General features: G+C 43.9%; 2 protein-coding genes across 7 annotated transcripts; both read right to left on the bottom strand.

The window, feature by feature from the left end:
* Positions 1–15,377: 15,377 nt before the first annotated feature.
* GALNT16 (polypeptide N-acetylgalactosaminyltransferase 16) lies at positions 15,378–105,894 on the bottom strand. 2 transcript variants are annotated; one of them, XM_062575863.1, is made up of 15 exons: positions 105,816–105,894; positions 50,717–50,892; positions 47,695–47,793; positions 42,812–42,879; positions 40,373–40,438; positions 39,175–39,296; positions 37,188–37,275; positions 35,314–35,398; positions 34,177–34,280; positions 31,921–32,047; positions 30,847–30,939; positions 28,686–28,769; positions 27,483–27,624; positions 26,033–26,149; positions 15,378–18,930 (listed from the first exon to the last, which is right to left on the bottom strand). In XM_062575863.1, exons 2-15 carry the CDS (start codon positions 50,890–50,892, stop codon positions 18,793–18,795), a joined length of 1,509 nt encoding a protein of 502 aa, XP_062431847.1. In that variant the 5' UTR covers positions 105,816–105,894; the 3' UTR covers positions 15,378–18,792. The 2 variants fall into 2 exon arrangements, with proteins under 2 accessions (XP_062431847.1, XP_062431846.1); XM_062575862.1 differs by lacking the exon at positions 105,816–105,894 and adding an exon at positions 85,764–86,114.
* A 3,332-nt stretch (positions 105,895–109,226) lies between these two features.
* On the bottom strand, positions 109,227–123,306 carry EXD2 (exonuclease 3'-5' domain containing 2). Of its 5 annotated transcripts, XR_009958426.1 has the most exons (10): positions 121,491–122,032; positions 120,316–120,572; positions 119,113–119,239; positions 117,920–118,245; positions 115,578–115,684; positions 115,245–115,380; positions 114,190–114,546; positions 112,729–113,000; positions 110,700–110,796; positions 110,034–110,093 (listed from the first exon to the last, which is right to left on the bottom strand). XR_009958426.1 is itself a non-coding variant. In XM_062575860.1 (9 exons), exons 2-9 carry the CDS (start codon positions 121,827–121,829, stop codon positions 112,784–112,786), a joined length of 1,866 nt encoding a protein of 621 aa, XP_062431844.1. In that variant the 5' UTR covers positions 121,830–121,889; positions 123,244–123,306; the 3' UTR covers positions 112,767–112,783. The 5 variants fall into 5 exon arrangements, 2 of the variants coding, with proteins under 2 accessions (XP_062431844.1, XP_062431845.1); XR_009958428.1 differs by lacking the exons at positions 110,034–110,093; positions 110,700–110,796 and adding an exon at positions 109,227–109,297; XR_009958427.1 differs by lacking the exon at positions 110,700–110,796 and having other exon boundaries at positions 110,040–110,093.
* Between the last annotated feature and the right edge of the window lie 3,733 nt (positions 123,307–127,039).

Below are 127,039 nucleotides of genomic sequence, written 5' to 3'. Positions count from 1 at the left end.
CACCCAAATTAGGTCAGCCCTAGTTTCAGGAAATGTTTCCCCTCTGAGAATCCTAAGAAAAAATAGGCACCTCCTTCCAGCTCATTAGTGGACTAATTAGCTCATTAGCATATTGCTTCGCCTAGGCAGCTCTTTGCTCAACATGCTGATTTCTGTCAATCTTATTCCTCAGACCCAATTCTCCCTAAGCACAGGAAGTTCAAGCATCACGTTTAGTTCCCTGGACTCATCCTACGGTGAGACAGTAGCTTGCAGAATTTTTATATAGCCCACATTATCTCAGATAAAACAAATCCAACACAACAAATCCAAATTCTCCATTTGAATTATTTCAGTGTAAACTTCATTGCTATATCTAGGCATGCTGTCATTAGAAGTTAGACACTATTTAAAACTACTTGCAGAGAAAATGAAGGTTCACCCTCAAGTGTATTTGCAACATAATTCAGATTTTAAAATCTACCTAAAAATGACTTGCCCAAGCTCTCTTCAGGCTTCTGCGGTAATATGAAAATTAAATCCAGGTCTCAGCTCAGTAACAGCTGAACCAGATTCACACTGGGTTTTGGGATCCAACTCCACCTTTCCCCTATTTCCCATATTCATGCATACATTGACCTAGCAGGTATCTCTTGCCCTAGCTTCCATCGAACACTGACATTCACCATAACTAGCAATAATTAGTGGTAATTAGTTAAAGTAAAAGATTCATTGAGGATAGAAACATGCCCCCTTTCCTATATACTTAGACAAGCCCATTGAAGAAAAATCTGTTAATGGTTATTAAATGCAGAGATGCCAGCCCTGGCTCAGTGTGTCCATGAACCAGAATTTACTGAGGGGCATGAAAGTATTCTGACAGCGTAACACTGTACAATTGCCCTGTTCTTACGTTTTTCCTAAGACACTTGCTTTTGATTACAGACAGAAATAGAGTAATGGCCTAGGCAGCTCTTTGGTCTGATGAGATGGATATACATGCCTATTCATACACTGTTTTTTCACTTGGCTGATATTTTTCACAGTTGTTTTGAAGGGAAGATGAAAGAAAATATGCATGCAGACTCAAGGTAGGTAAGGAGTTGTAATACATAGTGTCTTCCTCCACTGCATATTTTCCTCATGGCTTCCACTAGTTTGGGCTTGCAGGCACAGTGGCATGAGAATGAGACAACTGGAGATGATGTAACTTGATGCAGCTGCAGATTAAGAGTTGCTTGCTCGTGGGCTTTATGAAAATCTAGAAAGTACTCCTCTTAGAATGAGCGGTACCCAAATAATTTGAAATGTATACTTTATGGTACTGAGTGTTTTTTAAACTGACTGTTAAAATGATTTTTTTTGTAAGCTAAATGCAATTAATAACAGTGAATTAGCCATATCCACGTTCCTTTGAAGTTTAATATTTCAGTACTCTTGCAATCACATCCCTAAAGGAGTTCTGAAGGCCTTGGCAATTGCTTACTGCTGATATTTTAATTCTAAGTCTTAGGTATATAATAAACTCTTGTTATAGAAATTCCATATGAGCCCATTTAATGAGATACATGAATCAAAGCCCTGCAATAAAGCCCAATTAGAAATGGAGAGTACAGAGAATATTGATCCGCTTCTTAAAACCTTTTACAGATTTCTTAGCTTTCAGAGTCTCCTTGGTCAGTCATTGCTACAGAATCTTTCTTGCCATTTCCCTTCCATTAGACTGCTGAGAGTATGGTCAGATTGAATAGATCAGCTCGTGTGAACCCTGGGGTATGAGGGAAGCCCCCAGAATAACTGTTCTCACACATGCACATAGTCCTCTGGGACTGGTTTATTTCCAAAAGAGAGGAAATTTCCACAGAAGTATTTGCTTCTCCTCTGGGAACAGCTGAGTTCAACTCTGAGAGCAACTCCAAAGCCCATTGGGATTATATATTCCCTTTTACTGAAGAGCAAATGTTGTCTGAAAGTTCTGGGCTTCACAGAGTTACAGATGGTAGCATTACTATGCACACCACAGCACACGCATGAAATGGTCCTATGAACTCCACTGGCTCCAGAGCTGCAACCTGGTCACAGTACAAATGGCAGGATAAAGCCCCCTGTGGTAACGAAGGGCACATTATTCAAATGAGAGATTTGAATACGCCTTTGCCTTTTGAGACTTGTATGTTAAGATATACACAAGGGGTGTAGGGCATCCTATACAAAATGTAAGGCCTAAAGTCAGATAATTTGGACTCTTTCCCAAGATCTACCACAAATGTATGGAGTTCAGAAACCCAGATTCAAAGGATATAGGTGGGATTTGAATGCTTAGATCTCACTGGAATCTCAATGCATCTGTTCAGCTGTTTTTCAAAGCTGGATTCACCTAAATTCCATGTATCTCAGTTTTCACAGGTCAGGATCTGTTTTAACATAAGGCTGTAAGTGCCTCAGTCCCAACTGCATTAAGACCATCTCTGTGAATAAGCATTAAGGGAAACCATAAGCAAGTTGTTCCTCTGTTTCCCTTGATGTGGTAAGCCTTCTCAGAGGATATCTATCATGGCTCAATACAAAATATAAGAACAGTCACTATTTTCTTTTAAAAAACTGCTACAGTTGACTGCTAGTCCCCTCCAACCTTACCATTTGCCGAGTCACCTCAATGGATGTGGTGAAGCAGGCTGAATTCCTTTGTCATGGCAAAGGGATCTCTCTTCCCCGGAGAATGTCCTGTTTTACCAAGCTCTAGGCTTCTCTGGAACGAGCAGGAGGATTAGAGGGCAAAACACTGAACGTCTTGTTGTGAGGCAGGTTTGAAATATATTGTATGAAATATCTGAATATGACCTGAACTGGAGGGAAAGTAATTACAGTTTTCTAGCAGCAGCTGGTTTTTTTGCATGGCAGGAAGGTCCCAGATTCCAGGCACTGCTCCAAAGACTGTTTACGAATTCAAATTAAAATGTTATATAATAAAAATACTAAATAGATCGTGAAGTAAGCTTTGACTCCTTGCTCCAGAGACTGAAAGCTCTTGAAACAATAAGCTACACTCATACAACCTCTCTTTGTCCAAATTAAACTTTGTTATCACATGAGGGATGAAGTAAAAGAGCTTTAGCAGGTAGAGATAAGAACAGCTCCACCATGAGCAACTGGAGGTTCACAGAGGGCCTGTTCCTTCATTAAAACATTGCATTGGTACAAGAGTGGCACTGACTCCTGACGGCCACCCGAGATGCAATGAGTAGACTCCTGCCATGGATTTCCCTGGTTGCAGCCCCATGATGGTTGTAGCCCACAGCGTGCTAAAGATGCTCATGGGGGGAAAAGTCAGAGCACTGCTATGTGCTAAGTTCAAAACAAAGCTGGGGGGGGGATAAGATTTTCACAGAAATTCATATCCCTTTTCTCTGAGGACAAAGGATTTGTGCTCAAGAAGCTTTCCTAAGAGCTTCAGGAGTGGCTCAGCACTCGTAAACACCTGACAAACTTGTGCCAAGAAAGTTTAGAGTAAACAGAGGTGATGTGTGACACATTAAAATATTGCTAATGAACATCAGGTGTTTTCAGGGAGAAAATGGCTCCTCATCTTATGTATGGTAATTATTTTAAAGATCTATTTAGCATTTAGATTGCTTATGGGGAAAAGAGCTTCAAGCAGCTGATTGCCTTGAAAAATGCTCTGGCATTAAGTGGGGCTCCCTGAACATTGCCTTATTCTACTCAGATGATAGAAAACAGGGATGACACTTCAGCCTGGGATAATTAAAAGGACTTTGACATCTTTTGGTTCTAGTCAACAGCATTACAACATGCAGCCTTAGTTAAAAAAATATACACACAATGAAATTCACAGAATAGCATTTAAGATAGTTAAAAGTATGAAAGATTAAATATGCTGCACTGAAGCCTTGAGAGGAACCATAAAAGAACCAGACTGAACATTCACACTCTGTAATTTAACCCAAAGAATAAAACCCTTCGGCGTGTTTTTAGACACAGCTATGTTTGTCACATGTTTAATGCCCATTTTCATCAATAGATATTTATGGCTGCAATATCATCGGATCTCACAGGCTGAACTAAATTCTTGGATGCAAAGTCTCCCTTGAAAATCCCAGGTAGGGCAGGAGGTGAGACAGATTGCTCAGGAAGGGACTGAGATACTAAGGCACCTCAGCCTACAGTTAGCCTGCACTGTACTAACACGTGTTAGCAAGCCTGGTCTAGGAGATGGTTTAAAACTATTCAGTTCTGGACCAGAAGACAAAGCAGCCTGTAAGCGTCATACATGAAGCTGAGGAAGCCCAGGAAATGAGAATCAAGCCTCTGCTAAAATTTGATACTGTTCCTCAAAAATCCCAGAAATGACCTAGAGAGAAAAAACTCCTGCAAGTCAAAATGTGAGATTTAATCAAAGCAGGAGTAATAATAGCTTAGACTTGGTCAGTTTTCCGTATCTAAAAACTGTGCACACTCATGAGTAAAACCTTCCGCAAAAGAAGGGCAAATGCAGCAGCGAGGAGGGAAAATGAAGCAGCGAAGACTAATCTCACCATCAATTTCCACTACAAAAATGATCTCCCTTTTGCACTTCTCCACCTATAAAGTCTGCCTTAAGAAGAGAGGGGAGAAAGCGAGGTGTAAGTGAAGGTGATGGCAAAACACCCACAGACTAAACTGGAGCAAGGATTTTGTGCTTAATACTCCTGCCTGGCTGGGAAGGCAAGGTAGTATGTGTAGATGCCCACAGCAGCTGCAGGCTAGTCACTGCTGTATTCACAGCTGCAGGGAGATCAGGCAAACTACCCCAGCATTTGCACAGTGTCTCAGGCAGCTTTTGCACCCCAACCTGCTCTCCTGGCAACTATGACTGAACCGCTACTGGCAGCAAAACCAGGTTCCTCGGTGAGAGCGTGTGTGGCTCCACACGGCGTTGCAATTGCAGCAAGCTCGGAAAGATTCTGAGTCTCCATTTTGTCGGGTTCAGGCAAATAAATTTGAGCACTCCCTAGGTGCTGGTCAGCCCATCGTTAGCTCCCCACTGCTGTTATTATTACCAAGCACAGCTCTGCTGCAGGCAGCAGTAAACAAAATTGCTGTACTAGTCTCCATGGAAATGGAAATCAGAACAGCTGAATTCCTCTAAAATCACATTAAAACACAACTTTGACCCAAGGGGATTATTTTGTTAGCTTTTCTTTCACCTTTTTGGACCACACAGTCTGGCTGTGCGTTAAGTAAGTCAGCTTAACAGCTCAGATACGTTAAGCATAGGTTTCACAGAGACGTCAGGGAGAGCCACAATTTCAGATGGAATGTCCCTGACTCAAGAACAGGCAGATCTGAACAGTCCATCAATCAGATCAATCCCCCAGTGCGATTTCCAATGCAGAGGGAAGACAATCTTGTTCTGGCCTGTTTACGTCACCAGGGAGATTTAGCCAGCAGTTCTCAAACAGACGGAGATCAGCCAGAAAAGCAAAAGCTGGTTCACATCTCCTCAGTACCCAGCCTCCCACCACCGAGGTCCTCTGCTGCGGGCGGACACTCTGCCTCCGCCCCGAGTCCCTGCCCCTGCTCCCACTCTCCACTACTCATCTGCCCCCAGGGAAATGCAACTTGGGTTGACGGCAAAGTATGGACAACTTCTTTTTTTGATTTCTTCTGCTGAAGGCACAACCAGGGTCATGAAAACACAGCTTCATTTAATTTCCTCTAGTGGAGGCACAAGCAGGACAGAGGCTTCCTGAGCGTACAGGCTTTATTACATAAAACTACAGCAGGAGGTGAGGCATTGCCTTAAAACACTCCAAGGTCCCCAAAGGGCAGCTGCTGCTTCGTTTTCACTGCGGAGTTTACAGGTGCGTAGCTCAGACAAGCTCCAGCAGCTGACTGACTTTAACTATGTTGACCTGACATAGTAAGAACGACGGTATTTCAGGCTGATAATTTACAATACCATCACTTGCCATGACCCTTGCATTGAAGGGTAGGCATTTTGGTGGTAAAAGTCGAGGTCCATCACGGTGCTGCATCTGACAAAATGCAACAACAACAAAAATGCGCTAGAGAAAACCAGAAATCTCATTCAGCACGTCCTGATGAAATCTGCATCCTTTCAAAATCTTGAAATATCGTATTGTCCCACATGTGATACCATGTTTCTTCTCTCCTTCCACCCTGATGACTTCAGCTTTTCCTTTCAGAGATGCCACAGCCTTTCCTGATCAAATGTCTGTGCTGTCCTCCAGAAATCCTGTCTTCACTGTGACTCCATCACCCTTCCCAACATACCAGAGTACTGCCAGAACCACTGATGCCTGCTCAGAAGTACCCCAGCCTTTCCCCTCTAAAATACTCTCTCTGTCCCCTCTGCGGTTCCTCTCTCTGTCCACCACCTCAAAATGGTGTTGCTGTCTTCCCTGAAGTACCTCAGGCTTTGCCCTCCAAAGTGCTTGCTGTGTCCTATGTCACCCCAGCTTTTCCCTCCCAAATCTGCACCCTCAACGTGACCTCAGTATATTCATTCAACATACCTGCCCTGACGCCCCAACTTACCTCAGTTCTTCTCCCTATAATCTCCACCCTGCCCCATCTAAGCTGCTTTAGCTTTTCCTTCCAAAAGTGGTCGCCCTGTCCTCTCCAGTAACCTCAGCTTTCCTTCCAAAAGGGTCACCCTGTCCCCTCTAAGCTTCCTCCACATTTCTCTCCAAAACTCTGGCTCTGTCTCCCCTGAGGTAGTTCATCCTTCCCTCCCAAACTTTGGTATTTTCTGCTCTGAGGTACCTCAGGCTTTTCTGCCAAAGTCTCCTGCTTCGTACCACTCGCAGGTTCTTCAGTGTTTCGCACCAAAACCCCCTTGTGGTCACTCCTGGTGTATGGTAGCATCTTCCAGAAAAACCTGCTTCCTCCTTCTGTCTGGCACAGCCCCTCAGGGATACTCTTGGCATCCACAGTCCCCAGTGACACGTGGGGCACCCTTAACCTCTGAGGACACCTGCAGCCCCACAGCCCCTCCGAGCCCCCTGACCTTTGGTATCCACAGAGCGTCCTTTCCTTTCCTTTCCTTTCCTTTCCTTTCCGTTCCTTTCCGTTCCTTTTCCTTTCCTTTTTTCTTTTGTGGTGAGGAGGCGATTCCATGCTTTGCTGGATTTCCACAAATCCTGCTTCTTACAGCACCAGTTAAGCCACAAAAGAGGTACATGGCTGTCTCTGAATGTGCTTTTAGCAGGCTGACAGCAACACAGAGCACTAAGGAAGAGTTATCTATATTAATGTCATTTATACTTAGTAGAAGACAGTGAATTGGTGCTATAGGCTAAAAGGTGCCAACACTGCATGCAACATGAGTTACAAAAGCTAGGAGAACCTAACACACGTGCTATGGCCATCTGCTGGTAGCATGCCCTGCTCTAAAGTCATAGATGCCTTGATTATGTAAATAGGGGAGATTATTCCATCCCTAAGACTCCAGCAAGCTAATTACCAAAGAGTAAATCACCACAACTCAAGATTACACAAACGAATTTTGAGCATTATCACCATAATTGCAATTGTATCACTGTTATTATCTGAGCAGGATAAAGTACATCAGGCCCCAGAGATTACTCCCTACTGGTTGTGATTAAAATTAGAATTGTTTGGCATTACTTTTCCTGTTGGGAGGCTGCAAAGAAGTGGAGTTTGTTTTCTGAAGTTTCATTCAGCTTCTCTACAGGTATGATTTCCACTTGTTTGACATTGATTTCTGGTTGATTCAACCATTCTGAAGGCCTGATCCAAAGTGTACTGGAGTGAACAGCAACCTTTTCATTTATATCAGTTGAACAGAGATCAAATACTAAACCTCCTGTTTGCTAAAATTACCATAATCAGCGCTGAAAAACCCTTATAGCCCCTCTTGCCTAAACGTAGTTTGAAGAACACCTTTAGCTGGCCACAGGCTGCAAGGTCCTCAGCATGGCTCAGAAGAACATGGCAGCACATGCTCAACTCATTCATAAATGAGACCTCAGATCAATCCCCCATGCAAATGCCAGAGAAGTATCAGTTTTTCTTGGGGTGGCCTTTCAAAGGAGGTCCTTATAACACCCAAGAGCATAACAGAAGGTAAACTCAAATACAGTCTCCCATTTAAGTGGAGCACAGCTGCTACAGGAGCTCAGAAGGAGAGGGAAAAAAATCTTGGGGCATACTTCATTCTAAGGCTACAGCACTGCCTTTTCTGGCTATTTCAGGCTGCTTTTTATTGGCAACATCCATATTCCAAGTAATAGGGGAGCCAGACCTGGAGCTTCCTGAAACTGTGCTGCAGTAGAAGTTTTTTGCTGGGTTATGATACAGGTGCCTATAGCATTTCAATGAATTAGATGATGTTTCACCAGAGATTAATTTCAATTCAAACATAATTAATTATGGGGATCCAGGACAGACCAATAGGTAATATATATTGTGAGTTTAGGTGAAAGAGGATGGGACCTTTTATAAATACATTTATAACGGAGGAAAATGTCTCATTCTTTGGAAAATTTAGAGATATTGAAAGAAGTATTTGACATCTATATTATCTCAAAACCCCAAATGGGTTGGGCTTGTTTATACTGCTTTAGTCTTATTACAAGGCGAATTCTACTCCCTCTCTTGCTGAACAGTCATATAGCCTTAAATTAGAGTTAAAATTCTCATGGTTTAAAGCAAATTACATCACATAAAATAATTCTTTCCCTAACTGCAAAGAGAATTCAGGCAGTTTGTGAATCTCATTTCTGAAGAAGAGTTAGCAGAGCACCCTGTAGGTGAGATACAGCAAAACACAGAGTTTTCAAAGAATTTGAAAAGATCTTTGTGCTTTAAAGAAAGGATGAGTAAGCTCAGTTTCTTACTGGTATACATCTGAGTACAAAGCATATAGGCAGGGAACAGGTTCCCGCTAAGCCAGTCTATTAATTAAACAGATTGACTATTAATTTGAAAATATCAAGCCAAAAGTCCTTTCCTTTAAAACAAGGTGTTTTAGCACCAATTAATGTTAATCCTCATGATTACCACAGATTGTATACACTTACCACTGCTGAGGGGAAACTGCTAAACAGCTATGATGAGGAAATAAGTGGCAACAGTTCGAGGTTACCCAGGATACAGGGGAATATTATTTATGTCTGATCTAGTAGCAATATGCAGAGCACTCAGAGAATGCCAGAAATGCTCTTTGAAGCTGGCATTCACCGTGAGCAACAGGAAGCTGCCAGTATCATCAGCTGAATTTGTTGTGGCGAGCTGAAAACTTTGATTAATTCAAGGCTTTATGGTCTTTGAGATCCATCCTATTAGAAACAGACCGTGGCCTCCTGTGGGTGTCCACGGTCGGAGGCTCTGCTAACGCAGCAGAAAGGCTGCTGCGTCGTGAAAATGCCCTTCCGACCATTCGCAACCTCCTCACTTCCATGTTTCCTGAAGTGCATCTTCCACTCCTTGCTGAGCGTCTTGCTGGTTCTACATACTAGATTCACCAACTAAACCCCCCCGGTTCCTAGCGCTATGGCACTGGACTATTGCTTGGCTTACACAGCGCCATGTGCTAGCCCAGCACCACATCCTTCCACTTCTGCCAGGAGCTGAAAAGAGGGCCTGACCTGATCTTTATACGGAGGGTTCTTCTGGGGGACCAGCTGAGATTGCCCATCTCCTGCCACGAACCACTCGCAGCCACAGAGGCAGGAGTCACTCTCCTTTGCTCGGTGGCAAACAGTGCCAGCAGCAGGAGTCTGGCATCGGGCTGTGGGGACTTTGAGAGGAGCAAAATATTTAGACTTTAGACTTCTCACTCTGAGGTGTGCCCATTCGTGCTCCCAGGCAGCAGTGGTATGCGAGCCAGAGGCACCCAGCAGCCGTGTCAGTGTGGGGACAGGTGCATGACACAGCAATCACAATTAATCTTAATTACATGTCTCCACCAGTTGCTAAGATTTGGAGAAATAATGAGGAGGTGGAGGAAGAAAAAGAAAAAAGGAAAGGAAGAAAAGAGGCTCTTGAAGTCCAGGTAAATTTTTCCAAACTGATTGCCAACACAAGTTCCCCAGGGCCTTTGTTAGCAGAGGAAAAAGCAGCAAAGACAGGGAGAGATGAAGAAAAGCTCTTCTCTTTATCTCTTTTAAAATAACCTAGTCAGCATTCGAAATCTGGGACATTTATACATGTGTTCTGCATATGTCTCCAAGTACATGTGTGCCATCAAAGCTTAACATATCTCTGCTTGGCTGACATGACAGAGCTCTGACAGCACCTGGCCAACCCCATCTACAGTGAAATATTTACATACATTATTTTCTTAACGTTAACCAGAATTCATAAACTGCACTTAAACAGGTTCATCATAGTGCTGTCCTTATCTATCACAAAAAATTCTACATTCAGTGAGACAAGTATCCAGCACAAAAGGCACTAACTGCTGAAAAGTAATGGCATCACCAAGAAATCTTTATCCTATTTAGCAGAACATTTTTATAGGTATCCACAAGAAGGAAATTAATTCCCTTTTTGGCTTCCAAACAGCCATCCTGAGAGATAAGAAATATGTGCTCAACAACTCCAAGAATTTCAATATGCATATTTCAACCCTTCATTCAATTACAAATTATTATCAACACTCTGCTTCCGATTCCAGTCTGGACTTGCTCACTAGAGACCTAAAACAAATGTTTTTAAAATAGCTACAGCAATTTTTATTTTATTTGAATGTACACTGAGAGCATTTCCACAGTCCGAAATCCTGTGGGAATTGAAGAGACCACTCTGGAGAACAAAAGCAACTACAGGAAATAATAGTAGCTGGGCATGTGAGATGCTAATTAGTGTGTAAGCCCCAATCCCATGGTAATCCAGACATTTTATCCTAGTTTTAGGCTAAGGCAGGGAAAAGAAAAGAAACTTGTCCAGTGCCCTACAGCAAAATATTGGCAGAGGCAAGTCAGAGTTCCCTTTTCTCAACCCCTTCTCTAATATCAGAACTTTCTGATGCATTGCTTTTGAAAAAAATATTTTGAATTCAATATTGACTCTTCATTCAAGGGAGAAACTAGCATTCTCTTAGCCCATCTGTGGAAAAGATGTAAGAAGATGAAAATTCGTCATTTCCCATCCAGAAATGTCTCAACATCATTCTCTGTTGCTGAAGAAATTTCAGGTTAAAAGAGTATTAATTACTTATACTTGGAGTAAACTGATTCAGTCATTTTCTGTGTTCTTGTCTAGACTGGATCTTTGCTCATATGCACTGAGAATGCAACCATATCACTTTGAGGAACACAGTAATGGTGTGCCAACATGACATACACAGCTGCCTATTTCAGACAGGCTCCAACACCAGCAGACACCAAAGCACAGCATGTGGTAGTACCTCCTTTTAGAGACTATCAGGGATTCAAAGGCAGTTCCCTAATCTGGTAAGACACAATTCACTGGCGTTTTTAGCAAAGAAAGTATAAGCCATGCCCATCAATGCATTGCATTTAATGAGCTGTTAGGGTGCTAAGTAGCAGTAACAAAGTATTGTCATAGTTTTGTGTCACAGTAAAAACTGTCTTTATATGCCAATACATTCTGGTAAACTATAGTAAAAAGGAAATACACACACACACACACACACACACACAAAAAAAAAAAAAAAAAAAAAAAAAAAAAAGACTTTATAAAGCATCAGGGTCAACCCTCAGACGTGTCAGGTGAGGTAGTTTTGATGCAACCCATCATTTTTACAGTTACCAATAGCTCACTCTTTCTGATGAAAGTACAGCACATCTGATAGGACCCTTCCCATGGGATTATGACTCCATGTGGCTTGTTGAAACAACATCTACAGCTATGTCAAGAGCTTGACTCTCCCAGACATAGACTTAATACCATTCAATTAAGGGTGAGCTTGTAACAAGCAGTGGTACTATCTCTGGCAGGAGTAGGTTTCATGCAATGGTGCTACAAAGCTACAGAGCTAGAATTTACCAGAAGCTCTTTCTGTCCCTAATAATTCCATGTGCGTCTTCTACTGATGAAAACAAAGACTCCCTTTGCCCTAGACATCAGATATAAGTTAAAAGTCTGGTAATGTTACTCTTTTTTACCAAAATGCAAAGCATTCAAGTTCACAAGCCTCATTATGACTGACCTGCCTTCCTGAACTTCCAGTCTTTTACTCAGAAATCAGATACAAGGCTGTCTTAGGAGAAAGCAGCTTCTGCAATGAATGCTAATATGTTATTCTAATTATTTATAATAAAGGTAGCAAAACTTCCAGCCAAATGACATTGCAATAGTATACTGTGAAGAAGGACTGGGCAAATAATGAGAAAGTGGAGAAAGTTCTACCAGCTTCCATTCAGTTTTGCACGTGGATCCTTCTTGACCTTTCTGCAGATAGTCTATATGCTAGCTGGTGCTGGTAAAGAGGTTAAGAAAGGGTCACAGTCTGGACTGCTATTCAGGAATACAAGGGGGAATAGAATTGGCATTTTAGCTCTTGACTGGAGTTTCAGCTGTTGAAGCTAGAATGTAATATTGGCTGCTGGGGCTGCAGGTGTCACAGAACAAGGAGATGCTGGGGTTGGATAGCTGGGCTTGTAGTTGTGGTTCTCTACTTTTCCTCCTAAGCTGCATAGCATTTGGCTTTGAGGGACCAGCATTGCAGGAGCCTGCAGGACCAGGGTTTTGTTCCAGTTGCTTAGCACCTCCTGCGAGCTAGCAAGCACCTCACTCACACACTGTAACCAGGGGGAGTTCTGTGGTATTCCGAGTTCTTTCTCATGCAGCACTTGCACTTCCCTTGTTGTAAACAATTCTTGGTAACACATGCATATTAATATGCCTGTATAGCCACTAACCTGCAGGGAAGTCTTCCTGTGAGGGTGATGGGTTCTTACTTAGATGGTTGGATGGTGGGTGGCATCCCCGGAGGTAACTGTAGTGCTCAAACATCAATATGCCTTTGCGTTGTTCTTTGTATAGTCCAATTTCAAGGAAAAAGACTCCTAACTCTCTAAACCAATTTTATCCAGCTGTATGTGCGACATAACAGCTAATATGCTGTTCTGAGAGGTGGCCTGAACTTTGCAGCAGTTTTGCAGCCTACTCACATAGCATGTTTTAACTAATCTCCTAATTAATTTAGAGTCAGCAGGAGAGGCATATTGCCTCTAAGACATTCACAACAAGGGATGCTGCTGGCGAAGGTCAGATCAGGGAAATTTCCTTTGACTGATGCCTTAATATTCCTCCAATATAACTGATAAGCTGCTGTGTTATAAAAATCACTTCATACTCTGAGCTGCTGTGGTGCTTGCAAAAGCCAGTTCTGCTCAATGTGAAAAGGTGTGCCAGAGTCCTACCGAGCTGCAAGTAAGCTATTCTGCTAAAGTTACATAAAGCAAATGCAAATGGGAGCAAAATGGAGATTGGAGATAATCATCAAGCATGTTTTGATATATAAAGAGATTCAATCTCTAATTCCTTCCAATCCTAATTATTGCATATAGTTTTTCTTCTAATAATAATTTTCTGCCAATCTACACAGAAAATATTCTTCAGGGTTGGGACAATCTCTGTGAAGTAATGTGTAAATGACAAGCCTGCAATTCTGCATTATACGCTGGAACATGGGCATGAACCCGTCATGGAAAATCCCTGTGAGGAGATAGATAGGAGAGTATTCAGCACAACTGAAACAAGAAACTCTTCTCTGACAAGGCCAAAATAGCCTGGGAAGTCTTTTGAGTTCAAACAGATGGGCATTTTCAACTGTTAGCCATGGTGCAATTTCAGCCAAAACTGACTAAGACTGGACTATATGGGAGACTATAGGTTTGTTGATGAACTTGGGAAAAAATCAACAGACAGGCAGAGGAGCAGGCAGCCCAGCTCTCTGCTGTTGTTGGCATAAAACTGTAAGAGGTTTAACAAGAGGAATGGAGAGTTACCAACCTTAGAACACCCTGCAGCCCAGCAACAGAGGATTTTTGAGAATGAAGAAATACTTGTGCAAGGCCTCTGTCTCTGTATCAAGCAAGTCCCTTTTAATAGGCCATGGGAAAAAGAAGATGTAGCATCTAACCTCCCTAATGAACTCAAGCTGGAGAACATCTCTGTTTCAAATAAAATCTTTTGTTTCCTGAGTGCTAAACTGGACATTTTAGAGAGCCTTGATTTGCTTTTAAAGACAAAGCATTTACTGAATTTGGCCTGTGTGATCACTATAGGTGTGGTCCTTCCATATTTTTAACTATGTGAAAAAAAATCCTCTATGATTTCCCCCTACACCTTGTTTGACCTTCCCCATGATGCAACTGTTTCTATCCCAAACCGTTCTCCACCCCATTTATATGTTAGATCACTGCATGCGTGACCCTCCCCTCCTCAGAGAGGATGGTCTCCTCTCTCATTCTTCTCCTTCCTCACCTATTCGGCCCTTCAGAGGACCAATATTTCATTTTCCTAGACTGGCCCAGTTAAACTCTTCCAGCCATTATTAAAGACTGAGGATCTCCTGGTTTCTAGGGTACTACAGAGGTTGTCACTTAGGACATACACAGCAAGACTTCAAGGAAAAAGCTTCACAGATATCCTGCTACAGAAGCAGGACAAAGAGAGAAAAACCCAGCTCTCTTCCTTTTTATCAAGTCCCCATAGCACTCAAACACCTGGCATGCTACAAGGCAGGACAGGGAAATGCTGATCTCCCATGTATCAGCTGACTTCTGCTGAACCATCCTCTGCTAGAGAAACACTCCAACACAGCTGCTTTCTGCAGAGGCAGACCTAGCAGCCCCTAGTTTAAAAAAGCCTCTGTGGGTGACATAGCAGGCATTTAAGTCCTAATTTTAAACTCAGATCCTCCAAAGTGTCATAGCTGGTTGGGCTTTATACATGGTCACAGTAGATGAAGCTCAGCAGCATGCTTGCTAGCAGGTATTCACTGCTGGTGATGCTCCCCTGCCCTCAAGCTAGAGGCAGAAGGGAGGCCTCTGGGAGGTTTAGTGAGGAATGCACAGACTGAGAGCTGGAAGAAAAGATCAAGGAGAAGATTATATAAAAAAAAATATTTCCTTCTCCCTCCTGCCCCCCAGCTATATCTTTCAGCATACAAAAAACAGATTATTAACTGTTTTCTCAACTTTTGCCAGAAAGGATACCTTCCTTCCCAGTCTGCTGAGGAGAGCTTCTTCAGGCATTTGCAACTGATAGGCCACTGCATGCTATAAATCTCTGTGACAACTCCTGCAGTGTCCTTCTTGAAGTGCAAAGATATGTCTGGGGATATAAACTGAGCTGGAGACAGAGCAAGGGACCAGGGGAGCAAGGATGGAGGCTCTTTTCCAACTGGAAGTAAAAAGGAAAAAGAACAGGCTGAAACACTTGTTTCAAATTAGATTTTATTCCAGGCATTAAACAGAGTCTGGCACATGCTTTCTTCAAGAAAAGGGAAAACAAATCTGGGTTCCACATAAATTACATCTGGCAAAGTACAATTTACAACAGAGTGGGGAAAATAAACCCTTTGAGATTGATTTCTGTACAACAGTAATTTTGGTTCCTCTTCAATAACCTCCCCATCAGTCCCCACATAGCACATGAAATTATAGTGGATGTTCTGCTATAGTAACAGCTTTCTTAATGGACATTACCAATGTGAATGCTCTGTCTTCACAGTCTAGGAGTCCATTTAAAGTAAGGAAAACAAGAATGAGCAGCTGTTCGTTCTGAATGTTAAAGAAAAAAAGCTTTGGGCCAAATTTGAAGGCTCAGGTAGTTCTATTTCAAGGAAAACTTGAAAGAGTTTTCTTTCTGGAGCCCTCTACAAAACAGTTTAGTTTGCCCATACTTGAAAGCAGCCTTTTGTAATGCCTCTTGTTTTCAGCAGTCACTAAAACCCTGAGGAAACCAATGGCCTCTATATGAAGGTGTGTGGAAAGGTCTGCACTGGACCTGCAGGAAGGTCTGGTGAGGAGTAGAGTACAGCAGGGGGGAAGTCCCTCAGGATCACATGTTCAGAGCTGGGTAGATTTATGGCTCCGCTAGCTCTTAACTGGAAGGGGCAGTTTAAATTACTGACTTCTAGCATCTGCCCTCCTTTACCCTTCTCTCCCCAGACTATGGCACCTGAACAAGGAGGGTGTCCAATCTTCAGCTGCCCTAGCTCACAGCTCCAGACAGATGCCAGGTGGTGAACAGTGCTGACAGAGGCACAAATACACAAATGTTAGTCTAGGTGCCTCTGCTCTGGGAGCAGTCAGTAACCTCCCACATAGGAGCCAAGCACAAAGCCAAGGGCAGTAGCCAGCCCTTTGACCCAGGGCTGACTCAGAGCTTGGAGACTGTACATAAGCAGGGTTCCTGTTATCTACAGCAGTCAAGAAATATGTTTGTAGAGGAGTTGGGTCCTGGTCCCATTATGATTATGGAGGAGGAACAGCAAGAAAGCTGGACATACACAGTGGGAGCAAGAAGGAAGGAAGCAGTACCTGGCGAAGGAGGGAACAGGCTGTTAGCTGCAACCCTTGGCCTGCTGGGAAGTGAAACAGGGGAAGCTTAGGTAGTCCCCCTGGATGCGTTTTGATGAAAATATGTAATCCTTAAGCATTTTATTGTCTGCAGAGATTATATACAGAACCTACTCACTGGTCTTTTGTCTGTATTTTCTTCAAATTTTTTCTAGCCAGGTATGTAAGAATTTGACTTAATGAGCATCTCCTGCATCTTCTTGTCTAAAAAAAGCTATTACTGATAAGATGGCATCTCTCTCTCCCTGAGGGGGCTGTCTGCCCTACTCTCTTCCCTTTCCTAGGCTATTTTCTTTCTCTTGTCTTTCTCATTTCTCTAAGCTGCGATGTCAGCTGTTGAAGCTTCTCTAAGCATCTCTGCAGGGAAAGAGGAGAAGTCTCTGCAGGGTCAGTGCCCTTCCTCCCACACACAAGTATAGCTGCTCCATGCAGCTGTAAGCATGGGGATGAAGGGAATTGCCTCCTGAGTTTTCACTGGGCTGGCCTGTTGTTCATTTGGTTAATCAGAGCGTTAAGATGGTGAGCCGCTGTCAAAGTGAAGGGGGAAACAGGAAATGAGCTCCTGCCACCTAACTGGATAAAAGACCAATTTCTTTAAAATAAGAAAGAGCCAACAACAAATCCTCCAGTTCTCACACAACCACTCCTGAGCATATACAAATGTGCATACGAAGAACAGTATCTGTTCTTTTGTCAGCTGTTTGGGCTAATAACAAGTTGGGAGGAAGAATTAAGCAGTGATACAAACATGATCAAAAGCAGCCAGTTGTTCAGAATCCAAATGAGCATCCTCTGTCTCTCTTACACCAGAGTAGAAGGGACCCAGGCAAGTAATAGTCTGCTGAAGGTAGCCAAACCGCATGGTCCTCTGCCAAGCTCTTGAGGAGAGGTGTTGGTTCACAAACCTAGCTCCAATAGGAAAGTTCAACAGATCTAGTAGGAGAAGCTAACATTGTGGGGATTTTTTCTTTCTTTGAATAGGTAAACTTCCCCTGACATGTCTAAAAACCCAAACTCAGTTACAGCTAGCTGGTCACTGGAAGCAGAAATGGCATGTTAGCTAGACATATCAGTCACCCTCGACATCCCCAGAACACAAAGGAGACATCACACCTTGGCAGTATTCGTGCAGTGTACAAATATTCATCTCCAGGAGAGGCAAACAGCAGTTTCAACTTCACCAACTAACTTTCTCAAGCTGACCCCAGGGAGAAGAGTGAAGCTTCACAAGTGGAGCAGCCCCAGGCCTTTTAGCCTCCTTTCTCAGGTTGGGGAAAGCAACTAAGCAGAAGGATCAGGTGGCTTGTCACGCTGGCCAGGTTCACACACACTCAGACGTGGAGCAGTGACAGGGCTGTGCTTCAGCCTGGCCAGTAGCGAGAACCCTGTGATGACACAGGGGTTGCCCTTGTTTTCCTCCCTGTCTTCCTCCGAGCAAGGGGGAAGTTATACGTGCTCCTTCCTCAGGCCAGTGCCTCAGGCAGGGTCCAGCGGGGCTCACCGAGGTAGCACTGGCCTCCTACCCATAGAAAACAGGGAATAGCAACTCAGTAGGGAGTAGCCCCCCCCACCCCAAACAAACTCTGGCTGTGCTGCTAGAACAGATCATCCCTTTCCCAGTCGTTTTGTCAGATTTGGGCCCCATTTCCCAGTCTTGGCCCATTAGGTTGCAGAGCAGCTTCTGCAGGGAGAGGAACGAACAGGCCTACCACAAAGAAATTACAGTCCTGCCTCAAGGGTCTGCTAATCCCCTCCTAGCCCCTTCACTAACCGTGATGACTCTTCTGCTGGTCAGTCCTTACTGCAACACACCAGCACATACACGCATAAATGATGCATGATGGTGGAGCAAAAACTAGAGAAGCTAAAGAGCTACCAAATACTTGCACAATTATCATCTAAGTTGTTGGACTGAAGGTCATGGGCTCAGTATGTAGAGAAAGGAATGGATAAGGAGAGCTACAAGGCAGTTCACGTCACTCTCAGTGTTGTATTGGGTCCTTTCCTCACTCTGTATGCTGTTGTGCACAAACATCAGTTACAGAGAACTGAAATCAGGTGGGCTGATTTCAACAACACTCCTCACCCTCTCTTACCCCCAGCTTCTTCTTTGAAAAGCTCAAAAACACGAAGTGCTCAGCTGAAATGGTGGCTCGCTGATGGGCATGATGAAAACATTTAGGGTTAGACATACTAATCCTCCCTTCCTAATCACCTTCCATTCCCAAAGTCTCATGCACAAAGAAACAAGGATGTCTCTGTGATACCATCATGTGGCTTGTAGCAACTCCCACTGTTGGCCAGCTACATCTGCTTGGCAAGGGTTGGTCACCACTCTTCCAGCTTGGTTTTCCAGGCAGAGACCACTGACAAAGTGTTGAATGAAACCACCTTTCATCTTCCACTTCTGTAAGAAGGGAGATAAGAAACAGGCTGTTACTTCCATTTCACCAGGGAACAGTGACTCCAAGCTGGAGAAAGGTTGACAATAAATCACAAGGAAACCACAGCCACTAGGGAAATTGAAAATAAGAGTATGAGCAGCATCTCCAAAGTACTGGCTTCCTGTATTAGTGATAACTGGGGTTTGAGCTTAGCTGGACTGTAGGGCTGGACATTTAGAACACAAAATCAGCAGTGGAATTTTCAAAAGCATTTTATGTTCATGACCTCCCTGCCATTCTTTGCCCTGCATCTCTAGGCACCCAGATACCTCTCAAAACCTGAAACTCTTCCACAGTTTCTCTCCAATCCACAGAAAGCACTGTAGTTAAAAAAAAAAAAAATCACATTCCTTGCTGCTTGACTAGATCACATCTCTCTCTCTCTTCCCTACCCCCTCATCTCTCTTCTCATCAGATTCAAGATTTTTATCAGCACTATACTGAAAGCTCTTTATATCTCTGCACCCTTCACAACTGGCTCTTCTTGATGATCTTATCTGCTCTGCTGACATTTCAATTTATAAGTGTCCTTTTGACAGCTTCTCAGTAAACATCTCTCTGCTTTCTACAGTGCTGTCCTCTGGGGCAGCTCCCTCAGCACATATTCACAGGGCTCCACATGCAACTCTTCCCTGAAGGTCCACTTTGGTTGTGCAGCTTTCTAGGAAGCAAAACATATGTCCTAATCTTGAACTGTAAATTCTTCTAGAAAAGGGCTGTACCTTCCACCCCTGATGGGAAGAACAGGGCCCATTCTGACTGTTAGCATAGAGATAAAAGTAGAAATAAGTCTGTGGACTTAGGATCTCCCTGGTGAGGCTGCGCTGTTTCCCTCCAGTCAGGCACAGCTGAGCAATCCAATAACTCAAGTTATTGGATTGCACACACAAGGATCCTGGGATTTTCCCATCGCTCATTTCTGTCACACAGCTGAATCAGTTAGAATTTGTGTCTAAGTGCCCATTTGGTCAACAGCCTGGGTATTATGAGGGATATTATGAGGATATTTCACCCAGGCCATGGGACTGATGAGGAAAAGGAGACAGCCTGACAGCACTGATGGACCTCAAAGCTACTGTAGAAATGGTATGCAAAGTGAAAAATTTCTACACTATCAAGACTTAACGTCAAAATCTATTGACACTATAATTCTTGAGTAAGTAATGCAGCAAATAGCTCATGTTCCTGTATGCCATGTTTCAAGCACCCTGTTATGCTCACATATTGCTGACGGCTGTCTTCCAAATCTGGGAGCTAGTTATACTTCCTGGATGGTAGGCTCATTGCAAAGCCCAGAACAATCTGTCCCTTCTGCATCACATAGTCTTTCAAGACAAAATACCAGGAGGACATTCACCTTGCCATGGCTGCTAGCCCTGGCTGAAGGGTTGCTTCTAAAGGAGGGCCATTTTTTGCAAATGATTTTAATAGGCAAGGGGGCAGAGGAACATAGTGATGTTGGGAAGGACGATACCAGGAAATTCCCAGGCAGTAATACTCTGTGCTTATCTGGTGTAGTACGACCTCTGCACAACGGCCTCCCCATCAGTGTTTCCCAGGATCATGAACACCTCAGTGAAGAGACTCTTGCCCTTTCGCAACTTGCCCTTTCCCTGCTTCACAGCACACCTACCATGCCAAGAGGAAACTCTTCCTTGCCCTCCACCATTGCCCCTGCTGCCATAGTTGCCAGTTCGCAGCCTCCTCCTTTGCCTTCCCTTGTGTGTGTGTGCTAGGGAGCACCTGCCAGCCCTCCCTCTTACATATCCCATAGCTCATCAGAAGACCCTGCTGTGAAGAAGAATGCTGTTGTAATACTAGAGATGGAGGACAAGGGCAATTACTAAGAGACACTTGCTTATTTCTCTGAGTTATTCAGGAGAAACCTGGCACCACTGGGAGATTCTCTGTCATATTCCTCTAGATTAGAGATCCACTGATGTGTGATCTCTCCATGCCGAGTAGGCACCCACTACACTGCCTGTAGGAAAAGTCTATGGCAACATAAAGAGCAGGACACCAGCAAACACTCACAACATCACATTTTCTGCAGCTAACAGACTACACCAAACCAATGAACTCCTCAGTCAATCACACAACTGGAAAGCCTGCGGTTTCAGAAGCACCTCAGGGTTTTTCTGTTCAACAGAAAGTAGGGTGTGGATAATGATGAGGAAGAGGAAGGAGGTATGCTGAGAACATGATGAAGAATTGGATATAAGCCTCATCTGGGCTGCAGGAAGGTGCTACACAGGGAGTTTCTGACCAGGAACTGTAGTTTGCTGTTCTCTGCAGGATACCAGAAGAAGTTCACTCAGCTTCACCTGAACCTTTTGTAAGACCCTCCTTCTTGACTGTCAGACCACAGAATTGCCAAGGACAGCCTAATACCTAATCATGCAGGGACACACTATATCTCAGACTCCTAAAGAGGATGGGCAGCATGAGTAGGTGGAAACTGGAGATACAGTGTTTTTCTCCTAGCTTCAACCATCTCTGAGTTGGTCACCTTAGTCTACAGTAATCACATAGTGATGTGCTGAAGTAGCATCACCCTCCGGAGGGGCCTAGCTTTGTCCACAGACTGCACAGGGAGCTTGAACAGCTAATTTTTAAAGGGTAGTGATGATCCTCACCTCACCATTTTCCTGGCCAAAAATGCCATAGCAGGCACCACCTGCACACACAGAGGAAGGCTACAGGGAGTCTGCTCATGTCCTATGCCCAGATTATTATGACTGGTCAGCATCTGAAAGGGAAGCTTTTGGAAGATCTAAGCATTGTCAAAGTTCAGAAAGTTTTGGCTTGAAAATCTGCCTCAGTCTCCCTTTCTTGTGCAGATGGAGATAATGCAGTTTACTGGTCCCATCAGGTTTAGCATGGGAATAGAAAAAAAATCAGTAATTTCATCGAAATATTGTCTCTTTCTCCCCCCAAATATCAACCAAAAATTTCCCCATATTTCTGTAAAGCTCTCGCTCCATCTTTGTTACCTATCTTTGTAAAGTACCTTGAGATGGTTAGATATAAGCATTCCAAGTGCAATTGCTGAAAGAAAAGTCAGAAATAGTCAATCATCCTGTACCAGTGAAATATTCCAATATATACAAGAGCTGAAAGTGTTTACATGAGTAACTCCTCGGGGTAATCAAAACTTTGTTTTTAATCTCAGCAATTCAATCAGTCCAGAGTTTGTTTCAAGTTCCTGATAAGATCCTTGTAAGCTTGGAAATGTAGCGGAGCCAGCCAAACTCAGGAAACACAGCCAGGAAGAACAGATGTTGTTGATTGGGATTGAGACACCTTGGACAGAGTTGAATGGAGAACTGATAACTGGAATAGCCTAGGGTGTTGCAGATTGTAATTGAATGTATTTGCACAGCCATGGGCAACCTGAAGCTGGTGTTGAAGATGATGCCCAGAAAATTTTAAATACATGAGCAGAGAGCGTATAATGGAAAAGCTCACACCAACATCCAGCAACTGCTGTCTCTCTTTGAGCTCCGCATTTGTAAAACTAGGAATCAGAGCTGAGAAACACTCTCGTCTCACGAAAATTTCTTTCAAGCAGTGGCATAATGCAAGGACCATTTTACCACCCTACTACTATGAAGATGTTAATTTAGGTGCTTCCAGAACATACATGTTTTCACTCTGTCTCTTTTCTGATAGTTTGTTTAAAGTTGAAGTTGTCTACTTTTCAGGTAATATGAGACACTGAGAAGCAAGGTGAGGAAAATTTTCCAATCGTATGTTCAAAGGCATATAAGATTTCAAATATTGTTTGTTTCAAGAGAAAACCTGCTGTCCTCCTTTTCAGACTAAAGTTACATTCCTTCAGCAGATTTTAATGAAATATGGTTGTTTAATAGGATTTCTCAGCATGCTCCTGTTCTGTTGGGAAATGCTGTGCCAATGTTTCTCATTTTTATGCTTTATTTTAGTGTCTGACTCTCACTTTGCCTTCTATTTGTCCTCACTATAACACAAATTAAAGTGCCACTCCCATCGTCAGTCAGAGTCAAAACCAGAACTAAAGGCAATAATTTATTATGCATTCAAGTAAAAATGCTATTATTCAAATAACTTTATGGATAACATCCATCTGGTTTCAAGTCTAGTTCTAATTATGCAGAATAGCTCTTGGCTATTTTTTCTGCTAGTGGTTCCGGCTGTTGCTGATGAACAGGATCACGGTGCCAAACACGCTTTGTTCCTGGTTCTTTTCAGCTTGAGAGAGAATAGCCTAATGGAGCCAAAACTCATCTGGATTGGGACCATTCTCTAGTATCCTCCCGTTTGCAGGGATCTAGACTTATTTTGAGGTAATATTCTAGATACAGTTCATAATGCTATAAAGCCTCCTCTAGAATATTAAATCATGTCAGATAGACACAAAGTTGCTGTTAGCACTCAGAATCGACAGTAAAAATCCCCCGCTCTGTGGAGAGGCTTAATGCACAACAGCTATGTATCATGGGCACCAGTTCAGTACGTTTGAAGGCAGAAAGCAAGTTCAAGCGCTGTATGGAGCCATTGTAAGGATGTAACAAGTCTACTGCAATGGGACTATAAAATGAAGCTATCACTTGCCCCATTTTCTGCCAGAAATCTTGCCTTTGCATTACTCAGCCATAGACATGAAAATCAAATCTAGGAAACTCCAAATATCTTCCACCCCATTCACCACAGACCTGATGTCAGCGGCAGCAGAGAAGATGCTCAAAGCAGGGATTTCATCATATCATCTTTTCCTTGGACATTATACGTGTAGTGCACATTGTCCCTTCTGCTTATACTGCCCACTCAGACCTTTCCCTCACCACATCCACCTCTCTGAGGTAGCTCAGATCTCCTTCTTTCACTCCCTTTCAGCCTCTCTGAATTTCCTCCTCAGTAAAAATTTTCATAGCTTTCTGAGAAGTTCACTTGAACCAAGGAGTGGCTACTTCCATGTGCAGTTTCAAAACACTGCTCTCTTTTTCTGACAGACCAGCTCTGGGCTGTGAGTACCATGAGGAGACAGGCACGCTGTAAAGCAATACAGGAAATTTGTTATCTCATGCTTTACTCCTTCATTTAGCTTTTTCGAAGCTTTCACAGCAATGGCTAACACCTGGAAACTCAGCTTTTTAAAAACTGGGAGGTGGGCTAAGGTGACATCCCAGGCAAGAAGTTCTGCAAGCTGACAACCCAGGAAGAACTAGACTCTTTCTTGTCTTTTCTTTTCCAGAAGTTTGCCTTGTTAGCCCAGACATACGCTCCCAGATGACACCCATAAAAGCTGCTAGCTTCAGCTCCCACTTTAGCTAGGAGCTGGCAGAGAAAGTGTCAGTTCCTAAAGTGAATAGAAGATACTGCCTTAGATGCAGGTGGCTCCTCCAGAAGAGGAAAAGATGAGAGAGAATGGGGCAGTTCGTAAAGATAACTGATTTCTAGCTAGTTAAAAAACAATGTCTGCATTAACAACAAATACTGATCTGTTTACAGAAGGAAAAGATCTGAAAAACATTCACCAGAAAGACGACAAATTTGGGTATTGCAAGTGGAAGTTGCTTCGTATGTAGAAATCTGGAATAGGAGTTTGGGATCCCCACAGAAATTCTCAAAATTTCAGAGCATTTCAACTCAAGCTAGATTAAAAACTCAAATGCACTTCTACCTCACCTCCCCAAAATACAGGGATTAATGTCTTCTAGCTAATAGACCCTGCAAACCACCCTCATTCAGGAGACCTTTATCCTTCTATGACAGGGAAGGAGGGGAAAGACAGCTAATTTTGGCAGCTGCCAGAGTTCTCTTTGCTGCCATGAAGGAAAATAGTGCAAACCATCTAGGGGGAAGCTAAGTGACCTAACTGGACAGCAACAGGGTAAGTGATTACCAACAAGGAAAAGTAACAGGCAAGCACAGCCCATGTGGGATATCCTTGCAAGGCTAATCTGAACTAAGAGTTTTTCCAGTATATTCATGGTGATAGCTTTTCAAGATACTTCTGCATTAATTAGCCCTCCAGAGAAAGATCTACATAGGCTTTCCATAAACGGACAAGACTGGATTTCAGTGCTTTTTTAAAGTGCTTTCTTTCAGGAAGAACAAAATTCAGAGATACATATGGCATTAAAAAGCACTGGCAAAAGTGGACACTGTTGAGGACCGGTAGCAGGCTGAGCAGTCTCCTGCCTATGGGCAATCAAAACAATAGATGCATTGGAAAACATGACAACATAGCTCTAGATAAAACAAAGTTTGTTCTCTCTTGGTGTAGAGGGAAGAACAAGAGGCAAGGATGAAACAAGCCCAATCCATTTGCTGTCTGTCAATACTGGCTTGTCACATTATGTTTTGGTCAGTTCTGATAAAAAGGCATATCACGTACCTGTAAGGGAACCCTGGCTATCTGAGAGGCCAACTGTTACCTCCTACTGTAAGACAAAATGACCTGGGTGTCCTCACAGGTCAGGGATGCGTGTCTTAAAAGCGGGATGAGAGTCACAGAGCTGCATTTGGTTGGGAATATTGCAGCGCCAGTACTGCTGCTGTGTATTTTTACTCAGCGAGAATTGGGTGGAACATATGATGCTTTATGACAGTCGATATTTCTCAAATGAATTGCATGCACTCAGTTTTAAAGATCTGTTCACATGCCCAAAGATAGTACAAAGAACACAGCTCTACTACTTCTAAATAAATAAACAAATGATGGCACATACAGCACTTCCCTAGGGTATTTCAACGTATTTGCTGCTTATTTACCTAGTCACATGCCCTGCTCCCTTCCTGCACAGTCTTGGTTGAGCATAAACATACCCAAGAAACTAGGCTGGGGTAGCAGAGGGCTGCAGCTAACCACTCTGATGAAGGCATAGGCAGAGCAGGTACCCACACAGCTGTGTGGGCAATCTCATTAACCCAAGCTTATGAAACACCTTAGAGAGGGAGATGCAGAAGATGGAAGGAACTTGTATACACCTTGATAGTGCTGGGTTTTTTCCCTGCAGGCTGCACTAACACAGGAATGCCAGCACATGGTAATGAAGGGATTAAGAAATGCACACAGGTTACCTGTCTGCCGTCCTTCTGATTGCAGGCTTCCAGTGTGATTTGAGAGCCAGTGGAGAAGGAGGTAATGGAAAGACACTTGTCTTGCTGTCTAATTAGCGGGTCACTGAATATCCACTCCTTTGACATAAGAAAAAGAAATGTTCCGTTATGATGATAATGGTGATAAATGGAGAAGGTAAAAGCTTTTTCTATCAGGTATCTCCAAACTCTAGATCCCTTGTTTGACTCTTATCAAAGGCTCCCTGGGAAGGCTGTGGCAGCAGACTTTACCTAATCCGAGGTTTATGCTCAGGCTTGGTGCATTATGACTATTTCAAAACACGCAGCAGAGCCTCCTGACCATTTGAGCTACATAATTACCCTGGGATCCCACACAGCTCCTTGCTCTGCAGTTTTACAGGATTAGGCCTACATAATAGGGAGGACACTGACCCACGATTTACATGTTGTGCAATTGCTTCTGTATACTTTACACAACAGACATGTTCTGCAACAGGTAATGGGGTCCTACAGATCCCCAGGGGAAGCAAAACACATGCAACCATATCCACGAGCTAACAAATATCATTAACATACACAAAGCACAAGCCATTTCATTTTCTCCTCTTCACATTAGATGGACACCCAACCCAAACAAATATTATTATACTTTCTCCAAGAAAGAAACACAAAGTGCAATAAGTTTCAGAGATTTCAAATTGTAATGACATGGAACAATGAGTCAGATTAAACAGCATGTTGAATGCTGGCTGCAAACCTTTTTCCAACAATTAACAGATGTGAATATGTATTTTCTGGCATAAAATAGCTTACTATGACACTCAACTTTTGAAGCTACCTCCCTGCTGCATTGTGGCTACCAGAAGAGGAGACTGGGTGCAGATCCTCAACCAGTATAAACCAGTACAGCTCCACTGCAATTAGGAAAGCTGTGACAAATTACTGCAGCTGGGGTCTTGGCTCAAGCCATCTGCAGCTACAGCCAAACTGGTAGACCAAGGAATATATCTGACCCTGTGGGAATCTTCTGCCTGCATGCTGAGGTACAAGCCAAGCACACCCTGGACTGGTTTTAATGGGAAAGAGTCATAGCCCCATCAGAGATGAAGCCAAGCAAAGGTCCAAATGGAACAGTTATGTGCCTCAAACGCTGATCATGCACTTGCTGCACAGACTAGTCGCACCTTTGAGAATTCAAGTATTATCTATTGCCTTTGAGTGATGAAGATCTTCCCAACCTATGTCTGACTGTTGGGTCTGTTGAGCTGACAGAGCTTTGAGAGTGGTATAGCTTCCCTTTTCTGCTTGGTATTAAAATGACTAATAGGATCAAATTCTTCCCTCATTCACCTGTGTACAAACCCACCAATATCAGAGATGGGTCTTCTCAGTGACTGGTAGTAAAAAAGGGCAGAAGCAAGAGCAAAGAACCAAACTGAAGGCCACCTACCTGAGTGACAGGTGGATTGTGCACCGTCCCTTTACAGTTTCCCATGTCAGCCAACATGTTCCCTGTCGTATCCTGTGCCTGAGACTCCAGGCAATTTCCCCCTTGTTTAATTATCCCTGGAATCAGCTCCTTTTCAGGAACCCTTGAAGTAAAAAACAGTTGCATGGCATTTCATATCCCAAAATGTACCAAAGCACTTACACATTTATGAGGGCAAAACTGGCCGCTGACTGAAATGCAGTGGCCTTTGTTTTGACAGAAAATGAAAGAAATGCTATCCACTACAAACATCTGAGGGAGGCAAAAGCCCACCTGCTCAGAGGGATGATATCCTTTTGTTTCAGAAGGTATTACGGGATCCTCAGATACGCCTTAAGCAGGCAAGGCTTCAGTGCGATGTCACCTCTAAAAGAGGTCTCTGCCAGTAGAAAGCAATATCCACACTGATCTATCCTGCCCCTGCCTCCCCCTTTTCTAGACTCTTCTCCCTGGTGCTAGTACACATTCACTGTCACTTTGGTAGCAACACAGCAAGGATCTGTCAAGCCCAGCCTCCAATAAGATGTTTTAGCCTTAACCCATGTCAGCTGTAGGCTTTGTTGACTGGGAGTTAGGATGCGTTGCCAGGGTTTGTTACGTACCAAGTGCTAACAACACAGCTCTGGTTTGGCCCAGCCTACCTGTCAGGAGGGCAAATCCACAATACTGCCTTGTCTTGACCAAGGGAAGAGGAAGCCTTGGACAAAGCTGTTTCTGGCATTCTCTGGGGCTTTCTGCTTGCAAGACTGCTTGCACCTCTGCTCTGAGGCAGTCTAGCTCCACTCAGGTCAACTGCCTCCAGAGAGCGTATCCAGCAGACAGAGCCAAGCCTTAATTAGGAGGGATATAATGCTCCTGGCTTGTCTACACACTCATGCTTGTCCTAAAACACCACTGTTGCACATCTTTGAGGGACAGCTCTATAGGGTAGAACGGATGGCTCCCAGAAGGACGAGTAACAGGTCTTGCACAGTGATGTTGTTATCAAACAAGCCAAGCAACGATGGAAGGTTTCTCATCAAAAGAAAGAAAAAAAAAAGAAAAAAAGAAAACTTTTTCCAGGCATGAGCCACTCCTTTGCCTGCTGCCAGGAAGACTCAGCTTCTTGTTATTATCCACTTCCCACATTCATCAGAGATTTCTACAAGCTGAGAACTGACTCACTTGAGCTCTGGGTAGACGTTCTCCAGATACCACTGGAAGGATTTACAGTTCAGTTTGCGGCGCTGCTCCACTCGCTCTGCAATGCTAGAAAAACATGCATGTTGTTCAGGATAAAATAGTGAACAGGAGGGAGGGGAGCAATGAAGAGTGGCCAGCAGGTTAGAGGGAGATTATATGAAATTTCACCTTTACTCATTCTCCCACCTAGTTGTTCCTAGGATCAGAACAACATCACTGATTTGAGCTGAAAAAGAGGAGAGGTAAATGGCAGGAAATGGAAAGGAAGAAGAGGCACCTTCAGAGATAAATTCTTGCCTTTCTTTCAGCTGAGAGAGATAGTAGGGTCCAAGACATATACGATTAAATAATGCAGAGTAGTAAAGGTATTGGAGCACCAAGAAGGCATTTCTACTTCTTTGTGCCCCTGTAGAGCCTTTCCATGAAAATTGCACAACTATCAGCTCCTGTAAACGCCTAGGAAGTGTCAGTGCTCAGGTATATACAGGTGGTTAAACTGCATGTGCTGAAGGTGAGGGAGATACAAAAGCAGCCCTAGGCTCAGATTGGGCTGAGGACCTAAAAAGCACAATGACTTGTCTTTAAGCAGTTCAAGGAGAAGAGGGAAGTAGGATGGGAAATTTACTCAGCACTCAGTGAGTGTCAGCTGCAGCAGTCCTCTCACTGCTGATTTAGTTGGCTTTAGCTGGCAAAAGAAGAGGATTTCCTTCAAACAGTCCTACTGAACAGTGACACAAGGGACTTTGCTCTTCAAAATTTGCCCCCTTGTCTTTCCCTGTGTTGGGAAAGACTTTCGGCTGTACCCACGCCCTCTGCCATCCTCAGCCATCCAGAGACCACTGATGTACCCATAGCTCAGGATAAAGTGCCTAGACCCTATATTCACATAAAACCGTAGGGAAGGAAGTTCCATTTTTGGCCCAGCTGACTGTGATGGTGTGAGAAGCACTTGCATTCTAAACTTAAATTTAATGCAGGTTCACAGGTCCATTACTACCATTGAAAAAACTGCCTGAAATCAAATCCTACAGCTCTGTTCCAGCTCTTATTCAGACAAAGCTGCCAGTAAAACCCCTAGGAAGTCTGCATGAACAAGACTGCAGAGTTTGTCCCTAAAACACATTAGCAGTATATTCATGTCCAATATGCAAGAGTCAGGTTTCCTTCACAGTCTGTCTACCTGCTATTTGGCCCAGGCTCAGCTGCTGTAGTCATCTCATATAGGTAGCTATATGTATAAAAACAGTTAGTGCATCAGGACAATAAAGTAGGATGTACAACAAAGAGCACGTGGGAGTCCGACCAAACCTGCTCATCACCACACAAACAGGAGATGCACTATTTTCCAGTGCACATAGGTACACATTTGAGACACAATCATGTTTGGCAGGTCCTTCAGCTAGTACAGCAATATTTTTTCTTATTCACAGACAGGTATAGCCCATGGACAGACCACACTTTTAGGGCTTTTTATATTTGGGGGGGGGATCATAGAGACTTGCTAGCACAGAGAGCAACCCCTCCCCTTGTCCCATGCAGTCTGGAGACAGCTTTAGCAAAACCACCATAAGGAGCACAGCTCTGCACAGAAGTGCAGCAGCTCCTGGAGACCAGTCACTACAGGACTGTGTTTCAGCATATCTCGCTCTCTCCCCTACCCTACATATAAGGTTTACCTACCAAGTAAAAGCCACCCCATTCATCCATCAGGAGTGAGGAGAGTACACTAGGTGAGAACCAGTCCCACGTACCAGCTAGCCTCACTTAGCCCCAGACTCTGCATCCACATAAGAACTCTGAATTAAGAGCTGGTAACCATACAACTCAAACTTCTGAAACAGTTACATGCTTCATTAGAAAAAATTCTCATCTATCCACTTAAAATGAATGGCCTTTTAATTTCATTATAGATCCCGTCAGTCTTCCGTTAACAAATGATTCATGTGGGGTTACCGGGGGAAAAATAAGTGAATTAGAAGCAAACCTTGTTAGCCAGCTACTCAAGCTGCAAATTTCAGGGCAATCAATTCAGAGCATCTTTTCTTTGGTTTCCCACACTTATTCCCAGAGAAGATCCAAAAGCCATTTCTAGCTAACAAGCTGATTATCAGAGGCCTCCTGTTGAGGTTCAGGGGCAGCTTACCTTCCAAATGACTTGCCAATGGCAGATGGCCTAGCCTCATAATAGTACTGCTTGTATTCATCCATCCACACCTCCGCTGTGCGCTTGGTATTCCTGCATGGGGATGAAGAGATGCTTTGCTGCGTGCTATTGCAGAACCTGCCCTCTTGCCAAGCAGGCTCTGGGTGGGCAGATCCAAGGCCTGCCTGCCAGGAGGGAGCAAAGGACAGGCCATGAAACACAGTGGACAGTACAGCAGGTTTCCAAGTGAATGTGTTAAGTGTATAAACCTTGTTAGGATGCTCCAGCTCAGAAGTTAGAAGACAGCCATAGTTCACCATGATTCCTTTCACGCACACACTCTCTGCAGAGATGGCTGTACTGATCATCACAGACTGTTAACTGACTGTCCCAACTATCATCCTACTTTTCAGTCTCCCCTTCCTCTAACTGCAGAGGTTCCCGAGCTTAGAATATTGTCATATTTCAAGTTGGAAGGGACTTTAGATATCACCTAGTCCGACCTCCTGCTCGAAGCACAGCTAGCTTCAAATTAGGTAATATTGCACAGGGCCTTGTCCTGTTCAGTTCTCAGTCTCCAAGGATTGATTTCATACCTTCTCTGGGGCCCTGTGCCAGTGCTTAAGCACTCCCATAGTAAAGCATCTTCTCCTAACTTTCTCTTCCCCTCTGTCCTGTGGTGGAGATTGTCCTCACGGCTCCTCTCAGAGCACATGCGGCTCAGCAGGTTCTCTGGACACAAAAACAACTCAGAGACTCCAAAGATGAATAAGGACTACTGATACCCAGGCATATCTCATAGGCAGTTCCCACAAATGGCCAGAGGCTCTCCCTAGAGCACTATTCCCCTCCTCTGTAGCAGACAGAAGAGACACAGTGGAACAAACAACAGAGAAGGGGACAGGCTTTGTGCACAGACATCAGCAGCTCATTCTTCCCTTGCAGAATGAATCTTCAGCCACAGTTCATTCTCCATGGCAACCACGCAGAAAGATAACGAAGAATTCAGGCTTATTTAGGCATGCTCAACATTGAGGTGATCTGGCTGCTAACCAGGAACTCCTCAACACTTACTTGATATAAGTTAATGCATTGCCCTCAGGAAAGTCATAGGGATGGCGCTTCCTGAACACATGTCCCACTCGACTGCAGGGAACGATCTCCAAGCTGCCACCACACATCCATACTCGGAAAGAGAGCTCTGGAAGAGACACCAGGGTCACATAGCTGCAGCCAGACCAGCAATGTTTCCAAGAACAACTTTCAGCAGTGCACCTGAAATCTTTGTCCCCATGCTCTGGATGTATTTCCAACAGTAAAACCAGGAAAAGTGACATTCCTGTGGGAGTGAAAAACTCTTCCCTTTATTAAAATGGAGGAAACGCCTGTGTCTCAAGACTTTCTAACCTTCTCCATCCCCTCTCCTCTCTCTGGGTCCCCTAAGTTTTTCTGAGACACCTTCTCATTTGATGTGATCATTGTGGCTGCTGTCAGACCTTCAGGACAGCATCTGGCAAGAGACTAAAATTACCCCATACCCATCTTGTTTTAAAGATTTCTTTAACTCTCTATTCCTGCATATGGGAGGAAGGAAGGAAGAACTCACTGTGAAAAGCAAATCATGTGAGGAAGAGAGGGAGTTTAGGAGACACAGAGAAAGAAGAGCAGAAGATTCAGGTATAGGAAGTGAACTGATGTTCTCTCTCCCATACCTCCAGCCATATTATCTGGGATACCACTTGAAAGCAGAGCATCCTGAACATTGATCAAATGTGACCTGCAGTTGCTCTCTCCATATTGTGCAGGGTGATTATAGCACAGCGGATAAGATGGACGTATGTGCAGGCAAACGCATCCCCCTACCTGGGACCCAGAGCACTCCCTGCAGAGTGAGTACCACAGGCACATGGAGTCCCTCTGCTCCTGCTGTGGGCCTTTCCCAAGTCCCCAGCAATTGCACTAAACCCTGTATTAATATGTTATCCACTCTGCAGTATCCCACTGCTATCACTCGTAATCCTCTTGGCTCCATTCAAAGAAAAAAGAGTGTGACAGGGTTATATTTTGTCACCAGTTGACAAATCTGGGAGTTGCTGAGAATAGAATTCAGTCTAATGTGGATGAGTGAAAAAAAAAATGAGAAAAACCTATTACTTGAAGAAACCCAGCTGGTCCTGAAGCTAAATTCAGCATTTTGTTAAAGGATTAGAAGAACATGGATCTTTGATGTACAGAAGCTTATTTGCATCACAGAAGAGACATGACCTTGTTCAGGCTTATGAGTCTGTCCTAGAGAGTTTAATCATTACCCCACTGGAAGGGTTTTCCACTTGCTTTTCATGTGGCAGGGAAAAGAGGAGAAGAGGAAAAATGAAAATTAGCTGGGTACTTGGTTAGGATTTCTGATCAAGTCCTTACCAAAGGGTTTCAGATTGTGTAGACTGATTACTTCAAAAACTTTACTCGCTTGGGATCTGCCTCCAGTAATGCCTGAATTAGGGGACTCTGATGTTTAGAAATTAAAAAGAAACGATGTAACTAGATCTAATGGCTGTTTCAAAGCAGGTACACATACTAATACCCTCTCACTCTTCTTTCTCTGTAGTTTTCCTCTTCAGCTCTTAGGAAAGGTTGTTTCAACGGTATGGTTTTCAGCAGGAAAGAGTTTATTTTTAATCCACCTTCTGCCTCTTAGTAGAAGATTTAATAGATTATATTCTGTGGCATTTTTTATTGCCTCCAGACTCTCCTCAATTCTTTCTGACAGCTCATTATTTTCAGTCTGTTTTCAACAAGGACTTCCAGCTTTGAAGAGAGGAATGGCTTTGAAAATAGAAAAAAAACATGTATACTTTTTTGTTTTCAAATACAAGCTGGTTTCTAACCCACTGCTGTGTAACAGCAACATGCATGGTGTTGAAGCCACTGATTGAGTCATTGCTTTATATTATGCAGAAGAGCTGAAAAAACTTTCAAAAATAAAAGTACTGTGTTTTCTTTTAAAAATATTTTCCTACTGCCATCACCCTTCTGATGTTGTGGCAACGTGGCTCATGGACAAGCCCCATTGCACAGTGCATTGTGCACTTAGTCTTGCCCTGTTAAATGAAGAGCCAAGGTTCAGAATAAGGGGTAAGTGATGGGAGACAACACACCTCACAACAAGGCAAAATTGGCAATTTCAGTATGCCTGGCCCAGTTCCACAGAGCCTGGTCCAGCCACTGTTACTAACACTGCAGATCTCTTGAAAGGAGAGTTGTAGTAGGCAGTGAAGACTCAGAAGTGTTTCTGCATCAGTGTGTCATTCCTCTGAAACACATAAAACTTACCAAAATTCTCTCCTCCCCAGATGTCCATCTGAGTATCATATTTTCCCAGGTGGTTAAACCAAGACTTGTCGATCACAAAGATGCCTCCTGCTATGACAGGGGTTCTGGAAAAGAAAACCTAAATAACCACATGTATCTCTGCATATGCAGCACCGCCATCACAACTGCCTCCTTTTCAGAGGGGGTAACTTGTCCAGGACTGACAAATCATATCTCATGAACTTGCAAGCAGGATTTCATGGTCTTCCTCACTAAAACATCCTCCTTCCTTTGTTAGATGGTGCTGCAAGCACTACATGAGTAAAACCGTCTTTTGTGTTTACAGAAGTGTGCCCTGTGTAAAGCAGTAACAGGGGCACTGTCTGATGACTGTGTTCACCGACTAAACACAGCGTGAGACACCTTGCTGGCTTCTCTGCTGCTGGCAAGCTGGTTGCATCTGAAGTACAAAACGGGGCCTCACAAATTATGTAGAGGAACTGAATGACTCTTTTTTACGTTACAAATAAGAAACTGCCTATGCAGACAAGCGTTGTGCTATTTTATATGTATTTTATCACATTCTATGTCTCAGAGCTGTTTACACAGAAGTGAGGTAGGCAATAACGGTTTGAGCCACCAGAGTCTGTTTCGTATGTAGACACACACATTTAGGAGAGGAGCACAGTTCTGTGCCCAAATTACTAGTCAAGATTCAGTTCCCACATGTGCTTTACACTTCCTGGGTGACTTAATGCAAACTATACAGCTTCTTCATTTTTAGTTTTTTATATGGAAGATAGGTGTAATTCCCTTTCCCCACCCTTAAAGGGATTTCTGAGGCATTCAGGGAGTTGAGTGAGGAAAGCCACAGAAATGAAAATATACAAGTGGCTTGTAGAGTTTGCATGTCTAGAAGTCTACAACAGCATATAGCTGCTATTTCTTCCTATATTCAGGGAGTAATACGCTCAGAAAACACAGATCTCAATGCATTGCAAGATTTCTTCACAGATAACATGAAGAATTTGTCTTCATCAAGAGAACACTTTGGCATTTTGTCCTCAGCGAGACAATCCCTATAAAGGCCTTGCCATACAGGTGAAGGCTTAGTAAAGGCATTCAGAAGGCTGCATACAGTTCATCACAGACAACTACCTTATAGACTGAGTTGGGTCTGTTCTGGACATCTTCTGCTCTATAGGAATCTGCTCCCACTTAAAGTGAAGGCTCCAGTCAAATCCTGAGAAGGAAAAAAAAAAGCCATCTCAGATAGGTTTTGTTCTTGTTTTTGTACTAGCTTTGATGATAGTCCCCACCTTTTATCACAGGCTACCCCTTCTTTCCTTTTCTAACCTCCCTCATTGCCTACCCAGAAATGGCAGGAGTCTATCCTAATGCAGCCAAAAGGCTGCTAGTTTTCTCTCTTGGCATTGTCATCCCTTAGCAGTACAGGTTTCTGCTCCATTACATTCCACATCTTCAGGAGGGGGTTATCAGTCCAAGACGTAATAGTAAGCATTGCTGCATTTTGGCCAATCTGTCTTACACTTCGTAGTCTGCCAAAGTTATGGGGCTTTAATTAAGATACTCTTTAGAATGCAATGTATTTGGGGGGGGGGGCGGGGAGGACTATAGCTCACTGTAGCCATCCCCCCTCCAAGCCTATTACTTATTTAGAGTTAGCTTGCGATGGAGACTTGAGCACAAGGCAATCATGAGGGTTGCACCACTGTGAAAGGTGGTCACAGAGTGAGTAGCCTTTGGAGGTCAAGGAGAGTAGCAGTGAATCTCAGATATCTGCAACTTCTTTTGCCACAGAGGAAGGAGAACAGCACTAGACACTGCAGGAGATCATAGGAACAGCCACAGTAGAGTTCAGCTGCCAGCAGAGACATGAAAATGCGTTTCAAAAGATATCATGGGAGGGCCTGGTATATAGGAGTAGGAATTGGAAGTGCCTCCAGTTGGGCAGGGTATCGATATACCTGCAGTATAGTGAGTGTTTGCAAACCAGACTCACACAAGACAAGAGGTTTACCTCTGGGCTCTCAGCATGAAGTGGTCCTTGTCTGGGAAAGCTGATGGAGAAGTATACTGGGTGGAGGCATAGATTTTGCTGATGAGTGCTAAGCAGCAGGTAGGTGCTACCTGAATTACTATCATCAGATGAATCACGCTCAGGAGTGCAAATGTGATAATGCTCTGGCTTATGTGCCATGAACATGCATGTGAAGGTCCAGATCCAGACCCCCTGAATGATCATCTGCAGTGGCATGTGGGTGCAGGAGACTTCTCAGGGAATGCTTTTAAGCATTCTTGGAGGGTCATGCTCAGGCACTACTCCAAAACATGCAGTCCATGTGAAGCTGCAGAACCACATTTGTAATCCTTTAACAGCACATGAAGGGACAGAGAGCCTGGACATTCTGTGTGCCCACACAGTTTCACCTCCTCTGCTGTAGGGTGTCTTTCCCAAGGAGCAAACCTCATCATACAGAAACACCAGCTGATGCTGGAAGGACCAGATGGAGCACAGGAAGAGTGAAGAGTTTCTAGGGGTGGCCTTTCCCCATCCTCCTTTCTTATCACCTTCATTCCCTTGCTGGAAACTATAAAGAGAGGTCTGTCTGGATTATGAGCAAGAAAACTGCGAGCACACACGGGGCACTTTTCAGGTCTGGCAGTTTGGCATGAGAGTGGCAGCCCAGAAATCCTGCTATTCACCTATAGTTAGAAGGTGTAAAGTGGCCAGTTGACATGTGATATGTATATTCACTTAAATAAGATCTGGATTTGCAAAGCCCCATGACACTGATGCAAGCTCACGCATAACTCAATGTAGGGTTTTTTTGTTTTTGTTTTTTTAACTCTACAAAAAATCTGACCTTGCCAATTGCAGGAGAAAGAGGACAGAGAACCCATCAGGAAAGAGCATCACTCTGCTTTCTTGAATAGCTGAAGTGAACAACAATTATTTTTCGTGCACCATCCCTCTGGTCTAACTCACACAAGTCATTCATTGTACCCACCTCCCCTCAGATCTGCTGATGCTGCCAGGTACGCAAAATTATCCAGGCTGATAACATCAATGATCGGACTCACCACTCGGGTATAGTCCTGAAGGAGAGAGATAAAAAGGGAAAGAAGTAATCAGGCTTTTCCGGAGCGACTGGCAAAGCTGCCTGAGATCAGAAAATATGAAGCTGGACATGTAACATTTAAATTTTTGCCTGGCTTCTCCAGTACGGTTCTGAGATATGAGCGAGAAATCCATGGCCCCTACGTCCAAACATAGACATAGTGGCTATTAAACAAACTGCACACTAAGCATACAGAGAATGAAGCCTGAGGCCCTGACACCCAGAAATGCTGCTGAGATACAACTCTATTTCCTGCTCAGGTCCCAGGACATGAATCACTTCCAAAGGTTTTGTGTTCGTTTTTGCTGACAGCATAGTTACTGCTCAGCCCTTCTTGAATTAACTCATTGTCACCAGCCCAGAAACAATCAATGCACTAATAAATCATTTTCCTAACAAATTTTATCGAGACCCTTACTTCAAAAAACAACATAAAATGAAAAAATCAAGGAATTGGGAATACTCTATTTGCACTAAGGGTAATATATATTTTACAGTTTCTCTTTGCAATGGCTTTATTAAGTGGAAGTTGAGATTGTAACTATTTTTCAATGTCAAAAAACAGCACTACAGAGAGTCTTGTGATAACGGCAGCCTACGATAAAACTGAGAGAGCTAGCAATGTTGTAAACAGCACCCTGTTATTAGACACCTGCCAGCCTCCACTGTTGCAGCTCCTCCGGGCCTCTCCTATTGCACCTCCATTTCGTGCCTTGCAATAGCTCTGGTGCTCTTTGGCCAGGGTGGCACATCCCAGGCTAAAGCGTGTTCTTCATTCGTATTCCCGCTGGCTGTGTGCTGCAGATGGCTACACAGAGGGTGCATGCCTGCACAGTCTGTGCTCTGTCAGCACTCACCTTGGAGTCTGGTGGCAACTGTTCCAACCATCTAGTGACAGGATTGTCCAGGTCAAGACTGAAATTTGAACCAGGACCTACACTGGAAATGTGAGAGGTAGGCCTGCAATAAGCTTACCTGAAATCTACTCACTAAATGGAGCTGTAGTCAGCATCATAGGTTTTGCAGCTTAGATATTTCACTGAAAAAAAAAATAGTTAGGTCCTTTCTGCTTAGGAATCTTATGCTGCTGCCAGTAGCTTGACATTAAGAGCGGGAATATGGCAAACATTTATGGTTGTCCATGATGAGCAGACATGAATACAAGGCACCTTCTCCTCGGCCCCACTACTCCATGAGATCCTTTCATAGAAGGGGATTGATCCCAGCCACTCATACTCTCCTGTTTGCTCTTACAGCAGGGCCACGTGTCCTTCTCTTCAGCCCTGCCATGCAGACAGGGTGACAGCTGCTGATGTTGATATCTCTTATTCACTTTCTAGTCTCACATCAGTTCTTTCCCAAGTAAGCCAGCAAAGGGATATCCATGCACACACAGGCAGCACCTCTATGCGGGAAGCCACCTGTGGTGTTTGCTGGCGGCTTGGTGGAACCATTAAGGGAAGGAAGATTTTGCCAGTAGCAATGCAGAGGTGAGGGTCCAGCAGCCAGAAGGAAGATGGAAATCATGTAAAGTTGCCTGGTGTGTGTTGGGAAAGTGTCTACACTATGTACAGAAATATGAAGTGCAGCATCTCCAGGAGAGCTGAAGTAGGAGTCATGGTTTAAGGATTATGCATTGTGCCCCATCCTTCAGCATCTCTTGCCCCACCAATAAGAGACTGCAGAAGCTTGTCAAGAAGCATCTCATGCCTGACTAGCTCAGGCTGCACCTTCCTCTGTGACAGCCTTTCTGAGAAGGAGGGTGCTGGGAAAGGTTCTGTCGTCATTGGCACTGCTCATGGCATGCAAGGACAGAGGAGCCACCAGGACAAGACAGGCCATCCTTGTACATCCCAGGGAGGGGGACAGTGCTCACCTCTTTCACTCTCTGAAGCATCGGCTGCAGCCACTCGCTGTTGACTTCACAGTGACTGTCCAAGAAGGTGAGAATGTCGGCAGTGGCTATGTCAGCTCCTCGCACCCGAGAGCGAATCAGCCCTAGGATGAAGAAAGGACAGCAGAGGAACAGGAAGGTTAGGAAGGTAGATTCAGAAAATAAGACACTTTACATGGCCGCTATGTGAGAAGAGTAAAGGGCTCTTCTACATCACATCTGTCAGAAGTGGAGAGCAGCTAGAGCAGGGCAGCTTCTCTGGAGGACCTGAGCTCTCCCAGCTTACAAGGAATGGCCTCAGGTGTTTCACTTTTTTCCACACCACTGAACTTTCATCTGGTTCCTGTCTTGATGACAGATCCCTTTCCCTCCAGCCCTCCTGACAGGTACACTGCTGCTGCCTTGGCTTCATCTGCTCAGTGTCTTTCTCATCACAATACTCCTCTGGCTCTCTCAGAACTTCTAGTAGACCAAACGCTGCTCCTCGCTTGCAGTCTTTCTCACTAATTTATTTACATTTGTCCTTTATTCTGCCCTATGTTCAGAGATGTTAACTTCGCTCTCAAATGTCTCATTACTTTCTTACACGCCATCCTACTGCCTAGGGTGCCCTTCCCAAACTGAGCAGTCACTACTGTCTCCCCCTCCAGATCCTCCCTCCGGGCCTGCTGTGCCCTGACAGCTTTAGAAATATGCCAGCACATGCGTGTCAGATTATAAAGCAGCTTGGGAAAGTCAGTGTTATCACTTATGTATACAGGAGATATATAAACATAATTTTCCTTAATTGCATTGATATACATTGATACATGTTTTTTTTTTCCCCTTTCCCACATCTACTAGATGGCTTATTTCTTTATACTGTGAGTTTAACAGAACAGGACTCGCATCTGCATTTATACTCAAAAACATTTTAACAAAATGTAGTTCTTGTTCTAGCCAGGGCATCTGGACATCACTTCTCATTATTTAAAGTATTAATGAGACCACTAAAGACTGAGAATTCATAAGCTAGGTTCTCCCTCCACAGAACCTCCAACTAGGAAACCAAACCCTTGTGTTGAAAGTATGAACTGTAACCACACAAAACAATTTGTAGGTAGCTGGCAAGCAGACAGGGCCATATGGGAAAATCAACAAAATCCAAAATCTTTGTACCTACAAAGTTTTCCACACTCACCTTCTCGCCGAGTGTTGCGTAGACACTTGACTTTGGGGATCTTGGTAAGGAGTTGGCAGTCCTCAGCTTAGATAAGGCAAAAAACATTTGGCACAAATGCATGAATGAGTTGGCTTCAACAGAGAGCTCCAGTTAACCATTCTCCTGCATATCCATGGGAGGGGAAATTCTGCTTTCACTCAATATCACATTAATCAGCCTGGCAGCCTTAATCCTGTTGCCTGAAAGGTACATAAAAGAGCACTGCCTAACTGTCCTCCTTGGACAGCTGCATTTCCTGGCGCTCAGAGGGACTAGGTCTTCATCCTTCTGTGGTCAGAGTTTCACAAAAACAAGGGGGCAAGAGCTGGCCACGTGGCACAGAGTGCTGACGAGATGTAGGGACCACAGGGTGCCAGGGCTTTAAATTGCCAAAGTGCCAAGTAAAAGAGAGTCCTGTCATATTAAGTGATCTCATCCATTCTCTTTGCCCTTAGCTCCTCAGCGGGGCATTTCCCATCGTTTGTTCTCAGGGCAGTTTCTGCTTGATTTTATTTAGTATCAGGAACAGGGATTTGACCCACTACCTCAGGGACGCTACTACATTAATACATGGATGCCTAACTGAGGTCTTCATTGCAGCTTGCCAGAAGCCTGTTGCATCCCTAATTTACATTTACCAGGAAAGATGATGGAGAACAACGGCTACCAGATCCAGCCCAGTTGTACCAATGACCATCAGGTCACACAGCTTTGCAAGGCTGCACACTCACACGTGGTTTGCTTACAAAACGCACTTTCTCTGTTCCACTAGGCCCTCCCGTCTCCTCTGTGTTTATCCCACCTTTCTTTTTGCATCTCCCACAGTCCCTTCTGTCATCCTCCCACAGACTCTGCGCTCTGGAGAGAGTGCAAAGGCCATCAGCCAAAATGCATGTCTTTGCACGCTTCTGCAGAAGCATTTCCTTTTTCAAAGATTCAGGCAAACGAAGTGGCAGGTGCTCTTGGTTAAAAACTACTAAGATTTTGCTGGACATCTGCTACAAAGGGAGACAATACTCTTATTTTGACCAAGTTACAATGTTAGGTAAATACAGAAATCCACATCAAGTCATTCACCCTCCAGGAATGGAGCACATCATTCTGACTGTAACTAACTGCCAGTGCTGACTCAGATCCTCTCTATCTTTGGTGTAAAACAAGGCAGATTTTAAAAGGAAAGTGTCGGACCTCAAACATGTATCAAAGAGCTCCATGACGCCCTGCGTGTGTGCCTGAGTGAAGCGGTTGTAAGACCAAAAAGGTTCAGCATGCCACTACTGCCTGTGAGAAAAATGGTAGTTGTCATGGGATAGGTGGTCTTTTTATTGGGAAAAAAAAAAAAAAAAAACACTACTGACTTAGGAGCCTGAATGAATTTTTAGCTGAGCCCTGTGCAGTGCTTGTCCCAGACATCCATTAGTGTCTATCTGGAATACTTCGCCATTAAGGCTGGATTTGAACTTTCAGGTACCAAATGTGGGACATTTAGGACTGTTTGTTGGAGATGTTCAGCCTCACAAAACTAGCAAGTTTATCCACATCACATCCTGAGATCCTCAGAAACTTAAGTGCCCAATCTCAAGATCAATCTTCAAGAATTTTTGAGGAGCCAAGCTAATTAAGTAAGTACCTGCAAAATCAAAAGAGCAATATTTCCTTACCTCAGCAGACCAAGGTGGGCATTCACAGCTATCTGCAAAGTGTTCTGAAGGAGTAATTATCAATTATTACAAGCAACATACAACTAGATTTGGATCTAGTGCACATCACAGGAGAAGCAGGAAGTCTTCTGCCCTGATACCTCATCACTACGGCACAACAGCCAGGAGCAAGAGCAACTGTAAGGACAAAAGTGGGTCCCCAGCCTCCAGTCTATGGCTCTGGAGGGACTGGAGAAGGCATGGTGCTATCTGAAGCAACAACCCCCATATGTTGCTTCGGATAGCACCATGCTATCCATATGGCCTCCCACAAGGATGCCTGGGATCTGTGACATCCCAAGACAGGCAAACAGCCCCAGCCCTGGCTTGCCTGCAGGACACCAGGCAGCAGTTTTCAGTGGGCTTCATGACATCCTCTCAGTTTTTAACTATCCACAGCCGCTCATGTATACTATAATCTGTGTACATATCTGCACTAAACAGTTCATGAAACTGTATTTAACAAGACTAGATGGAGCTCTCTGGCAACCAGGCCAAAACTGCCAAGGTAACAGAAAAACAGGAGTGGAAAGAGGAGAAAGCGCTGCCTCTGCCATGTGCAGAAGCTAAACTGGACCCAGAAAAGCCTCTTCTCTTTTTCTTTCTCTTGCACACAGACAAGAGAGTAACTCTGCGAGGGAGCAGGACTGAACAGAGCAAACAAAGGGGGAAAAGAGAAGGCAAGAAACAAGTGCAAGAGTAACAGATCCACACTTACGATCTGAGCTGAAGTCGTCTACCAAAATGATCTCCTGGATGAGACCGGGAGGGGTGCGGTTCAGGACGCTGCAGTGACCCAGGGAGGAAAAAGATGACCTTGTGAGCTGCTGTAATAACAACAACAGTGGGCTGACAAAAGCCTGCTGTGCTATGTATTACAGCAGGAATACCAAACTCCAACAATGTGGAAGAAATAACCTTGCCCTTGTACCAGGGTCTGAGTATCAGTAGGAACAGGGCCTCTGGTTACTACCTGAGTGTTTATTGCCAGATGGTTTGCAGCCAGTGCACCTGATGTACTCCTTGCTTATATCAAAGGTCAGAAAGACTTTCCCTAATTTTCAGCTGTCTGACTAGGGATCACAAAGGCTGAATTCTTCTTGCATTCTAGCAGCATTTGTAATGTCACACAACCAAGTGTTGGCTGGTGCCCTTGTCTTTTGAGGCACTGGAGATTCAACACCCATACACAAAGGTGAAGGCTCAGGTCATAGCTGTCCTGTTAGAAGAGGCATGAGACTGAGTCCTTACTGCAGATTGACAGAACCCCATTATGAAGGGAGTTGAATATTTCAGGATGTTCTTCAAGAGGACATCTTGACATCTTTAACCCTAGAGTCCTATCTTTCAGCAAAACACATTTGAATGTGCCAGACTGAGTTATTGCTGTGAGAATAATTGTTGCAGAATTCACCTACACAGTCAGTGCACCAACCATTTATTTTACAACCAATTATTTTACATCACTTTGGGATATGTCAAGTATAAAAGAGACAGGACTGTTCTGTTCTGCTCAGTTTATGGCCTAGTTGTGAGTCTGCAGAGGACCACAGTGATATTAAACAACAGGAGGCATAAAATTGCATTCCCTGCTACCCTGCTGACTAGTCAGGTTTCTAGGCTGTCATTATTTCTACATCTATAACAGTCTCTTTAAGCTAGAGAGAGTAGGATAAATTTGAGTTAACTATTTGAGATGCATTTGGTGAAAGTTAAATAGAATGCCACTGTTACTATGGGCCTTTTCCCAAATTTAGTGAGCACAATTATACCATGGGTATACTATAAGAGACAGTGGAAGTGAAAGAGGACAACTGATGAAAATTAGCAGCAGTGAAGGCAAAATTTTCTGTAGCTGACAATTTTTTCAAAGGCCCAGTCTTCAGAGGTTAGCAGAGTATGTGCTGCCAGATGAAGTTGTGATGCCTGAGACCTTTGCAAGATTGGTTGGTAAGTGCCTGAATTTGGGCACTCCAAAATCAGCTGCAAAACTGTGGGAAAGTCTAGGAAAAAAAGACATGAAGAGAATGCTGTCACTGAACTCAGCTTGAACTAAAACAAGAGGGAGTCCAAATCTGCTTCCCACAGCTAGATACTATCTCCCCATGTTGTTCGGATGACTCTGCAGAGAAACCCAACTGAGTGGCAATACTGGTAGGAAAAGGTCTTGGGAAGAGACCTGAGGATGAGGCTCCCACATTATGGTTTGTTTCATGTTGGTCTAATCTTGGCAGCTGTTGGGCCTAGATCCTGATTTGAAGACACTTCCTGCTAACCAAATGTGTATGTGTGCACACACACCCTTTCACACGTGCACCCCTGGCAGCAGCTTCTGCACTCTTCCTTCTGCCGTGAGAACTCTGCTGCTGAAGCTGGGTAGGAAAAATGGGGGTGATGCACTGTTGTTGCCACTTGGGAGTGGGAGAAGCATTTGGGTATGGGAGGGAGGGGAGTGACTGTGGGGAGGAATAACTTTCCTCCAGTACCTGTCAGTCATCCCTCTTGGTCTCTGGAGGCAGCTTGGTCTCTGCTCCCTTCTATGGGCTCCAACTGCTTTCCTTCTCCACCAAAGGAAGAGGCAGCTGACTGGACCTGCTGCACAGAGCAGACTAGCATGTGAGCCCCTATGGGGACCACACCAGCTCATGAACAAGCTGTGCTGCCTCAAATGCTGTTGATCTGATACAGGGAGTCCTTTAGACAAACTTTACTGATTTGTTTTCAGTGTAAAGGAAAAGATCCAAAAGGAGACTAAGGAGGGGAATGTAGGGGAAAAAATATGAAACAGGCTATCCACCAACAACTGTGAGCGTGCCATTTCAAATGGCTCATTACTAGCATCTTCTGTTCTGCAGAAGATGTCTGTCAGTCAGAAGCTACTTGTCTACTTGATGTTGCTTCCTGTGAAGGACACAGTTGCCCCTCTGAATTGGGATGGCTTGGCATCCTGTACTCACTCAGAAACAACCGTCACTCAAAAGCCATTTTATGTGATTGCTACATCTGCTTGATTAGTCGTTAAACAATAACATCAATTCTGCTGAAGGGAAAATCAACTGCTTTACTGGCGTGTTCCTTTCTTTCTCTTTGATTTCAGTCAGTATTATGGGTACTGTTTGTGTCTCAGTGAAAATGTAAGGGTGAATGGTTAGATTTCAAGTCAACAGACTTGAACAGTTGTCAGTGGTTCAGTGCCTAGGCAGAGAGCCTCTATATATTCTGCTAGAAAGGATAATGTTAAAATGCTAGAGCATTTGGTACAGCAATTCACTACAAAACTTTACAGAATGACTTTGACAGTCTAAGAAATGGCAAAACAGGAGACAATTTCAGAGCAAAGGAGAAAAACGATGCTGCACTGCTAACACCTGGAATAAGGAAGAGCATCTGTGAGCTAACAAGAAGCGGACAGATCAGCAGAGGAGATAATCTTTCCACCAATAATCTTTCTGTGAATTGCTCAAAATCAGAAGAGCAGGTGCCAATGAAATGAGGGGAGGAAATGCCAAGGAGGAAATGTCAGGTTGACAGGAAATGTCAGCCATCTGCAGTGGAGCGTACTGGGTCCCTCACAAGTGCACTCCTTCAATGGCAGCAGTACTGAAAGGACCAGCTTGAACAGATGGGTCATTCCTCTTTCAAGGGCTCTGTTGAGAGGTCTAGATTGCAGAAAAACCTCAGAGACCAGCTGAGATCACATCTGAAGCTGGTGAGGCCACATCTGGAGTACTGTGTCCAGTTCTGGACTCCACAGTACAAGAAATAAATGGACATATTGGATCAGGTTCAGCAAAGGATCACTAAGATAACTGAAGCACTTGACATAAGAGGAGAAGTTAAGGGGGCTAGGACTCTGGAGGAGACAAGTTTTGAAGTCTCCATCCTTGCATATATTCAAAACTCAATTGAATATGGCCCTGATCAACCTGCTCTAGCTGACTTTGCTTGAGCAGGGGGCTGGACTGGACTATCTCCAGAGGTCCCTTCCAACCTCAACTATTCTGTGCAATTCTGAGAGCACGGTGTTTGTTTAGTTCTAACACACCAGCAAGTTTGGCCTGTTAATGCATTAGCAACCCTTACCTGCTAATTAATACCCACCACCTCCATAGCATTTGAATATTAGTTTTCCCCTCTACAGGTTACTGTTGCTCTAAATGTCATCTTCTCAACATTTTAACAACTGTGGCATCTGGCTATTTAACCAGCTGCCTTGAGATTTTCCTAAAGTTCCTACTGTCATGCTTTCTGAGCACCAAATCATTTACTGTATGACCTATGATGTAATCAGAAGAAATCTCCTGCCATTGCCCTAGCAGCACCATGGCTGCAAACAAATCTGCTCATTTTCTAACAGTGGCTCTGTAGAACTCATTTGATAGTTCAAACGAAAAGGAGAGGTAAAAAGGCAAACTGTGTTAATGCAGTACATACAGGTTCCTGGAAACAATGTGACACCAAGCCTGGCAGACAGAAAACCAGCCTTCCAGCTATGAGGCTAACTTGAAAAAGCCTATTATTTATTCACAAAGCATATTTCTGTAAGTCCACAAGACCTGACAGGGGAAGAACTAGTGATGATGAATAATACATTCTGGCTAGCAGTACTATCAGCTCAACCTTTCACCTGAGCAATTTGCTCTTCCTTCAGCCTCCACAGGCTGTTCCTGGACCTGCTTGCAAGCTTCAGGGATTCTTTGAGCAACTATTTGAAAAGTCAGAGAGGGCAGAGGGCATGTTTTCGTAAAAACTGAAAGAACCTCCCCAGGCTCCGCAAGGGTGACAAGGAGGGGAAGGTGCAGCTAGAACACTACCTGGTGGTGCAGGTAACTGCATATTCCCATCTGCTTGGGGATGCTGTCAGGCCCTATGCCACATTTACCTGGTTAGCTGTGGCACTACTGATACTCAGGCATGAGGAGCCACAAATACAAGGTAGCAAAGGTCCTGTAGGTTTGGTAGGATCTGTGCATAAAGCTCTAGAAAGGATTTAGTGGGCCGGTAGGTTCACTGGCTCTTTACCAGCATGTGACTAAGCATCTACTCAGACCACAAAGGTTCTCTCTCCTCCATACTCTGAGACCATCACCTTCTGCTTGAAAGTACTTACAGACTTACAGGCCATGTTCCGGTTGCCACTGAGTTGGCCCCAGCTATTGTTGGGGGCCACCTCTTCCTGTAACACATGCCCTTGCAGGGAGCTAGCTGCAAGTTCCTGCCTGGGAAGCGAGGTTCCTCCTAACCCCCTTCCCTCCATTGCTGCTAGTAGCCCAGTGTCCCCTCTCGTTCCCTCTCTCTCCCAAGCCATAATCAGACTGTTTCTGTCTATGGATGAAGGCCCAACAGTCTCTTTCCTGCTGTTAATTATCCCTCCGCAGGTCTCTCTAGCTGCTCCTTGCAGATATGCTCTATCCTTGAAGATATGTGCATCCCACTGATCCAGGTCCTGACCTGTCCTTGTGGGCCAGCTGAAGAACAGATCACAAGCACATGGGGGAATGCAGTCACTTTTCTTGCTTAGCCTCTAGAAAATGTCTAATCCCCTCACTAGTGCCCTTTTGGGTACCATCATACAGGCTCTGCTCCCTTCACCGATCTCACCTTTTCACCGTGCGTAGCAGGGTGGAGCGAGCCTCATTGTGGAAGGTGATGATGAGGCTCGTAGCTGGCAAGTCTGTGTCGTAGCGTACAGAGGCACACCTGCAACATGGGAGAGGAAAAGCATAAGCCAAACACCTCCTCACAACAGCCACTGGTGTAACGTGCCTAGAATTTCTAAAGCAGGAGAAAATAATGTGCCAAAAACAGCGCAGTGGAGCTGAAGCAAAGGAGGCTTTGGCAACTCCTGCACCAAGATCAGTGGAGTTAAATAAAACAATGAAATGAAAGACTAGTGCCTGTTCAAAGGCAAAATTTGGCAGCCCTGACACCTAAACTCAATGCAGCATGCTGAGGACAACACATAGTTTTCATGGAGGACAAATATTCAACATTATGGATTCTAGTCCCTGGATTTGCCAGTGATTCATGCAAAAATCAGCTCTTCATGCAGAGGACATGCTCACACTAAGGATGGATGGAGCTTGTAGATTCTGGCATTGCTATATAAAGGCTTTTACAGGAGAGGAAAATGCTGTCTAGTACTGTGACCTGCATTAGAGAACTGCTCAGGCTCTGTGGCTTCTCTTCTGAACACTAATACCTCTGCTGGCAATAAAAATGTTTCCTTTCACCTGACTTTGTAACGTTAGGTACGTCTATTCATTCATGCACTCATAACCATGGATTAACTCAGGATCAGCCCGCATCAGGGCTTCTTTTGGCCTTGTGGAGAACAACGATTCTTGGAGGAGAATGATTCATAGACTTGCATCCTGGATTCAGTTCAGGTAAATATTAGGAATGGCAGATTTGGGCTGATGTGATCCTCCAGATTTTGCCTTCTTCCTAGCTTTCAGCCAGTGACAAATAGCAATCAGTCTGCACTCATTCCCTGCCTGATCAAGAACTCATCCTTGGAATTGGGGCCCAGTGTTTTTTATCTGCTCAAGGCCACACTTGGACTGAATCATCTCCAGAAGGGAATACAATTCATTTCTCATGACTTTATAACCACTGTTTTACTTCCACATTTACTTACTATTTTTATGACTATTACTAAACTGTTACTATTTTTTTTTATAACCACATTCAATCCTACTGCTTTATGACTATTCTAAACTATTAATATTTTTCATTGCAATATTTTATTAAAGGGAAAGCAGCTTATTACTTATAAGAACTTAAAACCTATTAAGGCAACAGGAAGGAGAAAATTAGAAGAAATTGGTGTATGCATTATTTGGGGAAGAGATCCCAAGATCTCAACATTTCTGCAGCATCATGGAGGAGAAGAAAGAAATTTGTGCTTGAAAGTTGGGCCTCTTTCTTTTGAATCAAAGAGCACCTATAAGATGTGCCAAAAGAAGCTTGTAAGACATGGACTCAGATATGCCCAAGCTCTGTCTGTGTGCTGGAGAAGAGTGATGTTAGTGACGTATTGACCCTCCCAGTCCTTAAACTCAGGACCAGATCGTTTCATGACACAAGCAAGGGCTTTCTCAAACCACATTTAACTGGTACCAGCTCTCTGAGTCATCCTAGCATCCATTCCAAGATTGCTACAGGACAAGGTATTCAAACACAGTTCTCCCACTCCCACACTGCTACCCTGCAAAGGGGAGGAACATGGGAATGGGTTTATCTGCCCTGATTATCTGCTCAGAGCCTCCCCGTTGCTAAAAGGAATCCTTGCAAAGTTAGGGGCTGTAATGGCTGTTCCTTTCCAGGAAATCCCATACATATTCTTCTTCAGACTAAGGCTCTGTACTGCGGTGTGAGTACAGAGATGGGGCTTCTCACAAGAAGTGTGCTCTGCATGCTGCTGCAGATCACAGATCAAAATAAGTAATAATTCACCTTTGGAAGGAGAGGTTTTTAGGCCAGAACATGACATCAGATTAACAGAAAACAGCAATTCTGCAGGGCAGGGAGTGTTGCCAGTAACATAGGACATGGCACTGCTGCTTCTGAGTCGCTAGTGAGCCAGTCCCAAGTGCTCTGCTGGGGAACAGGAGCACAAGACTTTCATCTCACAACCAAAGTCACAACTGCTTGCGTTCACTAAGTACCCTGATGGCTGTCAGTGCTGGCAGGCTCACAAAGCTTCATTTCTCCCGACATCCCTTCACAGATCCAATCAAGTGAGATGACAGGTTTCCCATTTCCAGCAGCTGTGAGGCATTACTGCACAATGCCAGGTACGGTCTATGTTCCAGCCCAGACAGATCACCATTTCAGACATGGTTAGTGTGCTTCTGTATCTTCTCCATTTAAGTAGGCTGTTTTACACCATACTATCGCCATGAAACCTACAGTTTTCAAGATACAGTGTTATCCTTCCAGATGAGGTGTGCTATAGAAATTACAAGATAATTACATAAGCACTACTAGAAATTTAAGGATAAATTTAGTCAGCAGAATAAATTCACCCCAGTGAAACAAGGACAGAGCAATGAGCACTTCGCAAGCCATGAAATATTCATTGCATGAATATTAAAATGATATTAGTTTCATCTCCACCTCAGCAGCACTCAGCCCAACTGCAATGCTCAGGACAGAAAAAAAATGCACCATACAAGCTGCAGACAGCCCAGGCTGCTGGTGAGAAACACAGAAGCTAAAGCAAGGCTGCAACAACTGTGCAAATTGCAGGCCAGGACAGAGGACACTGAAAAACCATGAACAAGAGAGGAGTTATGTAAAAAAAACAGCTACCAGTCAAGCAATCTGAGCTGCAATGGAGCAAATGTGCTGCAACTCAAAAGCTAAAATAACAAGCCATTGCTCAGCTAGGAGGAGAGGTTCTAGAAAAGCAACAAGCTAGGGCTGAATTAGTCAGAGATCTCTTTGCACATTTGAGACCCTTCCGGATTAACGGTGAAACACAGTGAAGCAATGGACTGAGCCTGCCAAAGAAAAGCCCAAACTGCCCCTTGTTGACATTGCAGAACAGCATAGGAGGCCACTGAACCCTTCGCCGAACAGCGGCTGGGGCTTGGACCAAGCAAGGCCTGCATGGTACCTGTAATGCCTGGTGTCCCGAATGGGCCGATCGCTGCTGAGTTTGTCGCTCTCTAGCTGATTAAAAGCATGTTGGCGGTAGGGGTCTTCTCCGGCCTTCAGCAGCTTTGAAGACAAGTACGCCTTTTCGTCAAAACCCCTCCAGCTGCTCTTCTCTCCTGGGGGAGCCCTTGTCATCTAGAGCAGAGACAAGCATCAGGGAGAGCAGCTGACTTACGTTTAGACACTCGTAATAAGCTCAGACACGTGTATCCTAAACGCAGGCCATTTGCCACAAGTCTGGAAGAGACTCAGGTAGTGGAGGAAGGCAAGACAGGCAGGGATTTGGAAAGCAGAGCAGGAAAACCTCTCAGAAGTAACATTATAATTACCCTCTCCCAGGAAAATTACAGACCTTGCTCTCCCCACCAACTCAGCATGTGATGAAAACTGTTTTGCTGATAGCACAGACGGAGCCAGATTCTCTTTAGCACTTACTATACACAACATGTTAGACTGCAGGCATTTGGAAACCCTTCCAGGCAACGTGGGTTTGAAAGTAGCCTCCAGCCAGTATACTGAAATACAGTATTTTGAGCAAGAACAGTTTCAGCCTTTCATTAATAACTATCACATACTAACACAGGCCCGGCTGATTTTACAGGTCCCAGCTGTGCCTTACCCAGCTTTAGCTAGTCTCACACAAGAAATCCATGATAGAGTTGAAAACTGTATGTGACTGTCCTCAATCCCAGGCAAGAGTTTAAACAACTGGCCCATCCTCTCACTTCTCCCTAAAGGTTTCTTGATCATCCTCCTTCTGTGTATTTTCCGTGTTTCTTCAGCTTTCTTTCAAAGGCTACAGAGTCAGTGCAACATAAACACTCAAAAAACATTGATTAGAGCCCCTGGGAGGAAGGAAAGTCACATTTTCAGCCCCACTGAATTCTATTAGAATTGAGATTTGGTTGGAAACAACCTAAAATCAGTAAAACACTTGCTATAAAACAATTGGGATTATTTTTACAATATAAGTGGTTCAACAACCAGAACAAATCATACATGTGTGGTAGCAGTTTGCCAGACTAAATCATGCAAGAGCCATAAAATGCTCTCAGCCCTGTATGAAAGAGTCCAGGAGTTCTCTAAAAGTGCTGGCACATTATACCTCAGGCCAAAGCACGAGACAATCCCCCAACCTGGAGAGCCTTCTGTGTAAAATAGTTAAGATTCCCTCTTAGACGGAATCCTAATCTACTAGGCTTGATCATGTTCCTCTCTCCACTATAATGCTCCTTTTAGGAATTCTGGAGGACAAGAGACCACAGACTGGCCCCCACTGACACACAGGGGTTGTTTGAGCTGAATTGCTATTTTAATGGGGTGTGAAACAACTCAGAGCCCCAGTGCCATAGCAAATTCCTGAAGAAGGAGAATATTTAGAAGAATGTCTCCGCATCTTTCCCTGAGAAGTGCTACTCGATAGTTCAGACAGCTCTAAGAGAGTTAGACAGTTGGGTAAGGTGATGGCAAATGAAATTCAGCGTAGACAAGTGCAAGGTAATGAACATTAGAAGAAATAGATTGAACTACTCATGCACAGTGATGGATTCTAAATTAACTGTGACCACTCAGGTTAAGGATGTGAGCGTCACTGTGGACAGCTCAATGAAACCCCACGCTCAGTCCACAGAGATGGAAAATATAGCAAATAGAGAGCACTGAGAAGAGGACAGAGAAAATTGAAACTATTATAAATGCTATTATACGAAATCAATGATAACTCAGCAGTCATAGTCAGAGTGCAAGTTTTGTCAAACCAATCTCTGGAAGGATCCAGCACAAAGAGAAAAGGTACAGAAGTTACTGAGAGATAAAGAGAAAATTAAAGGTTTATAACTAGTTAATTTAGAGAGAAAAAGAATGGAGAGAGGAAAAAATGAGAGAGGCAGAGAAAATTGTGCTTCTATAGCCAAAGTCAGCCTGATGCTCAAATTTCCCTTTCTTATAACACAAGAAAGGGGAAATGTCTTTTCATAGGAAGGGAAATGTTTTTTCATAGGAAAAAAACTCCACACCATTTTCAGCACAAAGAAAATTATTCAAACAAGCGTAATAAAACTGCTGCACTTGGATTCACCCTAGTTTGAGATTCACATAAATATATTTTAAGCAAATATTTTACCTTTTTCTTTCTTTCCAAACAGAGAGCCATGCTGTATTTCAGTGGAGGATGGAGTCCTGCTTCCTTCCACTTGCAATAACTGCTGCCACAGGACTGAATTTTCTCTTCAGTTAGCTGGATTAAGACAACTACTCCATATCTGTATGGCGGGTTTCACAACCTGCTTCGTAAACTCTCCCTTGAGATTGTGTTTTCAATAGCAGCAGGAACCTTTTTAGTATCTCTAAAAACTAAAATGTTTCTCTTCTCTTTAAATTTATATTTAAAAATTCATCAAACTTAAGCTACCATTTCTCTTTCTTCTCCTGCCCCAGGAAACAACACTGTTCTGTTGCAAAAGCGCAGCTCATTCTGTGACTTCAAATATTTTGCAGTCACTCACTTGTGCTTTACTTGAGCTATTCCATCTTCCACAGTCCCAGACAACTACCGGTTTCTTGTGGTTTAGATTGCCACGAACATTGTGCAGAGTGCTGAAAGCAGCATCCAACCTTTACAAACCATTTTGTCAGTACCCGCATGGATCAGGAGCTCCCCATCCCACACAGCCAGGGCAATTCCCATTGCTTCAAGGGAGCAGGGCAGCCGGGGGCAGCCCGGGGGGCAGGGTCCAGGCAAGGGCAGGCTTGGGGAAGCCCAGGAGTGGGCTTGGAGGCTGGAAGCACCCTCAGGGCCTGGATGTTTTTCAGCTTAAACTACTATACCTGATTCATCTAGATAGTACGGCTCTCACATTATCACTTTTAAAAACTGAGTTATAAGTAAACACGACCAGGATTTAATTTTCACTAAAGAACACTTCTCATTTTTGTCTCAATCAATATCTCTTCATGCTCCCTGTAAATGAGGGAAAAAGGAGGATTTGAGGATTTATAGTTCAGACAGCCTAACTTCAATTCCCAGAAAGACACTCTAACAGATAATCAAAGAAACTATCTGTGAGCACCTAGACAATAACAAAGTAATAAATAAAAACCAACTAAGATTTGTTAAGAGACCAACCTAATTTTCTTCCTTGTCAAGACAACCAGTCTTAAGGATGTGAAAACCAGTAAATATGACACATTATGACTTTGGTAAGGCTTTTAAGACAGTCTCATAAGACATTCTCATCAGCAAGCAAGAGAAAAAGTAATCTAGATGAAACCACTGTAGAGCAGGTTGGAAACTTCAGATTTCCAACTGGAAAACTGGTCGGAAAGCCATAGTCAGAGCAGAGCTACCAAGTGTTCACTATCAGAAGAGAGAGTCTATGATGAATGCAGGTCTTGAAGGTTTTTTCTGGATCTAGAAATGCCAGCACTATTTGGTATTTTCATAAATGGTTTCGATGTTGAGATAGAGAGCGTTTATTAAACGCACAGGAAATCCAGGAAGAACATCAGACACATTGGAGAATGGAATTAGAATTCAAAATTATTTCAACACAAAAATTGTCTGAAAACAATAAACACACATCAATAAAGGCACCACAAACTATTGTAGTTCAGCAGGACTGCACTGATCTAAACCATGGAAAAAACAATGAAGTAGCAGCTCTGCATTAAAACCCTAGGTGTTACAGCTCATGAAACAGTGCAACAGGAAAGCCCAGAACTGAGAGGACAGCAAATATCACAGACAGCGGAGCCCAGACTGCTACAGATAAGCTTGGTAGAGTAAACATGAAAAAATATTTAAGGACAGACTTCTTGTACCAGACTCCTTCCTGGAATTTCAATGCTTGACTATAGGACATTTATCACTTAATTCAGAACGCGCTTGCCAGCAGCTGCACGGGTTCTCCGTGAAACAGTAGCTAGCTCCCTGCTAAATCCACCGCAGAGCGCTGCGGGCTGACTTGCAGCCCTCCTTCCCCTCCCTTCACATTAACACCTCTCACTTCAGGGAGGAGTCAGTATACGCACATATGAGCTTTGGATACGTTTAAGGCTCAGTATGTCCAGCTGAGTGCGAAGGGGTAAGACTTTCACCAAATCACTAGGACATCTTATACCCTACAGCTCTCTATGTAGCTGCACAACCTATATCCCCATGCTTCAGCCTGGAACTAATAGTGGGACTTACGGGAGCAGAAGTGCCCAGTTCCTTCTGACTGATGCTCTGTGATAGATCAAAGAAATTTACTACATAAAAGCTGAAGTAAAGATGAATAGGCACTGGAAATTTGAGTGTCTAGACAAGGGATTAGCAAAGCCGTTTGCATAAACTAAAGTTTGACCCAAATGTTGCTGATAGCTCCAACAAAATTCACATACCAACATTTCAAGAAATACTGTAAATGTTTTTCTAATCTCATTTCACCATTTCTCATCTTCACATACACATTATTTTCACCTTTCAGTGAGAAGACTGAGTTGCTCTCCTGATGGTGAAAGCATGTACTTATTTGCATGTTGACATGGTTCAAGACATCATCAACTATTTAAGTTGTTAAATTAATATCATAAAAAAGGATTAAGGGAAAAGAATTAATACTATGCACGTTTGTGGAAATTCGAGAGGCTCATTTCTCAGTTACAACACAGATGCTCCTCTAGGCTTGATCACTAGGCTACAATATAGACGGTGCCGTTCACTTCAGCGCACTGTCAGCGTCTGTCAACAGACACAGGCATGCCAGCTCCAACCATGAGAAAACAGCCACTAAAATCAGAGCAGTTCAGGAACCCGGGCTCCCAAGATTTTTTTGTAGCAGCAAACTGGTGAAGATCAAAAAGGATAACCATACTTCAAGGGCTATGAGATATCATTAGTTAACATGAATAAGGCGTGCAACAAATGCAAGTACAATTCATAATTTTTAAAGTTAGTGGAAGATTAATCCAGCAGCATTTTTACATGATAGGATGTATACTTTGCAGATCTTACATATCTTTATTATGGGTGTTTGTACAACTGAATAAATGGAGCAGGGGCTTCCATACTTCTCCTTTTTGTTTTAGGCTCATTTTCTTGATTGCACCAACTCTGTTGAATCCCAGTGCAGAAAAGCATCAATCACACACCTACTCCAATAACTGTCTTTTCAAGGAAGAATAGGACTGGTGAAATTGTAGTCATTTATATGGGAAAAGAATATCAAGCACCAACAAAGCTGGGGAGTAACACTTCCACCAAACCTCCCTCCTCAAAAAACCTTCCTTTTGACTTATTCCACCACCCTGCAGTGGCAGACAGGCCAGCCTCACACACCAGCCATCACTGTGCATGTGCATGGGGATGCTACGGAGACACTTGCTGCCTGCTGCCACCCTGCACTGCATTGGTTGCCCATCTGCCTTCCCCAGCTTCAAGAAAGCCAGGCAATTAAAACCTACAGTTGTAGCCCTCTGTTGTGCCCCAAGGTCTTGTTCACCCCTTCAGGAGCTTTGTCAGCATTGCTGCAAAAGAATCAGGAGAGGCTCAACATGCTATTTCTTCCCTTTGGTCTCTGTAAACTATATCCTGGCACATGTATGGACTTCGAACAGCACACAGCACAGACAGGTCAGGACTGAGAGCTGCAGCAGCTCCCAAGAAAGACCCCAGAGCTCCTTCTTCCCCTGGGAGCAAGCTCCAGATGAGCCGAACCTGCAAGATGTCTTGAACATCTGTTGCTGAGAACAATTGTTTTGGAGGATGCGTTGTAATCCCAGTACAGTTTATGAATCCCAATATGCATGTGGCTCTTGTTAATGTCTCCTGAAAAAATCCATATACTTTTCCGAAAAATTATACTTTAGGAGCAGAGGCCGTGCTTGACAGCACGGGGCCTATTTTATTCATGCTTTGTTAAACTGTGTAAAGCATTTTAAATGTGGTTTGGGAACCCTGCTCTTATAGAATTGCTGTTACGAAATGTTAATAAAAATTGCCACAGTTAAATACAACCATCTCTGTTCTCAGATAAGTGCAAGTACTGACAAAGGGGCTCAAAGATTGATTCAAATGTTTTGTTTGTAGGTTGCACAAATTGAAAGTAACACAATGGAAGCAGTAACGCAATTTGAATTGATTAGGTCACGTGCCAGCTGATCGATCATGCTAGGTTTTTTACTTACATCAGCTCTGGACTATCTTGGGGCCTGCTGCCAGGCTCAGGGCTGGAGTGATCAGTGGTGGGCCACCAGTGGAGGTTATTTTCAGTGCCCCCTAGGAAGGGGCTCTGGCTGGCAAGCTGCTGTTGCCAGCTCATGAGATGTCACCAGAGCCTGTGGTGAACAGAGCTGTAGCTGCTCAATACTCTGTCCCAAGTAAAGTGGAAGTGAGAAGCAGGGAAAGTCTGCTGGGGCTTGCTATCCAGCATCGCCGCTTGCCCAGGGTGCCTCTTCACCTCCCTGTTCTTTTCTGCTGTCTCCTGGCTTACTGCCTTTTGCGCTTGCAAAGACCCTTCTCTGCTGCTGTGCAAAACTGCATCTCCATTCTCTTCTGTTTTAGCCCAAGAAATCCTTTGCTCTCCTACAGGTCCCAGTGTGATGGCCAGGAAGCCACAGGATTCCATCAAGAATTTCCTATTTTGTTTTACTCTTCTTCCCTTATAGTTTTGTCAGACATTGACCTGTTGACAAGAAAAATGTCCTCAAGCATCTGGCCCTGAGCAGGTGGAAATCCTTCCTGAAGCAAGGAAAGAGAAGCAGTTATTTTTCTCTGTTTGGTTTCCATAGCAATGTTCTCCCCACACCCATCAATTTTTGGATCCTGTTCTTGGAGCCTGCTGCAAGAACTGAGACATAGAAGATGGCATGGCATTTTCCATGCTATTGCCTACAGTCTGGATGCAGTGAAAGTCATGTTCTCCTATGCGGCTCATCACAAGCAGCCAGCTCTCATTGATTACTGGTGTGAAGGACTTCAAGATGGGATGTTACTGACTTACTGGTCACATTGGGGGTTGATAGACAAGGTTTGGCAACTGCCTTTCAAGTAACCTTGCCACGGTTTGGCAAGTTGGTCTTTTGAGCAGTTTGGGGAAAATTTAGAGAGGAAGCAGCTAAAGAGAAAAAAAAGAAAAGAATAAAAAAGAATATGCAAGGATAATTAAATAACTTCCACTGCTGACAGCCTTAAAATAATGGAAGGAGCAAACAGATGTGCCTCATCAGGAAGCAAAGAAAGAAAGTACTTGTATAAGAAGGTTAAGAAGGAGCAAGAAAACATTCTATGCTATTCTCCACAACGGTCCGACCACATGATATTCACAACTTCTCTGCTTTATAACTTTTTAGCAATGATAGAACATTTCTGCTCTCTGAATCCTGTGGCTAACACTAAAATAAGTAGTGAGGTTGTGAGTGATAAAGATGCCTTGGATACTTTTACACAGCTGGAATGCTATATTTTCTACCTGGAAAAGGTTTCACATGATACCCTGTTATATAACAGCATGAAACTTACTCCATAAAATGCTTCATACTTGTTTTGGACAGCTCTCAAGCACTTGCCTCCTTGTGCAAGAACATCTACTGAGCCAGAAAGGGGAATATAAGAAGGGGCACACAGCAAGGAGAAGGGATGAAAAGGGAGAGGGGATGGGAGAACAGTAACTGAGCTAGAAGGAATTATTTGATTCCAACATTTGTTAGGAGTACATTATTTTGGACCAGGACACCACTGTGATCTTTCTTTTGAAACTGTAAGAATTTAGAAGCAGAATCAAACACGGAATACTAGGAAATAGGGATTGTTTTGTGATTTGCTCAGCAGCAGTTTACCTAGCCAAGATGAGAGAACCTTTAAAGTGTGCACAGCAAGTCTGGGATTAAGGGATTCACCTGCTTTCCTCTTTGAGCATATGGTGTAGGTGCTAACAGACCAGGAAAACTACTGGCTCATGGATTCTAAATATGGCAGTACCCAGTGCATACCAAGAGATAAAAAACATGGGTGATCCGGCAAAATATGTAATTCATATTTATAATGAAAATGAATATAGTAAGTTGAGAGATAAATGCTCACCAGCTGATATGTCCTCTGTAGGATCCCAAGAACCCTCATCTGAGGGGTTGGTCAGCCAGAGGAAGAATAGGTTGGCCAATGACAGATCAATTTTTTAGAAGAGAATGTTGCATTTTTAGTGCCTTTTTTGCTATGGTGCATGCATTTGGACATGCACTTGAAGATATTTAGTCGTTTAGATACCAAAGAATGACATTCACAGGACAGAGCTCTTGGTTTTCAGCCATTTCTGCTTCCACGAGTACATTCAGCCACAAGGTACCTCTCAGAGAGCTATCACAAATGGCAGCTCTCAAATAGCTTCACAAAGCACCACCCTCACCCAGCTTCTCAGAATATGGAGAGATTGTGTCTGTCCTACCACAGACAACTACTTGCTTTCATATCTAAAAACTTACAATCTAGCTTCTAGGGAGGTCTTGCAGCATCTAATGATCTTACTTGTCCAACTCTTCAGTGAGATGTAGAGAAACATTCTTAAGAAACTCCTGATCTTACATGTCCTTGTCTACAGGGGGGAAGAGAAACAATTCTGGATCACTTTGTTCAGGTCCCCAAGGCAAAGTGCTTCGCTGTGAATGCTGACATTGAGCACTTCAAAGCCTACTGACATTCACAAGAGGATAGTGACATGTGGTCACCACAACCCCAAGCAATGGAGGAGGCACTCATTCCTGAAGGTATGCAAAGCAGTATGGGATGACAGCCAGAGATCTACCAAAAGTACAGGAGCACCAGCACAAAAGCACACATCAGCAGGCATCACTTAGCAGATACAGTTCAAAGGAGTGTGGGGCACTTGCTGCCATGCCACTTACTAGAGCTCAGCAAAACACTACATGCAAGCAAGTCACTTCCTCACAGAGTGACTGACCTCAGCAGGAACTAACCCTCCCCTAAACCCATGTAGATTAACAGTCTATGCAAAAAATCATGCCAACTTAGATTCCCCTCTGGACATGGTTCACACTTTACATTTGTCCTGATGTATACTCATTATAGAATGATGCTCTCTGAAGTAGGAATTTGTTATATACCCTCACATGTGACAGCTACATTTTAATATCTGTATCATACTTTACTGCCGGGCAAGACAGGCTTTCACCTCCATATAATGGGAGGCAACTTCTGCAAAGTATGTCTGTCTTTGACACACTGAGACCTTCAAACATGCCTCGAGAAGTTACCAGGGGCTCGATCCTGCAAGGCTGTCTGATCCAGTTGCTCAGAAGCAGGAAGACATCGTCCATAACTGGAGGAAGTACGACAGTCAGTGCCCTGAGACATCCTTTTAGCCTTTTGTTTTTAGGAGTGTTGAATAAAGCGAAGCAGTGGAAGTCAGAAGAGCTTCAGAAGAGCTTCCAGGATATTTGCCTGAGGGTATTCCAACCAAACAGTTCAGAGGAAATAAAGCTGCTCAGAACTATGGAAATACAGGCCCCAGATGAGGTAAAGCAATTGCCAGGGCCTGTTTGCTCCCTGGGTTTGAATTCTAATGCACCCAGATGTCCATTATGCAAAGCTGGAAATGTATAATACAACTTTTTAAATATATTTACATGACATTCTCATATATTGCTTTTATATAAAACGCACATGTCCAGACACACACACATCTGGCTATATTCGTTTGACCTTTATCCCATTCCTTGGAATAGAACCATTTTTCCCCCTATTTGATAAATTCTTGTCATAAAGTGAAGGTTGCCATTTCTGCTGATAGAAACCTTTGTGCTTCTGTATTTCTCTCTAGGGGAAAATAATGTGAAGAAAATGCTGAATCATACAGTGAGGGAAAGTCTTCAGAATTATTGAGTAACAGCATGAAAGAAAAAGAAAAAAAAAGTCAGGCTTGTAGGGTTGTTTTTGCCTGAAACAGCATTAATTTTCCAAGCATAACTTTCCCTATCCATACATAACCATCACAACACCTGGTTGCAGGGAGAGAAGATTGACAGAAAAGTAAACTCCTGGGATGACTAAGGGAGTAGGCAGTACCCCCACCAAAATGACAGCAGTGTCAGGAGAAGAACCCAAGGGGAATGAGCAGAGTTCCTTCAGAAAGTAAACATCTTGGACAGGGAAGCGATGCTCACATGGACAGGAAGCTGTCTGCTTCAGACATCTGTTCTGTATCACACAGCAAACCTCCTTAGCAAAAGTCATCTAGGTTACTTAATGTATATAAGAGTATATATGTATAACCTTTAGTAGAGAAGTAATTTGGAAAAAGAGCATTATGCAGTTCTTCAGAGTAAAAGAAATGCTATAGAATGCAGCATTTTTTCCCTCTGGAAAAATGTCCTAGTCTTTATTAACATGTAAATATATAAAATACACCCCTAGTGTTCCAGTGATTTTGAAGAAGGTAGTTTCTTTCAAATTAAGATATAGAAAAAAGAATTAGAAGAATGTTTTGTTATTTGTTTTCTAAGTGTTAGTTGTTCAGTGGCCATTTAGGCATTACCCGAACCCTGATTTATGGCATCTCATCCTACCTCAGGATTTAGATGACATGCTCTTGATTACCTCGTAACACATACGAAGCCAATGAGACAGTTCAAATGAGTGGGCTAGGTCTTCATTACAAACATCAGTCACCTAAATTGTTTTTCTCTATACCCATTCCCCCACCTACTCTGTCCACACAGACACAGCATGTAAATGAGCCTCTTATGCCAGTATACTAATCTATTCCCTTTGAACTCAAGTGACCTACATTCAGCCTTTTCCTTCCAGTGAATCGCAGCTGTCTAGAGTGACAGATGCATCCACCGCTATTTTCACAGGGGAGAAAGCAAGACCAGACCTTGATAAGCCGTGTAAGGGGCAGCTTAACAATATTCCCCAGGCCAACATAAGGTAGAAGTCAAGTGATGGGAAGAACACAAGGCACAGAAAAAGCAGTCAAATTTCCAAGGAAAACAAACATCTGAAGAAGTCAGGATGGGTTTTGCACATGTTGCACAGCTCAAGTCAAGAGGGGAGATGAAGCTACACTAGCCTTCAGCTTTCATAAAGAAAATACAGTGCAAAGCTTAAGAATAAAACCTATAGCTCTAATGTTGCAACTGTGCTGTCTAGAATTTAAACTACGCTATTAAATTTCCCTAGGACAGCAGTCACAAAGGAGTAGTACAGGTTTTATGTGGAAGAACCCTTGTGCATTCAGAATATCATTGCAGTTCTAGCACTGTTCCAAAAACTGTAACTAACACTTCCACACTACTTGTCTAGAAAACTCCATGAAGAAGTCTTCCCAATAGTAAAACCAAAGGATTAACTATTTACAAACAGAAAACCTCGAATGATTTTAAAAAAATTAAATAAAAATGTTGCTTTCCTGCAGCATCTCAGTCTGAACTCCCACAGTAGCTGGGTGCTTCTTCCTAATGTAATCAGCAAGAAACTAGTTACCTAAGAGATGAGCAGAGGTCAGCTAGCACTCAGGAGCCAGCACTGCTCACCCAAAGCACTACAATATTTAATTGTATTAAGCCTGGGACTCACTGTCTTAAAGACCATACTGTAAGGGCTGTTTGTTCAGGTTAGAGAAAACTCTGAAGGGTCAAGGCATTTTGCACCCTCACCAAGGACAAACTGAGGCCCATGGCAGTACACACAAATTTATCCCAGGCTCCAGCAGGGCAAGGATTTTTCCTTGCATTAATACTTTTTTTGAGAGAGAGTCTGGCTGCACGGTCCTACCTTTGCTCTGGCTGGGGTACCATGCTGTTTCTAGAGGCTTGCCCATAGCCCCAATCTGGTAACAGCCCACCAAGAGCTTGTCTTCCCAGGAAATAACACCTGGGCAGGACATAACCTCGAAGAGTCATGTAATTCACCGCAATGCTCCACAGAGCTCTTCCTCTCGTCAGCTTTTGAACATCACAGAGAATGGCCCTTGGCAGGACCCATTGGTTGGAAATTAGCCAGAGCAGATACTAAAATACAACTTGCCTGTAAACCAACAGCAAAATTTGTGTTTAAGAGAGGGAATTTTTATAAATCCTCAAGCCACCACTGAATTATGATCTGATTTCTTAGAGAAGTTCAGGAATGACCTTCATCCCAGAAGGCAAAGATTTGTATTTTGGAGGTTTGAAGCCATAAGGTCTAACCCTATGAGCTGTACTAGTGCTAATGCTGATGGTCCATATACAGTCCAGATTTATTACAAAAATGATTCCTTCTGCATAAAGTCTTGTTCACTCAGACATGTTCTCTGCCATGCACTTAGCTTTGAGGCATACAACATATTCCTCCTATGGAAAAAAACTCATTCTCTGCTTGTCAGTGAGCAGTTGAGAATATCAGGCCTTTGGCATTTTGTTTAGAAGTCAAATGAAATTCAATTGAATTGATTGAATTTTTCACTTACTGCATTGCTCCAATTCCAGGACTCAGCAATCAATTTGAACTGACAAGACCCTCGGAGCTGTGCTCTGCTCCTGCCTGGGTCTCCATTTGCAAAGGCATTAACTTCACCTCCTCTATAGCAAAATTAATCAAGGATGGTGCATACCAATAAAGAATCATGCAATGAGATCATATATGACTGTCCAAAAAAAAAAAAAAAAAAAAAAAAGAAAGAAAGAAAGAAAAAAAGTACTACATTGTGCAGGCCTCTGTCATTCTAGAGTTCAATCACATTAAGAAGCCTCCTCAGCAGCGTCTCTGCTCTGCCTGTTAATCACTGTCAGTTAGGAGAGAGTTGGGCATGTAAGAAAGAGCAGAACCACTGAGTCAGGCATCACAAAAAGCATATGTCAGTTGGAGCCTTGAAACATACTCCAGGCAGGTACAGCCAGAAACGCTCCTCACAGAATCACACAACTCGTTCAGCACGTAAAGTACTACGATCCTTCATGTGTCCACTTCTCTCATTCCGCAGATGCAAGCTGCAACAAAATAAACTAGATGACTGCAATGACCAGCATGGATCTTAAAAATCTGTTACTCTCAACACTCACCCAACACAAAAGCAGCCATAATCTCCTTCTACACATACAGTGCTCATAATTCTGCTTGGAGTCTCCTATTGTAAGATCATCTCAAAGCTGCAACTCCTAGGTTGTGTTATGAGAAATCACGCTTTCTTTTGACAAAAGAATGTGTTTTTTTGCCTTAATAGTCACAGAATAGGGAAAAACAAACACCAAGCAATTCAAAACCCAGAAGGCAGAAATAAAAGACATTCCTCAAATTGCACTAATCTTGTAAGGTTTGAATATTTGTGGTCAACAATAACACAGCTACAGAAACCTTGGGCTACAGCTGCTTTTGGCTTGGCTTACATCATGAATTTGGCCAGGCAAAGTTTGAGAATTCCCATTTTAGTGCACATTTAATAAAAGATATGCCTTCAGCATTCGGCAACTAGTGAGTTTTTGCACAGATCTAATTTTTGTTTGACAGCACAGCAGTCAAATTCCTCTCTCCTCAGCACAACACAGACTGCAGTCCCGACACTCTCACTTCACTACCGCTATCCGGCTCACAATCTATCACCAACTCAGTGCTTGGGCAGCAGTTTCCAACTGGCAAATAAGTTTTCAAACCAAAGATTCATGCATCTCAATAAAAATGTGGGTGCCTGCTTCGAGTATCTGGGGCTGCAACCTCAACCTATGGCCTCCCAAAACAAAGAGGTGCTGCAGGAGTGTAGCCAGTACTGCCACTGAACAGGGTTTTCCCCTTCTCCTTAGGCTCTGTCAGACACATTTTTTTCTTTAATTCTGTTGTTTCAAAATAGCGCATCTGAGGATTAACCCTAGAACTGCGTGAACTCCATTCACCTATTTGGGCAATGTAACACTCTAGCTATCACCCAATCCCTAGGAGCACCAAACAGGTGAATTTTTCACTGCTTTAATCTATTTCAGAGAGAATACAGCTCCAAAAAGCCGCCAGCGCTGTGCTAGTCACAGACCCTCACCTGGGCCTTCCTAAATACAAAGGAAAAATAAAAATAAGTTGTATTCAATCCTATCAGAGCTCCATGAAAATCATCTGGTTATTCATGAGGATGAGCTCTGCTGAGCAAAATCTGCTTTCTCCTCTCCTCAGAGTTACACAGAGCAACACAAAACACAGACACTTTGTCTGTATTCAGAAGAACATAACATAAAATCTAGATATGTTGCAAATTAATAGCAAAGTCCTGGCCCAGTGGCACAATTCCCAGTGACATCAGCGGGACAGGATTTGCAGCCCCTACAGAGTATATAAACAGAGAGAAACAAACACACCCTGTGCTAACCGGGGCCCCAGTTTTCCCACAGTCATTGACACTCAGATTTTACAACACGCAACTGTACAATCTATTGGAAATATCAAGCTACTTACCACATTAAGCGTTCTCTTTTTTCAAATCTTTATTTGCCCCGGAAAATGAATTGTGTTAAAAACCATTCTGATTAGGTTGTTAAATAGCCCTCATTACACAGAATACAAATAACGTATAAATTTCTAGCTGGTGGTGGTGAGCTAAAGGTTAGACGCAATGCAGCTCATTAAAGCCATTGAGTTTCTATCACAGCTCATTTCCCCCCAAACAGACAAAGCTGTAGGCATTTCTAGCCACTTTTTAGTACTGCTGGCACAAGAGGGGAACATGGAGGTGAACAAACACGAACAAAGGAAACATGCTGACAGGTTTGCTCAAAGTAGCTTAAAAAAAAATCATAAACAGCAGAGCTCTGATCACCAGCATGAGAACAAATTCTAAAAATATCACATAATAATATAATAATAATAATAAAAACACGGAAAATCAACCACCAAAACACTTTAAAGAACTGTTACGTAGGGAACAAGAGGGAGAGCTGTCCTTAAATGAGAAAAGGAGAGTGTGAAAAGGGCGTTTGCCTGTAACTGTGTGTTACACAGGATGGAACAAGCATTTCTTACTGTATCCAATTAGGTGCAAAAGACGATCTAAATAATGAATCCAAATCTGGCAGGACTATGGAACTGCACCACCCAGTCATCTATTTATCCTGCATATCCTATTTCAGGAAGCCTGTGCATATCATAGGCTGCAGGTGGTCTGCAAAGCAACAAGCCACACTTCAGTGAAGAGCAAACCTCTGTAGCCCAGCAGCATCTCCTACTGAATAAAATGGATTTAATAGTTCTAAGCAGCACGTGGAATTTTATATTTGATTAGCACAAAGGCAGCTGCCACTGAAATCTCTGCAGGCACAGGGTGTGAACCAGAGCGTGCGGAGCAACTCTCATGCCCACTGAATAACACACACAGCTCAGGATTCAGCCAGCTGCTGAAATGTGTTTTTCATTCTTTATCCCCAAATTAACAGAGGCTTAAGCAACATGAGTTATCCTGACTGTCTGAAGGCAGTGATGAGAGATGTCCTGAACTTCTACAGGAACACATTCTTCAGGATTTTGTCTTTCTTAGATGAAGGGAATTTCACTGTTTGTCAATATATAATTTACTTCACATAAATCTCTCCCCCACTCCCCTCCAAATCGATATTAGAAGGTGTATTTAGGTTGTAGAGCTGAATACTCAGCACTAAGGACAGTCCTGAATTACACGTGTCAGTGCAAGGCTAATTTTACCATGCACGTCTACTGCAAGCATTAAATGACATGACCGCATATAATTACATGCCAGCATGTGCCCTGATCCATGAGACTCAATTTCCTGGAGTCCAGTTATAATTTCTTCCCCTGCCTCTTCACAGCCATAAGCAAAGTAGAACAGAAACAAGCAGCATGCCAAATACATCCAAATAAAGTCCCCAGTGATACCTCACTTAGCTGCTTCAACTAATTCCAGGCTAGAAATGGCAGTCAGGAAGGATCAGCCTGCCACTTGGTCCCTGAGGGGAGCTAGAGCAGAAGCAAGCCAGAGAAGCCTTTGCATTGAAAGAGGCAGCTTCCTTTTAGGATCATCCCCTGAGAGAGTGGTGCAGGGAAACAGGACTCTTCTAAGCAGCATTTGGATGAGGCACCAACTCTGGCAACTGCTAGTCTATTCCCTCCTCTTCTTCAAAGCCATGTCCTCTCACTATGTCCCAAACATCAGCCTTCGCAATTATTATGGGGCTTCTACCCAACTCTTTCACTGTCCTCGTGGAAGATTCTCTCTCTCTCCTCCTGTATTGCCCAGTCCTGCCACACTTTCCAGGAAATGCTTCTGAAACAGGAGAGGGCTATCTGAATTACCACGATACCCTACACATTATGAGCATTTTTGAAGATCTAGCTGCACATCAGCCAGAAACTTAAAGCATTGCCCTTAGGAGCTCCTCTCCTACTTCATGAGTTTTAAATAAACAGTGACATGCCCATGACAGAGTGAAAACAGACAGCTAGAATGAAAACAAAGTAAAAAGCAGAACCACACCACACACAACACAACACCAAGAGTAAAAAGCTGAGCTCCCTTTGCCTGTCTTCCTGGGCTTTTGTCCCAGGCCTACCACTGAATGTCTTGGAAGCTGCAAGACATACACCATGTGCAAATTGGATTTAAGTCTTCTCTAACTAATCAAAGCCCCCTAAAAAGCAGAACAAGTCCTGACAGAGATCAAAATACTCCAAAGCGTGAAATGTAGGCTATTCCAGCATCTATGCTGTAATCACCTGCTCAGCTTCAGCTCAGTGCTACAAAGTAGCACCTGGCCCCTCATCTCGCAGTGCCGGGGACAGCAGAGATCAGGCAACGGCAGACATTCGCCAACAGCCTGCAGCCCCTCCTAACCTGCATCGAGCAGGGGGAGCAGTAGTTATAAACCCACTACTATTTTCCTTTACAGCTTCATTTCTGTTTCTGATTTCATGTGCAACAACCGGGACGCAGGCTATTAAGCCCAAGTCTGCAACTGATGCAGAGATCTGTCTGCTTCCTCAGACGTTTGTTACCATAGCAATACCATAGTAATTTTTAGTTTGTTTTGTTGGGTTTTTTTTAAAGCTAGGTTCTCATCCAGTGCAAACAAAGCCACTTCCCAGTTATGTGAGAAGGAAATTAATACCCAGCATCTGCAGGCACTGCAGGGCCTGCTCACTGGGAAGAGGGGTGCTGCGAGAAGACTGCTGGCCCCTGCCCCAGGCCCTGATGCCACCACGGGGCTCTGCCCACCTCCTTCACTGGAGCCATTTTTGGCACCTGCACAGTGTCGTTACGGACCCTCTCTGATGAGGGCCAAGCTGCTGTTCCTCATCACTTCCACATGGGGTTCTTGTGATTGACTTTTCTTCATAATGAAGACAAAGATGTTTTGAGCTACTACATCCACTTCCAACTTTTCCCCTAAACATCTCAACCAAGGGGGTGGGGGGCTGCAAAATGGCAATAAACCACGTAAAGCCAGTTTTTCCTTCACTGCTCATGTGTACTTCAAGGGCCTTGTAATCTGCACAAGGATGCCACCCAGAACTGCTGTATCAACGTAATGGCTAACACCTTGGTTTTCAACATGTGCTTCATGGGCTGCTCCAAGGAATAAGTGAAAACAAGATGAAACAAGCCCAGAAATTCACCCCTCTAAGTAACTAACTGTGACCAGGTTCAGACTTAAGGGCACCCAAGAGAGAACCCTTTCAACAGCATAAATAAAGGTGTCCTTTTGCAATAATATTTTTAAAGAGCCAAACGCTTGGAACATTTAGGTAATTCTGAAAAGCCAAAGCTTTAGCAAGCAATTCCCCAGCTAAGTGGAACAGAAGAACAGCCTAGCAACACATTCTTCATTTGCAACTAGTAACTAAGAAACAATAGAAAATTGTTTCACAGGGTCAAATTTTTATAACATATATTCATCATAGAACAGAGCAACTTTTGCACACATATCCTTCTTTTTTGATTTGCTAGAATCACACGCTATCCACTTCTGTATGCCTGGTTCACTGAGGATAATTCTCTGGTTCCTGCAAATAAATAGTCTTTAAATGCAAGCAGTAGAGGTTTGTATTGCAATGCAAATTGCAATACAAGGCTTGCGGTTGAAATCCATCAGCCATGCAAAACAATAGAATAAGTAATTCTGTTAAACAAAAGTAGAAACCTTTCAAAAAGGTAGCTTTCAAAAGCCCACTGACCTTTAATTATAGATTAGGGAAGAAATCATGTTTCCCTTTGCAGAAAAGCAAACTTCTGCATGATGGACTACTCCAAAAACGGCTGCTTTCAGAGAGACAACTGACAGACTACACAATTCTTTGGAGAAGGCAATGTAACAATAATTTTTATCTCTGCATTAACCAGTTTTATGTAGTTCATATCCAACTATGTAAGGTCTCAAATGTGATGATAGATGTTGAGGGAAAAGAGCTACCTATCTCAGGCAGGTTATTGTTGTCTTGGGAACCTCAAAACTTCTAAGAGTCTCACAGGCTGAGGTACTACCGATTCCCTTAGCCATCTCTTACACCATAAATCACAAGCACATGCTCATTTATTGCAGTTTTAATCTATAGAGTTGAAAGCGCTCCAGAGTTTTTGCTGGTAGAGCCTCCCTGCTGAGGGAGGTCAGTGCTTGCAGCTCTGACCACTGAGGGACAGAGCAGCAGGGCCAGGCTCCAGGGGGCAGAAGTGGCAGGAGCTGTGCATGCTCCATGGCTCTGACAGATAGGTCCTGAACAGCTACAAAAGCTATGAAGCTTAGCTGGCAGCCAAACAGGAATCAAACCCAGCAGTTCCAATTCCTGCTACCCCCAGCTCAACCACGAGAGGGCTTTTCCAGCTCCATTTCTCATGTCCTAAGGAGGTAGCATTCAAATGGCCAGGCAATCACATTGCAGCATGCCAGATAGTTTAGACACTTAACATTTCTGATCTAGTTTCAGATTTGTCTGCATATGATTTGTCTGTAGGTTTGTATCAAACAATTAATTTGAGGACAAGCACGAGAGGTGACAGAACAAAACCACTTTTCCTCAGGGATCGCAGCCAGGATCTGGTAGAGACCAACCGGGACTTTGTTCCTCTTGGTCCCCTCCTCTCCTGCTTCCAAAAACTCCTCACTCCTCTCACATCTCTCAGTCTCTTCTCAAGCCAGTTATCAGAAGATGCCCCCACCATGGACCACTCAAAAGCTAGCAGAACCCCCATTTCCTGCCCATAGTGCACTGTCCTGGCCCAGCCCCTGCCTCTCTTGCAGCCCAAAAGGGAGGTGGTACCCAGAGGCAAGGAGATAGGAACATCCTGTGTGCACAGATGAAGTGGATGTCCCACAAGACAGCTGCGAAGGCTGATTTCTCCTGCATTTCCTGGCCTCCTAGTTGCTATTCCCCATTGGTAACTCTCAAAATCTGGAGGCACAGTTCTTCATAGTAACCTGCAGAGCAAAATATAGAGAACAGCACCTTCACAGAGCAAGAGGAGCAGTCAAGAAGCACCTTTAGGCTTTTAAAAATCAAATATTCTTGCTTCTTTCAGCAAACTACCAGAATTCTTCCAGCTGCATGGCCTCAGCAAGATCTTTGAAGAACACAATCAAGGATGTTCACAAGGCTACAGTAATTTCTTGCAGAGCACTGGAGAAGTAATTAACACTTCTTTTCCATCTCAGCTCAAAGGAAGAACTGCAAAGCAAGAAACAGCTTCATAAAACACCTACCTCGAAATTACCCAAGTCCTTCATCTTAGAGACCCTGCAAAGCTCAGATCCAAAGTGTTTATTTTAATTAACTGCTTCCATTCACCATTAGGATATAAAGGACTTGGAGTCACCAGATTAATACAATGAAAAAAAAAATAAAGGAAAAAGTTGTCCTATAATTAAAAGCAGGTAACAGTGCTCTCTGCCTGGCAACAGCCATTTTGAGCTCCTATTTTTATCCTGTTTAGAGCCAGTGAGGCAATTTTTCATTACTCACATCTTAAAGAATAAACTTTTCTAGTTAGAGTTTAATCAATTAATCCTCAGTGCTGTACATGAGATTTCACATAGAGTAAATCCAGTAAGCTATGGATTGTCAGTAAATTCTTATCTATTTTTTTTTAATCTATGTTTGGGCCCTCAAATTGCAAGCTAGACATTTAGAAAACTCTGCACAGAAATTATCCCATAGGCTTTCCTGGATAAAGAAGGCACTCAGCCCACAGGTCAGCATTTCTTCCAGCATCTTAAAAACTTCACAACAGTCTGTCTTCTGAGATGCCAATTATAGGCAGTGCACAGTTGCAAACAAAGACAGGTATTTCTTCAGCTCTTTAAATTCCAACTAAACTTGAAAAACTTCACACAAATAAATAAATCTCCCAGGCAAGACCTTCTATCAGGTCATACTTGGCAGCGGAGGCACTTGCATCCTAACTCACAACAAGGGAGCAAAGAAGAGAAGGGAAGAAGAAAATTTCTTAACCCTTTACACCAAAGGAGAAGTGAAATTGTGCAGAGGGAACCTCACTGAAAAGCAGATCTTAAACTCTTGGGCAGTAATCTTCTCTAATAACATCACAGATGATCTAGCTTTTGAGTTAGAGGCCAGACAGAGCAGACAAGCACAGCTTTTAACTACAGTGAAGGCCCCAGTGAGATTTGGCCCCCTGCCCTACAGGTATACCCAGCTCCCACAAAGATGATCTCCTCAGAGCACATCTCCTCTTCTCTCCTGTAAGCCATCTGCATGGCAATCCCTTTCCGCCTCTGCCTTCCACACTGGCATTGCTCCACAGGACTTCTGGGATGAGACTGAAGTCTTTGTCAAGTTAAAAAAGGGGCTTAAAACTTGTTTGCATGAGAGCTTGCATGTGTTAAATTCCTTTCTGGGGCAAGGGGAGGAGGCAATTCTTAACTACTGGCTTACAACCTGGTATCTATCTAGGGAGGAAGGAAGAAGTCAAAGCAGCTGAAATAATTTTTCACCAAGAATCCAGAAGGAAATTATTGGTAAAAAAGAAAGAAAGAAAGAAAAAAAAAAAAAGCCACTCTCTAGTAGCCTAACTGTTCCCACTAGCTTCAGAGGAGAACCCTGCTGCACCCCACTGGCAAGCATTTGAAATCCATATTTATGCACTGAAATCCATATTTATGCACATTAGATCCAGTGAGACATTTTTATATTATTATCTGTAAAAACAGACCCTTCAGAGTCCAAGTGCAAGCAATCAATCTTTGGTGTTGGGAAATAAGTTTCACAAAGAGACCCAATAAGCAATTTTAATCTCTGATTTTTTGAGTTCTGCACAGCAAATGGACTTTCTGAACTCTCTCTTCTTAGGTCAATGTCAACGTGGTACCCCTTGGGCAGCTGAACTGAAGGAGATACAGGAGGATGGAGGGGCAAGGAGGCTGCAAGACCTATTTACACTCTGAACTAAGGTGTAAATTTTGAAGTTGTCATAGCAAGTCACCTGCACTCTATCCTTTCCTCCACCAGTGGCAGCACAAGAGGAAAACAAAGATGTTTAAGAGAGGCGCTATTAAAAATTTAAACACGTCATGATTTCCCCCCTCTATCACTGCAACTCCAGAATATTACAAATATGGAAGTTTTAAGTGTGCCCTGATAAGCAGAGAGCAAGTCTTGTGGAGCTACACCTCAACTCAGTCAGCAGTTCATTGAATAATTAAAAACATAATGTCAGCACAAAAATATCATATGGAATCTCATCCCTCTCTGGAGACACTAAGGACTGACACATTTCATATGAACACTAAAAACAACAGACACATTTCCACTGATACAATTCATATCTATCCCCTTGCCATGTTAAAGAGAAAGATGAATGTGTTTATGATAAGCTCTTCTAATTATAAGCCCTGTGCAAATGGCTTGTGTTTCACCTGGGGAATTTCACTTTTACCAGGAGTCTGATTCAGGAATAAAATCCAGTTGTATGTCTAGGTAAGCACAAATCACAGCGACACTTTTTCTTCTGCTGAGCAGGAAACAACGAACCATACCTGGCACAGCTCGATACTGTTTTCCCACTCGAGCCACTTGTTCCAAGGGCCTTCACTTTGCAGCTCTCCACGATGCCACGCTTGCAGACAGACTTGAGCGTTCTGCGTTGCATCCCAAAGCCATTCCAGGAGAAGCGCCATCCTTGAGGTGCAAAGCACCCTGGCACTGTGCATCAGTGGAGTACGGCCACCCTGCCTTTCCTTAATCCACCTCCCCTCTCCACAAAAGAGCTATGACTATTCAAGCATGCACTGAAGCTCGAGGGAAAGATGTCAATTAAATGCCTGGCATCAAAGACTTCCAAAGAGAAGTTAACAGAGCCTGAGCAATCAGCATGAATCAGGACTTTAACGTTTCTCTGCCTCAGATTCTTGATCTGTAAAAGTGATGCTCTAACACTTATCACATTTCTGAAGCATCAAGTGCTCCAGCCAGATGCATCGATGCAAAAATCTGTTTGTTAATAAAAGTAACAACTGAAGCATCTCAATGTCATTGTCTCTGAACTGTTTCCCCGTAAAGAAAACATTGGGCAGAACAGATATCAGTACAGATTTGTTTACTGTAGAAATAATTCAGTTTCAGCCTGTATTTCTTTAGCTACTTAGATCCTTGGCTTGGTGCAGTATCTTAGCCCCAACTAATTTGATATTAGAAAATAACTGATAAATATATAAGCTAGAATCTCTCTTTTGGGTACTCAGTACAGCACTTCCTGCTTATTGATCAGCAAGGACAAATCTGACTGTCCAGCAGCTGAATCAGGCAGGAGCAGCCCGTTCCTCACACAGCAAAGGAGATGTTCCAGGAAAATCACTGCTCTCCACAGTAACACCATTAGGCCATGACATACATTAAATGACCAGCAAATCTGGTTGTAATAAAAAGAATCCTAGTGGTAGCATTTTGCTCTCCTGAAGGGGAAGTAGTCCATTAAACTAGCACTGGAGGAGCAGGCGGCTTCTGTAAGAACAGTCCTCTCAGCTCTCACATCTCCAAATGAGGGGATATGGCAGAGCTCCTTCCTCAGGCAAGGAATAGCCAGTTCCTGCCAAGTGCTGAAGCCTGTGACATGGTCATAGAATCATAGAATGGTAAGGTTGGAAGGGACCTCTGCAGATCATCTAGTCCAACCTCAGCATAGCCCCATATAGGGATTGAACCCACGACCTTAGCATTAGCAGCACCACGCTCTAACCAACTGAGCTAAACCTGCCCCCATGGAGTCTAGTTGGAGGCCTGTGGCTAGTGGTGTTCCTCAGGGCTCAGTACTGGGTCCCACCTATGTAGTTCAACTTTTTCATCAATGACCTGGCTGAGGGGACAGAGTGCCTCCTCACCAAGTTTGCTGATGATACCACGCTGGGAGGAGTGGCTGATACACCTGAGGGCTGTGCTGCCATTCACAGAGACCTGGACAGGCTGAAGAGCTGGGCAGAGAGGAACCTCCTGAGGTTCAACAAGGGCAAGTGCCGAGTCCTGCACTCTAGGGAAAAATAACCCTAGGCATCAGGACAAGCTGGGGGCTAACCTGCTGGAGAGCAGCTCTGCAGAGAAGGACCTGGGAGTGCTGGTGGATGACAAGTTGACCATAAGCCAGCAATGTGCCCTCGTGGCCAAGAAGGCTGATGGTCTCCAGGAGCGCATTAGGAAGAGTATTGCCAGCAGGTCAAGGGAGGTGATCCTGCCCCTCTACTCAGCCCTGCTGAGGCCTCATCTCGAGTACTGTGTCCAGTTCTGGGCTCCCCAGTACAAGACAGACATGGAGCTACTGGAGAGAGTCCAGCGAGGGCTACAAAGATGATCAGAGGGCTGGAGCACCTGCCCTATGAGGAACGGCTGCGAGAGCTGGGCCTCTTCAGCCTGGGGAACAGAAGACTGAGGGGGGATCTTATCAATGTGTATAAGTATCCGAAGGGAGGGTGTCAAGGGGATGGGGACCAACTCTTTTCAGTTGTTCCGTGTGACAGGACAAGAGGCAACGGGCAGAAACTGAAGCACAGGAAGTTCGGCCTGAGCGTGAGGGGGAATTTCTTCCCTGTGAGAGTGACGGAGCACTGGACCAGGTTGCCCAGAGAGGTTGTGGGGTCTCCTTCTCTGGAGATCTTCAAAGCCCGTCTGGATGCAACCCTGTCTAACATGCTGTAGGTGACCCTGCTGAGCAGGGAGGTTGGACTAGATGATCTCCAGAGGTCCCTTCCAACCTTACTGATTCTATGATTCTATGACAGTGACAGGCAACCTGGCACTATGCAGACCAAAACCACAGAGCTGAGGCTGTTGTGCATCCTGCATACTATATTGTCAATCTATTTAACGGGACAGTGGGGAGGGAAGAAGAGATATCAGATGGCTTTACTTCCCCAGACAAGCGAGAAGCTCCAAGAGATAGCAAGTGGGTCATTACTGTAGGAGGCAGTCTGCATCTGCAGGGAGACTGCCTGCAGAATACAGTATTTAACTCCTCCACATTCTGTGATTCATGCAAACAAGGACACGTGTGTAAAGAGGAAATATGAAAAAACACCTCTTTTTCCTAACAAGCTGAAATTACCATACTGGCAAATTAAGAAAGACACTATTAAGACTCTACATTTTCAGCAATCATTCAAATGTTTTAAATGTATTTCAATACTTCCAGGTGAGTCCTACATAATAAGCATATAACAAATAAAAATGTCTTTGCACTCCACACTTAATGCTTCTCATTCATGGGGAGCATCAGGGAAATCCGTCCGTGTTTACATTACCCAGTCCAGCTAACCAAGGAGCATATTGCTCTTCACCTTCACGTTCTCAGAAATGCACCACCTCAATTTAGTTAAAAGCTAAGAGATTTTTTTTCAACTATCAGTTTGAGAACTATAGTTTTTAGGTCAATAATGAGAACTTACCAAAGCACAGTATAAATGCCTTTCTCTCTACCAGATTCAGTGCATGTCCAGAGGACATAGCTGAACTGTTCTCTAAATGACATCCAAGACATCCTGCCACAGCTATTTTTTGCCATGTACTTTGGGAGTGCTGGAGGTACCAAACCAGCAGAGAAATTGCAGATAGTCCTTCTGGAACCACTTGAGCTTGAACACCCCCAAACAACAGTAAAGAATTTTCAACTCACCTTTCCCAGGAGCAAAGTTATTTAGCTAATGAGCAGCTTCAAAAAGAAAGAAACTTCCTTTGGATCATCAGGGTTTCCAGTCTTATGGCCATTTTTTCCTCAAGTAACTCAACACATTTCTGCTTACAGTGAAGAACCATTCTGAAGCCTGAATTCTGTCCCAATCCCACACAGATACAAGGGAATGTTCAAGAAGAACTAACAAATATATGGCAAACAGGACAGGTTCCTCTGGAGGCTTAGAGTTACCTGTGACTTCTGGGAGCCTTCTTGAGGTAGCATATTGCTGCTGCCTGAGAAACAGAAAAGGCATTTTCCTCCTCACCTGTCTGAGCAAGAGAGCATGTCTCTAGATTGTCTTGCAGCACGGGTACAAGTTATAATCTGTACTCAGGTACAGATTGCAACTCAAAGCCTCCATGCTTTATAAGTGAGTTTGCCCTACTTACATTACAGATTTATTAACAACAAACGTACCAGTACAGTGGGGATAAAGGCCCATTCATCCATTTGTACCTTTGGATCATCCAGCAAATTTTGTCCCTATTGCTACAGCATAAATTAAGTCACTACTTCTTGGCACAAAAAAAATGGGGGTGCAATACCCAGATTTGGATGTACTACATTCAGACTCTTATTCCAAGTGACGCTGTATATGAATACCTGAATTCATCCTTGTAAAATTCTACTTCTATCAAAGTAAATGTTCCTCTGTGTGTTTGCATTTGGCCATTAAACTCGTGGCAAAAAAGCCATAAGCCCAATGAGATGGCATTGCCCTTTATAACTTGTGCCATCTGTCACCGGACAGGAATACAGGTGTTCAAGCATGCAGGCACTTACATTGCCGTTATCTATCTGGTTGGAGAACTTGGCAGCAAGGCAACAAACAAGTACATACTACAAAGGCCAGGAGCGTATGCTCAGATAAAAACATTCTCTCTTCTTTCCCTGCAGAGAGTAATCTTTAGACTGTCTTCAATGTACTTTCCCCCCCAACACAGGCTATTGGTCTGAGCACAGGACTAGAACCCAAGCATTGGTTATGGATGCCACTTTACATTAAAAACAACTTAACATGGGAAACCTCACTTTACCATGATAAAGTCAAGAAAGACTTTAACCCACAGAGACTAGAGTTAAGATTGAAGAAGCAGCATCCCTACAGAGCCACACAGACACGCTAGTCACGACCACAACCAGCTACCAGGCATTTAAGGACCATTCAGTATTAGGCCTAAGGTGGAAGAGATTGAAATCCAATTCCCAACTCACAGAATTCATGTGTGAACTCAGGGAACAGCCTGGGATTTATTTCCATTCAGTACAGAGGGCCGCTTGACTTAGTAAAAAGTAGGGCTATTAAGTGGTAACTGGTTTTACTGATTAACATTTTCACATACAGGACTCATTTATAAGCTTTCCTATCCTGTCTCATATACAGCCTGCAGCAGCTTGTTCTTAAACACTACATTTCTTCCCCAAAATTATTGGGATGGGGGAGAGGAAGCATGCACTAAAACCTGAGCCAGCACTAGGTATACATGAAGGGGTAGAAAATTCTTGACCCCCCCCCACCCACAGCCACTAGCAGAATTTATTCCCCCCCACCCCCCCAAGTCATTTAGGTGATGCTAAAGGCCAAATTAGGTTTTAGGTGGTCAGCGTATAGCCAACCACATAGAAATTCTTTGGTGGGGGCAGGGTGGGGGAGTCCAAAGCAATTACCAAGACAAAATGCAAAACCCTAATGGAATGAAGTAAAGCCAGTTAAAATAGTAACTTTGATAGCACAGACTGGATTTTAATGATCTCTGGGCAGCAGCTTGAAATCAGTGCTAAGTTCTTTGAATTCACATTAGCACACAGTTAATATCTAGGCTGTCTTGACTTTATTGGCATTTTAATCAGAGTTAATTACCAGAGGTTAGTAGATCTGAATAACAAACATACTTTTTTTCTCCTTTTGGCGAAGATTTAGACTTAATCTCTGCTCTACATCAGGAATATAGGAATGCTTTCTTTCTCCAACCCTTTGTTTGACTCCTCTATGGAGATTATAAACTCCCTGGGACAGACACTGTCTCTTAGGTTCACATTTGACATTGCACAGAACAGCCCCCAGCCTGGACACCAGAACATCCCTGTGAGGAGAGAGCTGCAGACTATGAAGGAGGGGACCGAGCAATGCAGGCTGTACGCGAGGTCTATCTACAAGGAAGACACACAGGAGACCTTAGGCTAACTTTGATGTGCAAATCACTCAGAAAAAGATAGCAAGGTGACTAAAAACTCCAGGCAGGCTTGCAGCAGCCCCTAACGATTTATTATTCAACAAGTTTTCCTGCTTCATTCTCCTGTCATACATGAGGTCTTTGGTCCCAGAACAGACAACCTGCAGGCAAGGAGGAACCTGCCACCAGGATGCACTACACAGCTGTGAGCCAGGCTGCAGACCTCCTGGGGCATGCAGGGAGGCACAGCCACCACGAGGAAGAGGCTGGCAGCCTCAGGACCTGCTAGCTTCTCTCCACGTCTTGCCTTTGACGGCTGAAATCCTGATGCACTTTAGAGACCACTCAACCCTGTCAAGCAGTCTCAGGTAACCGGCTTGTGCCACCTCAATCCCTACTTTGTACAGATTGTAGGGGGACCGAGTCTACCACAGGATAACCAACATCTGACAACTCAAAGGGCCAACCACTAACTGACACATGATGACCAAAATCAGCCTAAATTTACCCACATCACATGTTCCCATTGACATCAATATGGAAATTTACCTTGGAAATAAAAATACTGAACTACTGATAACTTAAATTCTGATCTAGATAAAAACATTTTCCACTAAGATGCAATTCTCCTACTCAAGACTGAAAAGATATGAATTCCTTTTTATGCTTCAAAATGACCTTCTGGCAACATCCCTCATGGCTGTCCTTGCCACACAGAATGGTAAGACCACACTTAAAGCTTCACACAAAGCTGGCAAGTTAAATATAGCAGGGAGAGACATATTTCTAGTGGAATTATAAAAGCATTAACAGAAAGCTAGACTAGAAAATTGATGATATAATGTGGATCCTCAAAACTTAATTGATCTTAATGAATCTGTCGTAGTTTAGCATATTCCTGGACATCTAATTAATGCTGTATGCTGTGGCATTATTTCCCAATTCCTCAGTTTCACTGCTATATAAATCGAGAAACTCAAATGGTCATTTTGCACTTCTGCTTTATAACACTTCTAAGGTTTCTTCCAAGGTGAGTATCACCCCCAAAAATCAGAACATTTCACACTAAATATAGATGCCACACTTAAATTCTGCTGAAGTACAACTGCAGGCACTGGGTAGATCTGCGTGTTATGTTTTCTGAGAACATTAAGTTCCTTTTGTGCACTCCTGAGCTGGGGAACCAGAATATCACCCTAGAGAACTTCTAACTTAGAGCGGGCACAGAAGAATAGGTGGGGGATGCCTTCATACACCCAGCTGCATCTGAGCACCCTCCTTTCCTGCCGCTGCTCTGCCCACCAGCACCGGCAGGATCCTGCCCTGACCAACTACTACGAGTCCCCCCTCCTGCGTGTCACTCAAGCAGGGTACAAACTAGCACAACTGTGTCAGGGAGGTGCCACAGCCTAGCAGGTCACAAAGCAGCCCGTGCAGATCCTGCAAGAAGAATTCAGAGATAAGAAAGGTGAGGGAGAATTTTCTCACCTCTTCTTTAGCACTTGCAGTGATGCTAATACCTATTTATCCATTCCTACCCCTTCTTTATGATGTCTCTTAGAAGACATTGGGGAAAGCAGAAGAACGATATAGAGCACTCTGATCCCCTTTAAGCTCAATGTGACAATTATAATCCTCTAACTAAAAAGAAAGAAGAGGGAAAAATAAGATGGGCTATGACAGGTTGGAAGGACTAAATCCCTCTTAACTAGGACACTGAGATTTAAAAGGCTCAGCTCTGCACACATTATACGCCTCAAACAAGGTCTGCTCAATATCTACTGTCCCTGCAAATTCTTCAATGAGTGGGCACAAGCAAGAGCTCATAAGACCTACTGCCCTGAAGACGCTGGCAAAGAGCAAGAAGACTAAATAGCCACAGCACTGGCAAATGGAAGCTAATGAGTTTAAAAACGGAGCCACAGGAGCACTTGAGTAGCCCCACTGACTCACAGAAAACAAGGTACAGCAAAGGTCAGAGCGCTGCTAAACACACAGGCCAGGGCTGCAAAATTCAAGGGTGAAAAGGTAAAGACAATAAAAATAGAGACATGTATTTTTATATTGTGTATATATATACACATAACATACACACACACACACATTTATACACACACACACACACACACACATATATAAAGTTGTTTATATATAGCCCTGCCAAGGACAATCATTTTTACCTTCCCACCATGTTTCCCTTTAACTCATAATACAGCTTACTAGAAGTTGAGACTTTGGGCCCAATAAAATTAATGAAAAAATAATCTACTGAATAATAATAATTTTTAGTAATCTTGTAAGCTTAAAGGATGTAAGTGGACCAGTAGATTTTCCCTGATACCTGATGTTACTCAGTCTGTTCTGCACTATAAGGACAGCGTCACTTGCTTTAACTTTTAACCACCTCCTCCTGGCTTGCTTAGTATTGTTGCATGCAGTCTGTGTTTAAGAACGTGACCACAGCTAGCAGTCCAGTCTTCGATTTAAATCACTTTCATGCTTGGCCAAAGGAAACTTGTGGGAACCACAGGGAACTGGTAAGATACCTGGTAAGAGTCAGACTGCAAGGAAATTGGGGCTTTTCCCCACTCTAGAGGATGCTGACATGAGCTGTGGCATCTCGTTAAATATTAGGCCCTCTAATATGTCCTAAATGTTAGGACAGCAAGACAGGAACTAAACCTGCACTTCGTGAGTCTGACGTGATGCCAGTGCAGGGAACCCGTGCTCTTTCTCCTGTTGTTGTTCTATTTCATGTACTCAGGGTCCACCTCCATTCCCAGAGTTGCATCCCCGAGGCTGACAAGACCTGCCTCCAGGCAGGTGCACATCCCGAGGGAGCCCTGGGGGATAGAAGTTCCCCCAAACTGAGATCACGTATTGATCCATAAAAGCTGCAGCTCATCCCAGTTGAGTGAAATACCATCCTCTGAAAGCTGCAGATAGGGCAAAAGTGATGAAGGGTTGGGAATTAAACTGTTCGATGAGACGGACGAATGGTACCGTGGCAAATACAGGCATGGCTAAGGTTGCTCGCCTGGTTACTCAGAGAAGCAAGTAAAATCCAGCCACTGCTAGTCTTCTGACTAAACAAGGAAAAAACAAGCAAACAAAAACAAATGATCCAGATCTTTCCTCCTCGATTCACCTACATCTAGAGGAATCTAGCACATCCCAGCATATCCCTGAAGAGTCTCCTACTAGTTGTCTCATCAGAGGCAGGTGATGCTCAGCTCAGTAATGTTTGCAGAGCATTTAGAAATCCTTCAGTACAGGGGAACCTTCTATGAGGGATCTTATCTCTTCGGTGTTCAAGTGACTGAACACAGAGATAGCAAGCATCAGCAAAAGCTGAAACAAGGAAATGTAGAACGAGGAAATGTAGTCGATATTACAATGTAGGATCTTTCAGCTGCCAGATAGTCTATAGGGATCACGGAGATGCTGCATCAGTCTCAAAAGCTGGTCAGACAATGGTAACAGGCAAGATGATACCTGCTATAAACTACAGTCAGGCACCAGGCTAACAAGATTTAGTGTTCAGCTAACAATTCTCTTCCATCTCCCCTTCCCATTAATATTGCTTTCATACCACCCTAAAAACACCAGCAACCTGGAGAAGCCCTCAGGCAGCCCCACATCCAGCTTTGGACTGGGAAATGGGAGCAAATACCTGCATCTTCAGCACAAACACTGCCAGCCAACAGCAAAATTCCTCTTTCAAAATTACATACCAGCTACCATTCTGACTAACAAGCTTTCACCGTGCGACAGCATTGGCCTTGATCTCTTCAATTGGACATAATATACTGGGCACGTTTCCCACTCTGCAATCTTTTGAGGGGGAAGGACAGAGTCCTATCCATCAGCTCTGTGGAGAAGCAGAAAAGCAGCAAGTGGCAAATAAATAAACATTTGTACATCACATGGAAATGATGCCAAAGTCCCTCTGGAGATGCATTTTACACATTCTGCCTCAGAAAAACTTCCAAGAAGCAAAAGGCATTTTCTGCCAGGGAGGGAGAAGAGAAAGCACAGGAGGAAGTCCATCCTTCAGAAATGCCCAACAAGGCTCTAGGGGAAGATACATGACCAGACTGCCAGTAGTCCTTGGACAATTCTTAATTTATATGAAGTTGTAGCGCTTAAGAGAAAAAAAAATGCTTCCTAGAACTGTGATATTTCCATCTTCCTTAGAAGATCAAACAGGAAGTGCCCACAGGCTCAGTTCACCAGCGGTTCACCGACAGGCAGGAGCTGGCACCACCGCCCTCCAGCCAAGAAGGGCCGTGGGCAAACAGCTTCACTACTGCTTACCATAGCTGAACTGCGCGGTACGCTAACTTCATTTCTGGGAGAGAGGGAGAAATAAATCCTGACTTGATAGGATTCACTGGTAAGGTTGATCATGAAGAGGCCAGATTTCTACATTTCTGGATATAAAACAGGAGTCCAGAGAGTCACCGTTACTACATTGACTTCAGACATCGGTGTTCCAGAAAGAGCCCTTGACACCTTCCTCCCCCCACTTCAGACATTCAGAGCCTGCAAGGGAAATCTTTGTGAGAGTCAGACAACCAGATTTTAAGTTTATACTTTTGCAGGCAAATATGAGGTCAATCAACAAACTGGCTTAATATTAAGACTTTCAATCCACTAGAGCTTTTAAATTGAAGTGATTTTTATTCTTCACATCAAGAGAGAATTAAGTAAGAAAACCACAGCTCAATTCAAGCCTAAAAAGCATTTCAATTTTTAAAAACTGTGCAAGTCACCTTAATTTTCCCAGGATTTGAAATATGATAGCCTAGATGCAAGAGCAGAACTCTTTGACTCACTCACTCAAGAGACAAGACTTCCCCCCCCCCCGACAGAAAAGCAACCAATTTTAAAAAAAAGAAAAGATACTTCTCCAGAGAATCATAAGTCAAATGAGTCACCCTTATTTGCAGATGAGCCCAAACCTAAACTCCAAGATCATCAGTCATACAGAGCAGAGGAAACCAAAGCTAGATCAAAATGTGCATTTTGCCTTAGAGGCTCTGCAGAAAGCCAAGGGACTCGAGAGCATCCAGAGCGCATACATGCCAGCTCTTACACAATGCTTCCATTAGCTATCAAGTCAAGTAATTAAACTTCTCAAGTAACGAAACGGGGCTGAAGGCTGTGCACAGTCAAAGGACAGCCATTCCTCTAGGTTACTCCTGTCTCCAGCGGGGCAGCTGAAATGGCACATTTCGATGCTGGATGGGGAGAGGGAGGCAGGCAGCAGGTGAAACTACGGAGCCTGCAACAGCGACTGCTCCAGCCCCAGGCTAGCTTCCAGCCCTGCTCGGGGTGCTCGGGGAGTGCTGTCCCCAGCGCCTCCACTACCTCCCCAGCTCCTCACGCACTTCTTGGCCCCACGCTCATTCTGCAGTCACTCCTCTGCTCCCACGCAGGCGGACAGCCACGGTCGGGACAACTTGTTATTCGCGTCCCATCGCAGCAAAGGCTGCCGTGCTCTCTCCTCGGATGGATAGCAATGCCGCTGCCTATGGTTTCAGCAGCCACTACTGCAGAGAGGAAAGGGGAGGCAAAGGATGATTATTTTTCTCTGCTAATGAATTTAGGGCATGGGCCAAAACTGGAATGTTTCACAGCATTCAGTGAGTGGGATCAGATTTAGCGCAGCAGCTCTACAGCGCTGTAGCTTATAATGACAGGTTTTGTGGCTAGCTGCAAGTGCATGCTGCTCCCCCCCAAACAGCATCAATATAACAACGCTCGGCACTTCCACAGCATCCTCCTCCTGAGGATTTTAAGGTGCTTAACAGACATGGATTCACGAAACCTCACAACTCCTCTGAGAGGGAACAAAGTAAATCCTATAAAGAAAAGAATCAGAAAAGATAAGCAGGGGAACGGAGAAATAAAGCCACCAGAGCAGTGCGTTCAAGACAACTCAAGAAATCAGGGGCTCAGTGGCAGCTTTCCCTTTGCTAAGGTGGAAACCAACAGACAAGTGCTCCAAATCCTCGCTTTGCTCAACTTCGCCCAAAGAGCACAAGAACTTCCCCCGACATGCCCAGGAGGACCTGTGTGAGTACCAGCACTTGTTCAGAGCTCCTGGCCTTGGAGGCATTATAGTCATTTCCACAATCCTGCTCTGGGGAGGGTCTCGCAGCAGACCAGTCCCAACTGTCACCAGCCCACAGGCCATAATGAGCAGCAAGTAACGTCCTTGCTCTCCCTGAGAGCCTTGGTTTAGATTTTGACTTTTTTTGCAGCTGCAAGTGATGCCCAAGGAACTGAGCAGGATTTTCACCATGCTGCCAGGGCTCAGGCTGCTCTAACAGCTTTTTCCAAACCTTCAGTGCTTCCTGAACCCCTCTCCCACCCTGACTTTACAGGCGAAGAAAATGGAGACTCAGGCTAAAAATCACAGCTCCAACTTGGGAGGGAAGTGGAGAGCCCCAGCGCCTGGCCCCTGCTCCAACTCTGGCCAGGCTGCTGCTTTTGTTCACTTCCATCTGTGTGCAGCCAGCTGATAAATGGATTTGCAGCCAAACACAAACAGTGACACACAGTGCAATTCCCCGACTGCTTGCACTGGGTCTCTCCTGCGAATGGCCTTGCTGGGTCACTTTAACCCCAGGGGCTGGTTTATTTTTTAATTAAGTTATTGCCTAGAGTAGGGGAGCTTTATTGTTCCTATTACCTTGCAGGATGAAGGAGGCAAATGTTCTCCACCAACAGAGCAAAACAGTTCCAGTCATCCTCCTTAAGTCAGGAGCTTGATTTTATCACCATATCAAGCCCACAGATAACCCAGGGTGTGCAGGGCTTTGAAAACAAATTGCAAACAGACAACATGCAGGGAGTACTGCTAACATTGCTGAGGCCAGCGGGGAGCTCCCGAGGCTTCCCCCTGCCTCCCCATCTCCCACGCTGCCCAAACCCAAGCCTCAGCCTCACTTGCCCTCTCCAGCTTCAGAGAGCCAAAACGCGGGAGCTCAGCCCTGGTTACCTCTTCAGGAGCAAAGCAGAGGGAGAAGACGTAGAGGCCAGTAACTAGGCACACAGTCGCCCTGCAACAAGTGCTGCTTGCATCTCCCCCCACCCAGTCCCGGTTCACAGAGCCAGCAAGTGGGAGCGAGGGTTTGTGAGAGGACGCAGCTCCTTCTGGTCTTGCCAAGAAAAAAATTGTGCATTATCATACACACACACGTGTGTGTATACATACAAATATACATATATATACATGCACCTCTTGTACAAACCAAAAACCTTCCGGCTGTTTCATCCGCCCTTTTTCTCAGCCAAGGGCAGCCTGCTCTCAGCCAGAGAAGCAGAGCCTGGGCAAGCCAGCAGAGACAACTTGCAAATACTTTACACACAGCATTACTCTATTCCCTTGAGATCTGCCGATCCTGCTCCCCAGTTGTAACCGCTGCCATGGTTACAAGCAAAAATGCTAAAATAAATACAAAGAAATCTAAATGCAGATTAACTCCTCCTCTCTCCGTTTCCCTCTCTCCCCCTTCACCCCATTCATTCATCAACCCCCCACCCCAATCTCCCGACAAACTAGGATTAATGTTCCCACAAGCATCTCTCCCTGCGACGGCACCGACAGCAGCAACAACAAGTGAGCCCCGGTTCCCGAAACAACGATTGCGGAGGAATTAAACCATAACATGCTCTGCGGTCACGTCTCACTCACAACGAGGGGGATGGTCCTGTCTTCCCGGTGGATCTCCAGCCTCCCGGCTGGTCTTTGCCCGTTCCTGGTGCTGCTGCTGCTGGGGGATCTGCTGGATGCTGCTGAATGAGGCTTGTTGTCCTGCCATAAGTAATAGAAAGTGCCCAGGATCCAGGCGACGGTCAGGATCGCGATGGCATTAGCCCTGATCCTCCTCATCCCGAGAGCCCCAGCGGCGCCGGGGAGCCCTGGCTCAGCTGGCAGCGGAGGTTTCCCGGGGAGGCGAGCGCAGGAAGGAGGGGAGAGGAGGCGACGGAGGAGTGGTGAGAGGATTCTCCCCCTCGCTCTCGCAGACACAGCTGTTCGCGTTAGCTCTTGCCTCGGCTCAGTCCTGCGGAGCAGGGAAGCAGCGACCGAGCTGCAGGGTCCTAACGCCTCGCGCGCCCGCCAGGCGCCCATCTGCTCCGGGCGCGCAGGCCCCGGCTCTCGCGGCCTGCCGGGACCGCGGCCCTGCGCCGCTGGAGGGATGAAAGGGCTTTTGCACCTCCACCGTGACAGATCCCCTCCTGGTGCACTTGGAAAAAGGGGGGAGGAGGGGACCCTTTGGCTTTGGTTTAACTGTGGAGTTTCAGGGGCACAGAAGCCCGGGGTTAGTTAAAACCAAAAACCAGGGTACAAGGCAGCAGGCTGCACGCATGGGCACCAGCGAGTGCCCAACACGCGTCTAAGGGAGGAGCCTGAATGGAGACAGGCTCCATCTCTGATATCGAGGAGTTTTCACTGCAAACGAAGGGTTTGGTAATGCAGCAGACACTCCTCCCCGGGCAGCTGGTCTAGCTGAAGCGAAGGAAGAGGTGATGAACCTAGTGTGATGAACCTAGAGGAAACAGGTTTCCTCAGTGCCCTGGCATGGGCCACTGGTTACCTCCAGCAGCAACTGGGTAACCACAGGCTCAGCTCCCCACAAGGCAGGGGTGTCCCAATGGGTGTCCTGGACACAGGCAACGAGATGGCTGGCCCTGCTGCCCATGCCTATTGCCCCTGGAGTTACATGGGACTTTTCTCCTGAGGAGGCATCAAGGGTGGCAGCACAGAGAGGAGAGCCTGGAGCCAGCCAGGCACCCACTCTGCACGGGATTCAGGCAATAGCTTTGTGGAGGCGGAGAGCATGGTCAGAAGCTGTGAAAATTCACAGAAGCAAGTCTCTTCAATGACTGTGGACCTGCCAACCACCCTCTCAAGTCACTGCCACTCAACAGCCTGCAGTCAGAAACAGCTATACACACCGGGGACATTCTGGGCGAGTGCTGTAGCCACGGGCTCGAACACTGGGGGAGAAGCAGGGACGAGGGCTGGACAGTGACGATGCAATTCTGCATTCCTGTGTTCTACCAAAACTGTAGCTATGAAAAAAGCTCACCAAATCCAGCCCTGTAGGCACCTCAGGCAACAGATCATCTAGCTCATGGCTACAAATTGCATGGCACAGATTATCCAAGAGCACAAGCAAAGTGACCCACTCAAGGAACTTGATACAGGAAAGATTTAACTTATTTGAGCAACTAAGACTTAAGAATTTGTGAGTACAGAAACGTAGGTACCTAAAAATCTTTGACAGTGGGAAGTTATACACCTGCAGAATGTGAACATCTCCAAGGCACACAAGGAAAGGATCAGAACATTTGAATTAAAATGTGTAAAACAGCAGCTGGGCCTCTAACCCCCTTTTTGCCTGCCTACCTCCTGGCACAGTACCAGATTCCTCTATCAGACAGCTACTGTGCTACAGCTTGGGGCAGAAAGCTACTGCAGAAAGCTACAGAAAGCTACTGCTGGGGCATGCGTCTGCAGAGGACCACCACTTCCAGGGCTGCTGCAGGCACACTTACTGGTACCCAGCATGGCCTCCACAACATTGCTAGCATCCTTGCAAAGCATGCTGCACTTGCAATGCAGAAAAGTGTTATAGAGCACCTTAACCTGTGCTAGGCGCTCTTCCAGGTAGTAGATCAATCACCCACAACCTCACAGGCTAGCTGATCAGAGCCAGTGGGAAGGGAACTCTCTTGTGACACACAAAGAAAACATCTATTGGGGACTAAACAAATATCTAACTACTCCATATGCATGGTACATGTCTCTGTCCAAGTAGTTTGAGTGAAACGTGAAAGCTGTATTCCCATCACCTCCAGCCCTTACCTCTTTCACAGTCCCACAGAAAAAAGTGATGCTTTCCTACCACGCAGGTTCCAACTGGGCAGCTCTTCAGCACAAATTGCAGAAGGAAATGGAGATAAACAAGTAGAAGAGCTTTTCATCCAGAAAAGAAAAAAATGCGAGAGAAGATTGTGCTCGTGTCCTGTGACAGTACGGCCAGCTCATATACTGTCTCCCTTTCGCTGCTGTGCAGATACCAGACACTGCTCAATTCCTTCTTGGTCCCTTCTCACCACCTTGTGTGATTCACTACAGAAAAGCAGGTCACTCAAACCCCAATAGATGCGTGTTTGAAACAGCAGAATTCCCTCTGACCCAACACAACTAACCAGATCACTTTCTGTGGCATTTTCTCTGGTATTTGCACAGCAGACATTCATTTACTTCCTCAGTTGCCCACCCTACTAACTCACTCTCCATGCTGCTTCCCTCTCTCAATTGCCTCCACACATTTCATCACTTTCAGTTCTCCTGCTGATGAATCCCACCCCCCAACTACCTTTCAGCCAGACATCTAACAGCTGAGAAATTCTCTATTAGGTCATGCCAGCATCTGCCCTTATCGCTCAGAAGAAACCCAGTTCCCTGACTCATCAGAGTCTTCAGAGATAGCATCATTTTAATTACTCTTCCTCTTTTAGATGGAATACCACCTTTTGGGCACATATGCCTGGCACTTTATTCCCTCTGCAGGACAAGGACCATAGAAGCCCTGCACTTTTGCCACTTACATTTTGTGAGAACAGCCTAATGTTTGCTGTCTGCTGTTAAAGCTCAGCATCTGGTTCATTATTTCAGTACAGGCTCACTTACTCTGCACTGGACCCAATTCTCTCCATGCCTAGAGCAGCCATTTGCACCTATGAAAAGCAAGTGCAAAGTGCTGCCAGGTGAGCGAGCAGAGCCCTCTGATCCCATTCTGGTAAACAGCAGAAATTGCTACCATGGGAACACGTCAGCAGAGTTCAGACTATGTTGAGAGTTAATACCTGTGCACACATGCACAGGGCAGTACAGACAGCACTGCCTTCAGCAGGGTTCAACAAGCAGCTAGCTACTCCCAGGTAGGACTTATTCTCATCTCTTGAAGCGGTTGCACCTTACAAAAACAGCCTTAAAAGCTGAGTGCCCGCTAGTGTGTGCTTTCAGTTATTAGTGAGCTTGCGCTCCTGAAGAGGAGACTCTCTCGAGCTCCAAGCAGAAGTCTTCATGCCTGCAAGACGCACTGCCGAGCCCTCTTTGTTATTCTCCCCTGATCGCATCCGGTTATTCCCAGAGCATTTCCAACACAGTCCTTCTCAGAAAATAGCACAGAAAAAAAACCTAATAATTCACTTTATTTGCACTACCCGGGCTACATAGTCTGCTGAAAATATATAAAAATGATAGGAATTGTCCTGTGCAAAATCACTGCTCCCCTTCATTAAATCAGTTCATTAATTACAAAAAACAAACAACTCACATAAACTAGTATTTTCATTTGAAGATCTCAAACCTCTTTCATTGAACAGCCTGTAAGCAAATGTAAGGAGTAAGCAGAGCACTCCATAGGTAAACCTCAGCAGAGCCCTGAACAGAAGTCAGCTCTGATACAGCAATGACTGTACAGGCTGAAGTTGAAAGCCTTTTCTCCTATAAGAAAGTCATTTTCACTCACCTCTCTCTCTCCATGACCAGCATCAATCAGCCCTGTAATGCACTGACTGTACCCATCAGCCAGACCCCATATGGTACCACTAGAGTCCTGCTCTAGCCCTGACTCCAGCAAAGGGTAAAAGCACAGAGTTATGCACCTTTACAGCTGCTGGTTTTGCTGCTCTCAGTTGTTCTCGGGTATCCATTTCAGCACGGATAAGTCAAGCTTGCAGAGACCTATCATTTACATTGTTTTATCTGTGGGGTCCATTCAGTCCAAGGAGGCTTAGGGAGTGCTGGAAGGAGCACTTAAGCTGGCAGACCTGGAAGATGCAAGGTAGGTAGGATAGGATACATTTCCATAGGTAGGACAAGATGCATATCCAGGTAGGATACAAGATCTCCCCAGCATAGCTGCTGCAGAGAAGGCATGTGCCTCTGCAGCGCTGAGCTGCTGCATGCTTCAAAAGCATCTCAACAGTGATGTTTCATCTTCAGGGCCCAAAAACCTCCCAGCAGGATTACTAGCTCTCAGGTCTAAGCTAGTCATACTCAAGGTCCTACACTCCGTAGCTACAAATTAGCATTGATTTCACTTCTGGCTGCAGAGCTTTGCTCCTAAATATCATCTTGCATTTAAATGATAGTATATTTCTAATTATATGCTTGTACAGGGCTCCCTGAAATTGTAAATTGTTCAATATTGTAAGCTGCAACATTACATGTAGATATTAGAGCAAGCCCTATCAGAGCTAACAGGCATATCAGAAGCGGTCTACCACAGAGCTCTCTACTCAATACAGCCTGTGATGTAGACATACTATGAATGTTAATAATAATAAATCATTGCCGATCTTTGCAAAAGCATTAGCTAATTCAATAAATATCTTATTACTTGATAAATGTAACTTAAGAAAGGTACTATGATAAACTAAGCAACAAATCAAGATTATACAACCCTCACAGCAGAATTATGCAGTCTTAGCATCACACTTGTTCTTTTTCTAGTTCCTCTTTAGCTGATCCTTCTGTGTAATTGACAGTTTACTAAAGAAAAGACACTAAATCTTTTCTTATTTTGTGACAAGCCTACAACAGTTGTGCATACTGGAATAATATAAGGGACCCCTTGAGAATCCAAGTGGTTAATTCCTTAGCACAAGCTCAGCCTAAGTATTTGGTAAGTAGTCCAGGTACAGAAAGGGGAAGGAGGAGTACAACCAGCTACACAGAAGAAAATTACATAGAGGGGTTTAGGAACCTTATTTTCTCTATAATAAGAGGTCTTAATCAGCATCATCTTTTCTGGTAAGAGATCTCCTAAAATTGTGAATATTAACGAGTGGATTTCAGAAGCTGAATTTGTCTCCTTGCCTGACAATATCGATAACACCTAGGAGAGCAGATCCAGTGCCCCAGACAACCCAGACAGAATTAAGAACTTTGTTGTAGGGGAAGAAAAGAAAAGCATCCTATGGATTTGTTCTCAGAAAGATGAAATGTGGCTGCTTTGTAGTTAGGGAGAGACATGGTGTTTTTGCAGTAATCTGGCAGTAAAGAAAAAACAGCTGAGCTTTCAACTGCAAAACATCTGGAGAATTCCAAAAGGTTTTTCTTAGCACAACTCTGATCTGAGAAATTAGGATGCATTGTATTTGTGGCCTCCAGGCATGGAAATGCCATCCAAAACATGAATATAAGGGCTATCTAGACTCTGGAAGCAGTTTGAGCAGAGTCATCCACAGCTTAGTTAATAATATTTAAAGAAAATTGTCATTAGGGTTCAGGAACTGAAGCAGATCTTATGTCCACGAGATGTACAGTTGAACCCTTGCCAGACAGGAGGGTTTTTCTTTTTATTTTTTTTTATTTATTTTTGTTTGGAGGGGGAAGGGGGGGAAGGGGGGATAAAGGAGGTGACAGGAGACACTTCCCTGCCTGGAGGCATCAATCAGCAGCTACCTGAGCAATGAAATGGGAGAAAGAAGAGCAACACGCTATCCTGCTTGAATCAGAGGCCTTTGCCCATGGAGATGCTGCTCTATTTGCCTTCAGCCAGGGCCGAGGCAGGTCTGGGGAGGTGGCTGCCCACTCTGGCAGCTGGAAGCTTAGCTTCACCTTGCACAGAAATATCTGCACCAAGCTGGTCCCTGCCTGCTCACTGCAATACTACCCACTGCAGGCTCAGAAAGTCACGCATTTTGAAGCCCCAAGAGACAAAGGCACCAGCATGGCTTGCCTTTCTAAATCACTCCAGGCACAGGATTTCCTTCTTCTAATTCCCACTTCAAAGCCAATCCATACATACAGCTCTGACAACGTAAGTAATATTAGCCAGAAACTATGGCAGAGGCTTATCTAAGTTACAAAAGGGAAGAGCAGCCTCAGTTCAGGGATATTTTTCCCCCAAAGGGGGAAAAAAATCCTCCTCATAGAGCTCCATCTCCTCCCCCAGAGCAGGGTAACTGAGAAGGTGAGACATCCCAGGATGGTTTTCACTGAGCTTGCTGCCATCAAGTGGCTCCTTCGTCCTCTTCTGGTCCTTCCTTCTGCTGGAGGAGCTCTTTCTTCCCAGAGAAGTTCCTGGTCTCTTCCCAAGCAGGATCAATGGTCTGTTTCCAGGTGCTGAAGTAGGGTGGGTGAGAGAAATGTAACCTCTTAAAGGGAGAAGACTCAGCACATGGCCCTGATTTCAGTTCAGGAAAATTGCCGCCTGGGGGCTTGGGGGAACAGAAAGGGAGGAGGGGAAGAGTTTATCCCAAAGAACCATGAAGTCCATTCTCCATAACAGGGGAAAAGCAGCTGAGCTCTTCATGCAGGTCTAAGTTACACCTCTGCAAACCTTTTAGACATGTTTACCTATGCTGTAATGCCAAGATAGCAAAGTATGTGCCACCATTCTCCACTGCACGGCTGTTTCAGGAAGAAAAAGAGAAATTTTATTTGCTTTACTGATCTAAACTGGTCACATTCCTGCACTGTCTGAAATACCCACAGCCTCTGACCATCATGACGGAGCTTTTTCAGACAAGGAGGGTATGTGTATGGGCTTCTGAAAAACCTATTCTAATGTGCACCAGGTCATCACCCACCACCTCCTTGTCAGTCACTACCAAGAAATAAGGTGCACCTGCAGCCTGCCTAGAGCTTGTTGATCCTGACCTGGCTAGGGCTAAACACTGTTCAGGCAGTCTCCAGCCATTCACGACCAACACCACAGCCATGGGCATTTTAGGAAGGCCAAATTGACAAATCACTCCCCCTGGAGTGGGCACATCCTTAATTTGTTCTGATGTCAAATAATTAGAAAAGGCACAGAGGATGGATGTCAATTATTTCTGCATATAATAGATAGAAGATGAAGTTCCCAGAATGATACTGACCAAGGCAGAAATATCTTCTGGTTTGTTGTTTCTGGCTGGCACGTGAATGATAAGGTGGCAGAGGGGAACAATTCAGGGGCAAGTTAAGGTGACTGATGTATTGTTAAATGGGAACTAGAATCCTAATTGCATTTTTAATTAAATTGTATTGTTAAATACTCTCTTAAGATTACAGCGACCTTAAATACCATTCATCTTATTTTTTCTGAAGGAAAATACAAAACAAATTTCCCAATAAGCTATAATTAACAGTTCCACACTGAACTTGTGCTCTTCAAGTATGAAGAGAAAAACACCTGCTGAAAGGCCAGCAGCGGCAAGATGAATTTCCTTTGACAGTTGTGAGGCATGACAAAAGGCTTCACAGAGGTGGCTGGCAGATATTCTAGACAACTCATCTCCTGCTTGGAAAACAGTGCCATTCCCCCTCTGTGGGCCAGGCAGCCCATCCATCTACCAAGGTGAAAAGTAAACAGCTGCAAGACTAGGTGCAGCGTTAGAGAAGATGCAGTGTTATCATCAGTCTTGTTACTCAGGGCCACCATTCTTCTCTTTTCCCGTCACTGAAGTTGAATTTTTCTAGCTCCTTCTTTAAAGACTGTGGTTTCGTGAAATGGGACTTCCTAGATCTGTGAGAGGTGTCAAAAGGATGAGGAGACAGAGATTCACAAGGGCGACAGCAGACGATGGAGCCTTTTGAACCCACGTTCTAAGTTCAGACTACGAGCAGCCTTGACGAGACAGTCAGTGCGAGTGGAAGCAGCCAGCGCTTGTTTCCTGCTTCACTTCGTGCTATGCCCGAGTAGCCTCTGGGGAAATAGCTCTAAAGCGAATTTTCCCTATGACAGACGTTCAATAGTCACCACATCTGGGGGCAGCTGAGCCTTTGCAGTCAGAATTGCACCTGGGGTCTGGAGTCTCCGGAGACAACTGACCCAGTCCTGGGTCAGCTGTGCAATGAACTCAACAAAGCAAGGATTAAGTGGAGTTGTGGCAGAACTGAGCAAGAAATTAGACAGTCTACAGCAGGAGTGATCAGCAGGACAGGAAAATGCTCAGGAAATCATACACTCATCATAAGATCTTTTAAAAATGTAGAAATGGAATAAAGTAAAAAAAAAAAGTAATAATTACATATGCATACAAATGATTAAGCTAGAAGATTCACTTATAATCAACCTGATTATGAACCTCGTGGAAATTTTCATTCTCTCTCCTATCATTTTTCTCATCTCCTTTACCTATCCCAAGTAATTTGGTTCTTTTACTTGCTGCATCTTTAACAAACCCTTCTAGGATAGAGATTCATTTCCCATCTTGATGGTAAAGCACATAGAACTTTTTCTGATGGTCAGAATTAATTAACAATAAAATCTTTTTATTACAATCTGATGACTATTTGCTCTCCTTTATTGGCAGCACATCACAACACTGACTACAGCCTGAACTACAATTTAATCCTCATATAAATTTTAAGCTTTTAATGCTGAATATAGCTACCAGCTCCACCACACTGGTGCTCTTAACAGATCTCTTTCCCACAAAACAGAAGCAGCTTGAAATGCTCATCTGGTAAAGTGATGAAACTTCAGTCTTCTACTACAGAGGAATTCCACACAAAAAGACTATAATTTGGAAAAATATCCTTATCCAGTTTCTCATGCATCCCATAAAAGCAGCTTGAACTGTACACAGTGAACTGCGTTTGAATCAAGTGCACTAAAAATACTTAACTTCCCTAAGAGTGAGAATAACTTACTTATTTTTGAAGCTCCATCACTGTAAGCAGCCTAGACAGTTAATGGAAACACTTTGCAGAAACATTCCAACTCTGGCCCTAGGCATGAGAAATCTGAGGCCGAGAGAATGCCTGAAATAGGGACTATGTCAGCTCCAGAGGCACCACACCGCTCCCGTAATGAGATGGATCGGGTAACCTTTTGCCTACCACGACCTCGATCCATCTCTAGGTGATAATCAGAGAGTACAGAAACCAAGAAAAATGTCAGAATCCAAAGAATGTCAGGCATCCCCATGGTACCAGGAACAAGAACCGTGTCAGGCTGAAGAAAAGCAGAGAAGCCCTGCGGGCTGGCACTCCTCAGCTTCCTGAGATCACAGGCAGGAGAGGCGTGTAACGCCTCCCACCTTGCAGACTTCCTCCACACTCCTTCCCCCCTCTCAAACTCCATTCAAGGGCAAAAGACTGTCACGGTCACTGCAGCGTGTTGTGCTTCAGCAGCAGAGCTGGAGGCTCCCTTCCAAAGGTCACAGTATTCAGTTTTTGGGTCTGCTACGTGTAGCTGGCAGCAGCATGATTGCACTCCAGTGCTTCCCCTCAGTGTTTTCACAAACACTGAACACTTATTTCCTGTTTACTGCATTCAGCCCCTATTCACGAGACAACCAGATCGAGACAGAACCAAAGATTTATTAATTTCTTCCTCTTCTGTTTGCATTATACGGGAACATCTTCAGTGCTGGGGGAGGTGGGAGAAGGGGTATTTCAAGGCTTACAAGGATATTTGTTGAAATTATAACCTCAATAGAACTACAACTACTAAAAACTGCTCACCCTGCCGAAGACCAGCAAGTAGCAAGTCGGTCTATAAGACACCACAGCAATCCACAGGGATTTCTGATTTAAGAATAAAGTACATTTTCTGGACCTGGCAGTATCCATTTTTATTGTGATCACTTTAAACGATGACCCAGGTATTCTTAATCTTCCATAAATGTGCCACTAACTTACTTGCAGCTCTTGCAGAATCCAAGTTGATATCCCCTCGTAACTCCATAGAAATCATTCAGCATAGAAACCTTTTACACTAGGATCATACAGACCCAGTCATTTTTATCAGAAACCTTCAGGAACAAGAGCTCCACCTGGTAAGACTTTGCAAACAAATCCCAATACAGCTCCAGCCCCTCAGCCTTTGCCATTACTGAGGTGCAACAGGCAATTCAGGAACCTGTATGTGAAACATCCACCACTCCATGCCCAGCCATGCTGACACCTTTTTCCATTCACTTTATCAAGATTTCAATATTAGTACCTCAGCATTCCTCTTATGTTGAGTGTTAAGCGCCAAGGTAGTGCAAGAGGACAAGAAAGACAGCTTGACCTGCTCATTAATTGTAGGTCATGATACTGAAGTGCAGAAAGCAAAGACAGCTAGGGTGGTAAGAAGCACTAGCAGCAACGCTCTCCCTCAAGGCAACTGCAATCTCATAGCAGGCACCTGTAATACTTTGGCAGCAGGCCTGATATATATTGATTGCGAGATGCCGAGCGTACTTGGCTCCAGCTGAAGGTGATGAGGCTTTGAGGGCTAAAAAAAGGTCACAGCAAGATCAAAAACAGGTGTGATCTCTAGCACGTTTTACTTGTGCATACAATTCCTCTACAAATCTTTCCTCTACGTGGAGAGAGGAAAAAAAAAGGCTGTGTGACAATTATAATCATATTGCTTAATGGAAATGATTGCAGGTTATTTTAGTGCAATAAAAACCATATAGGCTAAAATAATCACACTGATAGACCCCCCCCCACACACACACACAGTCCTAGCTTTAAATCTCCCCATACAGCTATTTGCAGTCTCAACTTCTGGAGAATTATGTTGTTATGCATCAGCGTAACGCAGGCTTTTTATGCTCTGTAGCCCAGGTCTCTCCTGCTTCAACAGGCTCGTTCAGCAATGCAGACTCTGCCACAGCTCAGCATGGGGCAATCTCAGGCCCCATAGGCTCAGTCCAGGTCCCACAGCACCCTGACCACACACTAGGCTCTCATGCCCCACATGCCTGCCCTGCACTGGACAGCAGGAGCAGCTGAGCCTGCACCCGCAGGGATGGCAAGGCAGGAGGCAGCTCTTTCCTGTCTGGCATCCCCAGCAATGGCACTGGGAGATGAAGAGCAGCACAAAGGGAAGCTACTAACACGCAGGAAGGGAACAGAGCCTCAACAGTGGGCAGACAGCAGCATCCATAGGGCAGGGGGAGCATCAGGTTTCTCTTTATCGCTGCATGCAAGGAGGAGCTTACAGGGGAGGGCAGCTGTGTCTCATAGGGCTGTTTGGTCACTCACTTCAATGGCTAGGAAACTCTCCAAGACTGGCTGAACAGCAGGCTTGTTTTGACAGGTTTCTATTCTCTAGCCCTCAGGGACTTCTGCAATCCCAGAGAGATCATTTAGGATAAATAAAGCACTTCTGCTCTGTGAACATTGCATTCTCAAATGCAGTAGGATTTGTCTCTAAAGGCTCTCATGCAAGTAGCCTCAGTGCACTTGGGGATTTGCTCTGCCCAGAGATGGGCCTCAGACCCCTACATCCTCCCTACGTGGTGATGGCTGTGTTCTCAGAGCTCTGGTCTGCCCACAGCCACTCTTGTCACATCCCTGAAAATAAACTTTGAAACCTAACTTTATTTCCCAAGTCCAGGCCTTACGGCAATCCCCCTCCATGTGTTTTCTCCAAGGGTGTTTATTTTTCTTCTATGTTCAGAGAGGGAGCAAAATTCAGATTTAACATGACTTGTTGTTCAAGAGCAAAGATCTGATTTCATTAAACTCCTCTCTGAAGAGTGGTGCTAAGGAGAAGAGCAACATTTCATACTTCCCAGCTGTGGCAGAAGGTGTTGCAGCTAATTATTTTCAAGTAATGACCTAGAATTAAGTCCATCTGGTATTCACAAGGGAAAACTTGTTTCTCATTCTTAGAGCAGTATAAATAATGATGTTGGTCAAAAGGGAAATATGGGAGAAGATGGAAGAAAAATGAAACACGGACATGTCCAGTGTCTGCAGATCTCATAAATAAGGAGAGGGGAGAAGAGTCATTCTGTTTTTCAGAAACTACCATTGTAAATTGTCATTTTTCATGTGCTAAAAAACAAAAGTATCAGTAAATCAGAAGGCTGGCTGCACTCCCCTCCTTTGCTAGCAATTCTTTTTCTTGTGGAAGAACTGTGCAAATACTCTAATGCTAGGCCTGTCAGACATAACTTTCTCAGAGCACTGTGTGGATTTGGATATGAGATTCTGTTTTTGCCCAATACAGAGGCAAGAGTCAAACATGAATGTAGGATGGAGGTTTCAAAGTCAAAACTTCTCTCCATATGCAGGACTGCAGGGCAGAGGTTGCTGTGATTCTGCTAAGCATGCTGCAGTCTGTTCATTTCTACAAACTTTGAGCCCAGAACTGAGTTAACCTGGGATGTGGAGAGATGCTTAAACCTGAGGTCTCAGCACCTGTGAGTCAGTCCAGTTTGGGAGTGCATTAATTTACTGAAAAAGAGAAGCATAGTTATGTTACATTTCATCCATAACTGGACCCATCCCTATTATTTTAGCTAGTCGTCACATCCCACGTGCTAGTTTATTGTGAACTCTATCCAGCATGGCTCTTTATATGTCCAAAGCCATGACAAGTGCCTTCACAATGACAAATTGGAGAAGGGCTATCCGTTACTGCAATACAGCATGCAAGAGCAAGCTTAAAATATAAGGCCTTATCCCCTCCCAGCCTCAGTCTCCTTGCTCTCTCCTGCTGAGATCTACCCTTGAATAGGCAAACCTTCTCTTTAAAAATACATTAAAAAACCTAAAAGGTGTCTGGCTGAGATGCTGCCAGCTATGCAGAGATTCAAGCTATTTTATTAATCCAGGAAGGCCCTCACAGCAGCTTGTGGGGCCCCCATCACTGCCCCATTCCTCTCTGTTGGGAGAAGTCCCTGTGAGCTCAGGTCTCTTCCCGAGATCCAGGGAGCCAGGCAGGGCTGCTGGAGAGCCCACTGTGCAGCCCATGCTGGCACGACACAAGGGCCCAGCTGCTAATCACGGCCCCCAGATATTGTTATTTAGCTAACGAAGTCCTGGAATATTGTATTTGACACAGTGGTGAAAATTGCTCATTTGCCAGCGGGAAGGAAGCAGGGAGGAAGAGAAAGGGCAACGGATTTTCCCCTATTCAAAACTGCATGCTGCTGAAATAACACTCCAAGGGCTTTGCACACAGCGTCAGGACTCCCCAGCCACCAGCAGCAGTTCCAGGTGGGACCCTTGCCTCCAGTGAAAGGCAGATTAGAAGCCACGCAGAGCTGGGAGGCAGAGGGCTGTTTCTGCCAAGGGCACCAGGTAACAAAGCACGTACTGGTCCTCCCGAGTACCACTGTTCATACTGCTCAGCCTGGACAAAAGTTTGCTTGGAAGAAAATGGGCAGCAGTTCTCAACCTGACCTGTGCCAGGATCCCTTTTCAGGACCTAGCCAGATCCTCTGTCAGAAGCATCCTAAAATCTCTTTTTTCTGTTCCAGTAGCACTGCAGGAGATGGACCCAGAATGGTACACTGGGAACTGCGCTAGTTTTAGCTGGCTTTCTCTGAGGAAACACAGTTGCAAGCATCCAAACCAAGTGGAAAACCAGAGCTCGACAGACTGCATGGGCAAGCTTGTAACTGCTGCAGGATGCTCCCTTACACTGCCAGTGACCTTCTCCAGTGTGGCTGTTACTGGTGCTTTCTTCCCTTCAGCTCTGCTGGTCACACATTTAAAATAACGAATTAAACGTAGTCACAAGTCCCAGCAAAGCTGCACGCCAAACGCTCGCTCTCTAGAGCGGGACATTATTGTCCTTGCCAGAGTACCATCTTCAAGGCCTTACACCAGCCATTTAAATCATCCTCAAAGGCCATCCAGTATGGCTCCCACTGTGACCCTCCAGTCCCCCAAAACAGCTTCTATAGGGTTGACTCAGTTCCTCTCTATCTGGGATGAATGTCATTTTTACCCTAGCTTAAAGGATTAATTGAGTTCAAGCCTCTCGCTTTGAGCTATGTCTTAAATTGATCTGAGAGCATCACACTAAACCAGCTTAAAGGTTGCCCCATTACTGAAATCAGTTTGTGTGGTGATGATCTTACTATTGCCCTTAAATCGTTAGAATTTGCCTGAAACTGGAGGTGGCCTTAGCAGAACCATGACTAGCCCACACAGTGATGAAATGATAAATGATACAATGGCTACGGGACAAATACACGTTGTGCATCCTCCTACTCCCTACAAAGTAAATATGAAATGCTATCAGAAACACAAAGGTTTACTTCAGCATGTCGTATGTGCAGCAGACACAGGAGAGCAAAGAACAAGAAAATGAAACATAACAAGAGAAGACAAACCGAGTTAAAAAGGAACAGATGGAAAAGGACAGAGGCTTGCAGAACAAGCTGGGGGAAAGTTACCACACTCAGGAAAGTAAAAACTCCAATCCTTAATGGGCAGAGAGAAGTAAATGCTCCAGTTTTTCCCATCTCCCTCCTTTTGTTTTCTTCTATACTTCAGGTTCTTGTACCTGGATCTAGAAAAGAGCTAGAAAAGCTAAGCAGCAGCAGTGCAAGAGCGCAATCAACAGCAAAGGAAGAGAACAGTTTTCTGCTAGCTAGCAGAGAACCAGTCCTATCACTAAGTAACAAAAGTTTGAAAGTCATTTATGATGTGAGGAAGTAGAAAATGAAAGGTCTGAGTCAGTAAGGCTGGGAATGACAAACGAGAATCACAATGAAAAATGTCCACCAGATCTAGAAAATAAACTCCAGCCTCCTGGAAGCTCAGTGGAAGCTGCAGTGAGAGACCACTAGCAAGAAGAGCAATTTTGAGCATGAGAGGAATGCCAGGAATTCCTCAGGCTGAGGCATCACAAGGAGAAGCAAAGCACCACTCTTCATATCAGCATACTCAGCACTGCCCTGTTCACTTCGGGACTAGTAACCAGAACTGCTGGAAAAGAGCACAATTACTGCAGTGAGTGAACTTCGGGTGTATAGTAAGGGGGAAGAGAGAGAACAGAGGTGGGTTACTCATACAGGAGATAGGGCAGGACTAAACGGAGGGTTAGCAACTCGGGGGTACAATAGGAGAGAATTCAGAATGATGGAAGATCTGGCTCTTATCTGGGGTGCAGAGCTGCCTCATATAGTGCAAATAATGAGGAAGAATGTTCTGCAGTGTATGAAAGCAATTAAGATAACACAAATATTCTGAGGCAGAGCATACCACTGTCAAAAGAAATATTTAATTGTAGCAGAGCCACTACAGAGTCCAGTGAGATTCATCATCCTCTAGCTGAGGGAGAAAGGCCTGAGTTGGCTCTGTGTTAACATCATATCCTTCTAAATTTGAATTTGTTTTAAATCTGCAGAAAAAAAATGATTTGCTATGGTATCAGACCATTAGGTCAATAACGATTCATCATAAACTGAGGCTCACTCAAATTTCCATTCATAGTTAGGCCACTGCAATATAAATAACAAGCCTGCAAGCTCATTTTTGGCTCAGATGCATTTTTTATAATAATAAAACACTGGAACAAGTGGCCTGGCACTGCCTTACATGGACTAAAATGAAGCTGCCCATTTTTTCCTCCTAAACTGAGCAGAAGTCAAGAAATGGCTATGGCCAGGGCATCTAGATTTAGAAGGGTTTCCATATACTTCTGATTTTGCACCTCCAATGATTTTGTCATTTCTTGACTTCAGTCCATGTGCCATGCTTTCTTGTGGATTTATTGAAGTCACAAGCTCACAGTTTCAAGTAAGATTCGGAAGACAGTTTATGGACACCACAGAAGTCAGAAAATGAAGAAGCAGGACAGACACTCCTGGAGAGGAAAGCACTTTGATCCCTTCTCTGAAGAGTGTTTGGCTATAGTTCTAAAAACAATGTTCAGCAGTTTGTTCTCATTCAGATGTTCAAATTTTATTTATTTATTTATTGTATTTTTTCCTCATAGAACTATGTTGCTGTATTTGGGAACCTTTTTTTCTATCACTATTATATTGTTCCCAGTTGGACTATACTTCAAATGCAATGGCCTACCACGACCCCACCTGCTGAAGTACAGCTGAAGTTTAGCTACTAGGGCACAAGCAGCCTTTTCATGGAATTTGTGGTTTAAGAAAGAGGGAGTTTGAGCCTTGGAACACCCGTCAATAACACAATTCTTCACAAGAGCCATCTGAAGAAGCAGTGACATGTTTATGTTCACTGTATGTGGTTTGGTACCCCTTGATGTGAAAAGCAACGGGGAGCAGCAACCAAGGGAGAAATCATGAAGGTCAGGAAAGAAAGGCAGAAACCAAGGAACTCAGTTCCCCAGAAATGCTCTTGTAGTCCTTTATCCCTGAGGCAAAGTGCCAGATTCTTCTGCAGGCTCCTTTGTACAAGTTTGCTGTGTTATACGAGAGGCCCGGTCCACCACCAGTTTATAACTGCATTACTGTCAGACTTAACTAGCAGCCTGAGGCTGGGACACAGATCTAACACCTTTATTTTCTATTGTCAGAAGTTTTGCTAAAAAAAAACCCTATCATTTACTTGCTACATGTTTTCATTGTTAAAAGACAGAGGAGTTTGTTCATACAAAAGCAATACTGCTTTAATACACTGATAGCATTAAACCAGTACCACTCCCCCAGGATGGAGATAGAATTAAGGCATTTCTAGCACTACATTGCCAGGGGAATAAACTATAACCACACAGCAGACATTTGCACCTCCATTAATAGCATCAAATCCTTTTGGTTAAACAAACAGATCACCCTCAATCAAAATAACAACTCACAGCATGTAAGCAAGCTCTAAGGTTCCAACTAGCATGAAAGACAAAGATGCATTCAGAGGTTCCTCTTCAGACAGTGTGTAGTAGCTTAGAGAATGAGTCACTTTATGCATCACAGTGGGCATTAGTAAGTATAACTAATGAGGATCATTCACATTTAAGTCTTTCACTGCTGAAGTCTTGGTGTCCCTCAAGCCTGAACAGATGATAGCTGCTCATCTGTCTCCTTGCAACTACTGTCCATCTCCCAAAACAGATGATCAAGTCACCTTACAGTTGTACATGTGTAGCGTAGATGTTGATAGGCAGGCGTGGTTTCAGTAGAGGCAGAAAGGATCACAAAAAGCACAGCAACCTGAATTCCTTCTTGGTCCCCTTCACGTCATGTCGACAGGGCAGCAGAGCTAGTATATATATGTAGGGAGCATCTTCTATTCCTTTACCATACCTTGTAATCGAGAACAGTTAAGACTGTGCATCTCTAATGCCATTCCCCAGCATCCATATTCCCAACATCTGTTAATGTCACTATGCTCACAGTCTAGTGTAAAATGTAGGAAGGAGACTAGAGAAGCTTTTTTTTTTTCTTTGCATTATCAAACCAACACATCCAGAGCATTAAAGTCTTGGGAGTTAAGATGTGCGGTTCTGAATAGACTGTCTAGCTTACCACCAAATCTGTCTAAAAACCTGTACTTTATTCCACAGATGCCCTTACTACTTTTACCATTACTCCTTGTATTCTCCATTTGTAAAATGGAAAGAAGAGCCAGCTAGAGAGTAGAATATTTCAAAGATCAACCTATACGAAAACTTTCATTTTTTTCCTTAGAAAAAATGCTCTGTTAACTGACTTACAGTCTTTCTGCAGAGTAGTCTTGTCTTTTGGCTACGCAAAATAGTGAGGATAGCACTATTTTATCCAGGGTTTTATCTATCACGGTCTTTTTCCCTCTCTTTAAAATCTAAATGCAGTTCAGGAATTCATGTTGGTAGAAACACATACAGTCATTTTAGCTTCCATTTTTGAAATAGCCAACTCATTAACAGTCTACATATTACATAGTATTTAGAGAGGGCAGGGTGATATTAAATCCTTCCTGGTATCCAGCTCCTCTCCAGCAAGGTAATTACACATTGCTGCTGAACATGCCCTAATGACAACTCCCAGAGGAGGCTCTGGCTGTGTCTGTAAGGCCACAGCGTGCAGCAGCTGGACAAAACTTTCCTCACTGCTACTGGCCAGTGACCCCTCACTCCTCCATCTCTGAGGCTCCCCACTAGCCACATTGCCCTGCTGCTTCTTGCACCCTTCCTATCTCTAGGGGCTTGGAAAATAGAAATAGATATGGCCATTGATAAGTACACAGACAAAGCTATGAAAAGTTTGCTTTTTTTGGAAATGAAAGTTGAACTGAAACCATTCTCATCTTGGGTCACATTGAAATGAATGTTCTTTTTTATTTATTTATTTTATTTGGCACAAAAGATTCTGTGTCCAGACAAGGTAGGAAAAGGAGTGGTTCTAAAACTCCTCAGTGAGCTCAGGGCCTGGGTCACTCCTGAGCAGTGGGAAACCCTTTCCATCCCCTGCTATTGCTTCAGACAAGGTGCTGAACATAGGACCCACACACACTGCAGGTAAGTATCCCACACTCCTGCACTCTGGAGAGGAATAGCAGGCTTCTGATTTAAAAATAGTAGGTTTGCCTTAGAAAACACCAAAATGGGATTATTGAAGTTACAGGCACACCTTTTTTGCCGACAACTGTTCATCTCAAATTCTCCAAGGGTTTGGCTATCACATTTCTTGGTGATAAGAGACTTGCTAGAAAAAGTCTGCCTAACTCTCCTCAAACTATCATAAAAACATCATTGAATTTCACAGGCAACTCTGAAAATATGAAGTGTGAAAAACAAACTGTCTCAAGAGAACCAAGCTCACACTACGCATCTCTATGGTCAGAGAAATTATCCTGAATTAACTAAGCTTTGGCTTCTGTCCAGCACATCAACTCCTACATTCACGTTCTTGCCCTGTCAGATTACATGTGGGGTACTTTGTTCAGTAGGTCCCCTTTAATGCCTTTTAACTCAGAGTTGACGGTGTTTCCTAGGCTTCCCCCTTCCTCTTTGCTTGTGATGCAGATATAGTCCCATAAGGATAAAAGTGAGAAAATAATGCTGGTTTTACTGGCATGTATTTCACATCTTGATTCCAGCTCAATTTGTTCCCCAGCAGTTTATTTAACTTCCTAGAAAAATAAAACTAAACCAAACCAAAAAACAAAAAACAAACAAACAAAAAACAGACGATACAGGCATTTATAGAAAAACAGGGCTGGAGAGGTTACTGACTCCATCCCCTCTCCCAGTTTAAGCTCTGAGATTTAAAAATGAGTCTTTATTTAGCAAGAGAAAGTTTGTTCATGTCTAGGGGTTTGTTTTTGTATTTCTTCTCTAGGAAGAAGGAATTTTTGGAAAGCTAGAAGTTTCATTTGTAAAAAAGAAAAAAAAATCACTTGGCTCGTGTGTCTTTTGGAAGCACTTGGGTGGGAAAGCAAAGCACAGTGCTAAAATATACTGAGAAGAGGTAAGAAGAGAGAACATGTGCCAAGGTCACCTCCTCAGTGGTAGCAATAGCCAGCTGCACAGCAGTGAAATAAAACCTCTCTCTGATAGAGGATACCACTCACGGCCACATTTTTAAGAGCTATAAAAATCCAGAACAGGCACATATTTATTAAAGCAGCTCACGAGAAGAGCTGCGTGCCAGTCTTGGCAGTGAGGGACTGAAGGGCAAGTAGTGAGCGTGACAGCAAAATGCCGATGTACAGAGTTAGTTAACACATTTTAGCTTCAATTACCACCAAGTCTGTAAGAGGGCAGTACAGATGGTTTGCAGCCAGGGAGCTGGTCAACACCCTTGTAAGGGAGCAGTGCAGCCTGTATCAAGAAGCAATAAGTACCTTAAGGAAGCTTTTCCTCATGACTAGCCCAAATCTCCTTTGTTGACATTTAAGTCCATCATTTCCCATCCTTGCTACAGTAGGCTAGAAAACTGACCATGACAATCCCCCTACTTTTTGCCACAATTTTACATATTTATCTCCTTGTCCCTCAGGCCTTTGTTTCTGCTAAACTGGACAAATAGGGTTCTTTCAGGCTTTCCTCAAGAGCCACATTTCCCAGTTAGTGTCCCCTGAGAGCACAATACTCACCCTTCCAGACCAGCAGTTCCCAGGGAGAAGACATCATCAGAAGGATAAGGACTCTTTAAGGCTTCCCTCAGCTGCTTTCCCTCCAAGGTTATGGTAAGGTAGATTTAGAGACGGTTGAGCTTTTTATCCAAGCGCAAGCCTGCCGGCTTTGGAAACTTAAATCTTGTTCCTTGTCCACTGCTGTACACCATCCTGTGAAATTAATTCTTTCCATAAACCCACAGACTAGCCACAGCTAGCAGTAAAATACCTCCAATCAAAAGGAGCTGGGTAGGGATAAGTCTATTTTCAATTGGTGATCATTCCACCCAAGTGAAATAAAGACAATCTACTTTTTAAGAGCATAATGGGAGATGAAAGCTCTTACACCCATCCGTACTCACCCCACCTTCTGCCCTCTTTGTCCAAAGCTGCCACACTGCTGGTAGGAAGCAGCCTTTAGTATTTCACTACAAAGTGGAAACCTCAGAAGCAGTGGAGCACAATTAGGGTGTATGCTGTTAACAGGGTCAAAGCCCAGGGGCATGAAAAATCTTAATTCCTATTTACAGAGCGGGGTGAGGGGGAAGAAGATACCCGGGTATTTTTGAGGGTCTGATACTCAGCACCATCTAGCGGTCATCACCTATGGCTACCACTGCTTGCACAGACTCCCTTTATTGTATGGAAAAAAAAAATAGTAGTATTGTAGTATTGTTGTTACCCATTTATCACAGGAAGATTAGAGAGGAAAAGTGTAAAACATTATCCAAATAGCAAAAATCTGACAACACTATGCACATAAACTTACAGCTAAAATTTGGGCTCTCCGTAGCCATTGCTAGAAAAGAAGGGATAAGAATTTTTATTTACAGTACACTTGAAGGAGAATGTCCTACTCATGTTTTCACAACTTGCCACCAGCAAAGTCCCTCTGCTCTTGTATACGGCTAAATGTCTTGAGAGTCAGCGCACAGAAAACAAAAGGGAAAAGCAATTAACAGAGCTCAGGTAATGCAAAGCACTGTTTGGCATTTTTCAAAGGACTTTCAATTGGAAAGGAATCCTGTTAATAAATGGGAAAGAGTTACATGTCAGATCCCTACAGAGCACACTACAGTGACAAACAGCTTCTTAGAGGAACAGTTTTCTGCAGAGGGGGCTTGGCCGCGTACTTCTTCTGTTAAGCCAGCATTTCTGACAGCATTTCTGACAGCTGCATCTTGTTCCCAGATACATCACATTTCCACTGAGAAATATAAATGCCTTATCTCTTTTGCTTCTTAACCACTGAACAACCTTTCCATTCTTTAAGTAAAAAAGATAGAAGCCATATTTTATATCCTCTATAGCTGAAGCTAGAGTTTTTCTTGTGCAAGGAGATAGTTTCTTGTTACCTAGAGATGACATCTCTACTTTACAGTAAAAGCCTTAGTACAGTGCTCTTTCTCCTCCATCTCAGAAGCTCTACTTATCCAAGAGCTTGCAAAGAAAAACAGTACGACATTTTTGCTCTGCTTTCCATCAGCCAGCATCACTGAAACCACAGGAAGAAACACTGACTAATTCAGAGGAGAAACAAGTACAGTGACAGTTAAGCAGGAACTGAGGGTGCAGTGCTAACCTTGGTGCAGCAAATCCTTGCCATAGCTGCTTCTGTTCATGGTGGAATTCACAGTGCAAGGGGAGCCCATTTTGAACACACAAGGAATTGTGTTCCACGCATTTTTATTTGTCTTTTGGGGTTTTTTTTCCTTACTAAAAACTTGACCATGTTTGCTCCCCTGCATTACTCTCTCTACCTGTGCTTTGGTGCTGGGCTAATACAAGAGGGCATGCAGTGGATCCCTTAAGAACTCAGAGAGGAAGCTGTATGTTGTCTCTGCACTCTGCCTTTCCCCTTCTGCAGGACAGCATACCCCTGAGGGTGGCGAAGAGCCCTTATGTCACTAACACAATACATAAATGGAAGCCAGGGTTTTTAAAAGGCCCTGATCCCCAAAGAACTAGAGGGCATCAAGGCGATGAGAGTTTTATCAGATCATAGGAATGAGGAAAGCAATAAGGAATAGATCTGGACTACTGTGGCGTTTTCTCAGGCTTGTTCATCTTGATCAGCTCCAGAATAATGTCATATTTATCCTGGCTGTTGTTTTCCCATAGGGGGGTTTGCTGTTTGGTGCCTGGAGGTCTGAAGGGAAGAGCAGATCAAGGAGCAGTGATGGGAACTGACCTATGAGACCAGACAAGAGGTACATCTAAATCATTATAGAAAATGGCACACTGGTGAGGGCCACTGGTGTCTTCATTCTCCCTGAGACAGCGAGCGACAGTGAGCGACAGCATCTGTGTCTGTCCGTCCCAGTTCCTCAAAGGCATTTAGGCATGAGACCAGGACAGTAAGGGTAACAACCCTTCTGAAGGGTAGAAGCTTTTTTCTTTTTCTGTAGGGGTGGGGGGGGGGGAGAAAAAAAGAAAGAAAGAAAGAGTTATTGACAGTGTGAAGTTCCCTAGGGAGTCAAAGCAATAGAAATGCAACAGGTTACCCATCGCTGGCATTAATGACTACCAAACATGGGAAACTGCAAGAAGCTCACAGGGATGCATCATCTTCAGTTCTGTCAGTCACAGATGTGACAGCTGAGACCTTTAACGATTGTCAAAGGAAGGAAATCAAGGCACTCCAAATGCCAAGTCTGTCGGCAGCATAATTAACCTGTCAAGCGCGATCTGTTCAGAAATGCAGCACTTACTGCATCTCCAGCTGCCAGACTACTGAAAATGCTGCACACTTGGTACTTCCTGCACCATGCAGTAGTGTGTGTTACTGCATGGTTACTGCCACAAAAAAAGGCAAACTGTAACGTTTGGAAAGACAAATCAGTTTCTATGCCGTGTGGGAAGGCAAGCCAGCATACCACAATCTGTACTCCAGCTCTGGAAATATGAACCTGATCATATTCCTAGAAAACCGCAGAGCAAGCCACAACAGCTAGTGCAGCAGGAAAGTTACCTCAAGATTTCCCAGCAGCATTACAAATAATGAATTTTACCACAACAGAGAACAATGACAGAGTAACTTCAAATTACCCCCTTCTTGGGCGACTGCATCTCCACACAGTCTCTTCGCCTAGTGGCGAAGACAAGGGAAGAAGGACCGCAGGCTGACCGTCCTCTCCCTCATCACCCTCTTTCCTCGCAGCACAGTCCCCTGCGGGCTTAACTGAGCCAGTTACAGCTCATGCTTGAACCTAGGAAATTTGCACCTAAAACTGATGAAAGAGATCCTGGAGCAAGAACATTTTGACATCATTTTGGCATTGTCATTTGTCACCCCCTACAACCAATTCTACATTGACAGCAGCATTTTGTACAGTGGCAACTTGCATGGTACCTGCTCAGCTTCAAACATGGTTGAAATGGCTGCAGGGGCCTAGACTCTGGAGCACAGCAGCCTGATTCTGCTTCGGACAGGCAGCCACGCAGTCTCGTGGAGATCCTACCTGTAAGCAGGGAGGAAAAAAATAGCTGACAACATATCTTAGTATTTTAATTGAATTTTACAATTTACTCTTTGCTTTATCAGAATAAAATCTGCCTTTCAAGCTTCCATCAGGCCTCATATAGACCAGAGGGAATCTGACAGGCACTGAAACATTGGTTTCACAACAGTTCTTCAGGGAATGGAAATAGTGGAGGCAAGTTCTACAGGGAATTCATAAGCCGAGACAGGTTTGGAGATCCCAGCAGAGGGAGCATGCTCCCCAATAACCTGTAAGGCTTAGTTTGAGGCAAGTAGCATCAAGTGCCATATAAAAGGGCAAAATTCTCTTCTCCATCTCTGGCAGCGCTTCTTGGGCAAACTTACAAACAATAAAACGACAAGTGACTGCAAGAAAAATCCCATGTTGTCAAAGCCAACTCACACAGAGGCATGGCAATTCCCTCCCTGCAGAGAAAGAATGGATGTACCCTGTTTAATGTAGGTAGGTCTCATTATATAGGCAACATACCTGGGGCAACCTAGATAAAATACTCAAGCCATGCAGAATCTAGGCCTTTACTTAAGAAGAGGTAGGTGTATGGCCATCATGATTGGCCAGCATAATCAGGTGAAGGATAGTACCTGAATCCACAGCCACCCTCAGTACTACGATTCAAATATTCCTGAACAGACTTGCTACAGCATTGCTTGGAAGTACAGCATTATGGTCAGGAAGGGTTCTTCCATGGCTGATCACTGCCAGACAGACAAGGGGAGGCACAGGAAGAAGTTCAGAAGGTGAAGTCCAAAGGTTACTGTGAAAAAAAAATGAGGGAATCACAAGAAGAGGATCAGAGAAAAAGAAAGAAGAGAAAAGCAGGCATGCAGAAAAGAGAAACAGTGGTAAATCTGTTAAAAGAGCAGATTTTTCACTCATTGTAACAATTAGGGACAAAGACATACGCACAAGTTTAATCTATAGACCAGCTTTTTTCCTCCGCAGACCTCTGTATATGCCTGTGTCCAATTAACTCTAATGGGAGGAACGATACTAGTATATTCTGACAATAATGTGAATAACCAGTTTATGCTGACTCTCACAGTAGAACTGCTACTCTCTACCAGATTAGCACAGCAAATGTTCTTGTTATTCATATGCACAACCTATTGAACAGTAAAAACAAGGATGTTCTATTAAAAGACAGAAAATTAAAAAAACAATTAAATATCTATTCTACAACAACACATAGTCAACCTGAAAGAGGAGTGAGGCTGTATAAAAATGATGCAAGTTAAAGATAATTGACAAAGAGTAACACAGAATCTTGGCTAAGAAAATATTTATGAAGGATATATTCCTTGAAAACTCCTATTTCTGCACAGGTTATTTGAAAAAAAAAATAAAAGTTCTTCGATCATACCATTGACTCCTTATATTCAGAGGAATTGCAGTTAGATTCTTGTCTCAACATCGTTTTCTTGTTTCAACAAACAGAAAACAACAGCTCAGTGGTCAGCCTGTAGGTTACATTAAACCACAACAGCTTTATCAGGAGTTCAAGCATCAGAGCAAAAGGAAGAAAAACAAAGTGGAACAAAAAAAACGAGATGGACAATTCGTACTCTTTATTGTTAGAATGGAGTTTGAGCTGCACAAAGAGCTCTCACCGCCTTGATCTGATGGCAAAGACAGGAGATAGCACTATCTGAATATATCCTAAAAACACTTTGGATAGAAATACTTGTATCCAAGCTGCTGCTGTAGACAGGAGGTTCTTGCTGAGATTACAATCAGCTGCATGAGTAAACACACAGACACATTTAGCTAGATCAGTTTTCATTAAAACCTGTTGTTAGTACAGAGAAGGCAAAAAAAATGGCCTTATAATGCAAATGGTTTCATTTGCAGCTCTGTAGCAAGTTGCATTTATGATGAATCTTTGATTTCTTGTATGCTGGCTGCTACTGCAGCTCCTCCCTCTGGGATGGTGATCTGTATCCCCATGGCTCCTACTTACCTCAAACAGGCTCTGCTACAAACAAGTTCTCAGCCCCTGGCCTGTGCAACTTCTTGAATTATCAGACAGTGAAGAGTTTAAGCCACAATCATGGGAAGACCAGGATTCTGGCCAAGTGTTATTACAAAATACATACCAATTGCACTGTCCATGCCAGTAGGATAGAAGAAGGATAAAGACTTTACTGAAACGTCTTTAAAAAACCTTTACAGCTCAAGTATAGCTTCATCATTCAGGGGAAACAGTCATCTAACACAATTAATGTCATCAAAATTAGTTTCACAGAAAAGGCTATTTATTTTTAAAAAGTTATATTTAGCTGAAGTCTAGCACCAGGCAAAAAGCATAAATATTTAAGAGACATGAGGCAGGAGCACATTTAGAAAACAGTAATAATTAGCACATACTAGCCTATATTCTCAAAGTATTTTACAAAAACACGAATTAATTAGTCCTCACAACACCCTTGTGAGGTAGGTAAGTATTATTAGTCCCACTTTAGAGACTGGGAAACAGGCATGGAAAAAGTATGTCCTGCTTACCACCAAACTAGTCAGTATCAGGAACAGAGCACTAGAATCCCAGCTTCCTGCCACATGTGCTCTGTCCTCTTAAAAGATGCTGGTCTTCAAGTAAAATTTTATTTCCTCTCAACCTTTTTAAGACATCTGACCCTATTTCACTCTGATGTGAAAAGGTACCTGCCACAAACTATTCACCATAAACAAGTAGAATTGGGAAGTAACATTTTTAGAAATCGTGTGATGCTGAAACAAGTTTAAAAGAGACTTGATATGGGTGCTGCTACACTGCCAGAATCAAACAATGTCACTTCTTATCAGGCAGCCTCTATCAGGAAAACTCAGCAGCCTATCCATAATGCTGATACTTATCAGAATCTGGGGAAAAAAAAAATAGGTTCTTTGCCACTTCCAAACAAGGAATCTCTCTTTCCAGCAAGAATTCTTTTCCAAGAACTCATATAAATACAACTGTACCAAAAACAAAGAAAGGAGATTTAATCAGGAGACCTCAGGAGACTCTCCTGGTACAGCCAAGGGATCCTTGGAAAACCTAGAAAGGTTCACGTACTGTGTTAAAAGGAGATGGTCTGGAAGCATCTGACATCACAGGAGGGTAGAAAGCAACTCTCCACAGTCACTTTGAGAAGAAAAGTCACCTTAGTATTACACCCTTGCACTGAAATAGTCAGTGGCAGAGGTGTGTCTGTCTGAATACAGGCTCCTGTTGACCCCATCCACACAGAAAAGTTGCAGCAAGTCACACGTCCAGTCTAGGATTAAAAATCCAAACCAATTTATAAAATTCAATTCAAAGGATTTAACTCTATAAATGCTAAACCTGGTGGAGCCACTGCACAAACCCAGGCCAGATGTTAGTGGAGAAACAGAAATAAAAATAGTCCTTCCACCTTCTGTTACATGTGTCCATTAGACATCATCTAGAGTCTCTCCAGGAAACTGGTCTCATGACAGCTCAATCTGAAGATCCTCCCCATACTTCCGAATCAGCTTCCCGTGATTATGGTCCACTGACCACTGCTCTGGGAGATATTTGGGCTGCATGCTGTCCAAGAAATGCTGCCGCCAGCGTCTTTCCAACTGCATGAGGGAGCGCAGGCCTCCTTTAGCAAAACACTGCACCACCTTCAGCCCATGTGGCATAAAGTTCTCATTGCAAATCCTGCCAGAACACAAGCAGAGTTTAGTACACAAGCCCACAGTCAGACCCTAGACCTATCTGGAAGGAACAAGATACTGAACTTACTTCAGGTGGCAGGACTTGCTTAATTACAGCTGCACAGTGAGCTAACTAGAAGGGGACCTGAGAGGGAGAGTTTTATGCTTTGTTTCAATGTCAGGCTGCTTTCTGTAACACAAATGCACTGGAAAGGTGGATTCCTCAAAATGAGAAAGTTTTATCCTTTTACAGTAATACTAAAGAAAACTCTCAAGGCACACTGCAAGCTTCTCAGGAGACAGACTGCAAGTTTCTCACAGCAAGAACCTTAGGTTTTCCAGAGCTCTGATCCTGCCACCGAACTGCCTGTCTGAATAGGTACAGAGATATAACATGATATAACTAGTATGCAACAAACAGCAGCGAGCATAACAAGGAGAAAATGCTGTCTTCATGAAAACAGCAAAACCTGATACTAGTTAAGATAAAATTTTTGGTGTGGCTTTAGGAAAGAGGAAGAGAGAAGACTTCTGGTGCACTTGGTGTGTGATTGTCTTTCAGTCTGCCTCCCTGATCTGCCTTTCAAAAAAACCGTACAGAATAGTGATGGGGGCAAGGTGGGGGAGCAAGAAGAGGAAGAGATTGTCGTAGAGAAAGGGGAAAAGTGGGAAGATGGAAAATAACAGCTGCATTTCATGGTCCACAGGGCAGGAGCAAACAAAAGCAAAGTAGGAAATCTATGATCTGCTTATTTGCTTACAGTCTTTGGATACAGCACAAGCAACTGCTTTGCTTCTCTCCTTGCCTTCTAGTTAAATGCATCAGAGTACTGTAAATTCAGGCTCTGCACACTAATACGAGGGATGAAGTATCTTTTCAGAGATTCATTTTCACTGTGTCAATCAACTCCTACTAGTCACAAACTCAGACACATCTTAGCCCAACATCATTAGTTTAGGGAAGGTCACTGATATCACAAGGAGACTAGGAACAGATTTTGTTTTACTTTAATTAAAAAGCTTAGGGAAGAAAAGTCAGCATGTGTGATCCTCACTCTGCAAATGCTGCTGGATTTATTTTTCTTGCTGCATTAATATTTACCAAAGGATTCTTGTGTAGACATCCTTCTGTAGAACTTACATGCCTGAAATAAATGACTAAAATGTTATATCTACCAGCTAGGTTGTTATACCTGGTTTCCAGACCAGCTGCTTCTTGGAGCATCTCTGGGGTCACTGCCTCTGTGTTAAAGTAGTCCTTAATGCCTTGCAGAAGTTCTGCCCTTCGGGGGTCAGGTAGGCTGTCTGCATTCAGCAAGGCTCGGGCCCCTGAGCGCACCTGCCTGCGCAGGGGATCCTCCAGCAGACGCACCCCTTCCTCGGAGCCAATGGGGGCACTGAACTCCTCAGCTAGCTGCTGCTTGAGATGGTTGTCATAGTAATTGGAGATGGCATGGCATGATGTGCAGAGCAAGAGCACATCATGGGAGTTGTGGTCCTTCATCTGGATGGGAAAGTGTCTCCGGTATTCGTGAGGAACAATGTTCTTCCTGGAGAAGACAAATGAGCCATTGCATTAGCTTTGGTTGGAGCTGCTGTCCCCCTAAATTCCTCCTCCAGGCACACAGAGACAACTACTCTTGAGGAACCTACTATGAGGAACATAAAAATCACCAGGATCAGGGCTCTGAGTGCACCAAAATGTTCTGCTTCTATTTATTTGAAATCCATTACTTTCAATTAAAAAAAAGTGATTCATACTGTAGAAATATAAAACAATATGCTATAAGAAATATACCTCTCAGCTAAACAGCAGCAGCAGTAAAAACAAAAATCTCATTCTTTCTGTCCTCACAGATGCTAGGCTCACCTAAGCCTTTCAAAATTGTAAGGAATAAGTGCCAGAAGAATAGTAGTTATCCTCAGAAGAGGATCTCATCAGAGCAGTGTATGTCTGCATACCGCTGTTCCCTATAATTCAAACTGCAACACATACATATTTCATACACTTTGTTCTCCACGGACTGATTCCACCATCCTCTTTAAGAAGAGGCAATGCTGGCCTGCTCAGTGTCAAACTTACCCAGGTATGTTCGATCACATGGCATTCAAATAGTGACAGCCCATCCAGAACTTAAATAAGCATGACATTTCAGGCCCCTAACAGCATTTCTGGATGCTGAATGAGATGCAGACTTCAGTCTTGATCTACAAGATGCATTTTCTCTTACCCCACTAAACAACTCACCGGATGTAGGACTCTCGCTTGCCGCACACAACACACAGGTTCTCCTTGACAGTCAGATAATAATCAACTTGAGACTCGGGACGTCCTGAAGGCTCAAACTGCAGCTTCACAACAAATGGGTCTGTGCTAACCAACTCTGAAAGGATAAAGTGAAATAAATATTCAAAAAAATGCATTTGAAAGCTAGAATATGAATGCTAAAAGGAAGGAGATTTCCTGATAAATTCCCAAAAACATTTCCAAAAGAAGAGATACCAGAAGTCCATGTCCAGTTATCTAAGAAATATGGCAAAATAGCTCTTTCAATACCAACAGGAAGAATGGTACACTCACCTCCAATCCCCTTGTCCAGATACCACTGAGCCTTCTTGCGATCACAGGTGCAGAGAGGCTGTCCATCTGGTGCATGCAGGAAACAGTTGTCATACAGCGGAGATTTTCTGTGCAACAGGGACAACACTGCAGCAAATAAAACCGCTTGCCAAAAAAACAAAGCTCTCTACAGCTATGTATTCTACACTGCAATTCACCCAGTCTCCTCTGAATCACAGGATGCCTCTAAATATATACTTTATTCAGCAATGTAACGTACAGGCTGCTGCTAAGGGAAGCAGAACATTCAAAAAAAGCTACATCACATTTGGCTGTGAGGTATCTCTGTAACTCTATTGCCCATAGAATTGGCAACTCTGAACCCTATTTTTCAAAAGAAGCTAGCAATGATAACAGAAATTTAAAAAAAATCATTAGAGGAAAAAAAAAGCTAGTTAGGAACAAAGATGAGCTAAAAGTGTATGTTAGCCTATGGACAAGGTAGTTTCAAGATCAGCTACGCTAAGCTCATATATTAATGTCTTATTAAGAAGCATTTTCTAAAACTGAGTTTGAATAGCAATGTTTTCATCAATCCAAGAGAAATGATACAAAAAGCCTCTTAGCACACTGAGAACCCAAACACAGGACAGCACGGAAACAACAAAGCAGAGCTGCAGAGACATGGCTCCACTCCTAGTGCATGTAAAATACAGGCACCTAACCTCAGTCAGCAGAGAAAACTTCTGTTTGTGTATTCTCTGGGATATGTGGCATTTTAAGAAAGGATTCTGTTCTCAAAAAAATCCATTTCTTTACTTTGTCAAACAAAACTGAATAGTGAAGGAGGCTGGGCTGGTGGAGCACCTGGAATGAATTGACCAGCGATACATGCTGTGGAAAAGCTTCTTTTCTTTCTTCTCTCCAGCAGGATCACATGAATAAGCATTCCATCAGCAGAGTCCTACCAGCTAAAAAGGCTGGCTTACAGGCAAAATAATCTGTCAAAGAGGATTTCTTCAGATATCCATGGGGACAGGGGAACAAAGAAACCCAATAAAGATACTGGAGGCCTGCTTCTACTGAGTATCAGCAGTTCAGCTCAAACATCATCACAATTTGAGTAGTTCCTGACTCTAAATAAACATTCAAACTAGGCATGCCTACAGAAGAAGAGCAGAAAAGAACTTTTGAAATCATTTTCAGACTGCTACAAATACTGCATGAAACCGTGAGTCTAAACTAGCTTTAGAGATCACTCATGAAATGAAGCTTGGTTAAAAAAAACAAACAAACATAGCAAGATCTCAATTTAGCATGGAATGCACTTTTGTTCAAGATTTTACTCCTCCCATGAGGTACAGTCTTTGTTTTGTATGACACAGTCTCCCAGTAAAAAAATACGACAGGATCTTATTGCCTACAACATAACATTGTTAATGACTGCTAATGAATCAACATTATTGACTCCATTAAAATGTCTCCTCTCCATTGCCAAACCAACAATCTTGAATAGGAGAAAACAAATATTGAAATGTCAATTTTTCTTTCCAAACAATGACAATTACAGCCAATTAGACTTCCTACATCTACGTGATTAAATTATGTTAGATTGTATCAAATATAAAAGCAAAGATACCAGATCTCCACGTCTTCCACTGCAGTGGGCTTAAAGAGACCTCTCCAAGTTTTAATTTAAAAACAATAGCAACTTAAGTCTCAATAGGAAAATGTCGTAAGAATTTAGGATTTGCCCCACAGAACAGCCCACTAGTCAGAGATCGACTTCTGCCCTGGTGAAGCCAAGGTAGTACTGACCTCTCCCATTTGTCCCTGGTCAACAGAGAAGTGCTATGCTTTGATGTCACAGCAGACTGGTGCTTCCTGTGCCCTCTGCCACCTCACATCATCTCTCTCAGCCCCTCTTTCAGGTCATCTCAGTACTTTGACATATCTGTGACCACAGTGATCTGGAGCAGCGTGGTATAAATAGCAGCCTGCAAGGCAGAACCTGCTCACAGGACAAGTTCTGCCCAGTTTGCCACCTTCTCCCTGGAAGAGACAGGGCATAGCTATCTGGACTGTAAAAGCCACCCTAACATTCAAATATCTCCTGCCAGACCTCTGTTCTCCAACTGATGTCTCCATGTGAGAAGAAAGGGCAAAAGCTGGAGACACCCCCTCAACCTATTCATGACCTAGTATAGACCTGAGCACTGCTGCCACTGTTACCATTATCTTGAGGTAAACAGGAAAAACAAAATAGGTTCTCACTCTCATGACTGTTGGGTCCTGTGTTTCCTTTTCCTGGCTCACATTATCTGCCTTGTTTAACAAGTAGACTATGAGACTCACAGACTTACCTTGCAGAATATCCTACACCTAGAGGCTTTCGCTTCTGCCTCCGAGGATCCCTCGCTTGCTGACTGCCAGAAGGCTGGCTGTTCGCGGTAGATTTCCGATTCTTCATTTTCTGTGGGGAGCCTACCTCTCCACTCTTCTCTTCTCCTGCGCTGCCGCTCCTTCTTCCTCTAAATGGGATATCCACCAAGCCCTGGCACCTATGCAGTGCTTCTTCCCAAGCAGCAACAGATTTTTCACCTTCAGATGTAGCAGGCAGGAAGGCAAGTCCCAATAAATGGAGGAACAGAGCCACTGAGACCTGGGCATCCTTAGCAGCATAGAGGACCTGGAGAAAGAAGTAAAGATATTGTGATACTGGCAGAGAGCAAATACTCCCAAACATTATCAGTCTTTAACACTAGATAGAATAAAACCAAAAGCTGGTTTTATTGCATTCCAAAGTTCACAAAAACTCTTGCAGTTGAATTCCACTTTCATGTCACCACAAATCATGTATTTTTAGAGTCAGTCAGATTTGAAATACTCACAAGCATTCACTTGAACACATCAAGGCATGGAAAATTTTCCGGGTAAATCAGGCCTGAAATGCTCAGCAGGATTCAAGGGCACCCACTGGAAACTTCTCAGGTCAGCCAGGCCTCCAACACCCACCAACCCCACTGAGCCCTCCCAAGCTGTAAAGAAAGACCTTCTACTAATCTTCAGTGTGATCATTTATCCTGTCACTCCCTCTACTGGTCACTAATTTTGTAGACATCTGCAGCACGGTTGTTAAAAAATAATGAGCAATTAGGGGAACAAAGACAGTCTAAAGACTGTGAAAAAAAGTTTGCAGGGAGAGGTCTTTCTCTTTTACTGCACTGACATAGATTGGAAGAAATAAAACAATAAAAAGGTGGTGTTTGGAGCACAAACACTTCAAGGGTGCTCCAAAGGATTTTATCTGTCTGCCTGGATTAAAGGGAAAGAAGGCTCAAGAATCCAAAGACGATGACAAAAAAAAAAAAAACACCTTCACAGAAAGAGAGGGAAACAGCCACTGCCACTACAAACTGAAATTAACTTTATATCAGTCACATGCACCAGGCTTTGAGGCAGAACTGGGAGAAGCCTCAGGTCTATCACAATGCATCTCCTTTAATGACAAGGTTGTTCTTCCTCCCAAAACACTAAGTTGAAACAGAAGACACACCTGATCTTGTGTCAGTTCTTCTGCCTCCCAGTTGCTGCAACGCACGTGAGAAGACTTGTCAAGTGGGTAGTTCAGGACTTTTTCAGCTAAAGACTTAAGGCTAAGGCAGTTGTGAAGCAGATCCTTCCTTAACAAAGAAAGTGAAGCAAACACATTAAAGACAAAACTAAACACGCATGCAAATTCTTTTCTTCAGAAAGATTTGTACATCCTGATCCTGTCAGGACGTGAGCTGCTGCATATGATGCGTAACTCCCACTCAAATAGCGTACAGCTGCCTGACAGCTTTACAGGCCCTCTCCCTCATCTCCACAAAAACTTCCTTTCTAGATTTAGTAATGATCTAATGTCTGCAATATGCAAAGCATGCAAGTATGGGAGCTGGCAATGCTTAAGGTTGAAGTGTTTGGCTCTAAACTATCCGCTTCTTAAATAAAGAGGTCTACAAGGACCATGAGCTCCATGGATTCATAGCCACTTAATCAAAGAGCCAGGACTGGGGACACTTTCTGAGGAATGAGAGATGTAGGAACGACTCTCAGCAATCCTGCCTGCTCAAATGCCCAGCAAGCACCAACGGAAAAGAAACCCACACTTGGTGCTAAAGAGGCACCACCAGGCCAGCAGCTCTGTGCTCCAGATCACTAATAGCACACCCCAGTACATGTATTATATATGCGAAGAATACTCCCAAGTAAAACATATTATTTTAATATGAATGAATGATGAGAAAAATAATATTGCAACTGTAACATTTTAATAGAAACTTTGGTATTAGAAAAGAAAGTTAGAACTGTTCTATTTTTGTAAATTTTCAAGGAATCCTGTAATCCAACAGTTCTATTCATGTGGTACTGTCACTCATTACTTTCAATAAGTTATATCTGATTACAGAGTGATCACTCTGACTGCAGTGTGTCACCGTAGCTGGCTTCTAGCAGGCTGAAGCATGGTATCCAGAAGAGTCTATATGGGCAATACATGAGGAGACTTACGGGCACAATTAACAAGCATGAAGACTTAATTTCCACTAAGAACAAAAATGAGAAGCATGATGTGTTCTTTAGCTACTGCTGTCACTGCCTGTCTCAGGAATGCACATCCTGAGCATTCCTACCTGCATGGCATTGTTCAGCATACACAAACTATGTCTTAAATACTTTCATTTCAAATAAGGCATGGCCACTGCCACTAGAAACTCACTGTTGTCTCATGGCTAAATTTCGTAGATCCACACTCCCTTTGACCGGAAAGCCGTAATCCTGAAGTAACTTGCAAGCATCTTCCCAGCATCCTACCCCAACTTTCAAAACAGTACTATCTGCCATGATGTCCAAGAGAGTCTTTGGGATAGGCTGTCCACCGGCAACAAGCCTGGGCAACCGAACAAGAATGCAAAGACCGCTGGAAGAAGCCATCTGTAGCAGGGACACAGGATTTGCTTTTCCTTCCACAGATACCTGAAACAAAAACAAAAACCAGAGTTCAAGTTACAGTATTATTAGCAGCACCAAGGCTGGAACAAACTGCAATAAAAGAGGCCACAAAAGACAGGAAAAACTTACCAGACCATATAGCCAAATGTTGTTAGATGACTCAAACTTTTTACTAAAAATTTATGGTCTGTTTCACAATACTACTGCCCCACAGCTACTTCTTACCATGCTTCTACTAGAGAAATTTCCCCCTCTTCACTCTTCTTTTCCCTTACCTGTTCAGCTGGTAGAAGATATGCTTTTTAATCCACATTAGCACAAAGCAGTCCCCTATATAACTTTTTATGGCAAATACGTGAATGCAAGGTGAATAAATTTCCAGCCAAACTCTTGGCAAAGGCAAGCTTTATAAATGGTTCAAAGTCTGTTTTGAAAGTTCATATAGGCAAAGGAAGAAGGGGAAGAGGAACATTGCTTTCTGGTAGGACCAGTATTTTCTATCTACATATCAGCACTATCTTCTGTGGTTATTGTTTAAAAATAGATACATTTCTTGAATACAGAGGTAGATTAAAAATAGTCTAAACTCAAACAACTTTTTAATAAATCACCTTGAAAGAGATATTATACAAAACATACAATGGCATATAGCCAAATGGCTATCACTGCACGTTTAGCGTATCTGATTCATCCCAGAAGTTCAGCAAATGAATACAACCAGAGAATTAAAAAGATATAGTGAGCAGACGTAAATGGAAGAACAATCAAAATCAGTAGCTACTTCACTGGTTTTGTGAAAGACAACAGGCAGTGTCAACAGCTGGTCCTGCACTCAAGGAAAGGGATCACTCCTCCCTAGACGAATGCAGCTAAAAGCCCAGAGTCTATTCCCTTCCCTTCCCCTTTTGCAGCCTAAAGCAGAGGTGTTTCTTGATCACTCACCCACTCACAATCAATTCCCAGCACTGGCCACTTCTCCAGCTCTTTCTTCAGCAATGGTTCAACACGATCCCACTGCTCCTGCTCTGAAACTATCACTACGTCGGCACCAAGGATCCTCTCTACCCAGGAAAAGGTGGGAGACGCGAAGAAGGCGAGCGCCTCCTTATCCTCCACCTCAACCAGCTTCTCCTCTCCCGAGTTTCTCGCTCCTGCTCCTCGCTGACCGCTACCGCATGCTGTCCCCCTGCGACGCCGAGCGGCTCTCCACGCCACCAGGCCCCCCACGGCAACACCCAGCAGGGTCGCCACGGTGATGGTCACCGCCGCCCGCCTGGGCATTTTCAGGCACCCCCCCTTGCTTCACCCACTCCAAACGGCACCGTAGGGCTGTATCATGGCCTGCAACGAGAAAGGAGAGAGGCGGGTGTTAAACGCAGCCCAACGAAACGTGCCCGGCGGCACCGCACGGGCCTGCTGCTACGGAGCGCCGGCCCCGGCACAGCGCGCAGCCCCGAGGGACGCGCACGGGCCCGCGACGCGGCCGCTCCGCTCCGCCCCGACCCCCGGCGCGGCCGGTGCGCGCCCGCGCAGCCTCCCCCGCGCCATGCTGCCGGTCCGCCCACGCCGCCCGGCCCTCGGCCCGGGCGTGCCGCGGCCCGCCGCCGCCCTGACCGGCTCCCCGCCACAGCCCGGCCCGGCCCGCCCTGCGCCACCGACCCCTCCTCTGCTGGCCCCGGCCGCGGCGCCCACCCGGCAGCTGCGCCTCCGCGGAACGGCTGCGAGCGGCAGCAGGAAGCCCCCGAGGGATAGTCGCCGCGCACACCGGGACGCTTATACTGCCGGACGCTTCCTCTCTGCCATGGCGGCCATGGCGGCGGGCGGGCGCGGGCGCCGCCATGTTGTACGGCGCGCCGGCGGGGGCTGAGGCGGCGCGGCCCCGCCGCCGCCTCCGCGCCAGCTTGCAGAGGGCAGCGCCCTGCCACAAGGGTTATCGTGATGACGGTCAAGTCCTTAGGACTTCAAAGAGTAAACACGTTTCCAGTCCAGATTTCATCGAGACTCAAAAGGGATCCGATCACCCACTTCCTTCAAATTTCTCTGCAATTCACAGTCTGAATTTCCCATTTTTTGTGCTGTTGGAATCCCAAATAAGTTGCATTTGTCTACTGGAGATACTGAAACCACAGGAAATACTGCCCCACCCTTTTTTTCTTTTTCTACTTGTGATGTAATCGGCACTGATGATGGGAACATCTATTTTACAGCAGAAACTCAGTATTTAGCAGACATGTCCAAAGGGTGCAACAAAGCAGCTGAGCGACATCACTGGAGAAAAATCTGTATAGAGCCACTATTTTTTTTCTACCAGTAGGGGAATAATGACGTTGCTTTTACACAGGAATGAAGCAAGGGACCAGTTTACAGGAAACATGGAAACAAGGAACAGAGTTTTAGGAGAATGCTTCTCTGAGCGAAAAAGGCCATTTCGTTATCAGAAATAAGATGATCAGGCCCCAAAAGCTTAAACGCCAGCTTGTTCTAACGACCTGGTCCAAGCCCAGGATGGTGAGGTCGTATTTGATTTTCTTTGACTTGTGTCTGCATTTTGAACACACAAATGCTTTTAACAGAGGCTTTTGTATAGCAAGTCTTTTCCAAAGACCTTGGATCTTGCTTTGCTTTATCTGAATTTATAGTTACCATTGGGGGCTGCAGAGCAGTGACATCTCACACACTGTACCAACGCACACACCTTGCTTCTGGTCCACTCTCCTCTACAAGGAAGGGCTGTATCTCCCTTACCCTCCCAGCTGGGCCATGGCCTCTCTTCCCATCCCCTAGGATCCAGTGTACCAGACGCAGCCGACCAGTCGAAATGGAGGTCACGGAGCAGGGGAGAGGGCTACACCGAAGCTCATCGCATGATTCAGTGCTCGGGAGAAACAACCGGAGCAGTCCGCCTGCAATGCAGGATTCCCACGATCAGATGGGCACATTCTCCTTCCCACCCTTCCTCTGCCCCCAAACGTTATCGCTTTGGTTTATGTGGTCACCATGATCTACTACGCACCTCGGCCACCAGCAGGCAGGACAGTCCCAGGTTTCCCATTAAACCTGACTGATCACACCCTGCTTCCTTGCTCGAGCATTTGTGTCATCACTGCATTAGAGGATCAGGTAACGATCCAGCTGTAAATTAGCCTCGGGGAAAAAAGTTAATACCTGGCAACACTACGGACTTACTTCAGAGACCATGTAATCGAGGCCTAAATACCTGAAAGGAGACCCAAGAGGCCTGTGTGGCTGGGCTGCAGAAGCTAGCTGCCCTGTTAGGGAGTCAGACGAGGCATCTGTAAGACAACTTTGTCAGAGACTCAAAGAGCTCAGAATAGTGATCCAATTCTGAACAAATTTGCAAAGTTTAAGTCACAGCTGGACCCGCTTGTAATAAACTAGCATCCACCCAGAAATCAGGATTAGGCTTTTTTTTTTAGTTTCTAAGGTAATAGGAGTTTTGTTTAAAGAAATAAAAAAGAAAAACAATACCCTAGCATTTATTAGACAGTGAAAGTCTCACACAAAAGATACGATACAGTAGAAACTCTGATTCTGCCTTCTTGACCATACCAGCATCATATCCTTGGCTGAATTTAAAGCTTTTATTTTTCATGATATCCCTGACAAAAACATTGTCCTGTAAATCACAGGTCTTTCTAACTGCTTGTCTTACTACCTACATAGCTATTTATTGAAGTATAAAGGTTCAATTAAAAATAATGAAAGTAACTGATTCATGAGTGCACTTTGTCAAAAACCAAGTTCCTGAAGTCTGATGGGGACATTGCCGAAGATGAGAAGGAACCAAGCGAGTAAACACCAACTGCTGCCTTAGTCTTCTAAATGAGAAGAAATCTGCTGCAACAGTTCACTAGAAATCTTTACATGACAAACAGCAGGACTGCCTCGCTAAAAGAAACTCTTTTTCCTCTCTCTGTAGCCTGATCTGAGATCTCTGCAAAGAGATCTCAGTCAAAAGGTCCATTTTTAGCCTGATTTCCTACAGAAAGAAGGCTTATGCAATTACACTGTCTGTCAGTGTTTGTGGATCCCCTTTCTTCTCTCCTTTCCTTGCCAAAAAAGTATGTTTAAGCCATTGCCCAATTCCATCTAAATTTTTACAAAGAGATAGAGGTTTCAAAGGTAATTTCTATGAAATACAAAGTCAAGTCAATGAAAAACACTAATAATGCTGTCACTGATAAAATATGTGGACACACTGCGTAATATACATCAGAGAATCCACACAGGAGGGGTGCCACATCAGGACAAGTCCACGGAAAACCAGGCTTCACTTGTTCTGCTGATCACAAAAAAAATGTATTTTTTTAGTCACATTAGCTCATCCCTTAACAGGGAGAAGACTACAGTAAATGACTCGACATTCAAAGGAAAATCAATGATAGTGGAATATCAAAGGGAAGAGGCTCCAGACAAGACTTAAATTGCTGTTAGCAGACAATGAGCAGAGAGCTGCATGTAGTCTCCAATAGCTCATTAATAATACTCTATTTGGGGCCCCATCCCAAGCTAGATAAAAAAGTCAAAATCACATTTTAAAGTCATTTTCACTCCTAATGTGTTTTTTCTTCCTCGTGTCAGTGCTAGCAAGTCTATAGCTACATATTCAAACAAGTCATTTTGGGTAGGATTTGTTTTAACAGGGTTGATATCAGGGAGGCAGTAGGACCACTTCCTTTATCAAAAGCTCAGAACAAGACTGGTTTAAATCAATTGCCAAGCCACATCCTACATGTGGAGTTTCACACTGCAATAGCATGGATGGAAGGTTTACCTCCTATTGAAAAGGCAATCCCACTTCCCTCTTCTGCCTGTAGGCATTCTTCTACTGCCTCACTTCTGCAAATATTAGTGTCACTTTGATTACAGGAATAAAGCAAGCAGAAGGCTAAAATAGCAGAAAAAGAAGAGAGCTTTCTTCTGGTTTAGCTCCTTCAACCGGCTCACAACAGAGCCAGATCTCAGTGAAACTACATCCTAAGCCAAAAGATGAATCAGCTGTAACTCACTGCAGTGATCTGCTAGAATTTGCAGGTTTTGTAAATAATCTGAAACAACAGCTCTTAGAGGTGTGAACTGCCAGATTGATCCCATGAGTATGAGTGGTATTAACATTCATCATCATATTTCTTCATTAATTACCTAACTGTGTCATTGCATAGTAAGAGTAGAAAGGAATTTCACAATTCCATTTCTTGAATTGCTGCTCAACTTACCTCAATAGTTCAGTTCAAGGCAACACAGTAAAATGGCCTTACAATTCATGGCTGCTGAAAGAAGGGGACATTCTCCATCTTCCAAAACTCTGTTCCCAGCTGTGCACTCCTGATTAGCGTATGCTGATTTTGGCACTCGTTGGACTGCTCTGTGAGCCAACTGAATTCAGTAAAATGGTGGAGAAACAGGTCTAATGAGTAGCAGGGTCATTACAAAGAAAGGGACAGGAATGCATAGCCAGGAAGAATAAAGCTTCCTTCTTTCAGCAACCACATGTCATTAGATTGGTTCAGCTGCATGTTAAAACTACAGCTTTAGCTGAACATCGCCAAAGGGGTGACATCTGAGAGAACACTGCTTTTTCTTCCCACCTCTCTGTTCTGTGAAATAAGTACAAGGAGTAAAGTCCAGAAGCCATCTAATTTCCACTACGGGGAATCTACTCCACAAGCAAAATTAATTAAAAGATATAACTAAAATATGACGTCATCTTCTTGGCTCACCTTCCTATCACTTTTGACTATTTCTCCTCAAAAATCAAATATGTAAAAAAAAAGTGTAGACAGACTTGACCCAACCCTGCTTTCCTCTCCAATGACTGTCCTCTATTTCACCTCTAGACTCACTGCATAAGCACCTTACTACCAGCATCTAAACTTCTGCTCCATTTCCACTTTGCCTGTATCAAAGCCATTTAAAGGGTCAACAGAGCTCAGAATGTATTTAAAACTCGTTGTCTTTAACCAGACACAATCAACCATGTTTCACTTAAAATCTTCTCACATATTTGAGCCTTCCTTTGAATGTTCTTTGCCAGATTGTCCTCATGCTCTCTCACAGAGCTGTATCCTTGGCCTTCTCCTTCTATCCTCCCACATCTAATCTCTTAGTTACCTCATCTGAAATACAAATGCAACTATCATCTCTACAGATGATTCAGAGGTCTGCTCCTTTCCCTAGAGCTATCTCCGTCTATCCAAAAAAAAATTTATAGCCTCTCTCTCTCTCTTTTGTGGATGATTAGCAGGAAGCTAAAGCTCAACAGAGCTAGACCATGGCTCTTTCTCTTCCCTCAAAGTCTTACTGTATTTTTTGCTGATACCTGTGGATAACATCGCCACTTTATGTGAACTGTCATCTCTATCCAGGACCTCTCTGTAGATCCTAGCATCCAGGATAGAAGAAATCTGAAAGATTTAGACATATGTGACATCTCTAAGCCAAAGTCCCTTTTATCCGTCTTTACAAATAAG

The sequence above is a fragment of the Rhea pennata genome, chromosome 5, assembly GCF_028389875.1.
Source record: "Rhea pennata isolate bPtePen1 chromosome 5, bPtePen1.pri, whole genome shotgun sequence".
In the NCBI taxonomy this organism is placed as follows: Eukaryota; Metazoa; Chordata; class Aves; order Rheiformes; family Rheidae; genus Rhea; species Rhea pennata.
The sequence above is the reverse complement of the archived record's forward strand: the minus strand, read 5'-3'. Positions and strand labels throughout refer to the sequence as shown.

Coding starts and splice junctions, on each gene's coding strand:
- GALNT16 (XM_062575862.1), bottom strand. CDS start 85,961: ATGAGGAGGATCAGGGCTAATGCCATCGCGATCCTGACCGTCGCCTGG. Junction 47,794..50,716: donor CGGGACACCAGGCATTACAG/GTACCATGCAGG, acceptor CCCATGTTGCAG/GTGTGCCTCTGTACGCTACG. Junction 42,880..47,694: donor CTGCTACGCACGGTGAAAAG/GTGAGATCGGTG, acceptor GGGTCACTGCAG/CGTCCTGAACCGCACCCCTC.
- EXD2 (XM_062575860.1), bottom strand. CDS start 121,829: ATGCCCAGGCGGGCGGCGGTGACCATCACCGTGGCGACCCTGCTGGGT. Junction 119,240..120,315: donor AATTTAGCCATGAGACAACA/GTGAGTTTCTAG, acceptor TTCTTTGTTAAG/GAAGGATCTGCTTCACAACT. Junction 114,547..115,244: donor AAGCGAGAGTCCTACATCCG/GTGAGTTGTTTA, acceptor TGTCTTCTCCAG/GAAGAACATTGTTCCTCACG.